Below are 144,179 nucleotides of genomic sequence, written 5' to 3'. Positions count from 1 at the left end.
AAATACTACAACATCAGACTTTACTTTCTCCTTATCAAATTTCAAGTTGAGCTCAGTCATGTTGTGAGCACTGTCTCCTAAGGGTTATTTTACCTAATCACCTCTGGTTCAGTACATAACAGCAGCAGGAGACAGGTTGGAGACAGGTGTAGCACTTGTCCCGCTTGCAGGTGTCAGTGCCAGGAGGGAGAGGAGCGAGTGGATAAAGGAGTGACGTAGACAGTGATTCTGAGTGGGCTGGGTGTAGGGAGAGATGTGTTTGGTGGTAGAATCCGGCTGGAGATGGTGAAAGATGTCAGGATAAGTTGGATATAGAGGCTCGTGTTGCGGTAGGTCGGACTTTGGAGATTCACTTGACGATGGGGTCAGTATTGAATTCAGGTTGATTTTACCTTGTAGATTTTAACAGCTTCTTTAATCGTCATGAAGCGGTGCTCTCTGTGTTCCTGCACATCTCTACAGATCACACAGACCAGTTTCTTGTCCGTTTCACAAAACAGCTTCAGTTCTTCCTCATGTTCCTCGCAGTGACGTTTACTTTCCTTCCCTTTCAGATTCAGGTTTAGATTTTGAGCTTTTTCAGCCAGATTTGCTAAGGTCCGATTCACCCTGAGGGTGCGGTCAGCAAACTCCTCTCTACATTCCGGGCAGGAGTTTCTCTCCTCCCTTTCCCAACACCGTGTGATACAAGAGCGACAGAAGTTGTGTCCACACTCCAGTGACACCGGATCGGTGAAGAAATCTAGACAGACGATTCAAATTACCTCCTCGGTCCAACTCTCGACCTGTCCTTTCGAAGCCATGTTAACTCCAGCACTTCCTGATTCAGAATGCTTTCACTTTCGGGGAGCTGCTGATCCCCTGCACGCTGCAGTGTCGGGCACTGACAGTGGTTTTGCTGGATGTGTTCATTCAGGAAAAATGTGGCTATTTCCATATCAGGGTGGGAACAGAAAAATGTTAAACAGGTGGGAACAGTGAATAAAACGTAGCCCTGGACTGCCTAAGCCCAGCTGTGAAAGGAGGAGGGTTGGGCTTGTGACAAAAAAACAGTGCGACAGAAACGTCAACTGAATCTCCAAAGGCCTCATCCCCGGGATCAGAAGGACCATCCCCGGGATCAGAAGGACCATCCCCGGGACCAGAAGGACCATCCCCGGGATCAGAAGGACCATCCCCGGGACCAGAAGGACCATCCCCGGGACCAGAAGGACCATCCCCGGGATCAGAAGGACCACCCCTGGGATCAGAAGGACCATCCCCGGGATCAGAAGGACCATCCCCGGGATCAGAAGGACCATCCCTGGGATCAGAAGGACGATCCCCGGAATGACGATTGAAGTCGTGTGGTGAAAAAAGAAGCCACAGGGCCCATCAGCCCAGGCCCTGGATTGGGGTCTCTGGTGAGCTGCTGTTGGTGACCCGTAGGCGTGATGGGCTAAAGAAGAAGCTGAACAGAAATGAAGCCGGAGAGAAGAGTCTGGTTCAGTCTGAGGCCGGACTGAAAGGGACAAGTTCTGAACAGAGAGGCCCAAGAGACTGCACATGCTGGAACCTGCAGTAAGAAACATGATCCTGGAAGAATTGTGGTGAGAAATGTACAGTCGCCTTTCCTGGTCGAGATCCTTCATCTGGAATGTCTCAACCCAAAATGTCGATTGTCCACTTCCCTCCACAGATCGCTGCAGTTGCTGCCTGACCCGCTGAGTTCCTCTAGCGTTTTGTTTGTTTTTATTTTTCTCGGGAAATAAATAACGAGAACATGAAATAACTGCAGCGGCTGCTGATGGATCTGAGGTGCTCTCACCGCAAAGGCAAACATGTGCTTTAGAAAATAAGAAACAGGAGGATGTATCGCCATTCGGAACATGCCTGACCTTTCACCTCAGCGCCACTTTCATGCAAAGTTCCCAACATCGCTGAGACACCAAATTTGCCTTTTCAATTCAGAATCCTTGTGGAGAAATTTCAAAATATTTACTGCACTCTGGGTGAGAAACTTTCCCCTCATCTCTGTCTTGCTGAGCTGACCTCTGATTTTGAGTCTGGATCCCTGGTTCCAAACCACAGCCGAGAAACATCATACCTACCGCTACCCTGTCCGTATAATCTCTCTAAGGACACCTCCTCATCCTTCCCTCCACCCAAAACAATCTGGGAAACCTTCTCTTCATTCCCTTCATTCCACAGACTGACTCTCTGGGAGAGAGACCAGACCTGTACACAGTGTTCCATGTACGCTCTCACCAGGACCCCATATACCTTCAGAGGAGATCTTTATTCGTGTATTCAACCCTTTCTTCCCATTCAATGCTCTTCATTTAATATCAAACTCAAACAGCGAACAGACAGAACACAGCCTCAGCCATGAATTTAAAGGGCAGGTGTTGCAACAGTTTGAGCTTCATACCGGGGGCCACGGAGCAAGCAGGGTGTCACAAAGGGAGGAATGTGGGAGTGTTGTATGTCTGAGCCCAGCTGTGTGTGTTTGTGTATCAGAATCAGGTTTAATATCACTGGCATATGTGTGAAATTTGTTGTTTTGTGACAGCAGTACATTGCAATACATAGTAATAAAAAGTATAAATCACAAGAAGTATATACAACATTATATTTAAAAAGTAGTGCAAAAGAGAGGGAAAATACTGAGCAAGTGTTCATGGGCTCATTGTCCATTCAGAAATCTTATAGCAGAGGGGAAAAGAGCTGTACCTGAAACAGTGAGTGGCTCTTTAGGACCCTGTACGTCCTCCTTGATGGTAGCAATTAGAGGAAGACGTCCTGTGTGATGGGGGTCCTTAATGATAGATGTCACCTTTTTGTGGCATCATCTTTTGAATGTGTCCTGGATGCTGTGGAGTCCAGTGCCCATGAAGAAGCTGGCTGAGTTCACAACTTTCTGCAGCATTTTCCGATCCTGTGCAGTGGCCTCTCCATACCGATATATCACCTTTCTCACTTTTCATTGTTTAAGGATGAGCACATTACACATGTGCTGCATTTACTGAAATTATGCAGCGTGTTAATTTAAAATAAAGGACCCAGTGCTTTCCCGGCGTAGATGACGTTTAAACTCTTCTCAGGCTTCCAACCGGGTACAGGTGTCTATTTCAATCAACATGTCAATACCAAACTCTGCATCTTCGTCAGGGATGACACCTGGGCATGTCTAATCGGGGCGGCTGACGGAAATATATATACCACTGGAATAGACATGCCCAGGCATCATCACCGATGAAGATGGCAGAGTTTGTAATGGAAACATCGGTTAAAGTTGACACCTGTACCCGGCTGGAAGCAGGAGAAGAATTTATTATCCTGTTAATTATTTCATCATCATCGAAGTGAGTTCCTTTATCTTATTATAGAAGTGATAGATTTTTCAGAAGCGCTGACGTTTTTGCCTTACACTTCTTGCCATCGTTCTCAGCTCTTTGTTTAGTTTGCTGAGGATTTGTATGTTTGTTTGTACTCTAAGATAAACCAAAATTTTGAAATTAAGGTCACTTGTTATTTTTAACTCCTGGGAGAACTCCAAGCATCAGAAATTAAACAGTTTCCACAGGAGAAGAAATCAGTCAAGATGGGATGGCAGGCAGACTGGAAGGGCCGAATGTTCTAATTTTGCTCCTTTATCTCATCGCCCTTCAGTCTCTGAACTTGTGCAGCCGCATTTGAGGCTCCACGACGATGGGAGACCATAAGATACAGGAGCAGGATTCAGCCATTCGGCTTGTGACGGGCAGCGCTCGATAAACACACTCCTTACACACGCAAATATTGTCTTGTCGTTCTGTTGTCATTCAGCTGTCTGTACGCACTTCAATGTCTTCCCCGTTATATTTAATAAAGTGTTTTAAACCGGTTTGATATGCCCGGGTTGGCTTTGTGGTGCTTTTCCGAACATACACGGTGGAATATTCAATGTCTCTCGTGATGGGGATGTGTAAATGTGTATATGTTGTTTGTATACAGATAGATAATTATGTTTATTTTGTAACATGATTGTAACTACATTGTGATGTTTGGGTGCAGTCTTCAATAAACTTTGTGGGTAATTAAAGATGGTGTGTCCTGGTGCCCAATAGATGGGGCTGGTCACACTTGCAAAAATGTGAGAAGCTATTTCAGACGTTTTCTCATTGAAGTGCCGAAGGGGAAGGTGAGGTGGGAACATTCACTCAGGGGGTGAGAGTGTGGAACGGGCTGCCAGCGCAAGTGGTGGATGCGGCTTCGGTTTCCATATTTAAGAGTGATCTGCACAGGTAATGAGGGCTGGGATTTGGGGAGCGACGCATCCGGTCGATGGGTCGAGGCTGCATGGTAGTTTGGCGTCTGATAGGTGGGATGAGTGGCCTGTTTTTGGTTCTATAATTCTATGTTCACGGTCAGAAGCGACTCTTTAATGGTGTGTCTCGCATTTCTCTCCCTCACGCTGCTTTGGCCAGGGTAAAGTGGGTAGGAATCAGTGACCACCGATTCGGTCTGATTCGGCTATTTTTATTTGTTTAAAATTTGTGTTTCTGTCATTTAAATATGACTTGTGGTTCCTACATCACGATGGGAGTATGTCTGCTGATGATCAGTCCTCCCCACTGAGTGTGGCCTGTCTCACAGGTAACAACAATCGAGCTCATCATTCCAGAAGCTTCTGCCCACTGCGTCACTATACGGACACGGCCCCGGAAGAACCCTGAGGATCAGAAATCAAACAGAATGTGCACAGAAGGAGAAATCAGTCATGGTGGGACGGCAGACTCGATGGGCCTAATGTTCCCATTGTGATCCTTTCTATCATGGCCTTTCGGTCTATCAACTTGTGCAGCTGCTTTGAGGGAATCCTCCAACGTCCTCACATTCAGAAGTGTTGGAATCTGCCGAGGGAGATGGAAGGTTAATGTAGAACTGGCTCCTCTACGGTGAGGGATATTTACAGCCTTTCCCCAACCGTTTCAAGTTCAAGTTCCAGTTTGCCGTGATTCAGCCGTACACCCACATACTGGCTGAAACAAAACAATGCCCTGGGTAAATTTCCTACTCTCCCTCTCTAAAACCTCCACGACTTTCCTATCAGGAGGAGACCAGAACTGACACAAAACTCTCAGTGTCGTCTAACTAGACTTTTCGAGAGCTCAACATGGCCCTTGAGATTAATGTTTCGACTAATGAAGTCCAACACTCCATACGCATTCTTAAACACCCGACCGGCTTCATTGTAAGGATGTGATGATGTGGGCAGCAGGGAGAATATCCCTCTAGGTTTGTCAGCCTCCTCGTGGATACACCGTATCCCTTCACTATCCCAACTTTGAGATGGCCCACGTCTTCATTATCCAGGTCCCCCAAGTGTCTTTATTGGGATCTTTCTCCTCATTAACCCCATTTTAATGTTTGAAGTTACCTGTACGTTCAGCTGGTGGGGTTATTACTGATGGACTGGGAGAGACAACATAGTGTGGCCCTGTCCTGAGGCTTTCTCAGCGGAATCTGCTGTCCGCCCTCAGATGGGCTCCGTTTAAAGTTAGGATTCTGTGCCTCACCCTCCCGGAGTGTTCTGCCCAACCCCCAACAGTGCTCGGCATTGTTTTACCAAACCTGTTTGTCTGCTTCGGCTGCGAGTCCTGACTGTTGCTAGGATACCGGCCTGTGTGTTTGCATAGTCTGCTCGAGGTATGTAACATAGAAACACAGAAACCCTACAGCTCCATGCAAGCGCTTCGGCCCACAAAGCTGTTCCGAACATGTCCCTACCTTAGAACAACCTAGGCTTACCCATAGCCCTCTATTTTTCTAAGCTACATATACCCATCCAGGAGTCTCTTAAAATACTCTATTGTTTCCGCCTCCACCACTGTCGCCGGCAGCCCATTCCAAGCACTCACCACAATCTGCGTAAACAAATTTACACCTGACATCTCCTCTGTACCTACTTCCAAGCAGCTTAAACCTATGCCCTCTCGTGCTAGCCATTACAGCCCTGGGGAAAAAGCCTCTGACTAACCCCACAATCAATGACTCTCATTATCTTGTTACCTACCCCGTAACTGGGTGTCTAACCAGCAGAGAAAGAAGAATTCGTTGGTGTCTGGTGGTAACAAACTAAAGGTGTTTATTAATAAAAATAAGCAAAGACCATATCAATAATGCAAATATACATATAAAACAAGTTAGCAGTAACAAACCTAAAAGTGTAGGAATAATAATAATCAATAATAAACAAGCTCTATCGATGTCTAGGGATAAATAAATTGTCATTGAAAAGTATAAAGTTCAGTTCAGTTCACGAGTGCTGATGTAATTATGGTTGTTGTATTGTCATCGGAGAGAGAGAGAGAGAGAGAGCGAGCGAGATGTAACAGCTACAGTCAGGCAAACCTTCCTTTGCTTTCTTAAACCATCGTATCGATGTGGTCATTCAGTTATGACCTCTCCGTCCTTCTGCTAGACCGTTCTTCTGTGGTGGACTCGTCACTCTGGCATGAGTGGACACACACACACACACACAAGTCCCCACCGGCCCTGTTTTAACACTGTGAGCTTTACTGACCGACCTCCGAAGCCCCCACCTTTCTTGTGGGTTACAACACTCAATCAGTGTCCACTGGCGTGTCTGGAGGGTGTCTCTCCAGACCTGTCTTTTATCCCTACTCACGGGGACTCAGCTATCCATCACTCCTGAATGACTGTGTCCATCAAATAAGGCCACTCCTTCAGTCCGCTGAGGAATGTTTATGAGCAAACTATTGTCCTTGCAGCGAAACAGTAAATAATTCAAAAAGGAGTCACAATACGGTTAATCAGCAATTTCCCCGTCTCTCTTACCTGTCGCCGATGTTCTTGCTTGTTTTTCCATCTCTCTTTCTCATGGTCAGCATAGCAACAGTAATAGTTCGTGTTTCTCGGGGGGGGGGGGGGAATGGTTAACTCTTCACCCAATTGTCCATCAGGTCTGTTCATCACCCATAACAATCTTGTACACCTCCATCAGGTCACCTCTCATCCTCTGTCGCTCCAAGGAGGAAAGGCCGTGTTCACTCAACCCTATTCTCATATGCAAAGCTCCCTTTTCATAAGGCATGCTCCCTTTTTAAAGGAGAACGAGAGAATCTGCAGATGCTGGAAGTCCAAGCGACATACACAAAATGCTGGGGGAACTCATCAGTCCAAGCAGCATCTATGGAAAAGAGTGCAGTCGATGTTTTGGGACTTCATTGGTGGATCAACTCCAGTAATATATTCAGTAACAGAAAGAGAAACAAGGAATGACCCAACATTGTGGGAAGTCTATGAAATCACCATGCGAGAATGGCCAGCTCACAGGCAGCCCTATGTTTCCAGCGCTCTCAGTGAGATGAGACCAACTGTTGGTAAGTCAAAGAACGCTGATGTGCCTCGTGCCGTGTTTCCCTCTAAACTGTGCACCAGGGCGTTAGAAACTCTGCACGAAAGACAGCTGGATACAGTGAAGATGAAGAGTCTCGTCTGGAGTTACGTGTGTTGGCCAGGAATAGGAGATAGATTGCAGACTTGGACAAAAGCTGTTTGGGATGCCACGAAGTTCAAAATGCACCCCTACAGGCACCGTTACACCCGTGGGAATGGCCGTCTTCATTGTGGATAGATGTGCATATTGACTTTGCTGGGCTTTTCATGGATTCTGTGTTTCTGGCTGCTGTGGATGCTCATTCGAAGTAGCAGAAGGTCATACCAGTGAACTCAATCACTCTGCTCTTCCTCCACTCTGACAACTGACTTCTCCACAAGTTGCTGATGGTGAACAAATTATGTGTGACAATGGACCAGAATAGACATCAGAAGAGTTTAGACTATTCATGCAGGAAAATGGCATCAGATATTTCAAATCAGCTCACCACCACACAGAAACGAATGGGTCAGTTGAAAGTTTTATCCAAACCTTCAAGCATTCGAACAAAACTATGGACAAGGAGGACATTTCTCTGAAACAGAAGGTGAACAGCTTTTTTCTTTTTAGTGCATTGGAACTCAGTCCATGCGATGACAAATCAAACACCTGCAATGATGTTCATGAACAGGGGTCTGAGATCTTGCCGAGATATCCTGAAACCAGATCTATGGAGGAAGAGCAGTTGAGCCGGTTTCCAGCAGATCGGCACGGAACTTCGAGATTGGAGAAAAGGTCCTAGCAGGTGATTACCGAGAGGACAAGTGGATGCTGGAGACTCTGTATGGAGACGGCACGTGGACCAGATATTGGATGCTCAGCTGAAGAACAAATCTGGGTCAATTGCATCCAACAAGATGGACACATTACAGCCACTAGACTTACCTCACAATGACGATCATGTCACTAACAGCAATTTGACACCGGCAACTGAGAATGTCGGTGGTTACAGAAAGACTTAACGAAGTAACAGACTAGGTCCTGTTGGCTGAATAAAATGCTGATGCACAGGTCTAATAGCAAAGCCAGTTCTCTATGACAACAAGTGATACACAGTATAATATCATCAGTGAAATTCCTGAAACTTGGGTGTTGTCACTGCTCCAATCCATGTCTCTACTTCTAGACCTTGCCAGCAGTTTCCCTTCATATTAGCATTTTTTATTTAAACACTGCAGCACAGACCAGGGCATTTAGCCCATCTAGACCTTGCCGAGCTATTACTCTGCCTGCTCCCACCGATCTGTACTGAACTCTTCCACACATGTAGTCATCCAAAACTCTCATCAATGTTGAAATTCTGCTGACAGCTCGTTTCACACACCCACCATACTCTCAGTGAGGATGTTCCCTTAAAATTTTCACCTTTCACCCTTAACCGATCATCTCCGCATGTAGTTCGCCCAAGCGAACTGGAAAATTTTAGCCACGCTATCTGTACCCTTGTAAACTATACACACCTATCAAATCACCTCTCCTTCGAACTGAAATTTACCCATTCAAATTTTCCCTATAACCAAGGTCTTCTGGTATCAGTAACATCTTTGTAAACATCATATTGAATTCCTTGAGGGTGTGACAAAGTGTACTGATGAAATTAGAGCAGTGGATGTGGTGTATATGGATATTGGTAAGGCATCGGTTCCTCATGGTAAGCTCAGTCAGAGAGTCAGGAGGCACGGGATGTGCGGATACAGAATTGTCTTCTCCATAGAAGGTAGAGGGTGGTTCAGATAGAGGGGATTCTGCCTGGAGGTCAGTGACATGTGGTGTTCTGCAGGGATCCGCTCTGGGCACATTGATCTTTGCGATTTTTATAACAGCATAATAAAAACAAAATCCTGGAGGAACTCAGCAGATCAGGCAGCATCTATGGAGATGAATAATGAGTTGACGGATCAGGCTGAGACCCTTCGTGCGCAATGGAAAGGAAGGGAGCAGAAGGGAGAATAATAATGGCGTTAGAGGGGAAGGAGAACAAGCGGGCAGGTGATAGGTGAGGGGAAAGGTGAGTAGGTGGGGGAAGGGACATGAAGTATGAAGCTGGGAGTGACGGGGAGAAAAGATAAACGGCTGAAGAAGGAATCTGATAGGACAGTAGTGTGGACCATGGGGGAACGGTATTGGGGAGGGGTACCCGAGGAAGGGATGTGAGGAGAAAAGGGGATGTGAGAGTGGAGCCAGAATGGAGAATGGGAGAAAGGGGAGGGGGGATAAATATCGGAACGTGGGGCAATCAGTGTTCACGCCATCAGGTTAGAGGCTCGGCAGCCGGACGACCACTTAGAGCAGAGTTAAGGAGGAATACTTTAGCTGGAGAGTAGGGACTCTGTGGAATGCGGTGGAGGCCGAGTACGTGGTGTTACTCCTCCAACCGGGGAGTTGTGTCGCAGAGGCAGTGGGGAGGGCATGGACAGGCATGTTGGAATGAGAAAGGGAAGGGGAATTACAATCGGTGGCCAGCAGGAGATTCTGTCCATAAGACATAGGAGCAGGATTAGGCCATTCGGCCCATCCTGTCTGCTCCACCATGTCAGCTTGGCCGACCCGGATTCCACTCGACCCCATGTTCCTGCTTTCTCGACATATCCTTTGATGTCTTAACCATTCATGAACCTATCAATTTCTACTTCAAAAATACCATTGTACTTGGCCTCGGACACATTCCACAGATTCACTACTCTCTGGCTAAAATATTCCTCTTGAACTCTGCTCTAGGTGGCCATGCCTTAGTTTTGCCCTCCAGTTCTGGATACCCCCTTCAGAGGAAACATTATTTTCACATACAAATTATCTAGTCCTTTCAACATGCTGGAGGTTACAATCAGATCTCCCCCGCATTCTTCTAAATTCCAGTAAGCTCAGGCCAAACGCTGCCAAACTCTCCTCATATATAAACCCCATCATCCCTGAAATTATACTTGTAAAACCAGAATCATCCATTGTTTTCGATAGAGCAAACGTACTGAACAACACAGGTCTCCAACAGGTGTCAGGTTTCGCGACTGAAGAGCAGACTGGAAGCCATCGGTGACCCTGACAAACTCACAGGCGAAGTGTCACTTCATCAGGTGGGGTCTGTTAGGATTCTTCAATGTTGGTGATTGAGGAGATGAACGGGAAAGTGTAGCAATTGCTGAGACACAACGGAGGTTAGAAGCAGAGATTGGAAAAACCTGTGTCCAACCTGAAGGGGCAATTAACAATTAGTGTCCAGGCTGAAGGGAGATTTAACAAGTGTTTGTAAGAATTACAGAGTCACAGATAGAATAGACAATGGGTTTTGTTGTTCAATGATTGAAATATCACTGACTAGGTGGCATGTATTTATGCTGAGAGGGGCTATGTTGAAACGAGATTTGCGGGGCAAGATTTATTGACGTATTGTGATGGGTGAATGAAATTCCCTTCCAGAGGTGCCCAAAATGGAAGGAGTCTAACCCTCCTACACATTTTCAATGGCTTCGTGATATTATGTCTTATTTAAATTTAGAAAAAGTTCCGCTGCTCAGTCTTAAATTCGAAACAATCTTTTTATGATATCTGGGGACCTTTCCTAAATTACTTTTCCAATTTATAAAGTATAACATTTTTTTTCTTTGGTATTTGGTAGGGGTTTGACTTTTTTTATATAAAAAAATTATTTTATGATGTATGAACTATCTTTAAATTTTTGATTACAGAGTGGTATAATATTTTGATCAATTTTATTACAATATATGAATGTACACAAGTTATTTTGAGATGTATTATTGTGTTGCACTCTGTAAATCTTGTTTTTTTCTCTTCTGAATAAAAAATATTGTAAAAAGAAAGGAATGTTGTTCCACCCTTGGACTGGATAGAGCAAATCCAGCTGATTATATCAGTTATTGTGAAATCTTCATCACCATCCACACCCTTATAGCAATAAATCAAACCTACATTCCTTTCGTGACAATTCCGGGTAAATTTATTATCAAAATACATATACGTTATCACATACTTTGCGGAGAATCAGAACCTTTCAGCCGTTCAGAAGAAAAAAAACTGAAAAAAAAAGACGGAGAAATAACCAATGGTCTGGGAAAATAAATAGCAAGCAAGAGCACATGTCAAAAGCTGCCAAATGTTTATCATATGTTAACCCTTTCATATCCGCAATCATCCTTGTGAACCTGGAATCAACCAGAAAGGACAAAAGTACCCAACAAAGCAGTGCCCCAATAGCTGTCAGGTCTGGTCACTGCGGAAGAGACCGGATACAGTTGGTGACCTCGACAAACTCACAGGCGAATTGTCATCTCCCCTGGGGGACCCTTTGGGACCTTGAATAGTGGTAGGTAAGGAGGTGAATTGTCATCTCCCCTGGGGGGACTCTTTGGGACCTTGAATATTGGTAGGTAAGGAGGTGAATTGGCAGATGTAACACTTGTTGAGACACGAGGTAGATAACAAGCAGAGATTGGACAAACGTGTTGTTTTCTCTGGAGCTGTGGAGGCTGAAGGATAACTTAATGAACTTTTGTAAGATTACAGAGTCACAGATAGAATAAGCAATTGGTTTTATTGTCCCAAGAGTGCAATATCATAGACTAGGTGGTATGCATGTATGCCAAGAGTGGTTAAGTTGAAAGGAGGTGTGCGGGGCAATTTTTGTTGACACATTGTGTTGCCCTTCCAGGGCTGATACTCGAAACAAATACAACGAAGAATACTCGAGAACAAATAGAAAGAGAATGTGAAGAAAATTGACAAGTGGGGGCTTTGAGCTCACCAACTAAGTTTTCCTGACCTATGAAGGGTCAAAGAACAGGAAATACAAGACCAGTGAAAAAGGATTTTCTTCTGCAGGCCGCATATTCCTCGTAGTCCCGTTTCCAACCTCACATCTGTGATAGTTGGTCTCCTACAGAGTTACACCCGCCTGCACGCTTGTAGCGTCTGCTTTTATGCTCCTTTCTTACAATTCAATTCTTGTATTCCAGTGTTATTGGCTGTAGGTCATGTAGGCCACTCCCACACGGCACGTGGTTTTTCAGGATCCATAAGAAGATTTCTTTGGGAGATGACAAATCCCAACTGGGGATGTGGAACCCACTCTTCTCTATTTTCACAGACAGGCGATTCCTGAACAGGGACTGAAGAACCGGACTTACATCTGTTACCTGCTCCCCAGAAGAGTTTCAAAAGATCAGAATGTCATCGAGGTGCACGAACACGAACTTGTCAAGCATTCCCCTCAGAATGTCATTAATAAATGTCTGAAAGACAACTGGATATTATCAATCAGCATTCATAATGATCTCTCGGGGCATTAAAAGCTGTCTTCCACTCGCCCCCTTAATGAATACGAATTAAGTTAGAGGCATTCCTCAGGTTCAGTTTTACGAGAATAGTTGCCCCTTGCAGTGATTCAAACACTGTGTTAGTTATTGACAAGTGGGAGTGATTCACACTGTTATTTTATTAAAGCCACTATATCGATGCAAGGTGTCAGACGCCCATCTTTCTGATCACACAAAGAAACCTGCTCCCGCTAGGGAAGTGCAGGATCTGAAAAACCTGCGGAAAGAGCCTCTTGAATATACTTGTCCTTGACCAGCATTTCGGGTCCTGAGGGAGAGAAGGAGTCTTCCATGCGCTGGGAAAATCCCTAAATCGGACAGTGGGGTATTTCCACGTTGTCTCTTTCTGCACCTGAATCATTCCGTCTACTCACACTCACGTCCCAGTGGGATTTTGTACCGCTCGGTAAAATCGGAAGACATTCTTCCAAACGACAGAAAGAATCTGGAGCTAATTGTTTTAGTTGTTTTTGTTTGTGAAGAATGGATCTCTGTTGCACCTTATTCAATGTTAATGTACTGTTCACTTTCTCACACAGGGGGTCCTGAACAATATTCAATATTAAAATTCCGGCTCAACAACACCCTGTCCAATTGTATTTCTAAACCAGAACCCCTTACACACTAAACCAACACACAGGCCGGTATCCTAGCAACAGTAAGGACTTGCAGCCGAGGCAGACAAACAGGTTTGGTAAAACAATGCCGAGAACTGTTGGGAGTTGGGCAGAGCACTCCGGGGTGGGGTGGGTGGGGGGAGGCACAGAATCCCAACTTTAAACGGAGCCCGTCGGAGCAACAGCAGATTCTCTTGAGAAAGCGGCAGGACAGGGCGACACTGTGTTGTCTCTCCCAGTCCATAAGAAATAACCCCACCACTGATAATTTTAAACTTTAAAATGGATTTAACGAGGAGGAAGAATCGAATAAAGACAAGTGACGGATCTGGACAATAAAGTGGTGTCGAAATCAAAGTGGCAGGGTCAAGGAAGGCGGTATCGGTAAACATAGAGTGTATTTTCCCCCTACACACATCATAACATTCTTATAACGAAGCTGGTAGGGGGTTGAAGAAAGCGGATGGTATTCTGGCCTTCATTAGTCGGGGCATTTATCTCAGAACTATGTCGTGGGTCTCGAAAAGTCCACACTTCTTCAAGAGCCTGATGGCTGTAGATAACGACTGGTCGTGGAGACCAAGAAGTCTCCAGATGTAGTGGTGAGAAGAGGGCATATCCTGAATGCTGGGCGTCCTCGATGATGGATGCTGCTTTCTTGAGGCAGTGGTCCATCTGAATGTGTTCAATGGTCTGGAGAGGTTTGCCTGTGATGGACTAGACTCTGTCCTGAAGGAAATGGGGAGGAATTTCTTTATGAAGAGTGTGGTGAATCTGTGAAATTTCTCTTCACAGACGGCGGCGGAGGCCTTATCACTCGGTGTATTAAGGCAAAGGTTGATCGTTTCTGGATTGGTCAATGGGTGAAAATTATGGGAGAAGGCAGAAGGATGTGGTTGAGAGGGCTAATAAATTTGCCATGATGGAACGGCTGAGCAGAAGTAATGGAACAAATGACCTAATTCTGCTCCTGTGTCTTATGGTTTAGTGCTCTCATTGATTTTGGAAAACAATTATCTAACCCACTTTACTTGAGACACAGGTGTGGGGAAATGGAATTGTAGACACTGTAAGGAATGGTGTTGGTAGTAAACAGGAGGTTTGTGAAGTACTGTGGAAATGGGAAAGGTCCCTCATGCAGACCATAGCACACCAGGAGAACAGTGAAAGCTGATCTACCCGAGCATGAAGTTAGTACAGCTTTTACATTCCCATTTAACAAAATTACCAGTAAAGCTCAATTTTGATAGCAGAAAGAATTCATGAAGTAACAGTCTAGGTCCTGAAGATTGAATAAAATGTTTATGCACAGGTCTAACAGTACAACAAATTCTCCATGACAACCAACTGGTGTGACTATAATGTCATTAATGCAGTTCCTGAAACTTGGGGGTCGTCACTGTTCCAACATAATGTTACCTGCACTTTGACATCACTCTAGTATCATTTATTTGAGCACGACAGCACAAAAGGCCATTCAGCCCGTCTAGTCCTTACTGAACTATTATTCCGCCTGGTCCCACCGACCTGTACTGGCCCATACCCCTGCTACACATGTAGTCATCCAAACCTCTCATCAATGTTCAAATTGATCTTCCGCTGGCAGCACATTCCACACACACCACACTCTCAGTGACGGAGTGCCTTTAAATTGTTCACATTCCACACACACCACACTCTCGGTGAAGGAGTGCCTTTAAATTGTTCACATTTCGACCTTAAACTACCATCTATAATATTGAATTTTTTGAGGATGTGACAAAGTGTATTGAAGTTAGAGCAGTGGATGGGTGTATTCAGAGAGTCAGGAGGCATGGGATGCAGGGAGACAAGGCTGTGTGGATGCAGAATTGGCTTGTCTCCCAGAATTGGAGGTTGGATGTAGATAGAGGGTATTCTGCATAGAGGTCAGTGACATGTGGTGTTCTGCAGGGATCTGCACTGGACCATTGTTCTTTGCGATTTTTATAACAGTCAAATGCACACAAAATGCTGAAGGAACTCATCAGATCAGGCACCATCTATGGAGATGAATAATTAGTTAATGGCTCAAGGTCGAGACCCTTCTTGCAGACTGAAAAGGAAGGGGTCAGATGTGAAAATAAGAATGGCGTGGGTATGGAAGGTGCACAAGTGGGCAGGGATTAGGTGAGTTGAAATGTGAGTGGTTGGGTGAAGGGAAATGAAGTAAGAAGTTGGGAGGTGATAGGGAGAAGAGATAAACAGATGAAGAAGGAATCTGTTCGGGAGAGAGGCGTGGAAAAGATGAATGAGAAGGTGGGGGGGGGGGGGGTGTACCAGAGGAAGGTGATGGAGATGTGAGGAGAAGACAGGAAGAGACAGGGGAGCTGCAATGGAGAATAGGAGAAGGCGGAGACGGAGAAAATTTCTCAGAAGTTGGGGAAGACAATGTTCATGCTGGAAGGTTGGAGTTTTGGCAGCCGGAGTGTGATGTTACTCTTCCAACTGGGGAGACCATGAACAGGCATGTTTTAATGACAATGGGGAATTACAGCAGATCAGGCAGCATCTATGGAGATGAATGATAAGTCTACGGTTCAGGTCGAGACCCTTCTTGCGGACTGGAAAGGAAGGAGGCAGAAGGGAGAATGAGAATGGTTTGGGAGGGGAGGGAATACAAGCAGACAGGTAATAGATAAGTGGGTGAAGGAAGAGAAATGAAGTAAGAAGATGGGAGGTGATAGGGAGAAGAGATAAACATCTGAAGAAGGAATCTGAGGGGAGAGGAGTGCGGACAATTGTAGAAACGTAAGGAGGAGAGGTATCTGAGGAAGGTGCTGGAGATGTGAGGAGAAGACAGGAGGCGAAAGGAAAGCCAAACTGGAGGAGGGGAGAATTTTCTGTAAGTTGGGGAAATCAATATTCATGCTGTAATGTAGGCAGCCGGAGTATGATGTTGCTCCTCCAACCGGGGAGTAGGGTCATTGTGGCAGAAGGGTAGTCCATGGACAGGCATGTTGGAATGGGAATGGGATGTGGAATTACAATGGGTAGCCAACAGGAGATGCTGTCCATCAGACCGCATGACATAGGAGCAGCGTTAGGCCATTCAGTCCATCGAGGCTGCTCCGCCAGTCCTTCATGGCTGATCCCAAATCCCAATCAACTAAAATACGCCTGCTTGCTTGTCATATCCTTCGAGGTCCTGACTAGTCTGGAAATATCAATTTCCGCTTGAAATGTACCCATGGACTTGATCTCCACCACATTCCACAGATTCGTTACTTTGACTAAAAAGAAACAAATCTTCCTTCCCTCTGTTCTAAACGGTCTCCCCTCAATTTTGAAGCTCAGCTCTTTAGTTCGGGATACCCCCACCACAGGAAACATCTCTCTGCATCCACCACGTTTTAACATTCGGTACGTTTCAGTGAGATACCCTGAATTATTCTAAATTCCAGTGGGCACAAGCCCAAAGCTGCCAAACGCTCCTCATATGTATATCCCTTAATCATCACTGTGAACCCGGAATCATTTGCCATGGTGAATGTAGCAAAGTTACTGAACAAAATTTTCCCCAGTAGGTATCAGGTCTGGTCACTGCAAAGGAGACTGGAAAGAGTCCCTGTCCCCAACAATCTCACAGGTGAAGGGTCACCTCTCCTGGGGGGTACTGTTTCTGACCTTGAATATTGGTGTGTGAGTAGGTGAATAGGCATTTGTAGCACTTGCTGAGATCTGACGTTGATTATAAGCAGAGTTTGGCCAAACATGTTGTTTTCTCTGGAGTTGTGGAGGCTGAAGGGAGATTTAACAAATCTTTGTACGGTCACAGAGTTATAGAATAGACAACTGGTGTAGTTGTCCCAGGACTGAAATATCACAGACTAGCAGGCATGCATTTACACTGAGGGGAGTTAATCTGAATGGAAATATGCCGGGCAAGTTTTTGTTCACATATTTTGGTGGGTGCATGAAATGCCCTTCCAGGGCTGATACTCGAGGCAAGTATGACAGAGGGGATAAAGTCCCTTTTAAATAGGTGTTTGAATGAGCAGGGAATGGACAAGTGAGGGTATTATATCAGCCGATGGCATTAGTTTAGTGGGGCAATAAATGATACTTTAATGATATGTTTCTGGACTGCACTGCTCAGTGTTCAATGTTGATCAGAATGTTGTTCCACCCGGGGACTGGATACAGCAAATCCGGCTGATTATATCAGTTCTTGTGAAATCTTCATCACCATCCACACCCTCATAGCAATAAATCAAACCTACATACTTTCTTGACAGTTCCACGCAAATTTATTATCAAAACCCGCATACATTACCACACACTTCATGGGGAGATTCCATTTCTTGTAGCTGCTTAGAAGAAAAATAAACACAACAGGATTTAATAAACACAACGCAGGGAGAGTCAAAGATGGAGAAACATCCAACGTACAGGGATAATAAATTTGCAAATTAAAAAATATGACGATGAAATTGAGTTGTAAACTCCTTGAATGTGAGTCTGTAGGTTGTGGAACGAGTTGAGATTTGTTGGTGATTTAAGTTAGCCACAGTGGTTCAGGAGCCTGATGGTTGTAGGGGAACAACTGGTCCTGAACCTGGTGGCGTCGGACCATAAGGGTCCAGTATCCCTCTCCCAGATGTAGTGAGGAGAAGAGGACATGTCCTGAATAGTGGGCTTTTGTCAGTGTTCTGTGGGAATGTATACAATGGTGTGAACGGGTTTGTCTGTGATGGACGGGGTTGTATCCACCCCTTTCTCTACACTTTCTCTTCAGTAGATTGCTTTAGTAAACATGACAGGAGGTCGTCCAGGAATACAATACCTCCCATCTGCGATAGTTAGTCATAAATATTCATTCTGACCTGTCGGGGTATTAAAAGCTGTCTTCCACTCATCCCCTTTATGAATGCGAATTCAGTCAGAAGAGTTCCTCAGGTTCAGTTTTGTGACAATAGTTGGAATAGTCCTGGGAAATTTCCCGGGATCATCATAGGTCAAAAACCTGGGAATGTCAGAGGCAGACTCGGAAACAGGGATTACAGTCTCGGGAACTTGGTGAGTTTCTGGGAGTCAGCCCAGGATGCTGCCATTGGACCATAACAGGACCATGCTATGAAAACCATGGATACCGTCAGGTATGATTGTCCTCAGGGGAAGAAATGAGGAGAGGTCTATCGGTAACCTCAGGGTCCATCAAACATGACACATGCTTCCTGGTTCAAGATGTTGCTTGTCAGGAGCAGAGGCTCTCAAAGGGTAACCGAACTTAAAGGTTGGTACTCCTACTGGTCGGGTCACCCGCAGATCTAAAAAAATACCTGTGGAAACAAAGTCTATAAACGACTGGAAGGGCCAGTTCCTTGGTTTCCAAGGCCAGGTTCACCAAAGACTGAGGGATGAAGAGGTATCTTCGAAACTGTCTCTATACTCCCTTTACCAACCAGTACACCTTTGGACTGTGGGAGGAGATCGGAGCAACAGGAGGAACCCACAGGGACACAGGGAGATTGTACAAACTCATTAAAGGCAGCGTCCTATCTGAAACCCTGTACTGTAAAGCATTGTCACCACTACGCTACCGTGCTGTCTCGTAAACCGGAGTACGGTCGAATGACAATTATACTTCAAAATGAACTTGAGGATTATCGACTGCAGCACTATCACTTGGAAGGGGGTGTGCTTCCACTGTGTGATGCACCATCAATAACTCTCCGAGACGTGAGGCGAGATATTGGCTTTTATTGACTGGAAGAAAGAATAAGCAGCAATTAACCACCATACTACATCCAGGCCTCAATCGCCTTTATACCGGGGTCTGTGGGAGGAGCCACGGCCAGTGGGAGGAGCCACAGGAGCAGTCAGCAGGGGGGCGTGTCCAGACACGTATATGTAGTTCACCACACTGTGTCTATTCTGCCCCTGAATCTCTCCGTCTACTCACACTCACGTCCCAGTGGGATTTTGTACCGCTCGGTAAAATCAGAAAACATTCTTCTAAACGACGCAAGGAATCTGGAGCAGATTGTTTTACTTTTTTTGTTTGTAAAGAATGAATCTCTGTTGGAGCGTGTTTAATGTTAATGTACTGTTCACTTTCTGACACAGGGGGTCCTGAAACAAAATCAATATTAAGATTCCGCCTCACCAACACCCGATCCAATTGTATTTCTAAACCCGAACCCCTTGCATACCTCGAGCGGAATAAACAAACACACAGGCCGGTATCCCAGCAACAGTAAGGACTTGCAGCCGAAGCAGACAAACAGGTTTGGTAAAACAATGCCGAGACCTGTTGGGGGTTGGGCAGAACACTCCGGGAGGTGGGGGGAGACACAGAAGCTCATGTTTACACAGAGCCCACCTGAGGGGGGTTGGGCAGAACACTCCGGGGGGGGGGGGAGGGGACGGGGGAGGCACAGAAGCTCATGTTTACACGGAGCCCGTCTGAGGGGCGAAAAACAGATTTCCTTGACAGTGTGTAACTGTGGGGGCTCTCCCAGTCCCCCCCATACTGAGCATACACGTAACTTTAAACATTAAAATGGGTTTAACGAGGTGGAAGATCCCAATAAAAACACGTGGGATGCCTGGATAATGAAGACGTGAGCCAATTCAAAGTGGCAGGGTGAAGGGATACGGTTTATCCACTAGCAGGTCACAAACAAGGGGGATATTTCCCCGCTGCCGCATCGTCACATCCTTACCATGAAGCTGGTGGTGTGTTTCAGAATGCGTATGGTGTGTTGGCCATCAGTCGTGGCATTTTTCTCAAGAACCACGTTCCAGCTCTCCAAAATTCTAGTTAGACATCACTGAGAATTTTGTGTCGGGTCTCGTCTCCTCCTGATAGGAAAGACGTGGATGTCTTTCGAGAGGCATAGGAAATTTACCAGGGCATGTTTCGTTTTCTCTGTGTGCTGGTGTCCCACTGAATCACGACAAGCTGGAACTTGAACCTGAAGCGGTCGGGGAAAGGCTGCTGGAATGTAAACATCCCTTACTGCAGACCAGCCAGCTCTACATTAACCCTCCTCTTCCCGCGGCAGATTCCTACACTTCTGAATGTGAAGACATTTGAGGATTCTGTACAAAACCGGGCCCCAATGGTGACGCTGTGGATAAAATCTTCCGGAATGATGAGCTGGATTGTTGTTACCTGTGAGACTGGCCACACTCAGGGTGGAAGGCTGATCATCAGCAGACATCCTACCTTCGTGATGTAGGAGCCACTCAACATGTTTAAAAGATAAAAACACAAAGTAAAAAACAAATAAAAAAAATCTGAATCGCTGCTGCATGTCGGTTACTGGTTCATATCCGCTTTACCTGGGGAAAATCACTGTGAGAGGGCAGAAATGCGGGATCCACTGTCAGAGAGCCGCTGCTGACCGTGGTGAACATAGAATCATAGAACTGAAACAGACCATTCGGCCCATCTAATTGGTGCCGAACTACCATGCTGCCTAGACCCATCGACCCGGTACCCCTCTTATACATGTACCTATCCAGATTAATCTTAAACGTTGAAATCAAATCCGTTTCCACCACTTGCGCTGGTCACAAACCGAGTGGCCAAGTCCTGCTCCTATATATTATGGTCTATGGTCAGAGATCCCTCAAAGTAGCTGGTGAAGTTGTTAGACAAAAGACCATGTTACAAAGCATTAGGCCGTTTGGCCCATCGAATCTGTCATTCCGTCATGATTGATTTCTTCTCCTGTTGGATCTCTCTTCAATTTCTCATCCCACTGTTCTATAGGGAGTCAGACATAATGTGTGACCTTAATTCAAAGCTCAGAAATACTAAGGAAACCATATACAGAGCTGAGAAACAATGCTATTTCTAAGACCTGTAAGGCAAAGACATAAAAGATATTTTGATAATAAGATAAAAAGACTATTTAAAATATACTAATGAATTAATTAATAAATAGGCTAATGAACTCTTCCCGGGCTGCCACCCAAGTACAGATATCGATTTTAACCGGTATTCGATGAGAACTCTGCCGGCTTCATCGGGGATGATGCAGGGGCAAATCTGGTCCAATGGACATGCCCAGGCATCATCATCTGGAGTCATTTCAGCTCGCTTGCAGTGGCTGGTGTCTATCCACATACTTTTAACTTCTACCTGAACTGCTGAATGGCTAATCAACCGTACTTGGTAAGGACCTTCCCACCGAGCTTCCAGGGATTCCTTATGCGGTTTCCTGACCAGGACCCAGTCGCCATGAATCAAGGTATGTCCTCCCGCTAATAGACCACTTCAAGCAGCAGAAACCGGCTGAGAATCAGACTGAACAGATCTGTCAGTTTTGCAAAATTGTCTACTAAACTATCTGACATAACATGTCTGTCAGCCTCTCTGAGATCGAGAGCTTCCTGTAGTGACAGAGGTCGTCCCGTCACCACTTCTAATTGCCTACATTTCGTTCTCATTGTTGGGGCTGCACTGATGCTCCACTTCCTCAAACGGGGGCCATGGTACGTCTTCCTTGTGAGAGTTGGTCAGCCGTTGTTTGATGATGCCCATTTATTCCATCAACTTGTCTTGATCACTCTGGTGGATGTGGACAGTGAAAAGCCATTCAATATTCATCATTCAACATGATTATTGACAAATATTTCCAGTGAGATGTGTCTTTGGTTTAAAGTCAATGGACCACGGCCATCCCATCGAGGAATATATTCCTGAATGGGGGTTCTGACTGTGTGTGTGACAGTAGGTTTTCTTGCTGGGATGGCTTCTACCCATCCTGTAAATGTGTCCACTGCTAATAGATATGAATATCCTTGGCTCGTTGGTGAAGTGACGTCATCCACTCGCAGATGTAAAAATGCATCAGGTGGGCAGCAGAGCTTGGTTGAGGTAGCTTCCCCGGTGATCCAGGCCTGTTTTCTGTTTCATACATCTCTCAACTGTCAGTCGGGCTTGCATCATGAACTATGGATTTCACCTCCACTGGAAAAATCCGTCAATTACCTTTTGCACTCGAGTGTGTCCTCGGGAGTGGATTAGCCGAGCGAGATAAGGAAGCAGTTCAGCTGGCGCTACCAGACTATGAGTATTACCCCAGTCAGCGTCAGAAAAGTTTCTGTTATTCCCACCCTCTGTCTGCTGCCAATCAGCCAATGCTTTATCCATCTAGTATCATTCCTGAAATACGCTTCACTCTTATTTTCTTTAGCAGCCTCACCTTGTCAAAGGTTCTGAGAATCCAAGTGCACAATACCGACCACTTTTCCTGTCATGCTTTTTAAAGTCCTCAACGAAGTCAAACTGATTCGTCAGGCTAGGGTTTCTCTTCAGGGAACTCTGCAGTCTCTGGCCTATTTTCTTATTTGGCTCCAAGTACCCCGAACCCTCATCCTTACTAATCGACTCCGACATTTTCCCAACCTCTGAGCTCAGCTACTCACTCCTTCCCTTCTTGAAGCATGTAGTGACATTTGCAATTTTAGACTTTCAGACATTTAATCCTAACTCCCTTTGCACATCACCATCAAATCTCAACTGATTCCTCAAATGACAGCCTCTACAACTCAATGTTATCGTCAATTTTGTTTTATTTGCACCCTTTATTTTCACTGCACATCAGTTGTTTCTCTATCTTTGTCTTTTCTTGTGTAGTTTTAATAAAATTGGTTGTGTTTTTTTCATACAGTATAAGCAGTAACAAGAAATTGATTCTCGATGAAGTATGTGATTTGATAATAAATTTACCTAGAACTGCTAAGAAAGGATTGTTGACTTGATTTATTGCTAAAAGCGTTTGAATGATGATCACGGTTTCAAAAGAACAGATGCAATCAGCCAAATTTGCTATCTGCCAATATAATGTCCCTAATTGTCCATTCCCTGCACATTCATCTACCTATTTAAGAGCCTCTTGATCCCGCCTGCCATATTTGCCTCCAGTATCACTCCTGGAAGGACATTTCGTGCACCCACCACAGTGTGTCAACAAAAAATTGCCCCGCACACCTCCTTTCAACTTAAACCATCTCAGCTAAATGCTTGCCGCCCAGTCTGTGATATTTCAATCTTGGGACAACAAAACCAATTGTCTATTCTGTCTGTGACCCTGTAATCTTACAAACATTTGTTAAATCTTCCTTCAACCTCCACAGCTCCAGAGAATACAAGTTTGTCCAGTGTCTGCTTATAATCTACGTTGCGTCTCAACAATTGCTACACGTGCCCATTCACCTCCTCACATACCAATATTCTAGGTCCTAAACAGCCCCCCAGATGAGGTAACACTTCGCTTGTGAGTTTGACCAACTGTTCCCCGTCCCCTCTGCAGTGACCAGATCTGACCACTAGAGGGAACTACTTTTCTTCTTTCCGGGTGATTCCGTGTTCACGAGGATAATTCCGGGAACGAAGAAGTTAACGTATGAGGAGCGTTTGGCATTTGGGCCTGTACTCCCTGGAATTTAGGTGAATGCGGGGGGGGGGGGGGGGGGGGCGGTCATTGAAAACTACCGAGTGTTTGAAAAACTAAATAAGGTCGATGTTGAAAGAATTTTTCCTGTGTTGGGGTAACTACATGACAGAGCCTCAAAACTGAGGGTATTTTTTAGCCAGAGAATAATGGATCTGTGGAATGTGCTGGAGGTCAAGTCCGTGGGTAGATTTAAAGTGGAAGTTGACAGTTTCCTGTCTGCTCTGGACGTCAAAGCATATGGCGAAAAGATATGGAGTTGTTTGGGATCCGGAGTCAGCCATGCAGTGATAGTGGAACAGACTCGATGGGTTGAATGTCCTAGTTCTTCTCCTACGTCATGTGAAGTCTTATGAAAAGCACCTCCTGTTGGCTGCTCATTGTAATTCCTCTTCCATTCCCATTCCAACATGCCTGTCCATAGCCTTTCCTACCGCCACAATGAGATTACTCTCAGGTTGGAGGAGTAACATCATACCCTGGCTGCCTACCGACCTTACAGCATGGACACAGATTTCCCAACTTCCAAGAATTTCTCACCCCCCCCCCCCATTCTCCATGTTGGCTCCCCTCTCATCTCACCACATCTCCGGCAACTTTATCTGGTACCTCTCCTCTTTATCATTTTCCCATGGTCCACACTCCTCTTCCATCAGGTTCCTTCTTCAGCTGTTTATCTCTTCTCCCTATCACCTCCCAGTTTCCAACTTCACATCCTTTCCCCCAACCACTCACCTTTCCCCTCATCTATCACCTGCCCCCTTGAACTCCTTCCACTCCCACACCGCCCTTATTCTCCCTTCTGCCCCTTTCCTTTCTACTCTGCAAGAAGGGTCCCGACCTGAACCAGTAACTCATTATTCATCTCCAGACATGCTGCCTGATCTGATGAGTTCCTCTAGCATTTTTTGTGTATTACACTGTTATATAAATAGGAAAGAGAAAATCCCTGCAGAGCACCACCTCCAGGCAGAATACTCTCTATCTGCAACCACACTCTACCTTCAATGGAGAAGACAATTCTGTATCTGCACAGTCCAGCGCAGATCCCTGCAGAACACCACATGTCACTGACCTCCAGGCAGAATCCCCTCTATCTGAACCACCCTCTACCTTCTATGGAGAAGACAATTCCGTATCCACACATCCCATGCCTCCTGACTCTGAATGAGCTTACCATGAGGAACTGATGCCTTGTTAATATCCATATACACCACATCCACTGCTCTAACTTCATCAGTACACTTTGTCACACCCTCAAGGAATTCAATACGATGTTTACGAAGATGTTACTGACACCAGAAGCTCTTGGTTATAGGGAAAAATTGAATGGGTTAATTTCAGTTCGAAGAAGGAGAGGTGATTTGATAGGTGTGTATAGTTTACGAGGGTATAGATAGGGTGGATAAAATTTTCCAGTTAGCTTGGGCGAACTACATGCGGAGATGATCGGTTAAGGGCGAAAGGTGAAAATTTTAAGGGAACATCCTCACTGAGAGTGTGGTGGGTGTGTGGAATGAGCTGCCAGCAGAAGTTCAACATTGACGAGAGTTTTGGATGACTACATCCAATATCTGGTCCTCGTGCCGTCTCCATACAGGACTACATGTGTGGGAGAGTTCAGTACAGATCGGTGGGAGCAGGCAGAGTAATAGCTCGGCAAAGTCTAGACCGGCTAAATGCCCTGGTCTGTGCTGGAGTGTTTAAAGAAAAAATGCTAACGTGAAGGGAAACTGCTGGCAAGTTCTAGAAGTAGAGACATGGATTGGAGCAGTGACGACACCCATGTTTCAGGAACTTCACTGATGATATTATAGTGTGTATCACTTGTTGTCATAGAGAACTGGCTTTGCTGTTAGACCTGGGCATCAGTATTTTATTCAGCCAACAGGACCTAGTCTGTTTCTTCGTTAAGTCTTTCTGTAATCACCGACACTCTCGGTTGCCGGTGTCAAATTACTGTTAGTGACAGGATCGTCATTGTGAGGTAAGTCTAGTGTCTGTAGTGTGTCCGTCTTGTTGGATGCAATTGACCCAGATTTGTTCTTCAGCTGAGCATCCAATATCTGGTCCTCGTGCCGTCTCCATACAGGGTCTCCAGCATCCACTGGTCCTCTCGGTGATCAACTGCCAGGACTTTTTCTCCAATCTCGAAGTTCCGTGCCGATCTGCTGGAAACCGGCTCAACTGCTCTTCTTCCATAGATCCGGTTTCAGGGTGTCTCGGCAAGATCTCAAACTCCTGTTCATGAACATCATTGCAGGTGTTTGATTTGTCGTCGCATGGACTGAGTTCCAATGCACCAAAAAGAAAAAAGCTGTTCACCTTGTGTTTCAGAGAAATGTCCTCCTTGTCCATAGTTTTGTTCGAATGCTTGAAGGTTTGGATAAAACTTTCAACTAACCCATTCGTTTCTGTGTGGTGGAGAGCTGATTTGAAATATCTGATGCCATTTTCCTGCATGAATAGTCTAAACTCCCCTGACGTCTATTCTGGTCCATTGTCACACATAATTTGTTCACCATCAGCAACTTGTGGAGAAGGAAGTTGTCAGAGTGGAGAAAGAGCAGAGTGATCGAGTTCACTGGTATGACCTTCTGCCACTTCGAATGAGCATCCATAGCAGCCAGAAACACGGAATCCATGAAAAGCCCAGCAAAGTCAATATGCACATCTATCCACAATGAAGACGGCCATTCCCACAGGCGTAACGGTGCCTGTAGGGGTGCATTTTGAACTTCGTGGCATCCCAAACAGCTTTTGCCCAAGTCTGCAATCTATCTCCTACTCCTGGCCAACACACGTAACTCCGGACGAGACTCTTCATCTTCACTGTATCCAGCTGTCTTTCGTGCAGAGTTTCTAACACCCTGGTGCACAGTTTAGAGGGAAACACGGCACGAGGCACATCAGCGTTCTTTGACTTACCAACAGTTGGTCTCATCTCACTGAGAGCGCTGGAAACATAGGGCTGCCTATGAGCTGGCCATCCTTGCATGGTGATTTCATAGACTTCCGACAATGTTGGGTCAATCCTTGTTTCTCTTTCTGTTACTGAATGTGTTACTGGAGTTGATACACCAATGAAGTCCCAAAACGTCGACTGCACTCTTTTCCATAGATGCTGCCTGGCCTGATGAGTTCCTCCAGCATTTTGTGTGTGTCGCTTGGACTTCCAGCATCTGCAGATTCTCTCGTTTTCCTTTAAAAAGGGAGCATGCCTTATGAAAAGGGAGCTTTACATATGAGAATAGGGTTGAGTGAACACGGCCTTTCCTCCTTGGAGCGACGGAGGATGAGAGGTGACCTGATGGAGGTGTACAAGATTGTTATGGGTGATGAACAATGGGGTGAAGTGTTAACCATCCCCCCCCCCCGAGAAACACGAACTATTACTGTTGCTATGCTGACCATGATAAAGAGAGACGGAAAAACAAGCAAGAACATCGGCAACAGGTAAGAGAGAGGGGGAAATTGCTGATTAACCGTATTGTGACTCCTTTTTGAATTATTTACTGTTTCGCTGCAAGGACAATAATTTGCTCATAAACATTCCTCAGTGGACTGAAGGAGTGGCCTTATTTGATAGACACAGTCATTCAGGAGTGATGGATAGCTGAGTCCCCGTGAGTAGGGATAAAAGACAGACCTGGAGAGACACCCTCCAGACACGCCAGTGGACACTGATTGAGTGTTGGAATCCACCAGAAAGGTGGGGGCTTCGGAGACCGACCCAGGAGGTCGGTCAGTAAAGCTCACAGTGTTACAGCAGGGCCGGTGAGGACTTGTGTGAGTGTGTCCACTCATGCCAGAGTGACGAGTCCACCCCAGAAGAACGGTCTAGCAGAAAGACGGAGAGGTCATAGCTGAATGACCACACCAATACGACGGATTAAGAAAACAAAGGAAGGTTTGCCTGACTGTAGCTGTTACATCTCGCTCGCTCGCTCTCTCTCTCCAACGATGACAATACAACAACCATAATACATCAGCACTCATGAACTGAACTGAACTTTATACTTTTCTATGACAATTTATTTACCCCTAGACATCGATAGAGCTTGTTTATTATTGATTATTATTATTCCTACACTTTTAGGTTTGTTACTGCTAACTTGTTTTATATGTATATTTGCATTATTGATATGGTCTTTGCTTATTTTTATTAATAAATACCTTTAGTTTGTTACCACCAGACTCCAACGAATTCTTCTTTCTCTGCTGGTTAGACACCCAGTTACGGGGTAGGTAACAAGATAATGAGAGTCATTTATCGTGTGGATAGTCAGAGGCTTTTTCCCCAGGGCTGAAATGGCTAGCACGAGAGGGCATAGTTTTAAGCTGCTTGGAAGTAGGTACAGAGGAGATGTCAGGGGTAAATTTGTTTACGCAGATTGTGGTGAGTGCTTGGAATGGGCTGCCGGCGGCAGTGGTGGAGGCGGAAACAATAGGGTATTTTAAGAGACTCCTGGATGGGTATATGTAGCTTAGAAAAATAGAGGGCTATGGGTAAGCCTAGGTTGTTCTAAGGTAGGGACATGTTCGGAACAGCTTTGTGGGCCGAAGCGCTTGCATGGAGCTGTAGGGTTTTCTGTGTTTCTATGTTACATACCTCGAGCAGACTAAGCAAACACACAGGCCGGTATCCTAGCAACAGTCAGGACTTGCAGCCGAAGCAGACAAACAGGTTTGGTAAAACAATGCCGAGGACTGTTGGGGGTTGGGCAGAACACTCCGGGAGGGGGAGGCACAGAATCCTAACTTTAAACGGAGCCCGTCTGAGGATCAAACAGCAGATTCCCTTAAGAAAGCCTCAGGACAGGGCCACACTGTGTTGTCTCTCCCAGTCCATCAGTAATAACCCCACCAGCTGAATGTACAGGTAACTTCAAACATTAAAATGAGGTTAATGAGGAGAAAGATCCCAATAAAGACACTTGGGGGACCTGGATAATGAAGACATGGGCCATCTCAAAGTTGGGATAGATAGATAGATAGATAGATAGATAGATAGATAGATAGATAGATAGATAGATAGATAGATAGATAGATAGATAGATAGATAGATAGATAGATAGATACTTTATTCATCCCCATGGGGAAATTCAACTTTTTTTCCAATGTCCCATACACTTGTTGTAGCAAAACTAATTACATACAATACTTAACTCAGTAAAAAATATGATATGCATCTAAATCACCATCTCAAAAAGCATTAATAATAGCTTTTAAAAAGTTCTTAAGTCCTGGCGGTAGAATTGTAAAGCCTAATGGCATTGGGGAGTATTGACCTCTTCATCCTGTCTGAGCAGCATTGCATCGATAGTAACCTGTCGCTGAAACTGCTTCTCTGTCTCTGGATGGTGCTATGTAGAGGATGTTCAGAGTTATCCATAATTGACCGTAGCCTACTCAGCGCCCTTCGCTCAGCTACCGATGTTAAACTCTCCAGTACTTTGCCCACGACAGAGCCCGCCTTCCTTACCAGCTTATTAAGACGTGAGGCGTCCCTCTTCTTAATGCTTCCTCCCCAACACGCCACCACAAAGAAGAGGGCGCTCTCCACAACTGACCTATAGAACATCTTCAGTGAAGGGATTCGGTGTATCTACGAGGTGGTTGACAAACCTAGAGGGATATTCTCCCTGCTGCCCACATCATCACATCCTTACAATGAAGCCGGTCGGGTGTTTAAGAATGCGTATGGAGTGCTGGACTTCATTAGTCGAAACATTAATCTCAAGGGCCATGTTGAGCTCTCGAAAAGTCTAGTTAGACGACACTGAGAGTTTTGTGTCATTTCTGGTCTCCTCCTGATAGGAAAGTCGTGGAGGTTTTAGAGAGGGAGAGTAGGAAATTTGCCCAGGGCATTGTTTTGTTTCAGCCAGTATGTGGGTGTACGGCTGAATCACGGCAAACTGGAACTTGAACTTGAAACGGTTGGGGAAAGGCTGTAAACATCCCTCACCGTAGAGGAGCCAGTTCTACATTAACCCTCCATCTCCCTCGGCAGATTCCAACACTTCTGAATGTGAAGACGTTGGAGGATTCCCTCAAAGCAGCTGCACAAGTTGATAGACTGAAAGGCCATGATAGAAAGGATCACAATGGGAACATTAGGCCCATCAAGTCTGCCTGCCATCCCACCATGACTGATTTCTCCTTCTGTGCACATTCTGTTTGATTTCTGATCCTCAGGGTTCTTCCGGGGCCGTGTCCGTATAGTGATGCAGTGGGCAGAAGCTTCTGGAATGATGAGCTCGATTGTTGTTACCTGTGAGAAAGGCCACACTCAGTGGGGAGGACTGATCATCAGAAGACACACTCCCATCGTGATGTAGGAACCACGAGTCATATTTAAATGACAGAAACACAAATTTTAAACAAATAAAAATAGCCGAATCACACCGAATCGTTGGTCACTGATTCCTACCCGCTTTACCCTGGCCAAAGCAGCGTGAGGGAGAGAAATGCCGGACACACCGTTAAAGAGTAGCTTCTGACCGTGAACATAGAATTATAGAACCAAAAACAGGCCATTCATCCCACCTATCAGACGCCAAACTACCGTGCTGCCTCGAGGCATCGACCGGATGCGTCGCTCCCCAAATCCCAGCCCTCATTACCTGTGCAGATCACTCTTAAATGTGGAAACCGAAGCCGCATCCACCACTTGCGCTGGCAGCCCGTTCCACACTCTCACCCCCTGAGTGAATGTCCCCACCTCACCTTCCCCTTCGGCACTTCAATGGAAAAACGTCTGAAATAGCTTCTCACATTTTTGCAAAAGCGACCAGCCCCATTTATTGGGCACCAGGACACACCATCTTTAATTACCCACAAAGTTTATTGAAGACTGCACCCAAACTAGACCATCACAATGTAGTTACAATCATGTTACAAAATAAACATAATTATCTATCTGTATACAAACAACATATACACATTTACACATCCCCATCACGAGAGACGTTGAATATTCCACCGTGTTTGTTCGGAAAAGCACCACAAAGCCAACCCGGGCATATCAAACCGGTTTAAAACACTTTATTAAATATAACGGGGAAGACATTGAAGTGTGTACAGACAGCTGAATGACAACAGAACGACAAGACAATATTTGCGTGTGTAAGGAGTGTGTTTATCGAGCGCTGCCCGTCACAAGCCGAATGGCTGAATCCTGCTCCTGTATCTTATGGTCTCCCCTCGTCGTGGAGCCTCAAATGCGGCTGCACAAGTTCAGAGACTGAAGGGCGATGAGATAAAGGAGCAAAATTAGAACATTCGGCCCTTCCAGTCTGCCTGCCATCCCATCATGACTGATTTCTTCTCCTGTGGAAACTGTTTAATTTCTGATGCTTGGAGTTCTCCCGGGAGTTAAAAATAACAAGTGACCTTAATTTCAAAATTTCGGTTTATCTTAGAGTACAAACAAACATACAAATCCTCAGCAAACTAAACAAAGAGCTGAGAACGATGGCAAGAAGTGTAAGGCAAAAACGTCAGCGCTTCTGAAAAATCTATCACTTCTATAATAAGATAAAGGAACTCACTTCGATGATGATGAAATAATTAACAGGATAATAAATTCTTCTCCTGCTTCCAGCCGGGTACAGGTGTCAACTTTAACCGATGTTTCCATAACAACCTCTGCCATCTTCATATGGGATGATGCCTGGGCATGTCTATTCCAGTGGTATATATATTTCCGTCAGCCGCCCCGATTAGACATGCCCAGGTGTCGTCCCTGACGAAGATGCAGAGTTTGGTATTGGCATGTTGATTGAAATAGACACCTGTACCCGGTTGGAAGCCTGAGAAGAGTTTAAACGTCATCTACGCCAGGAAAGCACTGGGTCCTTTATTTTAAATTAATACGCTGCATAATTTCAGTAAATGCAGCACATGTGTAATGTGCTCATCCTTAAACAATGAAAAGTGAGAAAGGTGATAAATCGGTATGGAGAGGCCACTGCACAGGATTGGAAACTGCTGCAGAAAGTTGTAAACTCAGCCAGCTCCTTCATGGGCACTGGACTCCACAGCATCCAGGACACATTCAAAAGATGATGCCACAAAAAGATGGCATCCATCATTAAGGACCCCCATCACCCAGGACATGCCTTCCTCTAATTGCTACCATCAAGGAGGGTGTACAGGGTCCTAAAGAGCCACTCACTGTTTCAGGTACAGCTCTTTTCCCCTCTGCTATAAGATTTCTGAATGGACAATGAGCCCATGAACACTTGCTCTGTATTTTCCCTCTCTTTTGCACTACTTTTTAAATATAATGTTGTATATACTTCTTGTAATTTATACTTTTTATTACTATGTATTGCAATGTACTGCTGTCACAAAACAACAAATTTCACCACATATGCTGGTGATATTAAACCTGATTCTGATTCACAAACACACACAGCTGGGCTCAGACATACAACACTCCCACATTCCGCCCTTTGTGACACCCTGCTTGCTTCGTGGCCCCCGGTATGTTGCAACACCTGCCCTTTAAATTCATGGCTGAGGCTGTGTTGTGTCTGTTCACGGTTTGAGTTCGATATTAAATGAAGAGCATTGAATGGGAAGGAAGGTTTGAATACATGAATAAAGATCTCCTCTGAAGGTATATAGGGTCCTGGTGAGAGCGTACAATGGAACACTGTGTACAGGTCTGGTCTCTCTCCCAGAGAGTCAGTCTGTGGAATGAAGGGAATGAAAAGAAGGTTTCCCAGATCGATTTGGGAGGAGGGAAGGATGAGGAGGTGTCGTTAGAGAGATTATACGGACAGGGTAGCGGTAGGTATGATGTTTCCTGGCTGTGGTTTGGAACCAGGGATCCAGACTCAAAATCAGAGGTCAGCTCAGCAGGACAGATGTTGAGGAGAAAGTTTCTCACCCAGAGTGCGGCAAATATTCTTGAATGTTCCCCACAAGGTTTCTGAATTGAAAAGGCAAATTTGGTGTCTCAGTGATGTTGGGAACTTTGCATGAAAGTGGCGCTGAGGTGAAAGGTCAGGCATGTTCCGAATGGCGATGCATCCTCCTGTTTCTTATTTTCTAAAGCACAAGTTTGCCTTTGCGGTGAGAGCAGCTGAGATCCATCAGCAGCCGCTGCAGTTATTTCATGTTCTCATTATTTATTTCCCAAGAAAAATAAAAACAAACCGCTGGAGGAACTCAACGGGTCAGGCAGCAACTGCAGCAATCTGTGGGGGGAAGTGGACAATCGACATTCCAGATGAAGGATCTCGACCAGGAAGGGCGACTGTACATTTCTCACCACAATTCTTCCAGGATCATGTTTCTTACTGCAGGTTCCAGCATGTGCAGTCTCTTGGGCCTCTCTTTTCAGAACTTGTCCCTTTCAGTCCTGCCTCAGACTGAACCAGGCTCTTCTCTCCGGCTTCATTTCTGTTCTGCTTCTTCTTCAGCCCATCACGCCTACTGGTCGCCAACAGCAGCTCGCCAGAGACCCCAATCCAGGGCCTGGGTTGATCGGCCCTGTGGCTTCTTTTTTCACCACACGACTTCAATCGTCTTCCAGGGGATGGTTCTTCCGATCCCAGGGATAGTTCTTCCGATCCCAGGGATGGTCCTTCTGATCCCAGGGATGGTCCTTCTGATCCCAGGGTGGTCCTTCTGATCCCGGGGATGGTCCGTCTGATCCCGGGGATGGTCCTTCTGATCCCGGGGATGGTCCGTCTGATCTCGGGGATGGTCCTTCTGATCCCAGGGGTGAGGCCTTTGGAGATTCAGTTGATGCTTCTGTCGCACTGTTTTTTTGTCACAAGCCCAACCCTCCTCCTTTCACAGCCGGGCTTAGGCAGTCCAGGGCCACGTTTTCTTTACTGTTCCCACCTGTTTAACATTTTTCTGATCCCACCCTGATATGGAAATAGCCACATTTTTCCCCAATGAACACATCCAGCAAAACCACTGTCAGTGCCCGACACTGCAGCGTGCAGGGGATCAGCAGCTCCCCGAAAGTGAAAGCATTCTGAATCAGGAAAGTGCTGGAGTTAACATGGCTTCGAAAGGACAGGCCGAGAGTTTGAGCGAGGAGGTAATTTGTCCCATCTGCCTGGATTTCTTCAACGATCCGGTTATACTGGAGTGTGGACACAACTTCTGTCGCTCTTGTATCACACGGTGTTGGAAAAGGGAGGAGAGAAACTCCTGCCCGGAATGTAGAGAGGTGTTTGCTGACTGTACCCTCAGGGTGAATCGGGCCTTAGCAAATCTGACACAAAAAGCTCGAAATCTAAACCTGAATCCGAAAGGGAAGAAAAGTAAACTTCACTGCGAGGAATATGAGGAAGAATTGAAGCTGTTCTGTAAAACGGACAAGATCTTTGTGATCTGTAGAGATGCGCAGGAACACAGAGAGCACCGCTTCATGCCGATTAAAGAAGCTGTTAAAATGTACAAGGTAAAATCAACCTGAATTCGATACTGACCCCATTGTCAAGTGTATCTCCAAAGTCCGACCTACCGCAACACGAGCCTCTATATCCAACTTATCCTGACATCTTTCACCATCTCCAGCCAGATTCTACCACCAAATACATCTCTCCCTACACCCAACCCACTCAGAATCGCTGTCTACGTAACTCCTTTATCCACTCGCTCCTCTCCCTCCTGGCACTGACACCTGCAAGCGGGACAAGTGCTACACCTGTCTCCTACCTGTCTCCTGCTGCTGTTATGTATTGAACCAGAGGTGATTAGGTAAAATAACCCTTAGGAGACAGTGCTCACAACAAGACTGAGCTCAACTTGAAATTTGATAAGGAGAAAGTAAAGTCTGATGTTGTAGTATTTCACTGGAGTAAAGGAAATTACAGTGGTCTGAAAGAAGAGTTGGCCAAAGCAAACTGGAAGAAGATGCTGGCAATGATGACAACAGAGCAGAAATGGTGTCAGCTTCTGGGAAAATGAGGAAGGTGCAGGATCGATGTATTCCAAAAATAAATAAATACTCAAATGGCAAAATAGTATAACTGTGGCAGACAAGGGAAGACAAGCTATTGTAAAGGCAAACGAGAGGGTCTACAACAAGTCAAACATTAGTAGGAAGACAGAGGATTCAGAAGCTTTAAATACCTACAGAGAGGAACTAAAATAATCATTGGGAGGAGAAGAATGAAATTTGAAACCAAGCTAGCAAACAATATCAAAGTGGATAGTAGAAGTTTTCTTTCCCCAAGTAGGTAAATAAAATAAAAGAGATGAGAGTGGTAATAGGATCGCTAGAAAATGAGGCTGGATATACATTAACGGGGGACAAAGAGATGGCAGATGAGCTAAATGAGTACTTTGCACCAGTCTTCACCGTGCAAAACACTAGCACTGTGCCCGGTGTTGAAGGGTTCGAGGGAAGAGAAGTGAGTGCAGTTGCTGTTACAAGGGAGAAGGTGCTCAAAAAGCTGAAAGACCTAAAGGTACATAAGTCACCCGGACCAGATGAACTGCACCCTAGTGTTCTGAAAGAGGTAGCAATAGGCATTCTGGAGGCATTTGAAATGATCTTTCAAATATCATTTGTCTCTGGCATCGTGTCAGAGGACCTGAAAATTTCAACTGTCGCTGCTCTCTTTTAGTAAGGAGGAAAGCAGCAGAAAGGAAATTATAGACCACTTAGCTTCACCTCTGTGGTTTCGAAGATGTTGGAGACAATTGTTAAGTACGCCCATATGGAATACTTCGTGACACAAGACAAAATAGGACAAAGTCAGTATGGTTTCCTCAAGGGAAAATCTTGCCTGACAAACCTGTTGGAATTCCTTGAGGAGTTACAAGTAGTATAAAGGGGATGTAGTAGATCAGGGGTGTCATTTTAGGTCACGGGCCGGATTGGGCAAAATGCAGCTTCATGTGGGCCGGATCAGTTGGACGCGTGCGAACGCAGCTTTCGTTGCCTCCGTTTTTTCAGCCTGCTCTCATGTCTCAGTCTCTGCTATAACTACAAAGTGTTTCACTTCACAAATTCTGTTTCTCATGAAGAAGACTGCTGAGCAAGCATTATTTTTATGATTGGTATTAACTTACAGTCATAGGCTTCAAGGAAGTTGTGCTGAGGGAGAGAGGAAACGATGCTACGTTGGCTGAGATTGTTTTGGGAGCCACACCCTTTACGTTAATAAACTATTTGAAATTGAGCATTAGCAGACACAAATGTAGACCTAACGAAACAAATTGTAAATGTAGGCTGCACAACTGCACCTAATTTTTATTAGCCTGCTTCCAGCAATCAAACCCAGAAAATGAACACAGTCAGCCTCTATTTTTTTATTGAAGTGATCACACTTACAATAATAGTAAGAAAATAAATGAATCACAATATTATGACACTCAATATTCCATAATGCATTTTGCTTACATGTCGCAGAGCATCAAACAGTGTCACTCATTTTTCACTTGCTGCTTCCAGACACCTGACATCTGTTGGTCTTAACCAGCCTGTCAACATCAGGGACCAGTTTCTGGGCAGTTTGGATTTTCATAATGTCATTTAGATGTTTGTGTGTCAGCTGCGAGCACAGTTTGGATTTGTTAATGTTCATTATGGGGAACGCCTGCTCACAGAGATACCTTGTCCCAACCATGCAAAGGATCTAGAGGCAAAGTCTGTCATCTTGCAGTACATCGGTCCGAGGTATTGATAGAATGAGTCCAGACTCACAGTCTCAAATTTATATTTCAAAGCCGAGTTACACTGAATTTCAATTAGTTCCATTTGGAGTTCCTCCGGCACATCTGATGCTGCGGTGACGGCAAACGCCGAGCAAAATAGTGAGAATTCCTTCTCGAGCTGACTGAAGACTTGAAAATGATTCTGAAACTTACTTTCCAGCCGTGATATTTTGTCCTTATAGCTGTCCGTGTTGTCATTATTACCATGAGCGACACACACAGACTGCAAAGAGGGGAAATGAGCTGGGTTGCTCCGGGATAGTTGCATCTCCCACAGGCCTAATTCAATTTGAAAGGCACAAATGCTGTCGTAATATTCCGTAACAAGTTTGTTTGGGCCTTGCATGTTAACATTAAGCACATTTAAGTGCTCTGTTATATCCACCAAGAATGCAAGATCGTGAAGCCAGTCTGGGTCATCGAACTCTGCCACTGGCTTCCCTTTCTCATTGATGAATAGTCAAATTTCCGCACGTAATTGAAAGAAAATGTTTGAGCACAACACCTCTGCTCAACCAGTAGACTTCAGTGCGGTAGGGTAGGCAGTGTCCAATATTACTCTTCGTGCCAAGAGCTGCGAAGGTCGTGTTTACACCCCCCACCCCCGTCGGCCAGTCCTCAAGAATATTCTCAATATTAAACCGGTCCACGGTACAAAACAGTGGGTACCCCTGGTGCTTATGCATTATTTCTACTTCCGGGTTGCGGGATTTTACTTCCGGTCTTTTCTGCCCCGGTGCGCATACGTGTGACTAATCAATTTGGAGTCGATCTCACCTTTTACTGAGGCCGAGGTAGTAGATCTGGGCTTATAAAGGTTGGTGACCACTACCCTAGAAAATGACACTGGAGAGGAGAGATGTGACAAAGGACATGGCAGAGGTACTTATTCAATATTGTGTGTCAATCCTCACTGTGAATGATAACAGCTGTACGTCAGAAATGTGAGAGTGTCAGGGGAGAGAAATGAGTGCTGTTGCTAATACTAAGGAGAGAGTGCGTGGGACGATCGAAGGTCTGAAGGTACCTGGACCAGGTGGACCACACCCCAGTGTTCGGAAAGAGTTAGCTGAAGAGAATATGGGGGCATTAGTGATGATCTTTCAAGAATCACTAGATCATTCAAGATGACTGGAAATTGCAAAGGTCACTTCACTCTTTAAGAAGGCAGAGCAGCTGGGGAAAGAAAATTATAGGTGAGTTAGTCTGGATGTGGTGTGCTTGGGAAGATGTTGGAGTCCAGTGTTAAGGACGAGCTTTCGGGTACATGGAGACACATGATAAAATAGAGCAAAGACAGCATGCCTTCCCTTAAGGGGAAATCTTGCCTGACAAATCTGTTGGAATTCTTTGAGGAACACAAAGCCAAGATAGACAAAGAATGATTTGGATGACAGAATTGTTGCCTCTGTGGCCGAGCTTGCAGATGATATGAAGATAGGTGAAGTGGCAAGTAGTGCTGCAGAAGCTCGGAATCTGGGGAAGGACAGAGACAGATCAGGAAATGGGCAAATAAGTGACAGATGGATTATCGGGTGGGGAAGTCGTGCATGCACTTTGGTAGAAGGAATAAAGGCATAGACAATTTTGTAAACAGGGAGAAAATTCAAAAATCAGAAGTGCAAAGGGACTTGGGTGTCCTTGTGCGGGATTCCCTAAAGGTTAACTTGCAGTTTGTGTCAGTTGTAAGATCGGCAAACTCAATGTTTGCTTTCATTTCGAGAGGATTAGAATACACGAGCAAGGATGTAATGCTGAGGTTTTATAAGGCATTGTTCAGACCACACCTAGAGTATTGTCAGCAGTTTTGGGTCCCTTATATCGGAAAAAATGCGCTGGCATTGGAAAGGGTCCAGAAGGTTCACAAGAATGATTCTGGGAATGAAAGAGTTAACATATGAGACATATTTGTTGGTTCTGGGCCTGTACTCACTGGAGTTTAGAAGAATGGCTGATTTATTATCCCCCTTAACCCCATTCTCCCGCCTCCTCCCCATAATCTTTGAGACTCTGACTAGTCAAGAAGTTTACCTATCAACTTGTGCTTTAAAGATCACACTTGAGAAAATCTGCGGATGCTGGTAATCCAAGCTACACAGGTCCTGATGAAGGTCTTGCCTGGTCTCCTGTCTGGAGAGAGTTGATGTCTGGAGGATGTGGGTGGGTCGAGGAGCTGATGGCACAGCCTCCGACTGGAGGATGCTCATTTAGAACAGAGACGAGGAGGAATTCCTTTCGCCAGAGAATAGTGAATCTGCAGCAGGCAGCTGCGGAGGACAAATAATTGTGTATACTTAAACTAGATTAACACACCCAAAATGCTGGAGGAACTCAGCAGGCCAGGAAACATCTATGGAAAAGAGCAGACAGTCGACGGCTTGGGCTGAAACCCTTCATCAGGACCTGTATTGCTTAAGGATCTGTGCATTTTCATACCGTGTCCTAATGAGGGGTTGTGGGTGATTGGGTTGTGGGAAAGGGGCCAAAGGAATACTCATCACCCATCTTTGTTCCCCTCCAACTTCTTGTTATGTCCACACACACAGTTCACCCACAGGCTTTCCACCCCTGCCCCACCTGGTTCTGGTACAATCGCCCGTTCATCTCTCCCATACTGGTTCCCATTATCACCTCCTTTACTGTGTCGAACCTTCAACTTCCCACTTCACACTCAATGAATGTGAACATTGAATGAAGGGCCTGTTCCTGTGCTGTACTGTTCTATGTTCTCTGTTCCCTCTTTAGAAGAATGGGAGCAGATCTCAGGGAAACACAAAATTATTTCAGGGATCAACAGGCAGGATACAGGGAGGATGTTTCCCCTGTCTGAGGAGTCAAAGGTCAGGGGTCACTGTCCGTTTGGAATTATCAGCACGGGGGTGCGTACAGCACAGAAATGTTCCCTTTGACCATGGCCGGCATTAGGTCAGTCTCCCTCTGTGCCTAGCCTGTTGAAGTGTCTGTCCAAGTGTCTCTCAAACACAGAGGACTGGAGGCCTGTGATCTGCAGAGGTCGGTACTGGGGACACGGTTGTTTGTCATTCATATTAATGATTTGTATGAGAATATAGATGACACAGTTAGTAGGTTTGTGGGTGACACTAAAATTCATGGTATAGTACACCGGGCTCTTGATCAACTGTAGAGTTGGGTACAGTGACAATGTTTTAAAATACATCTTGCCAGGGACGTGGATAACAAAAGGGGAAAGGAATAGTGGGCAAATGGGTCCAGCTCATTAAAGCAAGTTGGTCGGCACGAACAAGTTGGGCCAAAGAGCCTCTGTGACCTCCTGTTTAAATCCATTCACTCAACCCCTTCCTATGTTAATCCACCCCTTTCCTGCACTTGTTTCTGCTGTCTCTCTCCCGTATTCATTTTTGTTCTTGAGGGAAGATATCGACCTGAAACATAGACTGTCCATCTCTCTCAACACATGATTGCCTGACCCGCTCGGTTCCCTTCAAGTTGGAGATTTAGTCCTGCTCAGGGTCAGGCAAATCGCCCGCAACTGCTGGCCAATGGCCAGAATCACTGCCACATTCCCTAGTAGGGATGGACATGTCAGGAAAGTCGAGTTGAAAACTACCGACCAAGGCGATGTGAAAATTTACCAAAGGCCAGTTACAAAAGTCATTATACTTCTACCTAATGACTGATTTAGAGACTGAAGTTTGTATTATGTTCATTGTGACCTTACGAAGGTCAAGCGGGGAGTGTGCTGCCTTTATGGCAGTTATTTAGTTTATAATATTTTCGCTTAGTAATTCGTTTGTTAGCATTTTTAGTTAAAGTTAGGATTGTTTAAGTAAATTCATTTGTCTGTAATATATCGCGGCTGCGATGACGTCACACCCGTGTTCGCCGCGTCTTGTGGGAAAATACCGGTTTGGGATAAACGCAAGGGTGGGGGGCGCTCACATGTGGCGCCACAGCGCGAGCAGTTTGTTCTCTCTACGCACCAAAGACACAGTGAAAGCAACGCTGTAAGTCATTAGATAATCGATATGTTGAGTTAAAATGTTAACACTGATTCTGTTAAAAGTAACGACGGTCGATAAGGAGTCGGGAAGGTTTGTGTTGAAGTGTATTTAAAGCAGTCAATGGAACAGGTAGATTCTGACTGTATGCTGCACTTTAATGTAATGTAGTTATTGTAGTTTTACCTTTGCAAGTATTCACGATGTAAATGTGATATTTTGAAGGAAACAAACACTGTACCAATCTTGTATTGATTTATCAACAGTTTTCACCATACGTTAATGTGAAGAGTGAACAGTAAATGGTTAATCTTACTGCGACCTTGTTTTCATTGACTACGGTTTACCTCGACGTTTAACTCGGCGTTACGTTACACCCGAGCGAGAACGTTACAATCATTGTCTTTTCTAATTGTTTATTTTTCCAACAGCAGCTATGCAGAGAAAAGATACAAAATTACACTAAATTACAAAATACTTCAATAGTGCAAAAAGGACCAATGTGGATGTGTTCCCCCTTTCTCCTGAAGTGCATGCCCTCTGGCATTGGACGTTTCCACCTTAGAGAAAAAATCCCGGCTGTCCACTCTGTCTGTGCCTCTCACATTCCTGTAAACGTCTGTCAGACCTCCCTCAGCCTCTGCCACTCCGGAGAAAATTCCCCGAGATTGTCCGGTCTCACTTTATCCAGGCAGCATCCTGTTAAGCCTCTTCCACTCACCATCCAAAACCTCCGTATTATTCCTGTATTCGAATGAAATTCTCCAGATGTGGTTAAACTAGAGATTTATACAACTGCAACTTAACTGTCCGACAATGGAACCACTATCTGGGAGTTATGAACTCGGATTCCAAGATCCCCCTGTAGATCAACACAGTCCAATCTCGCCCCATGAATACAACTGCAAAGAGATAATGCTGAGGCTTTATAAGACACGAGTCAGGCCACACTTGGAGTATTGTCAACAGTGTTGTGCCCCACATCTCAGACAGGATGTGTTGTCATTGGAGAGAGTCTAGAGGAGGTTCACTAGATGATTTTGGGAATGAAGGGGTTAAAATATGAGAAGCACTTGGCAGCTTTGACCTTGTGTTCACTGGAACTCAGAAAAATGCGGGGGCATCTCATTGAAAACTACCGAATGTCGAAAGGACTGGATAAGGTGGATGTGGAGAAAGTATTTCCTGTTGTGGGGCACAGCCAGAAAGTTGAGGGGCCACCTTTTCAAACAGAGGTAAGCCGCTTATTTTTTTTATTAACCAAAGTGTACTGGATCTGTGGAATGCTCTGTCACAGACTGTGGTGGAGACCGAGTGTGTGGGTATATTCTAGGCGGAAGTTGATCGTTTCCTGATCGGTCAGGGTATCAAAGGATACAGCGGGAGGTCAGATATCTGGAAGTGAGTGCGATCTGGGATCAGCCATGATGGAAAAGTGGCTGACTCAATGGGCTGAATGGCCTAATTCTGTTCCTATGCCTTATGGACTTATGAACAGAAGCCCCCTCAATCATGATGAATCTCCTCTGCACTCTTCCAGCACAAAACATCCTTTGTACAGAATGCTAAGCGGAACTGAATGCAACTTTTCAAGAACGTTGTCAAGTCAGGCAGCATCTGTTCAGGGGCATATAGAACCCCTCCATTACGGCACTAACACAGGCCCTTCGGCCCAACCATTCCACGCTGTCCTCCTGTCCGTTTAAACTAATCCCTCTGCCTGTTTTTGAGACAGAACACAGAAATCTACAGCACATTACAGGCTCTTCAGCCCACAATGTTGTACCGACCATGTAACCTACTCTAGAGACTGCCGAGGATTTCCTGATCATATATTCCTCTATGTTTCTCAGCTCCATGTACCTATCTAAGAGTCTCTTAAAATATCCTATTGTATCCACCTCCACCATCGCTGCAGGCAGTACATTCCATGCACCCACCACTCTCTGTGTAAGAAACTTACCCCTGACATTCCCTCAGTACCGACTTCCAAGCAGCTTAAAACTACGTCCCCTCGTGTTAGTCACTTCAAGCCTGGGAAAATGCCTCTGGCTATCCACATGGTCAAGCCTCTCATCATCTTATACACCTCTGTCAGGTCACCTCTCATCCTCGGTCACTCCAAGAAGGAAAGGCCAAGTTTACTCAATCTATTCTCATAAGGCATGCTCTCCAATCCAAGAGCAACATCCTTGTAAATCTACTCTCCACTCTCCACATCCTTCCTGCAGTGAGGTCACCAGAACTGAACACAGGACTCCCAAGTGGCGTCCAACTAAGTCCACAGCCCTGCCGTGTTGGGGTACAATTACTTATGTACAGGTTAGGAGAAATATAGCTTCAACATCACCTCACAGCTCTTGAACTCAATCCCACGGTTGATGAAGGCCACCACACCAGACGCCTTCCTAACAACACTGCCAACTTCCACAGTAGCTTTGAGTGTCGTATGGACATGGACCCCAAGATCTCTCTGACCCTCCACACTGCCAAGAGTCTTATCATTAATATTATATTCTGTGTTCAAATTTGACCTGCAGAAAAGATCCTCTTCATCTGTGTTGAACTCCATCTGCCACTTCCCAGTTCTGCATCCGAGGTGAGGAAATAGATTGCTGAGCCTCTGACTAGGATCATTATGTCCTCATTGTCCACGGGAATGGTACAGGAGGATTGGAGGGTGGTGAATGTTGTCCCCTTGTTCAAAAACGGTAGTAGGGATAGTCCGGATATAGACCGTTGAGCCTTACATCTGTGGTGGGAAAGCTGTTGGAAAAGATTCACAAAGATAGGATCTATTGGCATTTAGAGAATCATGGTCTGATCAGTGACAGTCAGCATGGCTTTCTGAAGGGCAGATCGTGTCTAACAAGCCTGATGGAGTTCTTTTAGGAGGTGACCAGGCATATAGATGAGGGTAGTGCAGTGGATGTGATCTACATGGATTTTAGTAATGCATTTCATAAGGTTCCAAACGGTAAGCTTATTCAGAAAGTCAGAAGGCATGGGATCCGGGGATGTTTGACCAGGTGGATTCAGTATTGGCTTGCCTGCAGAAAGCAGAGAGTTGTGGTGGATGGAGTACATTCGGATTGGAGGGTTGTGACTAGTGGTGTCCCACAAGGATCAGTTCTGGGACCCCTACTTTTCGTGATTTTTATTGACGACCTGGATGTGGGGGTAGAAGGATGGGTTGGCAAGTTTGCAGAAGACACAAATGTTGGTGGTGTTGTGGATAGTGCAGAGGATTGTCAAAGATTGCAGAGAGACATTGATAGGATGCAGGAGTGGGCTGAGAAGTGGCAGATAGAGTTCAACCTGCAGAAGTGTGAGGTGGTACACTTTGGAAGGACAAATTCCAAAGTAGAGTACAAAGTAAATGGCAGGATACTTGGAAGTGTGGAGGAGCAGAGGGATCTGGGGCTACATGTCCACAGATCCCTGAAAGTTGCTTCACAGGTAGACAGAGTAGTTAAGAAAGCTTCTGGGGTGTTAGCTTTCATAAGTCGAGGGATAGAGTTTAAGAGTCGCGATGTAATGATGCAGCTCTATAAAACTCTGGTTGGGCCACACTTGGAGTACTGTGTCCAGTTCTAGTCACCTCACTATAAGAAGGATGTGGAAGCATTGGAAAGGGTACAGAGGAGATTTACCAGAATGCTGCCTGGTTTAGAGAGTATGGATTATGATCAGAGATTAAGGGAGCTTGGGCTTTACTCTCTGGAGAGAAGGAGGATGAAAGGAGAAATGATGGAGGTATAGTTGATATTAAGTTGAATAGATAGAGTAGATAGCCAGCGCCTCTTCCCCAGGGCACCGTTACTCAATACAAGAGGACATGGCTTTAAGGTAAGGGGAGGGAAGTTCAAGGGGGATATTAGAGGAAGATTTTATACCTGGAGAGAGGTTGGTGCGTGGAATGCACTGCCCGAGTCAGTGGTGGAGGCAGATACACCAGTGAAGTTTACGAGACTACTAGACAGGTATATGGAGGAATTTAAGCTTAGGGAGGCAGAGTTTAAGGGTCGGCACAACATTGTGGGCCGAAGGGCCTGTACTGTGCTGTATTGTTCTATCTGTTTCTCGCTGGAATCTCTCTTTTAATTTAATTTTTTATTGAAAGCTGAACACAGTACAGAAAATGTAATGCATTACATTTTCCTCCATTTTGCTTTTATACCTTACCCCGAAACAACACCTCAATGTCATCAGTGGTGCCTTCTGGGAGTTGTAGTCCTCGTTCGCTCCCTGTCAAAGCATGCTTCGTCAGCCACCACAGACGTCACCGAAACAGACCCACCGAGGCGCGAAGGGGTATCACACCCGTCCTTGTGGGCGCCGAGGCCGGCGACACCGATAGAAGCGACTCGCTGATCTCCGCCATGGCGATGAGGTGGAAGAGGAGGGGCCGACTTCCTTCAGCCTATCGTAGCTCAGACTTAACACTGACCCCTGCTGTCATTGGCTGTACTGCCTGTCGCTCAAATGCGAACTCAGAGGGTGATTAGTTTATGTGAACGTCAGTCAGCCTTCCTGTCTTTATGAGTTTGGATTTGGATTTATAACGGGACAGGAAGCAAATTGGGAGAAATGTGAGTTTTTATGTGATGGTGCATCAGTCTCCGAGTGACATTATTAACAATAAAAGGGCAAAGGCCGTGGTGAGGAATTAGGTGATTTACTGGAGGTTATATGGAGATAATATTGGAAGGGATATCAAACTTGGAATTGTTTGGGATGTGATTTAGAAAATGGGGGGATTTGTGGGGATCATAATATTCCAGTGTTGATTAATGAGGGTAAAATGATTGTTACTGAAACAGGGAAGGTTGTGTTACTGGTTGGGTCATTTGCTGAGATTCATAATCAGGATAAGAATAATCAGGATAATCAGAAGAAGTTAATCAATGCAGGGATATGTTTTTCAGTGAATACCCTGATGTGATGGAAGTCAGCTGTAGCAATGATAGTATCACTGATGAAGAGATTTCTTTCTATGAATTTAAGAAGCCTATTAATAATGCAGGTCAGGTGTCCCCAGGAAAGAGTAATATTTGAAATTGTAATTGTATATAATTCTCTTCTGTGAAAATATCAAATGTTTGAATTGTGCATTTACTTTCCTCATGGAAAATGGAAATAGTAATGCCTATTCTGAAATCTGGCAGATCCCCATTTTATCCTTCTAAATGTCTCATTTATGTAAACTTATGGAACGTATGGTAATCAAGTGCTTGAGTTGTATTTTGGAAAGAGTGGTGTTGAAGTGTTTTATTGGAGTGGATTTTGGAAGAGTGAAATGACATTAGATTCAGTTTTAGGTTTGGAAGTTGATATTCGGAAAGCACAATTAAATAAAGATGTTGTAATAGCAGTATTTCTTGATACTGAAAAGGGAAATGATATGGAAAGAATGACTTTTGATTAAATTATGGAAATTAGGAGTGAGGGGAGATTGTATAATTTTTCTGAGTTTTTTAAAATCTGGACAGACTGTGCAAGTACGGGTCGGCATGTTATGTTTGTGTTTCTATGAGATAGATAATGGGATCCCACAAGCCAGTATTTTTAGCCCTTCATTATTTAATATTATGATTAATGATATTTTCTCTGAGATGGGAAAATGGGATACCCTGGGTAAATCACAATATACCGATGACGTAGATTTATAGATTAGAGGTATTAATTGCAATTTACAATGAATAGGTCAAACAGTGGGCAGATTGATGAGGATTTTAAGTTTTCAGTCGTTAAAACACATTACGTGGTTTACAAACAGGATTAATAGACTTGCACTTGATTTTAAATTATATGATTAATATCTTGAGGAAGTATCAGTGGTAAGATTTCTCAGTATGTGGAGGGATAATAAGCTGACATGGAAGCACCTATCAGTAAAATAATTGATAAATGGAAAGGAGCTTTAAATCTCCTCAGACATCTATGTGGGTATTCTTGGGTGCAACATGAAAATCTTTGTTGACCAATTATATTTGTTTAATTTGATCTGTTCTTGATTATGTCTGTGTGGCTTATTGATCAGCTTCATCTTCAAATTAAAAATGTTTGTATGTGATACAATTGCAGACTTTAAGATTGTGTTCTGGTGCAGTAATGTTGTATCCTGTTTTCGCTTTACTGATTGCAATGGGACAATTGCCCTCAAAGTAACTGAGGTTCAAGTTGATGTCAACATACTGGATTAATTTGCGGGGGCAAGGAAATGATCATCCTGTTAAAGGTGTGCTGGAGGATGGTTGGGGACATCACAAGAAGAGTGTTTTTTGTTTTGGGTGGCTGGGTTACCACGCTGGGAATATGGGTGTATTTGATGATCCAATATGCCCCACTGTAGCTTTCTTTTCTGTAACCCCACCTTGTTTTCTCCAATGACTTCAGTTGATTTTAGGTTACACGATCGGATTCGGTTCTGCCTGAGAGTCTGTTGGTTCATTAGTATATTAATGAAAGTTATTATCATACGGTAACCATTTTTACAGATGAATCAAAAGATAAGTTAACTGGGGATGTTGATGTGGCTGTTTTTGTGTGCCTGAATTGCAGGTAATGATAAAGAAATGACTTATAGTCATTTATCAGCATAGGAAGCAGAATTCTTTGGCAACAGTTTAGGCTTACAGTGGGTGGAGGAAATTGGTCCTTATAATTTGCTCAGAATACATTTCGGTTTTGATTAGTCTTAAACAGATCATTCTGGCAGTAGGTCAGATTGACTGTTGGAAACTAGTCAAACGGTATTTCATATATAAAGTTTGATTTATATGTCTGCATATTATGGGCCCTGCACATTACACTGTTGAGGGAAATGATGGGGTTGACTGTTTAGCACCAAAAGCTCTTAAATGTTAAGAAGTCGATTTTGACCTTCCACTTAGCAAATTAGAAGCTAAAGGGTTGGTAGTGTTAAGAATTAGGGGCTTATGGCAAGACGTAGTATAATGGAAATAAGGACAGACACCTTTACAGAATACATGAACCTGTTGGGTTTATAGAAGAAGGACTTAAAACAAGGGAAGGAATGATATTGACATGACATAGAAATGTCCGCACTATGCTTAATTATGCCCTGTAACTAATTGGAAAACTTCATTCTGTGTCGTGTACATTTTGTCATTATGAAACTGTCGAAACACATACCATTTCAATGTGAAGCGTACAAGGCTGAAGAAAAATCAAATGCAGTCTTCAGTACAATCTTTGCGAGGGTAGATAGTTTTCAGATAAAAGCTATTAAATTATGGGACTGACTTTAAATCAATTCACAGTTTGAGCTGGAAAAGGCATGTAATAATTGTGTTAAACCTAAGGAAATGGCATATCGGGTAGCAAAGGTGAGTGGGATGTTGGATTATTGGAATGCTCTTAAAATCCAACAAAAGGCAACGAAAAAAGCCATAAGAATGGTCAAGACAAAATATGAGGGCAAACTGGCCAATAATATAAATCAGGATACTAAAAGTTTAGTTTTCAGTTACACGAAGAGTGAAAGGGAGATGAGAGTTGATACTGAACCACTGGAAAATGATGCTGGTGAAGTAGTAATGGGGGACAAAGAAATGGCAGATGAACTTAATGAACAATCTTCACTGTCTTTTCCGGTCAGCACCGCCCCCACTTGTCCCATTTAACCTGTCTCATTACGGGTGGACTTTAGGACCCAGGGTAGCTCAGGACCCGCCGCCCACGGCTGCTGCTGAATCCCCGGTGTTTCTGTTCGGTTGACGGATGCGGCGAACGAGTTAAAATTAATCGATCGACAATTCTCATGTCGTGTTTATTTCACTGCATAGAACCATAGAACACTACAGCACAGAAAACAGGCAATTTGGCGCTTCTAGTCTGTGCAGAAACTTTATTCCGCTCGTCCCATTGACCTGCACCCAGTCCGTAACCCTCCAGACCTCTCCCATCCATGTATCTATCCAATTTATTCTTAAAACAAGAGTGAGCCCGCATTCACCACGTCAGATGCCAGCTCGTTCCACACTCCCACCACTCTCTGAGTGAAGAAGTTCCTCCTAATGTTCCCCCTAAAGCTTTCCCGTTTCACCCTAAAACCATGTCCTCTCGTATTTATCGTTCCTAATCTAAATGGAAAGAACCTACTCGCATTTGCTGTCTATATCCCCCATGATTTTGTAAACCTCTATCAAATCTCCCCTCATTCTTCTACGCTTCAAGGAATAAAGTCCTAACCTGTTCAATCTTTCCCTGTAGCTCAACTCCTGAAGACCTGGCAAGATCCTAGTAAATCTCTGCACTCTTTCAATCTCTCCAGCCTCTCCATGGATACCTCATGTCTGAACTAACCTCCCATGTGGGACCTTGTCAAAGACCTTACTAAATTTCATGTAGACAACATCCACAGCCTTTCCTTCATCTACTTTCTTGGTCACCTCCTCGAAAAACTCTACAACATTCATTAAACACGATCTACCACGCACAAAGCCATAGTGACTATCCTTAATCAGCCCTTGGCTGTTCAAATACTTGTAAATCCGATCTCTCTGAACATCTTCCAATAATTTGCATACTACTGATGTCAGGCCCACTGGCCTGTAATTACCTGGTTTACTATTGGAGCCTTTTTTAACAATGGAATAACAAGAGCTACCCTCCAATCCTCCGGCACTGCACCCGTGGCTGAGGACATTTTAAATATTTCTGTCAGGGCCCCTGCAATTTCTACTCTAGTCTCTCTCAAGGTCCGAGAAAATATCAAGTCAGGCCCGGGGGATTTATCTACCTTTATTCGCTGTAAGGCAGCAAGCACCTCCTCCTCTTTAATCTACAAATGTTCCATGACACTACTGCTTGTTTCCCTTCCTTCCATATACACTGTGCTAGTTTCCTGAGTAAATACCGATGCACAAAAAAACTGTTTAAGATCTCCGCCATCTCGTGAGGCTCCACACATAGACGACCACTCTGATCTTCTGGGGGACCAATTTTGTCCCTTACTATCCTTTTACTCTTAATATACTTGTAGAAACCCTTCAGGTTTTCCTTCACATTATCTGCCAAAGCCACCTCATGTCTTTTTTTTTTCTTCCTGATTTCCTTCTTTAGTATTTTCTTACGTTTTCTATACTCTTTAAGTAACTCATTTGCTCTTTGTTGCCTCTACCTGCTATACACTTTTCTTTTTCTTAACCAGATTGCCAATATCCGTTGAAAACCAAGTTTCCCTATGCCTGTTAACTTTGCCTTTAATCCTGGCAGGAAAATGCAAACTCTGCACCCTCAAAATTTCACATTTGGAGGCCTTCCACTTAATTGTCAGGGAAAAAAAAACTTACCCCAATTCACTCACCCTATATCTTTTTTCATTTCCACAAAATTAGCCCTTCTGCTATTTAAAACCTCAACTCGAGGACCAGGCCTATCCTTATCCATAATTAACTTGAAACTGATGACATTATGGTCACTGGACCCAAAATGTTCGCCTACACATACTTCTGTCACCTGACTGCCTGGTTTCCTAATAGGAGATCAAGTATTGCATCCTCTCTCGTAGGTACCTCTATATATTGATTTAGAAAACTTTCCTGAAAACATTTCACAAACTCCAAGCCATCTCGCCCTATTACAGTTTGGGAATCCCAGTCAATATGTGGAAAGTTAAAATCCCCTACTATTACAACTTCCTGTTTCTTACATCGGTCTACTATCTTTCTACAGATTTGCTCCTCCAATTTCTCTGACTATTGGGCGGACTATAATACACCCTTATTAGTGTGGTCACACCTTTCCCGTTCCTCAGCTCCACCCATATGACCTCTGTAGACAAACCCTCCGGTCTGTCCTGTCTACGCACAGCTGTGATATTTTCCCTGACTAGTAATGCCATTCCACCCCCTTTCATCCCTCCCCCTATATCACATCTGAAACAACAAATATTTCTATCATGTATAAACCTTAGGTGGGAGGTTATCTTTTTGTATTAATGTATAAAAAATAAATTATAAATTCTACCAATGAGAATTACAAATTCTCTTACTAAAGGATTCATATTCAAAATAGTATCCAACAAATCAGATTCTTGCATATATGGAAACTTAGATAATTGTTTTTGTAAAAAATGTCTAACCTGAAGATATTGCAGTAAGAGAGAGAATATTTGCTAATTAACTCTTCAAAAGTCATCAATCGAGCATCACAAAATAAATGATAATAAAAATAAATAAATCTGCAAAAAAAAACAGATCCCCTTAATCACTAAAGATTAAACAAGTTTGGGAGAGAGAACTTAATATGACCTTTGTAAATGAAGATGGTCAATTCTTCGATATGTGCCAATCAGTGTTTAATTCAATTTGAAATTGTTCACTGTTACTATTTAACAAAGGAGAGACTATCCAAAATATTTCCTAACATAGACAATTATTGCGATAGGTATAAAACTGAAGTAGCCACTTTTTCACATATGTTCTGGTAATGTTCTTCATCAAAATCTTTTTGGAAATCTTTATTTTCTACAATTTCTAAAGCTCTGAAAATTAATTTACAACCAAATGTACAAACCTTTGATTTCTGTCTATACATGCAGTCCTCGCATGACCTTTATCCTCCTCCACCTCACTCTCTGCTCTAACACTCTGGTTCCCCTCCCTCTGCAAATCTTTCACCCCCACGCCCCCCGAGCAGCACTGGCAAATCTACCCGCAAGGATGTTAGTCCCCCTCCAGTTCAGGGGCAAACCATCCCGTCGGAACAGGTCCCACCTTCCCGAGAACAAAGACCAATTGTCCAGAAACATGAAGCCCTCCCTCCTGCACCATCTCCTTAGCCACGTATTTAGCTGCACTCTCCGCATATTTATATTTACAGGGACTTTACTCCTGACGCCTGTCCCGGGACCCGACCCGTTTACAGACCCGGAGCGGAACCGGAGCAGATTCTCAGCCACTGGTTCACAACCCAAGTCCGGAAGAAAGGATAAAGTTTCCCCGTGAATTTATTCCCAGTGAAGGTGTGGAGGTGGGACTTGGTCTCGACGTTGTAAAATGAAACTGTCCCGGACTCGTAACTGAGATAAACTCCTACCCTCCCGGGGATGGGACCGGCAGCGAGACCGGACTCGGGGGAGGGGGGGACATAGAACACGTCACAATCCCGATGTAACACGTCACCATCCCGCCCGATGACCCAGAATCCGGTCTCCGGACTCAGATTGAACCCTCCCTTCCTCTCCATAGATTCTGCGGCGACTCCCAGACACCAGATCCGATTCCCCGTCACCTCCACCTCCCAGTAATGTCTCCCCGATGTGAATCCCTCCGATCCCAGCACACAAGGCCAGTGTGTGAATCTCTTCCCGGTGTCAGGGAGATCCATCCAGATCCCGGTATATCTCACACTCTTCCGATCCTCAGACACCGCGAGATCCGGACTCGCCGTTTGCACATCCAGGGTAACAGAGACTGGGGGGAGGAGCAGAGAATTAGAGAGTCCCCGGGGATCGGGCAGCGCGGCCCCGGGAATCGGGGGAGACTCGGGCAGCGCGGCCCTGGGGATCGGGGGGAGACTCGGACAGCGCGGCCCGGGGATCGGGGGGAGACTCGGGCAGCGCGGCCCCGGGAATCGGGGGGAGACTCGGGCAGCGCGGCCCCGGGGATAGGGGGGGAGACTCGGGCAGCGCGGCCCCGTGGATCGGGGGGGGGGGGAGACTCGGGCAGCGCGGCCCCGGGGATCGGGGGAGACTCGGGCAGCGCGGCCCCTGGGATCGGGGGGAGACTCGGACAGCGCGGCCCCGGGGATCGGGGGGGGGGGGGGAGAGACTCGGGCAGCGCGGCCCCGGGGATCGAGGGGTTTTCCGCTGGACGGAGAGCAGAGAGACCCCTGGCCCTTGTCTCCCCAGATAGGGGAAACATCCTCCCTCACTCCTGCCTGTTGACCCCTGAAAGAATTTTGTGTTTCCATGAGATCTCCTCTCATTCTTCGCAACTGGGAACAGAGAACATAGAACAGTACAGCACAGGAACAGGCCTGTCATACAATGTTCACTTTCATTTGTGAGTGTGAAGTGGGGCAGTGTGATGGTTTGAGACAGTAAAGGAGGTGATAATGGGAACCAGTAGGGGACAGATGAATGGCAGATTGGACCAGGAGGGGGAGGGGTGGAAAGCCCGTGGGTGAACTGTGTGTGTAGACGTAATGAGAAGCTGGAGGGGGCAAAGATGGCAGATGAGAAATACTTTGTCCCCTTTCCCACAACCCCGTCCCCCGCAGCCCCTCATTAGGACAGGGGATGAATTTGCAGGGACCTTGAAGCAACACAGGTCCTGATGAAGTGTTTCAGTCTGAACCGTGGACTGTTTACTCTTTTCCATTGAAACTTCCCGGCCTGCTGTTCCCCCAACAATTTGTGTGTGTTACTTTAATTTTCAAATAGTTTACAGAAAGAAAAAAAACCCTTCCCCCTCCCCCCAACATCCTGATAGAAAAAAAGAAGAAGAAAGAAAGAAAGAAAGAAAGAAAGAAAGAATGACTGGATATCGGAGGATCCCCACATGCTCCATGGAGTTCATAATAGCTTTAATATGTATATATATTTCTTTCCCCAGATAACCAATAATTTTATCTTCTGAGCACCTATATATTTGATCCTATTTTTTGTATATAAGGGCGCCAAATTTTCAGAAATATTTCATATTTATCTCTTAAATTATAAGTAGTTTTTTCAAGTGGAATGCAGCTAAAAATTTCATTCTTCCGACGATCTATACTTAAGTATGAATCCGATTTCCAAGTAACTGCAATAGCCTTTTTGGCTACTGCCAATGCAATTTTTATGAATTCTTTCTGATGTTTATTCAATTTGGATTTTGATTTTATCCCTTCAATATCGCCTAGTTAAAAAAAATGGATTGTGTGGAAGTTGTATTGCAATAATTTGTTCCAGTAAAAGTCTTAAATTTGTCCAAAAAGCTTGAATTTTAGAACAAGACAAAGTAGAGTGTAAAAAATTACCAATTTCTTGATTACATCGAAAACATTGATCAGATAAATTTGAGTTTAATCTATTTATTTTTTGTGGTGTAATATATATTTGATGTAAAAAGTTATATTGTACTAATCTTAGTCGAACAGTATTTGTCATACTGTCAAGACATAATCTTGACCAACTTGTTTCATCAATTATAATATTCAAATCAGTTTCCCATTTTTGTCTTGACTTATGAATTCCTTGTTTAATTGCCTGTTTTTGAATCAAATTATACATACCAGAAATATTTTTTAAAATTTTTCATTTATGAAATAAAGTTACTATTTCATTAGGTTTCAGCAATAACATTGTTTGACCCAGTTTACCTCTTAAATAAGTCCTTAATTGGAAATAACAGAAAAGAATGTTATATTTATTCTTTAATTGGTCAAATGACATTAATATACCTCCTTCAAAACAGTCTCCTATATATCTAATCCCTTTGTGAAACCAGTTATATAAAAGTTGATTATCCATTGTAAAAGGGATAAGTTTATTTTGAATTAAAGGTCTCTTTGCTAATAAAGATTTCTTTATCTCATCATCAACATTTATCTTATTCCATAAATCAATCAAATGTTTTAGTATAGGAGATACTTTCTTTTCCCGTAACCATTTAGATTCCCATTTATATATAAAATCTTCTGGTATATTTTCTCCTATTTTGTCTTATTCTATTCTAATCCATGCTGGTTTATCTTCATCAAGAAAAGATGCAATAAATCTAAGTTGATTTGCTTTGTAATAATTTTTAAAATTTGGTAATTGTAACCCTCCTAGGTCAAATTTCCATGTCAATTTTTCCAACAATATTCTTGACATCTTACCTTTCCAAAGGAATTTCCTCACACATTTATTTAACTCTTGAAAAAATTTCTGTGATAATTGTATTGGTAATGTTTGGAATAAATATTGTCATCTGGGGAATATATTCATTTTTACAGCATTGACTCTACCTACTAATGTTATTGGTAACATTATCCATTTATCAAGATCCTCTTGAATTTTTTTCAATAATGGCAAATAATTTAATTTATATAAATTCTTTATATCATTATCAACTCTTATACCTAAATGCTTTATACCATTTATTGGCCATCTAAATAGAGATATTAATCGACATTGACTATAATCTCCTTTCGTAAGTGGTAGAATTTCACTTTTATCCCAATTTATTTTGTACCCTGATATTTTCCCATATTCTTCCAATCTAGAAGATAATTTACACAACAAATGTAATGGGTTAGTTAGATAAATCAGAACATCATCAGCAAATAAGCGAATCTTATATTCCTCCGGATTAACTCTGAAACCCATAATATCTGAGTCAGTTCTAATTAATTCAGCTAATGGTTCTATCGCCAACACAAGTAAAGCAGGTGATAATGGACAACCTTGTCTAGTTGACCTTGTTAACCATATAACCATATAACCATATAACAATCACAGCACGGAAACAGGCCATTCCGGCCCTCCTAGTCCGTGCCGAACTCTTAATCTCACCTAGTCCCACCTACCCGCACTCAGCCCATAACCCTCCACTCCTTTCCTATCCATATACCTATCCAATTTTACCTTAAATGACACAACTGATCTGGCCTCTACTACTTCTACAGGAAGCTCATTCCACACAGCTATCACTCTCTGAGTAAAGAAATACCCCCTCGTGTTTCCCTTAAACTTTTGCCCCCTAACTCTCAAATCATGTCCTCTCGTTTGAATCTCCCCTACTCTCAATGGAAACAGCCTATTCACGTCAACTCTATCTATCCCTCTCAACATTTTAAATACCTCGATCAAATCCCCCCTCAACCTTCTACGCTCCAATGAATAGAGACCTAACTTGTTCAACCTTTCTCTGTAACTTAAGTGCTGAAACCCTGGTAACATCCTAGTAAATCGTCTCTGCACTCTCTCTAATTTATTGATATCTTTCCTATAATTCGGTGACCAGAACTGTACACAATATTCCAAATTTGGCCTTACCAATGCCTTGTACAATTTTAACATTACATCCCAACTTCTGTACTCAATGCTCTGATTTATAAAGGCCAGCGTTCCAAAAGCCTTCTTCACCACCCTATCTACATGAGACTCCACCTTCAGGGAACTATGCACTGTTATTCCTAGATCTCTCTGTTCCACTGCATTCCTCAATGCCCTACCATTTACCCTGTATGTTCTATTTGGATTATTCCTGCCAAAATGTAGAACCTCACACTTCTCAGCATTAAACTCCATCTGCCAACGTTCAGCCCATTCTTCTAACCGGCATAAATCTCCCTGCAAGCTTTGAAAACCCACCTCATTATCCACAACACCTCCTACCTTAGTATCATCAGCATACTTACTAATCCAATTTACCACCCCATCATCCAGATCATTTATGTATATTACAAACAACATTGGGCCCAAAACAGATCCCTGAGGCACCCCGCTAGTCACCGGCCTCCATCCCGATAAACAATTATCCACCACTACTCTCTGGCATCTCCCATCTAGCCACTGTTGAATCCATTTTATTACTCCAGCACTAATACCTAACGACTGAACCTTCTTAACTAACCTTCCATGTGGAACTTTGTCAAAGGCCTTGCTGAAGTCCATATAGACTACATCCACTGCCTTACCCTCGTCAACATTCCTCGTAACTACTTCAAAAAATTCAATAAGGTTTGTCAAACATGACCTTCCACGCACAAATCCATGCTGGCTACTCCTAATCAGATCCTGTCTATCCAGATAATTATAAATACTATCTCTAAGAATACTTTCCATTAATTTACCCACCACTGATGTCAAACTGACAGGTCTATAATTGCCAGGCTTACTTCTAGAACCCTTTTTAAACAATGGAACCACATGAGCAATACGCCAATCCTCCGGCACAATCCCTGTTTCTAATGACATCTGAAAGATCTCCGTCAGAGCTCCTGCTATCTCTACACAAACTTCCCTCAAGGTCCTGGGGAATATCCGGTCAGGACCCGGAGATTTATCCACTTTTAAATTTCTTAAAAGCGCCAGTACTTCCACCTCTTTAATTGTCATAGGTTCCATAACTTCCTTACTTGTTTCCCACACCTTACACCATTCGATATCCTTCTCCTTAGTGAATACCGAAGAGAAGAAATCGTTCAAAATCTCTCCCATCTCCCTCGGCTCCACACATAGCTGACCACCCTGATTCTCTAAGGGACCAATTTTATCCCTCACTATCCTCTTGCTTTTAATATAACTGTAGAAGCCTTTCGGATTTACTTCCACCTTATTTGCCAAACCAAACTCGTAACTTCTTTTAGCTTTTCTAATCTCTTTCTTAAGTTTCCTTTTACATTCTTTATATTCCTCGAGCAATTCCTTTACTCCATGCTGCCTATATCTATTGTAGACATCCCTCTTTTTTCGAACCAAGTTTCTAATATCCCTTGAAAACCATGGCGCTTTCAAACCTTTAATCTTTCCTTTCAACCGAACAGGAACATAAAGATTCTGTACCCTCATAATTTCACCCTTAAATGACCTCCATTTCTCTATTACATCCTTCCCATAAAACAACTTGACCCATTCCACTCTCTCTAAATCCCTGCGCATCTCCTCAAAGTTAGCCTTTCTCCAATCAAAAATCTCAACTCTAGGTCCAGTCCTGTCCTTCTCCATAATTATATTGAAGGTAATGCTATTGTGATCACTGGACCCGAAGTGCTCCCCAACACATACATCTGTCAGCTGACCTATCGCATTCCCTAACAGGAGATCCAACACTGCCCCATCTCTAGTCGGTACTTCTATGTATTGTTGCAAAAAGCTATCCTGCACACATTTCACAAACTCTAAACCATCCAGCCCTTTTACAGAATGAGCTTCCCAATCTATGTGTGGAAAATTAAAATCTCCCACAATCACCACCTTGTGTTTACTACAAATATCTGCTATCTCCTTACACATTTGCTCTTCCAACTCACGCTCCCCATTAGGTGGCCTATAATACACTCCTATCAGTGTTACTACACCTTTCCCATTCCTCAATTCCACCCAAATAGCCTCCCTAGAGGAGCTCTGTAATCTATCCTTCCAAAGCACCGCCATAAGATTTTCTCGGACAAGCAATGCAACACCTCCTCCTCTGGCCCCTCCTACTCTATCACACCTACTCTATCACACCTGAAGCAATTGTTAACTGAAATTATGTTGAAATTTGGCCATTTGTCACCACTTTAGCTTTGGGGTTAGTATTTAAGGTTTTAATCCATTTTATAAAAGATACTCCTAATCCATATTTTTCCAATACCTTAGATAAAAAATCCCATGTGTATTAATTTTGGTAAGTATTTAGATAATCTGTTAGATAAAATCTTTGCTATTATTTTATAATCCGTGTTCAACAAAGAAATAGGTTTATATGATATTGGTTTTAAAAGATCTCTGTCGGTTTTTGTCAATACTATTAAAATAGCTGTCGAAAAAGATTCTGGAAGTTTATGCGTTCTTTCCGCTTGGTGTATTAGCTCCATAAAAGGAGGAATTAATGAATCTTTAAACGTTTTGTAAAATTCAGGCGGAAAACCATCTTCTCCTGGAGATTTATTACTCTGACGTGATCCTAGAGTTTCTTCGACCTCTTTTAATGTAAAAGGCATATCTAATCTCTTCTGTTCTTCCAAATTCAATTTCGGGAGAGTTATTTGTGATAAAAACCTTTCTATCTCAACAATATTATTTTGTGATTCTGATTGATACAATTCAGAATAAAAAAAATTTAAAAGTTTATAAAGGTTTATAAATAATTTTATTTACACTTGTTCTAATTGCATTTATCATTTTGGAAGCCTGGTCTGTTTTTAACTGCCAAGCAAGAATCTTGTGTGATCTTTCACCAAGTTCATAATATCTCTGTTTAGTTCTCATAATTGCTTTTTTCTGTTCGGAATGTCAGAAGTGTATTATATTGTAGTTCTTATTAACAAGTTGTCTTTGTTTTTCTTCTGTCATATATCTTTGAGATTCTTTTTCTAATTTTGTAATCTCTTTTTCCAATTGATCTATTTCTACCATATATTCCTTCTTAATTTTAGAAGTATAACTTATTATCTGGCCTCTCAAATATGCCTTCATCGCTTCCCATAATATAAATTTATCATCAACTGAATGTAAGTTTGCATCTAAAAAAACTTGAATCTGCTTTTTCATAAAATCACAAAAATCTTGACGTTTTAATAATATTGAATTAAATCTCCATCTGTAAATCGATTCCTCCTTATCCATCATTATCATTGTCATTATCAAGAGGGAATGATCTGACAATATTCTTGCTTTATATTCCATATTTGTCACTCGGTCTTGAATATTCGCTGATAGTAAGAAAAAATCTATCCTTGAATAAGTTTTATGTCTATTTGAATAAAATGAATAATCTCTTTCTCTTGGGTGAATTCTTCTCCATTTATCAATCAAATTTAAATCTTTCATCAATGATAACGATAATTTTGCTACTTTCGGTTTTGTAACAACCTTTGTTGACCTATCTAAAACTGGGTCTAGACAAAAGTTAAATTCTCCACCTATTAATATTTTATCCTGTGCAGCCAAATTCAAAAAAGCCTCCTGTATAAATTTTACATCGTTTTCATTTGGTGCATGAATAGTCATAAGAGTCCATAGTTCTGAAAAGATTTGACAATGTATAATTACATATCTTCCCGCAGAATCAATTAATACATTTTGTATTTTAATTGGTAAACTTTGGTTGACCAAAATTGCAACTCCCCTCGCTTTTGAATTAAATGAAGATGCTATAACATTTCCGACCCAATCTCTCTTTAATTTCTGATGTTCTATCTCTGTTAAATGTGTTTCTTGTATCTATTTTCACTTTCTTAATGTATGTTAAAATTATTTTTCTTTTCACCGGTCCATTAAGCCCATTAACATTAATACTTAAAAAAATCAGTTAATTAGTCATTATTTTTAACGTGGTTACTCCAGTCTATAATAATACATAATATTTCAACTCTCATAGTACCTTGGGGAATTATTTTAAAATTCTCCATGTTGCTATGTGTCTCCCCTCCGATCATCCAGGCAAAGAAAGAAAGATAAAAGAAAAATAAAACCCCTGGTAATTTTGTGAATAAAAAAAACACAACATTACCCCCCTCCGTTGTGCGGGTCATGGCAAACGCCATGATTACACACGTGAATCCTGTAGCGATCGATCCGAAGTTCCCCCCAGCTCCCCCGTAACATGAAAAAGTATATATAAGAAAAAATAATATCACTGCTCTCGATTAATATTTCTCAAATTTTTACCTGTATCTTATAATTAAAAGTATATTTAAATATTCTTCTGTCCTTAATGTCCATCAGCTCACTTCAGTGTCCCTGTCTTCATCTTTAATCTGTTTCACTTTTAAATCTTTACTGTGACTAGTGAATATTTGGGAGTTCTTGTGCAAACTCCTCTGCATCCCGATGATCAATAAAAAATCTTCTTTTTCCGTCATCCAAAAAAAAAATATCAGTGTTGCTGGGTGGCGCAATATAAATTTATAACCCTTTTCCCATAAAACATGTTTCGCTGGCTTAAATTTCTTCTTTCTCTTCAAAAGGTCATAACTTATATCAGGATAGAAAAGAACTGCTTTCCCTTCTATCATCAATGGCTCATTTTTCTTTCTGGCATATTGGGCAGCCGCCTTCAGGATCTTTTCTTTATCTTGATATCTTAAGCATTTTATCAAGATTGGTTGTGGGTTTTGATCTGAAAGCTCTGTGGACCCTTTCAATTTCAATCAACTGGGTTCCCTCTTCCATTTCAAAATTTTCCGGGATCGATTTTTCAAAATTTTTTATTGGATCCCCTTCCTCTATCCCTTCTTTTAAGACCAACAATTTTAATATTATTTTGTCTACTAAAATTTTCAAGCACGTCCATTTTTTCCAACAGTCGTTTTCTTTCTGATATCCAGGCAAGAGTATTATCTTCCATTTTCTTCACTCTCTCAATAGTGTTTCCCGTTATTTCTTCCAGATTTTTAACTTTCTTGTCCATTTTCTCCTGTTTTTTCACCATTTTATCAAACATAGCCTTTGTATTTTTAATATCTTCTTGTATTATTTTTAATTTTTTAAATTCTTTAATTCATGCATTATTTGCACCAAAGAAGGAACTCTTATGTGTCCAGAATATCTTCCACCTCCAATCTCTTCCTGTTGTTCTTCTTTTACCTCCTCATCTTCATCTGTATGTTCCACAGATTTCGAATCCAGCGCGGGTTCATGGTCACTTCCGCTTCCAATGGTAGCTGGGATTTGTAGTTCAATGTGCTCATGTTTGCGCTAGCCCTTTTCTCTGCGCACGCGCAGTTCCTGTTGTTCCTTCTTGGAGACTATTGATGCTGCGGGCGATTTCTGTTCTGTATCGCCGGATTGAGATGCACTTGAGTCCGAGGCTTCTTCAAGGTGGCCGGCTCAACTTGAACTATCTTCAAAGTAATAGTTTTCTTCTTTGTCTGTTTAGGAGGCATCTCTAAGGAAAATCCTGAGTAGTTCAGACGCAGTTTTTAGGAAACATTTACTAACTTTTCTTCACTTAAACATTAACTTATTAGTTTTTTTTTTAATGGGAGAGCTGGATATCCGCGTCTCGATCCCACCTCATCACGTGACGAACCCACCCCCCCCCCCAAACAATTTGTGTGTGTTACTCCGCTTTAAATATACTCAATTATTTGGCCTCCACAGCTGCCTGTGGCAGATTCACTATCCTGCGGATAAAGGAATTCCTCCTCATCTCTGTCCTAAATGGACATCCCTATAGTCGGAGGCTGTGCTTAACGTTCTCGACCCACCCACATCCTCCCAACATCAACTCTCTCCAGACAGGTGTCAGAGAGATCTGGAGAGACCCTTCATCAGGACCTGTGTAGCTTGGATTACCAGCATCTGCAGATTTTCTCCTGTTTGATTTTTAAAGCAGAAGTTAATAAGTAAACATCTTGATTAGTCAGATTCTCAAAAGTTATGGGGAGGAGGCGGGAGAATAGGGTTGAGAGTGATAATAAATCAGCCATTCTTCTAAACTCCATTGAGTACAGGCCCAGAACCATCAAACACTCCTCGTATGTTAACTCTTTCATTCCCGGAATTATGTTTGTGAATCTTCTGGACCCCCTCCAATGCCAGTACATGTTTTCCGATAGCAGGGACCAAAAACTGCTCACAATACTCCAAGTGTGGTCTGACCAATACCTTATTAAAACCTCAGAATTACATCCTTGCTCTTGTACTCTAATCCTCTCGAAATGAAAGCAAACATTGAGTTTGCCAATCTTACCACTGACACAAACTGCAAGTTAACCTTCAGGGAATCCTGCACAAGGACACCCATGTAGCTTTGCACCTCTGATTTTTGAATTTCGACCTGTTTACAGAAATGTCGACCAAAGTCGTACCTGCCTAAGTTTCTACCTGTTAAACTCTACCTGTGCTACAAGAACCTTATTACGTATACTGGTGCATTCAAATAAGACAAAGCAGCAGAAGCCGGCCATTCAGCCCTTCGAATCTGCTCCGCCATTTTATCATGAGCTGATCCATTCTCCCATTTAGTGCCACTCTCTCACCTTCTCACCATAACCTTTGATGCCCTGGCTACTCACATACCTATCAATCTCTGTCTTAAATACACCCAATGACTTGGCTTCCACTGCCGCAAGAAATTCACCACCCTCTGGCTAAAAAAAGTTTCTTCGCATCTCCCTTCTGAATGGGCGGCCTTCAATCATTAAGTCATGCTCTCTCGTACTAGACTCCCCCACCATGGGAAAAAACTTTGCCACATCCACTCTGTCCATGCCTTTTAACATTCGAAATGTTTCTGTGAGGTTCCCCCTCATTCTTCTAAACTCCAAGGAGTACAGTCCAAGAGCGGTTAAATGTTCCACATATCTTTTCCCTCTCATTCCAGGAATCATTCTAGTGAATCTTCTCTGAACCCTCTCCAATGTCAGAACATCCTTTCTTAAATAAGGAGCCCAAAACTGCACACAGTATTCCAAGTGAGGTCTTACCAGTGCCTTATAGAGCCTCAACATCACATCCCTGCTCCTATACTCTATTCCTCTAGAAATGAATGCCAACATTGCATTCGCCTTCTTCACCACCGGCTCAACCTGGAGGTTAACCTTAAGGGTATCCTGCACGAGAACTCCCAAGTCCCATTGCATCACAGAACTTTGAATTCTCTCTCCATTTAAATAATAGTCTGCCCATTTATTTCTTCTACCAACGTGCATGACCATACACTTTTCAACATTGTATTTCATTTGCCACTTCTTTGACCAGTCTCCTAATCTATCCAAGTCTCTCTGCGGACTCTGTTTCCTCATCACTACCGTCCCCTCCACTTATCTTTGTATCATCAGCAAACTTAGCCACAAAGCCATCTATTCCATAATCCAAATCGTTGATATACAACGTAAAAAGAAGCGGCCCCAACACGGACCCCTGTGGAACACCACTGGTAACTGGCAGACAACCAGAATGGGATCCTTTATTCCCACTCTCTGTTTCCTGCCAATCAGCCAACGCTCTATCGACGTACGTAACTTTACCGTAATTCCATGGGTTCTTATCTTGTTTAGCGGCCTCATGTGCGGCACCTTGTCAAAGGCCTTCTGAAAATCCAAATACACAACATCCACTGCATCTCCCTTGTCTAGCCTACTTGTAATCTCCTCAAGAAATTTCAATGGGTTTGTCAGGCAGGATTTTCCTTTAAGGAAACCATGCTGAGTTTGGCCTATCTTGTCATATGCCTCCAGATACTCAGTAACCTCATCCTTGACAATTGACTCCAGCAACTTCCCAAACACCGATGTCAAGCTAACAGGTCTATAATTTACTTTTTGCTTCCTTGCCCCTTTCTTAAATACCAGAGTGGCATTTGCAATCATGGTTCCCCTCCGGAGCCATGCCAGAATCTATTGACTTTTGAAAGATCATTGCTAATGCCTCCGCGATCTCCACAGCTACTTCCTTCAAAAATCAAGGGTGCATTCCATCTGGTCCTGGAGATTTATCTACCCTTAGACTATTCAGCTTCCCGAGTACTTTCTCTGTCGTAATTGTGACCGCGCACACTTCTCTTCCCTGACACCCTTGAGTGTCCGGTATACTGCTGATATCTTCCTCAGTGAGGACAGATGCAAATACTCGTTCAGTTCCTCAGCCATCTCCTTATCTCCCATTACAATTTCTCCAGCTTCATTTTCTATCGATCCTATATCCACTCTCACCTGTTTTATTACTCTTTATATACTTGAAAAAGCTTTTAGTTTCTTCTTTGATATTATTTGCTAGCTTCCTTTCATAGTTCATCTTTTCCCTCTTAATGGCCTTCTTAGTTTCCTTTTGTAAGCTTTTAAAAACTTCCCAATCCTCTGTCTTCCCAATAATTTTTGCTTCCTTGAATGCCCTCTGCTTTGCTTTTACTTTGGCTTTGACTTCTCTTGTCAGCCACGGTCACAACCTTTTTCCATTCGAAAATTTCATCTTTTTTGGAATATATCTGTCTTGCATATTCCTCACATCACGCATAAATTCCAGCCACTGCTGCTCTGCCGTCCACCCGCTAGAGTCCCTTTCCAGTCAAATTTGGCCAGTTCCTCTCTCGTGCCACTGAAATTTCCTTTACTCCACTGAAATACCAGCACATCGGATTTTGGCTTCTCTTTCTCAAATTTCGCTATCTTAGATTTATTTCTGTTCTCTCCCTCCTCCACTCTATCATTCTGATTTCCCATCCCCCTGCCAAAATTAGTTTAAACCCTCCCTAACAACTCTATTAAACATTCCCGCTATGGTTCAGGTGTAACCCGTCCTTTTGGAACAGGTAATACTTCCCCCTGAAGAGATCCCAATGATCCAAGAATCTGAAGCCCTGCCCCCTGCACCAATCTCTCAGCCACGCATTCATCTGCCTGATCCTACTATTCTTGCCCTCGCTAGCACGTGGCACAGGTAGCAATCCTGAGATTACTATCCTGGAGGTCCTGCTTCTCAGCTTCATTCCTAACTCCCGGAAATCTCGCTTCAGGACCTCCTCCCTTTTCCTCTCTATGTCATTGGTACCAACATGTACCAAGACAGCTGGCTGCTCGCCCTCTCCCTTCAGAATATTCTGGACCCGATTCGAGACATCCTGTACCTGGGAGGCAGCACACCATGCGGGTATCTCTACCAGGCTCACAGAATCTCCTGTCTGTTCCCCTGACTATGGAATCCCCTATGACTACCGCATTCCTCTTCTCCCTCCATCCCTCCTGCACAACAGCGCCAGGCTCAGTGCCAGAGACGCGGTCACCGTGGCCGTCCCCTGTCAGGTCATCCCCCTCAACAACATCCAAAACGATATACTTGTTGCTGAGGGGGGCAGCCACAGGGGTGCTCTCCACTATCCGGGCATTTCCCTTCCCTCTCCTGACAGTCACCCAGTTTTCTGACCCCTGTAGCCTAGGGATGACTACCTCCCTGTAGCTCCTGTCTATCACCTCTTCATTTTCTCTAATAAGCAGTAGGTCATCAAGCTGCAGCTCCAGATCCCTAACACGGTCTCCGAGGAGCTGCATCTCGGTTCACCTGGTACAGATGTGGCTATCAGGGAGGCTGGAAGTCTCCCAGGATTCCCACATCTGACACCCTGAACAAAGCACTAACCCTGAAGACATGCTACCTAATGCTACAGGAATGAAACAAAGAAAGGTAGGTCAACTCACCCACTTACTTCACCAAACACACAAACTTTTTAAACCGTTAGCTAATGTACCCTGCTGCTCCCCCGTCCGTCGGGCCGATTTGCCAAGGGGAAAAAAAGAGTCGGTGCCTTGCTCTCGCCTCTTCCCGTTACCACCTAAGCCCGTTGAGCCAAAGCCCTACACTCTGCTGCCACCCACTCCGCTGCCCGCTGTATAGGGTGGTCATCTTTTTAAACTCTCCGCGCTGTCCTGCGCAGTCTCGCCGTTCTTGTACGCAAAGTTTTTTACAGAACTGCCTTCCTTCAGAATTTAGCTCCCACACCGCCCTTCTTGTCCCAATCTAAAAAAACACCTTCAGTCCTGTATTCATCAGCCTATTCCACACTGTCCACATGAAATTCAACAAGGCCTTTGATGTCGATGATAGACCACACTTGGAGCATTGTCTGCATTTCCGGTTCCCGAATATGGGGAGGATGTCATTACACTGGACAGGAGGCTTCAGAAGTATGTTACCAGGACTGGGGGCTTGGGTTAAAAGCAGAGAGTGGGTAAGCTTGGGCTATTCAGCTGTAGTGTCGGATGTTCAGGTATGACCCCTTATCGAGGTAAATAATTCAGAAGGAGATTAAATAATGTTTCTTTTTCCAAGAAATGGGAGTACAGAACCAGAGGCCTCAGATTGAAAGTGAGACGGGAAATTTTTATGAGTGGTCTATCGGGTAACATTCTCATAGAGAGGGAGGTTGGTAAATGGTATATGCCCTCAGACGCTGTAGAAACAGGTAAAAATAAAATATTTTAAAATAAATTTGGGCAGGTACACAGATGGGAAATGGTTAGAGGGATGGGGGGGGGCAAACACACACAAATGGGACATGCTCAAGAAGACATCTTAGTCTTGCAGATTGATGAAGTGGGTCGTGAGTTCAACATCCGTCAAACCCTCCCAGATCATCCTCCTGAGGAATCTCACCCCGGAGTCTGTCTGTGAAGTGTTGATGTGACATCACGTCAGAGGGCAGCTCAGTGCCACAGAACAGACAGACTGGGTAAGGACGGCAGATTTCAATCCTAAATGGGAATTTGTGCCTTTTTCTGTCGCCGTGTGTCACACTCTGATAGTATATCTGTGTGTGTGTGTGTGTGTGTGTGTGTGTGTGTGTGTGTGTGTGTGTGTGTGTGTGTGTGTGTGTGTGTGTGTGTGTGTGTGTGTGTGTGTTGATTGTGGTAAATATCCGTGTGGTGTGTATACACATTGAAGGAGAGTGTGCACATTGAAGAATTTGTATGTTACAGTGTGTCACCACATGTCTGGTGTATGTTGACAATGTATCACACGTGATTGAGTTGTTTAAATGAATAAATGACTGTCTCTGAAGGGATTGGTTTCCAGGTTACTGAGGGAAATAACAATGTACATTGCTGAGGCTCTGACTACAATCTGCCAGTCCTTCCTGTGTGTGTGTGTGAGGGTGCTTTGCCAGGCCGGTTATGCTGTGTTTGCTTCTCCCGAGATGAAATCTTGACCCATGTCAATGCTTGTTGGTGTGTCCGAGCTCATTCTCACAATGCTTCAATGTAGTGGTCTGATCACCATAAGACATAGGAGCAGAATTAGGCCATTTGCACATCGATTCTGCTCTGCCATTCAATCATGGCTGATCCTTTTTTCCCTCCTCAGCCCCACTATATGGTCTTTTCCTCATAACCTTTGATGCTGTCCAATCTAGAACCTATCAAGCTCTGCCTTAAATACACACAAGTTCCACAAATTCACCAGCTGCTGGCTCAAATTTCTCCGCATGTTTTAAATAAAACCCCCTCGATCTTGAGGCTGTGCCCTCTTGTCCTAAACTCCACCACCATGGGAAACATCCTTTCCACATCTACTCTGCCTAGGACTTTCAACATTCGAAAGGTTTCAATGAGATCGCCCCTCATCTTTCTAAATTCCAGCGAGTACAGACACAGAGCTATCAAACGTTCCTCGTATGATAACCCTTTCATTCCTGGAATCATCCTTATGAAATGAACCTTCTGCAATGCCAGCACATCTTTTCTTAGATGAGGAGCCCAAAACTGTTCCCAATACTCAAGGTGAGGCTTCACCACTGCCTTATAAAGCCTCAGCATCACATCCCTGCTCTTGGATTGAATGCTATCAAAACCCCTTGAATTCAATGCTAACATTGGAATTGCCTTCCTCACCACTGACTCTACTTGCAAGTTAACCTTTAGGGAGTTCTGCAGAATGACTGCTAAGTCCAATTTCGTCTCAGATGTTTTGATTTTCTCCCCATTTGAAAAAAACAATCTGCACATTATTTCTACGACCAAAGTGCAGGACCATGTATTTTCCAACATTGTATATCATTTGCCACTTTCTTTCCCATTCTCCTCATTCAAGTCCTTGTCCAGCCTAACTGTTTCCTCAACACTACCGGCCCCTCCACCAATCTTTGTATCATCTGCAAAACCTGGAAACAAAGCCATCTACTCTAGGACAAGAGGGTATGACTTCATGATTGAAGGACGTCCTTCCAGAACGGAGATGCGGTGAAATTACTTTAGTCAGTGGGTGGAAAATCTGTGGAATTTGTTGCGACATGTGGATGTGGAGGCCAAGGCATATTTAAGACAGAGATATATAGGTTCTAATTTAGCCAGGGCATCAAATGGTATGGGGTGAAAGCAGGGGAGTGGGGATGTCTGGAAGAATTGGGTCTTCCCATGACTGAATGTAGGAGCAGACTCAATGGGCCGAATGGCCTATTTCTGCTCCTATATCTTATTGTCTATTCCATCAGCTAAATCTTGATATACAGCATAAAATGAAGGTGTCCTAACACTGACCCCTGTGGAACAAGAGTCACTGGCAGCCAACCAGAAAAGGATCCCTTTACTCTCATTCGCTGTTTCCTACCAATCAGCCAATGTTCTAACCATGCCTGTAACTTTTCTGTAATACCATGGCCTCTTAACCTGGTTACCACCTTCATGTGTGGCACCTTGTCAAAGGCCTTCTGAGATTCCAAATATACAACATCCATTACATCCCCTTTATCGATCCTGCTTGTAATCTCCTCAAAGAATCCAAACAGGTTTGTCAGGCAGGATATTCCCTTAATGAAGCCATGCTGACTTGTCCTATCTTGTCCAGTGTCACCAAGTATTCCATAACCTTATACTTAACAATTGACTCCAATTTCTTCCCAACCACAGAGGTGAGGCTAATTGGTCAATAATTTCCTTTCTGCTGTCTTCCTCCTTACTTAAATAGTAGAGTGACATTTGCAATTTTCCAGTCCTCTCGCACCATGCCAGGGTCCAGTGATTTTTGAAAGATCATTTAAAATGCCTCCACAATGTCTACCACAACCTCTTTCAGAACACTAGGGTGCAGTTCATCTGGTCCGGGTGACTTATGTGCCTTTAGGTCTTTCAGCTTTTTGAGCACCTTCTCCCTTGTACAGTAACTGCACTCACTTCTCTTCCCTCGCACTCTTTAACACCGGGCACAGTGCTAGTGTCTTCCACGGTGAAGACTGGTGCAAAATATTTGGTTCATCTGCCATCTCTTTATCCCGCGTTATTTAATATCCGGCCTCATTTTCTAGCGGTCCTATATCCACTCTCATCTCTGTTTTATTTTTTTACAATACTTGAAAAACAATTTGATATTGTTTGCTAACTTGTTTTACAAAGACAAGTGTGTAAAAAGGGCCTGAAGGATCATTGGAGACCATTGCACATTTAGATGGAAACATAACGTAAAGATTTTTACTCCTTATGTATATGAAGGATGTAAGTAATAAAGTCAATTCAATTCAAATCAATTTCTTGTTTATTTTTTCCCACCCAACCATCCTTTTAGTTCCTCTCTGTAGATATTTAAAAGCTTCCCAATCCTCTCTCTTCCTACTAATTTTTGTTTAGTTGTATGCCCTCTCCTTTGCCTTTACATTAACTTGTCTTCCCTTGTCAGCCACGGTTGTACTATTTCGCCATTTAAGTATTTATTTATTTTTGGAGTACATCTATCCTCATTTTCCCAGAAACTGATACCATTTCTGCTCTGCTCTCATCCCTGCCAGCACCTTCTTCAATTTGCTTTGGCCAACTCCTCTCCCACCACTGTAATTTCTTTCACTCCTCTGAAATACTAAAATCTCAGGCTTTACTGTCTCCTTATCAGATTTCAAGTTGGACTCAGTCATGTTGTGAGCACTGCCTCCTAAGGGTTCTTTTAACTACTCACCTCTGGTTCAATACATAACACCCAATCCAGTACAGCTGTTCCCCGAGTAGGCTCAACAACAAACTGCTCAAGAAAGCCATCACATTGCATTCAACAAACTCACTCTCTTGAGATCCTTTACCAACCTGATTTTCCCAATTGCCCTGCATGTTGAAATCTCCCAAGATGATCATAACATTGTCCTTTTCATCAGTCCTTTTCTATGTCCAGTTGTAATCTGTGGGCCACAACCCACTGACTGTTGGGAGGCCTGTGTATGACTGGTGTCAGTGTCATTTTTACTTTTGCAGTTCCTTACCTCAACCCACAAGATTCAACATCTTCCAATCCTATGTCACATCTTGCTATTGATTTACCAACAGAGCCACACCGCCCCATCGGCTTTCCTTCCTTCCTATACCACCGATACATTGTGTAACCTTGGACATTCAGCTCCCAACTACAACCGTCCTTCAGCCACGATTCCATGATACCTGACAATCGGTAATATTGCAACAAGATCATCCACCTTATTTCTCATACTCCATGCATTGAGATATAACACTTTGTGTACTGTATCTGCTACCCTTTTTAATTCTGAATCCCTAACGCTCTGATACTCACCCTGCTGGCTGCAATTTCCTCCTCTCATCTGTCCGCCATATCTGACAGTCTGACTGCACGCTATCTTTGCATTTTTTACTTTCAGTCCTATCCCTTCACTCCACTTCCAACTCCCCACCCCACCAAATTAGTTTAAACCCTCCCCTACAGCTCTATTAAATCTCTCTGTGAGAATATTGTTCTCCCTTGGGTCCAGGTGCAACCCATCCCTTTTGAGCAGGTCATTCCTCCACCAGAACAGATCCCAATGATCCAAGAACCTGAATCCCTGTTCCCAGCACCATCTTCTCAGCCATGTTTATCTGTCAAATTATCCTGTCTCTACCCTCACCAGCACGTGGCACAGGCAGCAATCCAGAAATCACAACCCTGGGGATGCTGCTTCTGAGCTTTCTACCAAGCTCTCCAAATTCAATTTTCAGGACCTCTTTGCTTTTACTTCCAATGTCATTGGTCACAAAATTTACCAAGATATCCGGCTCTTTTCCCTCCCTCTCTAAAATGCTGCAGACACGATTCGAGGTATCCCTGACCCTGGCACCCAGGAGGTAACATACCATTCGGTTGTCCCGTTCACATCAATAGAGTCTCCTGTCTGTTCCCCTGAAGATTCAGTCCCCGACCACAACCACTCCCCTCTTCTGCCTCTAACAACAGTGAGAGATGCTGATCCGGATGGTGGAAGACCTGTGTCAGTCAGAGTCTGCACTCACAAGGCACATGAAGGACTTGTGTATTTTCCTGACAATCCCGGTCACCACACTGATACCTGCTTTTATTCCCTACAATATTATCATCAGTATTAAATTCCCAGCTCCTCTGGTATATCCAAACTCATGTCCTGGTGTGGTAGTGCATTTGCCTGGGATCAGGACACAGTGGTTCATCTGCCAGTCCCGTGTATTGGTTGTATTGTGACCCTGTGCTGGTGTGTCCAGAGGTCTGACATCTCCAGCTGACCATGTGACAGTGATGCCTCCCAGTTGGAAGGGTTGATGTGGAATAAACTTCAGTTCCCCTTCAGCCCAGTATTACAGACAATCTTTGCCTCAAATTGGAACTAAATTGAGCTTCATAAGCAAGGAGAAATGAAACTTTATGTTTTACCTCGATTAGTAGCATCAAGCGTTTCTCTCAGCACTGTTTTCAACAAATAGGGGTGAACAAAGTTTTCAACCGGTAGGGTCTCATCTGTCACTGCCAATTCCTGGACATTAATCCTGTAAATATTAAACTGCTGGTTATAAATTGCTATTCTGAACTATTTTACAAATCCATTAAGGGTTTCAGTAAAGAGCCTGTCCTACCTTCTGTACCGACGAGCTTCCTCCTGAAATAAATCAAACACAAATCTGATTAGACTTGGACTTACTGTCCACATCCTGAATTTCATCCAAGTCATTACAAGGTGTTGAAAATTCCCACTCCCACAGTCACTCACACACACGGACAATACAGAACCACGGGGTAAATGACAGGGAAATTCTCTGAATGTCAGACCATTACTGAGAGGATGAAACTTACAGGGAAGACAGGACAGGCTGTGCATTTTCATCTGGATATGACGTCAGTGTGATATGATGGAGGAATTTAAGATCAGTGATGTATGTGATTGTGTGCGGGTGGAGGAAGTACCTCTATTTATGAGGAGACTTGTGGGGAGATGTAATTCCAGATGGATTTTAATAAATTCCACAAGAAATTTAGTGAGGAGGATGTGGAACTCAGTGCCACAGGAGTGGGTGAAATGGAACAGCAGAGACTGAGTTTAATGGGGAGGCTGGATAAACACGTGAGGGACCAGGGAGTTGATGGGTGCGGTGAGTAGGTGGCAGGAGGATTGTGAAGCAGGGAAACTGATAGAAGATGGATCTAATGGCCTGTTTATGATAGAGAATGGGATATAATCTCATGTGAAATGTATCCAAAAAATAAAGAGACAGTGAAAATTTCCGTAATCTGATGGAAACCGGATATGGAGGATAAGTCTGATGTGTGGGTCACATTCTTTGTTCTCACTGATTGACAGAGAGACCCTCACACCCACTGCACCAGACACACTCACAGCCAGTGACTGGAACTGGGTATTAATCGGAGTTTTAGAGGATATTTAATGCGGTAATTAAGGAAACAGTAAGCAGCTCTGTGTTATGATCGGAGTAAATAATTTCAGAGAGATTTGCATTCTGTCCTGGGATGTACAGAAGTTGTGGAAGCCCAGTTTTGGGACAATAGGCAATAGGTGCAGGGGTAGGCCATTCGGCCCTTCTAGACAGCACCGTCATTCACTGTGATCATGGCTGATCATACACAATCAGTACCTGGTTCCTGCCCTCTCCCCATATCCCTTGACCGCACTATCTATAAGAGCTCTATCTAACTCTCTCTTGAAAGCATCCAAAGACTTGGCCTCCACTGCCTTCTGTGTGAGGTCGCCAGAGCGACAATTGATTTGTTAGAATTGGCCTCGGTGCTGTGTTTATTTCAAATATACCACTGTTCATGTAGTGCCCTTTGACAGAAACAAATTGAAATATAATCCCTCACCTTGAGAAACATCACACTGTCTTTTTGATCCATCTGTTCCTTTAACTTAGTGATTTCCTCCTGAATAAACCGTATAATCTCTTGAATCTCTCGAAGATTTTTCTCCATTGGATTTAGAATCCTCGACTCTTCCTTCCTGAGATCCCTGAGTAAGCTCTGCTCTTTCTCAGTGATAATCTGGCGCAGTTCAGCAAACTGGGATGTGATGTGGGTCTGAACGCTGTGTGACTGTTCCTGTCGAATGAAAAGTGAAGATTAATTTACTGTATTGCTGTGTGTATTTCCTTATGACATTAAGGAGACCATTTGGTCCATTAATATCCATGCTAGCTCTGAAACATTCCCATCAACCCCATTCCCTCACGTTTTCCTGAAACCTATTCTCCCCATTGACCCATTAACTCCCACCTGATTCACATACACGCTCCCCACCTTCACAGGGTTAATTGTAATTAAGCATTCATACAGCATGTCCCTGGAATGTGTCTGAAAATGTCATGGCCACAGGGAGAGCATGCAAACTCCACACAGACAGCAGCAGAAGTCAGGATCGAACCCAGGTAGCTGCGATACTCGGCTATTCTGCATGAAATGGAGGAAAACTCGACAGTAATATCAGAAATTCCGCTCAGGAAGCCTCACCCGAACTCCGGAAATCTTCTCTTTCTGTTGCTGCTCCTTTTCCTGGAAGTCTGATTTCTTTTTTGTGAGAGAGTCTAAGGAAGATTTTAGCTGATCCTGGAAGTCAGAGATTGAAGGAAATAGAAATAGAAACAAAGATGCATCAGAAGAAACAGGTGATCAAACCCGATTATCACACAAAATGCCGGAGGAACTCAGTGAGTCAGGCAGCATCTATTCAGGGGAAATAAACAGTCGGTGTTTCGGGATGAGACCCTTCATTAGGACTGGGAAGGAATGGGACAGAAGCCAGAATGAAAAGGTTGGGGATGAGAACCAGCTGACAGGTGACGGGTGAGACAATGTGAGGGGGAGCGTGGGGGAGGGTGTTGAAGTGAGAAGCTGAGAGGGGACAGGTGGAAGAGGTAAAGGGCTGGAGAAAAAGGAATCTAATACGAGAGGACAATCCACCATGGAAGAAACGGGAGGAAATGGGCTGTTTGCGGCCCTGAATGGTGACGAGAAAGGAGGTTAGGAGTCAGGTGTAGCACTTGTCCCGTTTGCAGGTGTCGGTGTCAGGAGGGAGATCAGTGGGGAGGAGCGAGTGGATTAGGGCGATACAGTACGTAGAGCGCGATCCGTATAGAGAGCGGAGAGTTGCGGGGTGCGGAGGTGGGCTGTGGGACGGAGAGATGCTAGAATCCCGTTGGAGAAGGCGCAAGTTGCAAAGAATGATGTGTTGGTTCTGGAGGCTCTTGTAATGGTATGCAGGACAAAGGAAATGTGTTAAGTATTAAGTTAACGTTAGTTTTACCTGGTAGTTTTTAACAGCTTCTTTAATCGGCCTGAGGCGGTGCGCTCTGTGTTCCTCCGCCACTGCACAGACCAGACAGATCAGTGTCTTGTCCGTTTCACAAAACAGCTTCAGTTCTTCCTCATGTTCCTCGCAGTGACGTTTACTTTCCTTCCCTTTCGGATTCAGGTTTAGATTTCGAGCTTTTTCAGCCAGATTTGCTAAGGCCCGACTGGCCCTGAGGGTGCGGTCAGCAAACACCTCTCTACATTCCGGGCAGGAGTTTCTCTCCTCCCTTTCCCAACACCGTGTGATACAAGAGCGACAGAAGTTGTGTCCGCACTCCAGTGACACCGGATCGGTGAAGAAATCCAGGCAGATGGGACAAATTGTCTCCTCGGTCCAACTCTCGGCCGGTCCTTTCGAAGCCATGTTAACTCGCGGCACTTCCTGATTCAGAATGCTTTCACTTTCGGGGGAGTTGCTGATCCCCTGCAGTACCGCGATTGTCCACTACGCGCGCTGCAGTCTCAGGGAATGAACATGGTTTTGCTGGATGTGTTCAGTGGAAATTCTGGCCATTTCTATGTTTAGTGTGGGATCAAAAACACATTAAACAGGCAACAGATAAGAAAACGCGGCCATGGTCTGTCTAAGCCCGGCTACGAGCGGAGGACGGTTGGCCGTATGGCTACTAAGCAATCTCTTAAAAACCCAGAGCGACAAATTGTGGCAATCGGCAAATTGCAGTGGTCCAGTTTCAGGTCAACAGGAGTTGATTCTAGTCATGACCAACCCCTCCAAGCACTTCATCACAGTAGATGTGAACAGCACTGGGGGATATTCATGGAGGCAGTCATGTGTGCGTCCGTCCAAATGTTTCGAACAGTGAAACAGAGAATCAGAGGCTTCCCAGTTCAATTCAAGAATGTTTCCAGTAACTGGGGTCACAGTGATGGGTCGACCATTCAGATCAGAACAAAACAATTCACCCAGCAGGTGGTGAACATTTAGATGCAGCTACCCTCCACGCACATCTGTAGATGTTTGTCAAAGTTTTCGATGTCATGCTGAAGCTTTGCAAACTTCAAAGGAAGGAGAGGCACTGCCGTGCTTTCTTCGTGATTGCACTTGCAGTGCTTATAAAAAGTATGCGGCCACCTTGGAAGTTTTCATCTTTTATTGTTTTACAACATTGAGACAGAGTGGATTTTGGTTTGTTTTATTCACACTGATCAGCAGAAATAAAAACTCTCTTGTGTCAATGTGAAAATAGATCACCAAAAGGTGAAAAAAAATAATTACAAATAGAAAATAATTGAGTGCATCAGTATTCACCCCTACATGTCTGTATTCTAAACCTTGCAATCCCATTTCACCAGTTTGAAGATTTGATTTCATTTTTACATACAGAACCTCCCCACCCCTCTGCCTACCTGCCGATCCATTCAGTACAATCTGTATCCTTGGACATGAAGCTCCCAGATATAATCAGCCACCATTCAGTGAAGCCCACAATCCCTTTGGTCCCGGATAGGGCAGGCCAGATGGGCCGGATCACAGTGATACTCGACAGAGTACCACATTTACTCTCCACAATCCCTTTGGTCCCGGATAGGGCAGGCCAGAGGGGACAGATCACCGTGATACTCGACAGAGTACCTAATTGACTCTCCACAATCCCTTTGGTCCCGGATAGGGCAGGCCAGAGGGGACGGATCACCGTGATACTCGACAGAGTACCACATTGACTCTCCACAATCCCTTTGGTCCCGGATAGGGCAGGCCAGAGGGGACGGATCACCGTGATACTCGACAGAGTACCACATTGACTCTCCACAATCCCTTTGGTCCCGGGTAGGGCAGTCCAGAGGGGACGGATCACAGTGATACTCGACAGAGTACCACATTTACTCTCCACAATCCCTTTGGTCCCGGACAGGGCAGGCCAGAGGGGACGGTGATTCAGGCGGCTGTGATCAGGCTCACCACACAGGCAGGCTCTTTTCTCTCTGCTGTAATCAGGTAGAAGGTATAAGAGCCTCAGGACTCGCCCCACAAGGGTCAGGAACAGTTAATACCCCTCAACTATAAGGTTGTGCAACCGTAAGGGATAAATGCACTCACTTGCTGTCCATAGAGATGCTCCCACAACAAATCATCTTACTGGGACTGTCTCAAAATGAGTGAAATAAGAGGTGGTTTGTCTGAGACAGATCGCATTCCTGTCTCAGAATTAGAGAAATACTATCTCACAGGATACTTACAGCGGAAGGGCTGGAATGATGTTTCCCATAAGGTGTGGAACCAGCGGTCACAGTCTCAAAATCCGAGGACAACTCAGCAGGACTGAGATGAGGAGAAATTTCCTCACCCAGAGTGCAGTGAATCATTGCAATTATCTCCACAAGGTTTCTAAATTTAATAGACATATCCTGAGGCTCAGCGGTGATGGAAAGTTGCAGGAAGGTGGTGCTGAGGTCAAAAGTCAAGCATGTTCTGAGTGAAGGGCAGAAGAGGCGCAAGGGACCGAATGGCCACGGCTGCTATATATCTTATCTTCTGAAACACGAGTTTACCTTTGCGTCTCACTGTTTCTTGTCCTGTCAGATTGAACAGGGAGCGCTGAGTGCACCGGACATCTATCGGCAGCCGCTGCGGTTATTTCATGTTCTTGTTATTTATTTGCATTGGCGAAGTTTGTTGTGTTCTGCACTCTGGTTGATCTTTCAGTGATCCAGATATAGTTACCGTTCTGTAGCTTTGCTCTGTATGTTTGTAGGAGTTGTGTGTGGCGACTTATCTGTACTCTGATAATAAAATTTACTTTGAACTTTGAGCCTCGGGGAATTTGCTTTGATTCTGAGAACACTGACTGACATCGCCAGCTCCCGGCAGCAGCCCGCCCTCGGACACACTCACAGCCAATCAGCGACCACCGCTGGGAGTATCTTGCCTCCATTGGCTGAGGGGTGTCAGTGGGCGGGACGCTGGGCGGACCGAAGTTTGGAATCGGGAACGAGTGGACCCGGTGAGAGACCCGAGATTGGGAGCAACTACCCGGGTAAAGGCTGCAACAGCGGCCGGAGTTTTGAACCCTTCCGATGGCGGAGATGAAGACTCGGGCGGAGATTCTGTGAGATATTTCAGCCTCACAGAGAGTGCCCGGTCTTTCCCCGCCGTGGATCGGGGCCTATTGTCCGGAGTTTCCTCCCAGTCCTGTCTCCTGCTGCTGGGATACGGGAGCTGGCCCGCAGCGGCTGCCGATGGAACTCCGGTGTTGTGAGCGCTCCCCTGTGCAAAAGAACAGGCTGAAGGTCAAGAGAGAACCAGGCGCAAAGGTAAACTCGGACTTTAGAAAATAAGAAACTGGAGCAATCCATTCGGCCTCTTGCGCCTGTTCTGCCTTTCTCTCAGAACATGCCTAATCTTTGACATCAGCGCCACATTCCGGCAACGTTCCCAGCATCGCAGAGCCTCAAAATTCGTTTCGAATTTCGAAACCTTGTGGAGAAAATTCCAAAGATTTGCTGCCCTCTGGGTGAGGAAATTTCTCCTCATCTCAGTCCTGCTGAGGTAAAATCGGATTCTGTGACACCCATTCCTCACCACAGCCAAAGGAAACATAATTCCTGCCTCTACCCTGTCAATACCCTGTGAGACTGTGTCTGTCTCAGTCAGACGGCCTTTTATTTCTCTTATTTTGAGACAGGCCCGGTCAGTATAATCTCTCCGAGGACACTACCTCACCTCCTAAATCAATCTGGGAAATCTCTTCATTCCCTTCATCCCACAGGCAGACTCCGGGAGGGAGACCAGACCTGTGCACAGTGTTCCATGTACGCTCTCAACAGGAACCCATATACCTTCAGAGGAAATCTTTATTCTTCTATTCAAACCTTCCTTCCCATTCAAAGCTCTTCATTTAATAGCGAACTCAAACATTGAACAGACACAACACAGCCTCAGCCATGAATTTAAAGGCCAGGTGTTGCAACAGTTTGAGCTTCATACCGGGGGCCACGGAGCAGGCAGGGTGTCACAAAGGGGGAAATGTGGGAGTGTTGTATGTCTGAGCCCAGCTGTGTGTGTTTGTGTATCAGAATCAGGTTTAATATCACTGGCGTATGTGGTGAAATTTGTCAGCAATATCTAGAAATAAAAACTACAAATTACAGTAAGTATGTATAAAATTATATTTTAAATGTAGTGCAAAAAGAGAAGGAAAATACCGAGGAAGTGTTTATCGGCACATTGTCCATTCAGAAATCTGATGGAGGGGAAGAAGCTGTTCCTGAACCGGTGAGAGTGTCTCCAGGGTCCTGTACATCCTTCTTGATGGTAGCAATGAGAAGAAGGCATGTCCAGGGTGATGGGGGTCCTTAATGATGGATGCCACCTTTTTGTGGCATCATCTTTTGAATGTGTCCTGGATGCTGTGGAGTCCAGTGCCCATGAAGGAGCTGGCTGAGTTTACAACTTTCTGCAGCATTGTCCGATCCTGTGCAGTGGCCTCTCCACACCAGGCAGTGATGCAGCCAGTTAGAATGCTCTCAAAAGTACATCTGTAGAAATTTGCAAGTGTCTTTAGTGACAGACCGATTCCCCTCAATCTCTGAATGAAATATGATGTTGTGCCTTCATTGTAACTGCATCAATATGTTGGGCCCAGGATAGTTCCTCAGAGATGTTGACAGGCAGGAAATGGAAACTGCTCACCCTTTTCACTTCTGATCCCACGATGAGGACTGGTGTGTGTTCCCTCGACTTCCCCTTCCTGAATCCACAATCAATTCCTTTGTCTTCATGACACCACTCAACTTGCTGATCTATCTCACTCCTGTACTCCTCCTCGTCACCATCTGAAATTCCACCAACAATAGTTGTGTCATCGGCAAGTTTATAGATGAGCCTAGACACACAGACGTGGGTGTAGAGAGAGCAGAGCAGTGGGCTGAGCACGCATCGTTGAGGTGTGCCAGTGTTGATTGTCAGCAAGGAGGAGATGTTATTTCTGATCCACACAGACTGTGGTCTCCTGGTGAGGATCCAGTTGCAGAAGGAGGTACAGAGGCCCAGGTTTTGGAGCTTGTTGATTACAATTGAGGGTCTGATTGTGTTGAACGCTGAGCTGTAATCAGCAGCCTGACTTGTGTATTGCTATTGTCCAGGTGATCTAAGTCTGAGTGGAGAGCCAATGAGATTGCATCTGCTGTAGACATATTGTGGCGATCGGCAAATTGCAGTGGGTCCAGGTTCATGCACAGACAGGAGTTGATTCTAGTCGTGACCAACCCCTCAAAGCACTTCATCACAGTAGATGTGAGCGCCGCTGGGTGATAGTCAGTGAGGCAGTTCACCGTGTTAATGTTGGGCACTGGTATGATAGTCGCCCTTTTGATAGTAGTGTGTGTGTGTGTGTGTGTGTGTGTGTGTGTGTGTGTGTGTGTGTGTGTGTGTGTGTGTGTGTGTGTGTGTGTGTGTGTGTGTGTGTGTGTGTGTGTGTGTGTGTGTGTGTTTGTGTGTGTGTGTTGTGTGTTTTTCCTTGAACCAGAGAGCCAGAGAATCCGAGGCTCAGTTCGATTCAGGAATATTTCGTTTAACTGGGCTGCTTCGAAAGAGGGGTCACAGTGATGGATGACCATTCAGGTCAGAACAAACTCATTTACTCAGCTGATGGCGAACCTTTGGAGCTCGCAACCCGCTCTTGTGTTTGAGAGAGACATTTACAAATTTGAATGTACAATTTAAAATGAACAGAGTAAATTTATTATTTTTTTAGTTTTAGTTTTTTGTGAGCATGCTCAGTAAATGCAAGAATCATAATGGAAACAATGAAAGACCACACCCAACAGGACGGACCAAAAAAAAACACAACAATGTGCAAAGGACAACAAACTGTGCGAATTGAAATGAGAAAAAAAATAAATAAACAAGATATAAATATCAACAACGTGAGTTGGAGTCCTTGAATGTGTCCATTGGTTGTCGGGAATTGTTCAGTCTTGGCGTGAGAGAATTTCTGTAAATTTATCCCCTTTGGTTCAGGATCATGAATCACTCCAATAAAACGCTCTATCATTTCTCTAATATATAATATAATGCCATTAGTCTTTACAATTCAACCGCCAGGAGTAAGATATGTTAAAGTGCCGGGGTTGATTGTATTTAATGTATTTAAGTAAACTACTTAAGAACTTTTTAAAAGCTATTATTAATGCTTTTGGAGAGAGTGATTTAGATGCATATCATATTTTTACTGAGTTAAGTTTTGTATGTAATTAGTTTTGCTACAACAAGTGTATGGGACATTGGAAAAAATGTTGAATTTCCCCATGGGGATGAATAAAGTATCTATCTATCTATCCATCTATCTATCTATCTATCTATCTATCTATCTATCTATCTATCTATCTATCTATCTATCTATCTTCTCTTTTCCAAAATATATCTCAAGCGCTCGATTACCAGACATTCCATCAGTTTACATAAACGAGGCATTAACGATATAACACGAGGAAATCTGAAGATGCTGGAAATTCAAACAACACACAAAAAATGCTGGTGGAGCACATCAGGCCAGGCAGCATCTATAAGGAGAAGCACTGTCGAGGTTTCGGGCCGAGACACTCCGTCAGCACTAACTGAAGGGAAAGATACTAAGAGATTTGAAAGTAGTCGGGGGGGGGGGGGGAGTGGGAAATGCGAAATGATCGGAGAAGACCGGAGGGGATGGGATGAAGCTAAGAGCTGATAAGGTGATTGGCGAAAGTGATACAGAGCTGGAGAAGGGAAAGGATCATGGGACGGGAGGCCTCGGGAGAAAGAAGGGGGGAGGGGGGAGCACAGAGGGAGATGGAGGACAGGCAGAGAGATGGGCAGAGAGAGAGAAAAAAACAATAACTAAATATGTCATGGATGGGGTAAGAAGGGAAGGAGGGGCATTAACGGAAGTTAGAGAAGTCAATGTTCATGCCAATATTCAACGATATAAACCCACAACTGGAAGGATCAGATAGGGATCTCACAGATTTTATAATAGGCAGTACTGCTGCCAGTTCCATGGGGCCGGAAGATAAACTAACTTCCAAATACGATTCAAAACTGTGAATATTTTCTCAAGAGAGCTGTCAGTCATATGTCTGGTCATACGATCATCCTTTCATGGGGATGCCTAACCTGCATTAATAATATTCTTAAATTCACACAAAAAATACTCGACATCTGTGATACTATCATTGTTACAGCTGACTTCCAACACATCAGGGTATTCACTTAGAAACATATTCCGACATTGTTTAACTTCTTCACTTAAATGATCGTGATTACGAATCGCAGCAAATGACCCAGTCAGTAACACAACCGTCCCCGTTTCTGTAACGATTATTTTAACCACATTAATCAGTACTGGAATATTATGATCCCTTCAAATTCCCCAATTTTCTCAATCATTTTCAAACATTTCCAAGTTTAATGTCCATTCCAGAATTATCTCAATAGGATTCTAGTAAATCACCGCCGTCCCCACCATGGCCTGTGCCGTTCTTTTCTAAATAATATCACTCGGAGACTGAGACACCATCACAGAAAACCTTTCATTTCTCTCAATTTGTTTTACCAAAAATTCCACCTCCTACAAGTAGCTTCCTGTCCCCGATATAAATCCAAACTCAGGCTTATAAAGTCAGGAAAATGATCACTCCCCAATGTTTCATAACCCATAACATCCCACATACAGACTCCAGCAAGTATGTTCGAAACGAATGTTAAATCTTCTGCCGTTTCAGAATTATTATGGACACTAAATCTGGTGGTAGCAACCGGGATACCTGCATCCATATAACATCCGGAGGTTTGACAAATCAGAAATTTGTTCTTCATTTCAACTCCCTTGTATCTGCACTCAGGATCTGTGAGAGGGAGGTGAGTCAGCTGTTCCGGAGGCAGAAGACCAGGAAAGCGCCAGGCCCTGACGGTGCGTCGCCCTCCTGCCTGAAGACCTGCGCTGATCAGCTGGCCCCCATCTACACACGGATCTTCAATAGATCACTGGAGCTGTGTGAAGTCCCTCATTGTTTCAAGCGCTCCATTACCATTCCAGTCCCTAAGAAACCCACTATCCAGGGATTAAATGATTACAGGCCTGTTGCTTTGACATCTGTGGTCATGAAGTCCTTTGAGAGACTAGTGTCGGCTCACTTGAAGGACATCATAGGCCCCCCGCTGGACCCCCTGCAGTTTGCTTATCGGGTAAACAGGTCAGTGGATGATGCGGTCAACATGGGACTGCATTACATTCTACAACACCTCGACAACCCAGGAACTTCTGTGAGGGTCCTGTTTGTTGACTTCAGCTCGGCGTTTAACACCATTGTCCCAGAAATCCTCCACTCCAAACTCACCCAGCTTACTGTCTCCCCCGCCATCTGTCAGTGGATCACAAGCTTCCTGACTGACAGGGTGTAGCAGTGAGGCTGGGGAGCATCATCTCTAGCACCCGGACAATCAGTACCGGATCCCCCCAGGGATGTGTGCTCTCCCCACTGCTCTTCTCCCTTTACACTAATGACTGCCCCTCACAGTATCCATCTGTTAAACTCCTGAAGTCTGCAGACGACACAACTGTCATTGGCCTTATCCGAGACGGTGATGAGTCTGCATACAGACGGGAGGTGGAACGGCTGGTCCTCTGGAGTGGTCAGAACAATCTGGAGCTAAGTACGCTCAAGACTGTGGAGATGACAGTGGCCTTCTGGAGGAGCCCCCCAGTAACTCCCCCCCCACCCACGCTCTATACTCAACAGTGTTGTGTCTGTCGTGGAGACCTTCAGATTTCTGGGTGTCACAATCTCCCAGGACCTGAAGTGGACACTGTGGTAAGCTACATATACCTGTCTGGACACGCCCCTCTTCTGATTACTCCTGTGGCTCCTCCCACAGACCCCTGTATAAAGGCGGTTGGAGGCACTGCTCCTCCGTCAGTCTCCAGGATGTTGTGTCTCTTGTTACTAATCGTGGTCTCTTGCAGCTAATAAAAGCCTATCGTTCGCCTCCCATCTCCGAGATTTATTGATGGTGCATCAGACACCCAACGCGGACACTCTTATCAAAAAGACTCAGCACAGGTTGTATTTCCTCCGTCAACTCAGGAAGTACAACCTCCCTCATGAGCTGCTGATTCAATTCTATTCACGAATAATCCAGTCTGATCTCTGTTCGTCCATCACTGTCTGGTTTCGATCAGCCACCAAACAAGACAAGAATAGACTCCAAAGAACCGTCAGGGCTGCGGAAAGGATTATTGGTCTGAAGCTGCCCTCGACCCAGGACTTATATGCATCTAGAGTCAGGAAGCGAGCAAGCAGCATTATTGTAGACCCATCACACGCTGGACATCACCTGTTCCAACTCTTTCCTTCTGGTAGGCGCTTTAGATCACTGTATGCCAGGACAAATAGGTACAAGAACAGTTTTTTTTCCCGTATGCCATCAGTCTTATGAACACTTGAATTTTAGTCTATTATAAATCAAGTCCACCTGTACATTCAATGAGGTGGACCTCATTGTATATAGTTTATGATTATTTGCACTGTTGCTTTGTTTGTTTTTAATTCTGTACAGTGAGAGCTCAGGGAAACCGGCATCAAATTCCCTGTATGTATCCTCATACTCGGCGATAATAAAGGATTCTGATTCGGAAATAAACTTCTTAAAGTATTAACCTTTAGAAATTAGGGTTCTCACACTCCACTGCAATATTTGTAATCCCATTATGTTCCTTCACAAGCAGACTGGGATACAGATACCCCGCCCATCAGATCTTCATTTACAGCTTCCCGTGTAACACTAATGACTTCGCAATAATTTTAATTTCCTCAGCATGACGAGATATCTGATCAGTACAATTCACCACATCCGTTATAAACATCACAAACTTAATTTTATCCACAAGTGAAGTATCTTTATTGAGAGAATTGTGATGACGACATATATCCACTGACGTCAGTCTGTTCTCCGGTTCTCTGGAACACCGAATCGACATTCCCTTTAACTGTTTGCAAGGCTGACTGACGTTCATCTTAATAAATCATCGTGTGAGCTCTCATTTGACCGACAGGCATCTCAACCACTAACAGCAGGGAACACAGGTAAGTCTGAGCTACGATAGGCCGGGTTGAAATCTGCACCATACACTACCCTTCCTCTTCCGCTCCGTGCCCATGGCAGAGTTCACCGATGGTCACCGACGTTGTTGTCCTTCGACACCTCAGTGAGTCCATCCGGCGTTGTTTGTGGTGGCTGAGGAGGAGTGTTTCTGAAGGAAAAGTCCCGGCGAGCGAGGAGGCGACATATTGAACTATAGCAGATGGCTTCGCGGACCCTCCAGATCGGCAGCGTCCGCCGACTGAGCGTGAGGCCCTACGGGAGTTGTAGTTCATATCCAAGCGCGTTTTTATGCATTACGTACACCAGATTTTGTCACCCTTTGCATTACCCGACAATTGCACCGTGACAGTGGTGGCGGAGAGGAGAATCAGTGTTGCATCACTCAGATTTGGGATCAGTGCACAATCACTATCCAATCAACACACACGAAATGTTGGAGGAACTCAGCAGGCCAGGCAGCATCTATGGAAAATGCACAGTCGACGTTTGGGGCCGAAACCCTTCGGCAGGACTGGAGAAAAAAAAACTGAGGAGTAGATTTAAAAAGTGAGGGGAGGGGAGAGCCTACACCAGACGATAGGTAAAACTGGGAGGGGGAAGTTCATTGGAAAGTTGATTAGTGAAAGGGACAGAAGGCCATGAAAGAAAGAAAAAGAGGAAGGAGGAGCCGAGAGAGGCGATGGAGACGTGCGTGAAATGGAAGAGATGCGGTAGAGGGCAGCGTTGATGGTAGAAAGGTAGCCTCTTTCTTTGAAAAAGGAGGATAGCTCCTTGATTACTGCAGATTTTCTCTTGTCTGCGACAGTCACTGTCCAGTCTCCTTCTGACTCGAGTCCTGCAGTCCCGGCGGCAAAAGCCGTGAATCCCTACTCCGCCGTTCCGGGTTAATCACGTCCTTCCAGAGGTGACCACCCAGAGGTGCGCACGGTCCTCCAGCTGTGACCTCACCAACATGGAGCAGTACGGGCCCTTCTGCTCACTGTGTTGTTCTGAACCAATTGAACTGGTCATTCAATGCCTTACTAAACCAAACCCTCCTGCCTGCACAAGGTCCACATCCCTCCATTCGCCTCACACTCACGTGGTATCTAATAGCCTCTATAGCGTCTGCTCCTCCATCACCTCCCCAGGCATTCATTCCAGGCACCCACCACTATGAGTGTGAAAAATAACTTGTACACACATCTCCTTTAAACATTCTGAGTCAGGTTAAATGTTATCGTATTACTCGGTGGTTTGCAATCGATTATTTAGTAGGTGGTTTCGTGGTTCCTGGAGGCACATGATAGAATAGCCCGTAGTCAGCATGGTTTTGTCAGTGGAAAATCTTGCCTGAAATTTTGCTGGAATTCTTTGAAGAAATAACAATCAGTGTAGACGAAAGAGAAACAGAGGATGTTGTCTGTTTGGATTTTCAAAAAGCCTTTGACAAGGTGCCACACATGAGGCTGCATAACAAATTAAGAGCACATGGTATTACACAAAAGCTGCTGGTATGTGGGAAGCATTGGCTGTTTGGCAGGTTACGAAGCGTGTGAATAAAGGGAACCTTTTCTGGTTGGCTGCCGGTAACTAGTGGTGTTCCACAGCGGGCTGTGTTGGGACCGCTTCTTTTCACATTATATGTCAATGGCTTGGATGGCGGAATTGAGCGATTTGTGGCCAAGTTTGCGGATGATACAAAGATAAGTAAAGGCGCAGATAGATTTGAGGAAGTAGAGAGGCTACAGAAGGTGTTAGGCAGATTAGAAGAAAGGGCAGAATGTAACAGATGGAATATATTGTCAAGCAGTTTATGATAATGTACTTTGGTAGAATAAATAAAAGGGTAGACTATTTATTAGGTGATAGATATTTTTTTTAAATAAGGCGCAAGGGGTCTTGGGAGTCTTTCTTCAGGATGACATGAAGGCTAATTTGCAGGTTGAGTCGGTGGTGAGGAAGGCAAGTGCGGTGTTGGCATTCACCTCGAGAAGACTAGAATATAAACGCGAGGAGGGAATGTTGAGAGTTTATAAACAACTGGCGAGGCCTCACTTGGAGTATTGTGAGCAGTTTTGTGCCCCTTATCTTAGGAAGGATGGGCTGACGTTGGAGAGGGCTCACAGGATGTTCACATAAATGGTTCCTGGATCGATCCCCTTGTCGTATTAAGAGCCAATGTGGATCTTCATTTGGTTTTATCACGTGTAGAATCATCAGCTGTTATGTTGGTCAATGTGAAAAAAGCTCAATTTATGACACAATCTACGACCTGCCTAGGAATTATGGACCTGTATTCCCAGATTCCTCCATTCTCCCGTACTCCTCAATTGCCTACCATTCACTGTGCATGTCCTTCTCTGCTTGGTCTTCCCAAAGTGCAACACCTCACACTGATCTGCATTAAATTCCATCTGTCATTTTTAGAAAATCTTTCCAGCTGCTTAATTCATGCTGAACGTTTTTATCACCTACTTCGCTGCCCACTCACGCTCTGAATTTAGGTGTCATCTGCAAAATTAGTTTACCAGAATACTATTGATATTGAGAAGTTTCTATATCCTGTCCCTTAAAACGTCTTCCAATAAGTTACCCACGACTGATGTCAGACGCACCTGTCTCTCATTTCCAGGCATATTCTTCGAACTTTCCTTGATCAACGGAAGCTAATCTCCAGCACCTCACCCGTGACTGAGGACATTTTAAATCCCTCTGCCAAGGTCCCAGCAATTTCCGCATCAGCCACCGACATGAACCGTGGAGGACACCCTATCTGGACCTGGGCATTCATCCACCATAATTTGTCGCAAGTCGGCAAACACCCCTTTCCCCATAATCTGTATATGGTCCATGACCTCAGTGCTGTTCTGCCCATTTCCTTTGTCCATGTGCCTGTCTCTGAAGCACATACAGACACAAAACATTTAAAATATCTTCCCCGTCTCTCTTGGAAGACTATTTGTCCCTGGCATATCTCCAGAGACCCTTGGGATTCTCCTTCAGCTTGTCTGCTCGAGCAAACCTTCTTTGATTCCTGCTGATTCCTTCTTGATTCTCTGTGATTTCATGTTTTCTTATACTTCCCGAGTGACTCATTTCATCCGAGCTGTCTATGCCTCTTTCGTCGTCTTAATCAGACTCTCAGTATGTCTCTAAAATCAAGATCCCTGAAGCCTTGGCCTTTATTCCAACAGGAACATATAAACTCTGCACTGCTGAATGTTTTCAACTTAGAAAGCATTGTAACCCAATCTACACCGGCCTGAACTCTGCTGATGACATCGAAATTGTAGTGTTTCCAAACTACAGTCAGATTCCGAGGACCAGTTATATCAATCTTCACAATTATCTTGAAACTGATAGAATTATGGTCACTAGGTACAGAGTTTTCCCGGGCACACATTTCTGTCACTTGTAAACTACGACCTCCAGCATCTCATCCACTCACTGAGGAACACTACTTCCTCGATCCGAGGTGTTTCTCACCCTGGGATGTGAGATTCAACATACCTTTCCGTAGTCTCATTCTCGTCAACAGAACCCACAGACTGTCCCCTTAACTGGTGAATCCCCGCTTAGTACTGCTGAAAGGATGTGTAACCATTTGTAATGATTTGGAAACGTATGGCCTAATTAGGGACAAAAAGTAGAATTAGAATCATAGAAAAGTACAGCAAAGAATCAGGCCATTTGCAACGCGCAGGCCACGCTAAACCATTAAATAGTCTTCTATACCCCTACCATTTTTGTACCTATCCACACTTCGCTTAAACCTTGTAATCGAGCTCACAATGACCCGCTGCTGACAACTATTTCAACTATTGAGCGAAGCGGGTACCTGCCATGTTCCGCTTAGGCTTTTCACTTTTCACCATTAGCCCATGGCTTTTGGTTGTAGTCCCACACAACATCAGCAGAAAAATCTTGCCGATCTATACCCCCATAATTCTGTACACCTCTATCAAATTTACTATCAATCTTGCACTTTGCAAGGATAAAGTTTTAAGCTATTCAGTCTTTAACTCAGATAATCCAGACGTGGCAGCATCCTTGTAAATTTCCTCTGTACCACGTCAACCTTAGTTACAGCTTTCCTGTAGCTCGGTGACGATAACTGAACACAGATCTCGTAGCAAGGCCTCATCAGTATCTCACACGTTACATCCCATCTCCTATAATCGATACATTGATTTATGAAGGCCAAAGTTCCAAACAATCTGTATCCTTCTGAAGCCACTTTGAATGAATTATAGACCTGCATTGCCAGATCCGTTTGATCTTCTACACTCCTCAGTGCCCTTCCGTTCACTTGGTAAGACCGACCCTGTTTGGTTCTATGGAAGAGCAACACCTCTCTCTTGTCTGCACTGAATTCGATCTGCTATTTTCAGCCCATTTTTCCAGCTGGATCAGATCATGCTGAAACAAACATGAATGCCTTCTTCACTGTCCACTACACCCCCAATCCTGGTGGCATTCAGAAATTTGCTGATGTACTGTATCATATTATCATCCAGATCGTTGATATCGATGGTAAACAACAACGGACCCAGCACCGATCGCTGCGGCACTCCACTGGTCACAGGCCTTTATTCAGAGAGGAGACCATCTAATACCACACTCTGGCTTCTCACACAAAGCAGATGTGGCAGCGTCGGCGCATCTGAGGGTGTGACGAATCTCAGGTTGTTTCATTTATAGATACCTTAATAATGAATACATTTCGAAGTTTGAACTTTGTTCTTGCTATCTTTTAGGGTAGGGCAGCTATTTGTGAAGTGTTTGAAATCATTCTTGCTCTGGGATAATCTAATGTGCATGTGGCGAGTGTCAGCGGGTTTGGGGTGCACACGGATTCGGCAGTGCACATAGATTTGGAGGTGCACACTGATATGTGGGTGCACACGGATTCGGCAGTGCACATAGGTTTGGAGGTGCTCACTGATATGTGGGTGCACACGGATTCGGCAGTGCACATAGATTTGGAGGTGCTCACTAATATGTGGGTGCACACGGATTTGGCGTGTCTGCGGAATTGGTACTTTGGCAAAACACAAGATTGTTCCATTTTTGAATAATTTAATGATAAATGCACCTTGAACTTTGTTCTTGCTGTTAGTTTAAGATGGAGGCCGCTATTTACTGAACAGTTTGGCATGATTATTGCTCTGAGATAATATTCCATGTATGGGGGGTGTTACTGGGCTGAGGAGTGCGCTCAGATTTGGGGATCAGCGCAGATTCAGGGGTGTGTCAGCAAATATGGGGAAGTAGGGGGCGTAGGTCGGTTCGGGGTGTGACGAATCTCAAGGTTGGTTCATTCAAAGATACTTTACTGATAAATACAGTTTGAATTCTGAACTTTGTTCTTGCTGTGTTTGTCAGGTGGAGGCAGGTATTTTGTAAACGGTTTGAAATTGTTCTTGCTGGGGGGGTGTAATCTAATGTGCAGGTGGGGTGTCAGCGTGTTGGGGCTGCACACTGATTTAGGGGTGCAGATCGATTTTGTGCACACAGGTTTAGAGGTGCCCCTAAACACACTGTTTTGGGGGTGTCGGTGGATTTCACTCTGCACAGTGACGTGTGGGGTGCATTGGGATTTAGGGGTGCATGTGGATTTTGGGATGCACACAGATCTAGGAATGTGCTGGCCAGTTTGTGGGCACACACTGATATGGGGTGTGTTCTCAAATGTGAGGGTGCACACGAATTTGGGAGTGCACACAGATTTGGGTGCCTCCTTATATTTGGAGCGTACACACGGATTTGAGGGTGTAGGTCGCATTAGCGATGTTATGAATCTCAAGGTACTTTATGAATAAATACAGTTTGAACTTGAACTTTGTTTTTTGCTATTTTTGTAAGGCGGAGGCAGCTATTTGGTGAACTGTGTGAAATGATACCTGCTCTGGGATAACCTGATGTGCATTCGGGGCGTCACACTTCGCTATCAGGTGTGTGGAGAGAACCCGACGAGGTCACCTGTTGAAAGACAAACCGACGGACGACAAGCCGCAACAGCAAGGAGTTTGATTTAGTGCCAGAGGGCAAAGTACAAAAGTTGCCGAAAAAGTTGTGTAGAGAAAAAAGAATTTATATAGAAACAAATGAAAACAAACGCCCATGCACAAAAAGTACAAATATACAGACGCTTTCTCAACGACAAACTTTGTCTTTTAACTTTCACCAACCGTCAAATCCAACCTCGCAACGAAAGACTGGGGGTTTAAATCTGCCTCCGCCCGGCTGAGATTCTAACATGCTAGCGTTTTATTTCACAACATATGCCACAGGTAAACCCATAGATCAGTGTACACATGCTCAGATGAATATAAAGTAATAATGCCCTCCCCACCAGTGGTGTTACCTGTTCAGGGTGTGGGGCACCTGACCCCACTAACCCGGGTATTATTTCAGGACCCCTCAAACAGTCTTTTGGGGTCGTTCTGCTGTCAACAAACCCCTATAACGGTGTGAGTGAAAACAAATGAAAGTGTTTGGAATGACTGTGTCTAGAATCCTTATTTTTATGAGTTATAGACCAGCAGTGCAAGTTAAATGAAAGGATCGTTTTGATTACCCAAGCCAGCCATTGTTTCACTGCGGGGTGTTTAAACGGTGAACTCCCAAGAGCTGCGGACCGGGAGGGAAAAGGGCGTGAAACACTGGGGAAACTAGACCATGGACAGAACGAGGAGGAGTGACTAACCGGGCAAAGGGTCAAGGTTAGCGGAGAATTAGCATTAATAACCTGTTCAGTCACAGTCCGTTTCGTTGCTGTACTGTGTCTGTGACTGACTCTAACGTGAAAGGAACAACAAGAAGATGGGCCGGAGAGTTTGTTGCCATGCCATAGTGTCGGTGACTGACTCGAATGGGGGAGATGCGGCAGGAGGATGGGCCGAAATGCCTCTCCCAGTGCTATAGTTTCTACTGATAATGGGATAGAATTAGAATGGGTACCTTGATGGGCTGAAGCGTCTCCCAGTGCTACAGTGTCTGTGGACAATGGGATAGAACGAGCAGGAAGATGGGCTGAAAGAGTGTTTCTGTGCTGTCGTGTCTGTGTTTCAATGTAATGGGAAATAATCTGCATGATGATGGGCCGAATGCCCCCCCCCATCTCTCTCTCTCTCTCTCTCTCTCTCTCTCTCTCTCTCTCTCTCTCTCTCTCTCTCTCTCTCTCTCTCTCTCTCTCTCTCTCTCTCTCTCTCCCTCTGTCACGTTAGTGCCTGACTCTACTGTGACAGGCACAGCAGGATAATGGGCCTAACGGTCTATGTGGTGTTGTGTCTGTAATTGACTCTCACAGGCAGGATGATGTACGAAGAGTCTGTTTCTGAGTTCAGAGTGCGCAGCTGTTAAAAATATTCCTTATCACGCACACACTCTGATCAGGGACACTATGCAGCTTTTCATGGAACAAACAATTCTTTGTTCATACTTTATTCTCACAGCACGACTTGTCAGGCTGCCAATAACTCAGTTAGGTTTTAACTCTTTTAATTGTGCATATAATTCCCCAACGTTAGAGTCAGTCACAAACACCACAGCACATAGACTACCCTTCGGCCCGTCACCCTGTTGTTCCTCTCACGCGAGAGACAGTCAAAGAAACAGCAGTGCAGAAACAAACGCTTTGACCCATCAGCGTGTCGTTCCTGTCCCGTGAGAATGAGCAAGATTGTTACATTTATAGATACTTTTATAATAAATACACATCGAAGTTTGAACTTTGTTCTTGATTTTTTTTAAGGTGGGGTAGGTATTTGGAAAATGTTTGAAATGATTCTTGCTCTGGTATGATCTAACGTGCATTTGGAAGGTGTCGGTGGGTTTGGGGTGCGCACGGATTTGGGAATGTACACCGATTTGAGGGATGCGCATAGTTAAGTGGGTGCACACCGATTTGGGAATGTACACAGATTTAGGGGATGCGCATAGTTAAGTGGGTGCACACCGATTTGGGAGAGCTCACAGATTTGGGGTGCTCACAGATTTGGGGTAGTGAGGAAAAAGAACGCTTTTCATTTTTCATACCTTAATAACAGATGCACTTTGAACTTTGTTCTTGATGTTAGTTTAAGGCGGAGGCAGCTACTTACTGAGCAGTTTGGAATGATTCTTGCTGTGGGATACTCTAATGTGTATGTGGGGTGTCAGTGGGTTTAGGAGTGCGCACAGGTTTGGGGAAGTCTACAGACTTAGGGGTGTGGCAGCGAATGTGTGGGATTGGGGGGTACAGGTCGATTTGAGGTGTGATGAATCTCAACGTTGTTTCATTCACAGATTACTGATAAATACATTTTGAACTTCGAACTTTTTTCTTGCTACTTTTGTAAGGCTATTTTGTGAACTGTTTGATACTGTTCTTGCTCTGGGATAATCTAATTTTCACGTGGGGGTGTCAGCGGGGTTGGGCTGCACACGGATCTGAGGGTGCAGATAGATTTGTGTTTGCACACAGATTTAGGGATGTCGGTGGATTTGACGGTGCACACTCATTTGTGGGATGCATTGGGATTTGGGGCTGCACATGGATTTTGGGATGGGCACAGATCTCGGGCTGTGTCGGCTAATATGGGAATATACACTGATGGGGATGTGTGTAAATTTATGGGTGTATTGTCGAATAAGCGCGTGCACTCGAATTTGATTGTGTGGATAGATTTGGGTGTGTGGGTAGATTTGGGGGTCTGTCTGTAGATTTGGGGTACACACGGATTGGGGTGTGATGAATCTCAGGGTACTTTAATAAATACGGTTTGAACTTTGAACTTCGGTTTCGCTATTCTGTAAGGTGGAGGCAGCTAATTTGTGAACTGTTTGAAATGATTTTTGCTCTGGGAAAATCTCATGTGTATTTGGGGCTGTCACACCTTGCTATCAGGTGTGGGGAAGTGTACACGACGAGGGTCACCAGTTGAAAATCAAACCGATATCAGTCCGCACCAGCACGTTAGTGCAAGGGGTTTTATTTAATGCAGGATGGAAAAAGTACAAAAGCTGCCAAAAGGTTGTACTGAAGAAAAATATTTACAAAGTAACAAATGAAAACATTCTTATGTAGAAAAAAATATAAATATACAGTGGCTTGCACCACAATAACAACTTTGTTTTATTTTTAACGTTCCCATATAACTATTCTCTAGACTCCATAGGTGGTCACAGCCGAAGGGTGGTAGTGGGGACGAGTTCCCTCTGCTAAACAAATGCTCTTCATGGCGCGCGTTTCAAACAGCTTCTGACAACCAAATCCGACTCCTGGCCTTCACGTGGCGGAGCTGTTCTCACTGACAGGAGAAGAGTCAAAGGAGGGCCACTGGCGCCTTGAAACCAGTTGCCCCGGGCAGATGGGGCTCGTTAACCACTGATGGTTGCTCATCTGGGAGAGGGAAAACTCCGATTTCAAACCTCCGCTGCCTTGCGGCTGTACCCGCTCACGGGAAAGGCTTTGGGATCAAACTCCGAGGAAAAATCCCGGGTCGGAGTCCCGAAGGCGGCTGACTGCTGTACCCAGCACCGGCACGGCAGCTCCTGCGATGCGGCTGGCACCAAACTGTATCGACTTTCGTCGTTCCTTTGGACCTGCCATCAGTGTGGAGAGGGGGACCCATTGCATGAGCAACAGACGGATCTCCATATCAGCTCTGCCCTAGCTTGCGCCCTATAGAAGCCACACCCGGTGACTACCGGAGGCGCAGTACCCATGGTGGACCACGCCCTGGAGAGGCCACTCCCGGTGACTACCAGAGGCGCAGTACCCATGGTGGACCCCGCCCTGGAGAGGCCACTCCCGGTGACTACCGGAGGCGCAGTACCCATGGTGGACCACGCCCTGGAGAGGCCACTCCCGGTGACTACCGGAGGCGCAGTACCCATGGTGGACCACGCCCTGGAGAGGCCACTCCCGGTGACTACCGGAGGCGCAGTACCCATGGTGGACCACGCCCTGGAGAGGCCACTCCCGGTGACTACCGGAGGCGCAGTACCCATGGTGGACCAACCGTCACATCCAACTTCTAAACCTCTCCAACAAAGGCAGACTGAGGGTTTAACTCTGCCTCCGCCTGGCCGAGAAGGACGAGGAAATTCTGCTGTTGGTCTGCGGGTCACGTGACCGGACAGTAATAACTTTTTTCCCGATGCAGAAATGGAAAAATTTAAACTGGGATTCTAACATGCTCCAGTTTTATTCCACAACAAATGCCTCAGCTAAGCTCACAGATCAGTGTCCACATGCTCAGTTGAATATAGAGTAATAATGCCCTCCCCACCAGCGGTGTCACCTGTGCAAGGTGTGGGTCACCTGAACCCACTAACTCAGGTATTATTTCAGGACACCCCAGACGGTCCCTCGGATCTTTGCGGGCCATTCTACTGTCTACAAACTGCGGTAACCGTGTGAGTGAAAATAAATGAAATCATTTGAAATGACTGTGTCTGTAAATCATATTTTTATCATTTATAGACCAGCAGAGCAGATTAACTGAAGGCCTGTGTCTCTTGTGTCTCTGCTGCGGTGTTCATACCGGGTCATGTCGCCTTCGGACCAGCCTCGGCCTTCTCAGCCGATTCAGCCTGAGAAGTGTCGGAGGACAGTGTTGAAGTCACTTCCTGATGATTCTGGCCATTTGGGGTTTGAAAAGACCAATCGATTGCTCAGAGATTGGTTCTACCGGCCGCTAATGAAGCTGGAGGGCGAAGAATACAGCAAGTCGTGCATTCGATCCATAAGACGGAAGAGACTGTCTACGCGGGCAGCTCCCTTGTCACATTTGCAGAGTGCAGGGCCTCTGGACCTGGTGTGTATGGATTTCCTGTTGATAGACCCCGATGCAGCAACGCGGCCAATGTATTAGTCATCACGGACCACTACACCAGATATGCGCAGGCTTTCCCTACCAAGGATCAGAGGGCGTCCACGGTGGACAAATTTTCATGGGAGCGCTATTCATTTATTATGGCCTCCCCAGGCTGATTCATGGTAATCAGGTTGGAACTTACAGAGTAGGCTTATGAGCATACACTGCTACAACTGTACAAGTAAAGAAGCTACCGGGACTCGCCATGTTATCTGATGTCGGGCATGATCAGGAACAGTCAACATGGATTTGTGCGTGGAAGGTCATGCTTGACAAACCTTATTGAACTTTTTGAAGAGGTTACTAGGAAACTTGACGATGGTAAAGCAGCGGACGTTGGCTATATGGACTTCAGTAAGGCCTTTGACAAAGTTCCGCACGGAAGGTTAGTTAGGAAGGTTCAATCTTTAGGTGTTAATATTGAAGTAGTAAAATGGATTCGACAGTGTCTGGGTGGGAGATGCCAGAGAGTAGTGGTGGATAACTGTTTGTCAGGTTGGAAGCCGGTGACTAGTGGTGTGCCTCAGGGATCTGTACTGGTTCCAATGTTGCTTGACATATACATTAATGATCTGGATGATGGGGTGGTAAATTGGATTAGTAAGTATGCAGATGATACTAAGATAGGCGGCGTTGTGGATAATGAATTAGGTTTTCAAAGATTGTAGAGAGATCTAGGGCAGTTAGCAGATTGATCTGAAAAATGGCAGGTCATCTTTCTGAAATCTGAAATGTCATCTGAAAGATGTCATTGGAGAGAGTCCAGAGGAGATGCACAAGGATGATATCGGGAACGAAGGGGTTAAATATGAGGAGCACTTGGCAGCTTTGACCCTGTGCTCAGTGGAACTCAGAAAAATGAGGGGGCATCTCATTGAAACCTACCGAATGTTGAAAGGACTAGATAAGGTGGATGTGGAGAAGGTATTTCCTGTGGTGGGGCACAGCCACAAAGCTGAGGGGCCACCTTTTCAAACAGATGTAAGCAGGATTGTTTTTTTATTATTAGCCAGGGAGTAATGGCCTGTGGAATGCTCTGCCACAGACTGCGGCAGAGGCCAAGCGTGTGGGTATATTCAAGGTGGAATGTGATCGTTTCCTAATCAGTCAAGTCATCAAAGGATATGGCGATAAAACAGGTGTATGGGTTTTAGTGCGATCGAGAATCAGCCATGACGGAAATGCGGCAGACTCGATGGGCTGAATGGCCTGCGTCTGTTCCTATCACTGAAGGTCTCTGGACACAAGCCCCCTCAGTCATGATGAATCTCCTCTGCTGTCTTCCAGTACAAAACATCCTTCGTACAGAATGCTTAGCAGAACTGAATGCAACTTTTCAAGAATGTTGGCAAGTCAGGCAACATCTATTGAGGGAATAGAGTCGATGTTTGGGACAGAACCCCTCCCTTACGGCTCTGACACAGGCCCTTCGGCCCAACCTTTCCAACCTGTCCCGGTGTCTATTTAAACTAATCCCTTTGCCTGCCCTTGAAAAAGAACATAGAAATCCAGAGCACATTACAGGCTTTTCAGCCCACAGTGTTGTACCGACCATGTAACCTACTCCAGAAACTGCATAAGATTTTTCTAGAAAGTATAACCCTCTATGTTTCTAAGCTCCATGCACCTATCTAAGAATCTCTTAAAATATCCTATTGTATCCACCTCCACCACCATTGCCGGCAGCCCATTCCACCGCCCAACACTCTCTGTGTAAGAAACTTACCCTGACATTCCCTCGGTACCGATCCGAGCAGCTTAAAACTACGTCCTCTCGTGTTAGTCACTTCAAGCCTGGGAAAATGCCTCTGGCTATCCACATGGTCAAAGCCTCTCATCATCTTATACACCTCTATCAGGTCACCTCTCATCCTCCGTCGCTCCAAGAAGGAAAGGTCAAGTTCACTCAATCTATTCTCATAAGGCATGCTCTCCAATCCAAGAGCAACATCCTTGTAAATCTACTCTACACTCTCTATAGTATCCACATCCTTCCTGTAGTGAGGCCACCAGAACTGAACACAGGACTCCCAAGTGGGGTCCAACTAAGCCCAAAGCCCTGCCGTGTTGGGGTACAATTACTTATGTATAGGTTAGGAGAAATATAGCTTCAACATCACCTCACAGCTCTTGAACTCAATCCTACGGTTGATGAAGGCCATCACACCAGACGTCTTCCTAACAACACTGCCAACCTCCACAGCAGCTTTGAATGTCGGCTGGACATGGACCCCAAGATCTCTCTGACCCTCCACACTGCCAAGAGTCTTACCATTAATATTATATTCTGTGTTCAAATTTGACCTGCAGAAATGAATCTCTTCATCTGTGTTGAACTCCATCTGCCACTTCCCAGTTCTGCATCCGAGGCGAGGAAATAGATTGCTGAGCCTCTGGCTAGGATCATTATGTCCTCATTGTCCACGGGAATGGTACCGGAGGATTGGAGGGAGGCGAATGTTGTTCCCTTGTTCAAAAAGGGTAGTAGGGATAGTCCGGATAATTATAGACCATTGAGCCTTACATCCGTGGTGGGAAAGCTGTCGAAAAAGAATCACAAAGATAGGATTTATTGGCATTTAGAGAATCATGGTCTGATCAGTGATAGTCAGCATGGCTTTCTGAAGGGCAGATGGTGTCTAGCAAGCCTGATGGAGTTATTTTAGGAGATGACCAGGCATATAGATGAGGGTCGCACAGTGGATGTGATCTACATGGATTTTAGTAATGCATTCGATAAGGTTCCACACGGTAGGCTTATTCAGAAAGTCAGAAGGCATGGGATTCAGGGATGTTTGACCAGGTGGATTCAGAATTGGCTTGCCTGCAGAAAGCAGAGAGTTGTGCTGGAGGGAGTACATTCGGATTGGAGGGTTGTGACTAGTGGTGTCCCACAAGGATCAATTCTGGGATCCCTACTTTTCGTGATTTTTATTAAAGACCTGGATGTGGGGGTAGAAGGATGGGTTGGCAAGTTTGCAGAAGACACAAAGGTTGATGGTGTTGTGGATAGTGCAGCGGATTGTCAAAGATTGCAGAGAGACATTGATAGGATGCAGGAGTGGGCTGAGAAGTGGCAGATAGAGTTCAACCTGCACAAGTGTGAGGTGGTACACTTTGGAAGGACAAACTGCAAGGCAGAGTACAAAGTAAATGGCAGGATACTTGGAAGTGTGGAGGAGCAGAGGGATCTGGGGCTAATGTCCACAGATCCCTGAAAGTTGCCTCACAGATAGACAGAGTAGTTAAGAAAGCTTATGGGGAGTTAGTTTTCATAAGTCGAGGGATAAAGTTTAAGAGTCGCGATGTAATGATGCAGCTCTATAAAACTCTGGTTGGGCCACACTTGGAGTACTCTGTCCAGTTCTAGTCACCTCACTATAAGAAGGATGTGGAAGCATTGGAAAGGGTACAGAGGAGATTTACCAGAATTCTGCCTGGTTTAGAGAGTATGGATTATGATCAGAGATTAAGGGAGCTCGGGCTTTACTGTCTGGAGAGAAGGAGGATGAGAGGAGAAATGATAGAGGTATAGTTGATTTTAAGGGGAATAGATAGAGTGGACAGCCAGCGCCTCTTCCCCAGGGCACCACTGCTCAATACAAGAGGACATGGCTTTAAGGTAAGGGGAGGGAAGTTCAAGGGGGATATTAGAGGAAGGTTTTATACTTAGAGAGTGGTTGGTGCGTGGAATGCACTGCCCGAGTCAGTGGTGGAGACAGATACACTAGTGAAGTTTAAGAGACTCCTACACAGGTATATGGAGGAATTTAAGCTTAGGGAGGCAGAGTTTAAGGGTCGGCACAACATTGTGGGCCGAAGGGCCTGTACTGCGCTGTATTGTTCTGTGTTCTATCTATTTCTCGCCGGAATTTATCTTTTAATTTAATTTTTTATTGAAGGCACGACACAGTACAGAAAACGTAATGTATTACATTTTCCTCGATTTTGCTTTTATATCTTACCCCTAAACAACACCACAATGTCATCAGTGGGGCCTTCTGGGAGTTGTAGTCATTAGTCCTCGCTTAATCCCTGTCAAATCATATTTCGTCAGCCACCACAGACGTCACCGAAACAGACCCACCGAGGCGCGAAGGGGAATCACACCCGTTCTTGTGGGCGCCGAGGCCGGCTACACCGACAGAAGCGATGCGCTGATCTCCGCCATGGCGATGGAGCGGAAGAGGGGGGGCTGATCATGGGCCGATTTCCTCCAGCCTATCGTAGCTCTGACGTAACACTGACCCCTGCTGTCATTGGCTCTGGTGAACGTCGCACAAATGGGAACTCAGAGAGTCATTAGTTTATGTGAACGTCAGTCAGCCTTCCTGTCTTAATTAGTTTGGATTTGGATTTATAACGGGACAGGAAGCAAATTGGGAGAAATGTGAGTTTTTATGTGATGGTGCATCAATCTCCGAGTTACATTGTTAACAATAAAAGGGCAAAGGCCGTGGTGAGGAAGGAGGTGATTTACTGGAGCTTATATGGAGATAATATTGGAAGGGATATCAAACTTGGAATTGTTTGGGATATGATTTAGAAAATAGGGGGATTTGTGGGGATCATAATATTCCATTGTTGATTAATGAGGTCAAAATGATTGTTACTGAAACAGGGAAGGTTGTGTTACTGGCTGGATTATTTGTTGAGATTCATAATCAGGATAATTTAAGTGAAGAAGTTAAACAATGTAGGGATATGTTTTTCACTGAAAACCTTGACGATCTGGAAGTCAGATATAGCAATGATAGTGTCACTGATGGTGAGATTTATTTGTATGAATTTAAGAAATCTATTAATAATGCAGGTCAGGTGTCCCCAGGAAAGAGTGATATTTGAAATTGTAATTGTATATAATTCTGTTTTGTGAAAATATTAAATGTCTGAATTGTGCATCTACTTTCCTCATGGAAAATGGAAATAGTAGGGCCTATTCTAAAACCTGGCAGATCCCCATTTGATCCTTCTTGTTAAGGGCCTATATCGTGAATGTCTCATTTATGTAAACTTATGGAATGTATGGTAATCAAGTGCTTGAGTTATATTTTGGAAAGGGTGGTGATAAAGTGTTTTATTAGAGTGGATTTTGGAAGCGTGAAATGACATTAGATTCAGTTTTAGGTTTGGAAGCTGATATTCGGAAAGCACAATTAAATAAATATGTTGTAATAGCAGTATTTCTTGATACTGAAAAGGTAAATGATACGGAAAAAAGGACTTTTGATTAAATTAGGAGTGATGGGACATTGTATAATTTTTCTTAGTTTCTTTTGGATGGACTGTCCAAGTACCGGTCAGCATGTTATGTTTGTGTTTCTATGAGATAGAGAATGGGATCCCACAAGGCAGTATTTGTAGTCCTTCATTATTTAATATTATGATCAATGATATTTTCTCTGAGATGGGAAAATGGGGTACCCTGGGTAAATCACAATATACAGATGACGTAGCTTTATAGATTAGAGGTATTAATTGCAATTTACAATTAATAGGTCAAACAGTCGGCAGATTGATGAGAATTTTAAGCTTTCAGTCGTTAAAACACATTATGTGGTTTACAAACAGCATTAATATATTTGCACTTGATGTTAAATTATATGATTAATGTCTTGAGGAAGCGTCAGTGGTAAGATTTCTCAGTATGTGGATGGATAATAAGCTGACATGGAAGCACCTATCAGTAAAATAATTGATAAATGTAAAGGAGCTTTAAATCTCCTCAGACATCTATGTGGGTATTCCTGGGTGCAACATGAAAATCTTTGTTGACCAATTATATTTGTTTAATTTGATCTGTTCTTGATTATGTCTGTGTGACTTATGGATCAGCTTCATCTTCAAATTAAAAATGTTTGTATGTGTTACAATTACAGAATTTAAGATTGTGTTCTGGTACGGTAATGTTGTCTCCTGTTTTGGCTTTACTGATTGCAATGGGACAATTGCCCTCAAAGTAACAGAGGTTCAAGTTGATGTCAACATATTGGATTAATTTGCGGGGGCAAGGAAATGATCATCCTGTTAAAGGTGTGCTGGAGGATGGTTGGGGACATCACAAGAAGAGTGTTTTTTGTTTTGGGTGGCTGGGTTCTTACCACGCTGGGAATATGGGTGTGTTTTATGATACAATATGTCCCACTGTAGCTTTCTCTGTAACCGCACCTTGTTTTTTCCAGTGACTTCAGTTGATTTTAGGTTACACGATCGGATTCGGTTCTGCATGAGAGTCTGTTGGTTCATCAGTATATTAATGAAAGTTATTATCATACAGTAACCATTTTTACAGATGAATCAAAAGATAAGTTAACTGTGGATGTTAGTGTGGCTGTTTTTGTGTGCCTGAATTGCAGGTAATGATAAAGAAATGACTTATAGTCCTTTATCAGCATAGAAAGAAGAATTCTTTGCCAACAGTTTAGGCTTACAGAGGGTGAAGGAAATTGGTCCTTATAATTTGTTCAGAATACATTTCAGTTTTGATGAGTCTTAAACAGGTCATTCTGGCAGTAGGTCAGATTGACTGTTGGAAACTTGTCAAACGGTATTTCATATATAAAGTTTGATTTATATGTCTGCACATTATGGGCCCTGCACATCACACTATTGAGGGAAATCTTTCAATCTTACTGATATCCTTCCTATAGTTAGGTGACCAGAACTGCAAATAATACTCCAAATATTTCCTCACCAATGGCTTATACAACCTCACAATAACATCCCAACTCCTGTACTCAGTACCTTGATTTATGAATGCCAGGATGCCAAACGACTTCTTTACAACCCTGTCTACCACTTTCAGGGAATTATGTACCGGATCTCCCAGATCCCTTTGTTTCTCCGCACTCCTCAGTGCCCTACCATTTACTGTGTATGTCCTACCTTGGTTTGTCCTTCCAAAATGCAACACCTCACGCTTGTCTGCATTAAATTCCATCTCTCATTTTCTGGACCATTTTTCCAGTTGATCCAGATCCCTCGGCAAGCTTTGAAAGCCTTCCTCGCTGTCCACAACGCCTCCAATCTTGGTGTCATCAGCAAAATTGCTGATCCAATTGACCACATGTATATCATTGATATAGACAACAAACAACAATAGTCCCAGCACAGATCCCGGAGGCACACCACTAGTCACAGGCCTCCAGTCTGAGAAGCAATCATCCACTACTACTCTCTGTCTTCCCCCACACAGCCAATTTCGAATCCAGTTTCCAACCTCTCCATGGATACATAGTGTCTGAACCTTCTGAACCAACCTCCCATGTCGGACCTTGTCAAAGGCCTTACTAAAGTTCATGCAGACAACATTCTCCTCGAGAAACTCTACAACATTCATTAAACACAATCTACCATGCACAAAGCCATACTGACTATCCTTAATCAGCCATTGGCTGTCCAAATTCCTGTATATCCGATATCTCAGAACATCTTCCAATAAATTACTTACTACTGATGTCTGGCTCAGTGGCTTGTTTACTATTGGTTTACTATTGGAGCCTTTTTTAAACAACGGAATAACATGAGCTACCCTCCAATCTTCCGTCACTGCACACGTGGCTGAGGACATGTTAAATATTTTTGTCAGGGCCCCTGCAATTTCTACACTAGTCTCTCTCAAGGTCCGAGAAAATATCAAGTCAGGCCCGGGGGATTTATCTACCTTTATGCGCTGTAAGGCAGCAAGCACCTCCTCCACTTTAATCTACAAATGTTCCATGACACTACTGCTTGTTTCCCTTCCTTCCATATACACTATGCCAGTTTCCTGAGTAAATACTGATGCAAAAAAACTGTTTAAGATCTCCGCCATCTCGTAAGGCTCCACACTCTGATCTCCTAGGGAACAATTCTGTCCCTTACTATCCATTTACTCTCAATATAATTGTAGAAATCCTTTGGGTTTACCTTCACATTATCTGCCAAAGCCACCTCATGTCTTTTTTCCTTCCTGATTTCCTTCTTTAGTATTTTCTTACATTTTTGATACTCTTTAAGTAACTCATTTGCTCTTTGTTGCCTCTACCTGCTATACACTTCTCTCTTTTTCTTAACCAGATCGCCAATATCCCTTGAAAACCAAGGTTCCCTATGCCTGTTAACTTTGTCTTTAATCCTGGCAGGAACATGCAAACTCTGCACTCTCAAAATTTCACATTTGGAGGCCTTCCACTTACTGAACACATCCTTGTCAGGAAAAAAAAAACTTATCCCAATCCACACTTCCTAGATCCTTTTTCATTTCCACAAAATTGGCCCTTCTCCAATTTCAGGGGAACATTAAGCTGCCAGTTCTGCCCCTCCTGCCACCAAGTCTCACTGATAGCAGTAATGTCATAATCCCACGTGTCAACCCACGCCCTAAACTCATCTGTTTTACTTACAATAGTCCGTTAATTGAAATAGATGTACCTGAGAATATTTATATCATGCATAAAGCTTTTTTTTAAATTTCTGTCTATACATACAGTCCTCTCATGTTCCTTATCCTCCTCCACCTCACTATCTGCTCTAACACGCTGGTTCCCCTCCCTCTACAAATCTGGATTAAATCCCCCGGAGCAGCACTGGCAAATCTACCCTCAAGGAAGTTAGTCCCCCTCCAGTTCAGGGACAAACCGTCCCGTGGGAACAGGCCCCACCTTCCCGGGAACAAAGCCCAATTGTCCAGAAACATGAAGCCCTCCCTCCTGCACCATCTCCTTGGCCACGTATTTAGCTGCACTCTCCGCGCATTTATATTTACAGGGACTTTTCTCCTGACGCCGGTCCCGGGTCCCGACCTGTTTACGGACCCGGAGTGGAACCGGAGCAGATTCTCAGCCACTGGTTTCCATCCACAGTCCGGAAGAAAGGATAAAGTTTCCCCGTGAATTTATTCCCAGTGAAGGTGTGGAGATGGGACTTGGTCTCGACGTTGTAAAATGAAACTGTCCCGTACTCGTAACTGAGATAAACTCCTACCCTCCCGGGGATGGGACCGGCAGCGAGACGGGACTCGGGGGAGGGGAGAACACGGGACACGTCATAATCCATATATAACACGTCACCAACCCGCCCGATGACCCAGAATCCGGTCTCCGGACACAGACTGAACCATCCCTTCCTCTCCACAGACTCTGCGGCGACTCCCATACACCAGACCCGATTCCCCGTCACCTCCACCTCCCAGTAATGTCTCCCCGATGTGAATCCCTCCGATCCCAGCACACAAGCCCAGTATGTGAATCTCTTCCCGGTGTCAGGGAGATTCCTCCGGGTCCCGGTACATCTCACACTCTTCCGATCCTCAGACACCTCGAGACACGGACCCGCCGTTTCCACATCCAGGGTGACAGAGACTGGGGGGAGAAGCAGAGAATTAGAGAGTCCCCGGGGATCGGGGGGAGACTGGGGCAGCGCGGCCCTGGGACTGGTGGAAAGTCCGCTGGGCCTCAGGCGCAGTCGGGTGGCCGACACGAATCTTCACCGTGGTTTGAGCCGACGAAAGCGGATGGACAACTAACGTCTCCCAAGGGTTTTACTCTCGACAGGGGAAACATCCTCCCTCACTCCTGCCTGTTGACCCCTGAGATCTCCTCTCATTCTTCGAAACAGGGAACAGAGAACATAGAGCAGTACAGCACAGGAACAGGCCCGTCATTCAATGTTCACATTCATTTGTGAGTGTGAAGGGGGGGAGTGTGATGATTTGAGACAGTAAAGGAGGTGATAATGGGAACCAGTAGGGGAGAGATGAAAATCAGATTGGACCAGGAGCGGGAGGGGTGGAAAGCCCGTGGGTGAACTGTGTGTGTAGACGTAATGAGAAGCTGGAAGGGGCAAAGATGGCAGATGAGGATGACTTTGTCCCCTTTCCCACAACCCCATCACCCGCAGCCCCTCATTAGGACAGGGGATGAATTTGCAGGAACCCTTAAGCAACACAGGTCCTGATGAAGTGTTCCATTCTGAACCGTCGACCGTTTACTCTTTTCCATAGAAACTTCCCGGCCTGCTGTTCCCCCAACAATTTGTGTGTGTTACTCCGCATTAAATATATTCAATTATTTGGCCTCCACAGCTGCCTGTGGCAGATTCACTATCCTGTGGATAAAGGAATTCCTCCTCATCTCTGTCCTAAATGGACATCCCTATAGTCGGAGGCTGTGCTTACCGTTCTCGACCCACCCACATCCTCCCAACATCAACTCTCTCCAGACAGGTGTCAGAGAGATCTGGCGAGACCCTTTATCAGGATCTGTGTAGCTTGGATTACCAGCATCTGCAGATTTTCTCCTGTTTGATTTTTAAAGCAGAAGTTAATAAGTAAACTTCTTGATTAGTCAGAGTCTCAAAAGTTATGGGGAGGAGGCGGGAGAATAGGGTTGATGGGGATAATAAATCAGTTATTCTTCTAAACTCCAGTGAGTACAGTCCCAGAACCGACAAACACTCCTCATATGTTAACTCTTTCATTCCCGGAATCATTCTTGTGAATCTTCTGGACCCCCTCCAATGCCGGTATGTTTTCCAATAGAAGGGACCCAAAACTGCTCACAATACTCCAAGTGTGGTCTGACCAATGCCTTATAAAACATCAGCATTACATCCTTGCTCTTGTACTCTAATCCTCTCGAAATGAAAGCAAACATTGAGTTTGCCAATCTTATCACTGACACAAACTGCAAGTTAACCTTCAGGGAATCCTGTACAAGGACACCCATGTCCCTTTGCACCTCTGATTTTTGAATTTCGACCTGTTTACAGAATTGTCTCTGCCTTTATTCCTTCGACCAAAGTCATACCTGCCTAAGTTTGTACCTGTCAAACTCTACCTGTGCTACAAGATCCTTATTCCGTATACTGGTGCATTCAAATAAGACCACAAGACAAAACAGCAGAAGCCGGCCATTCGGCCCTTTGAATCTGCTCCGCCATTTAATCATGAGCTGATCCATTCTCCCATTTATTCCCACTCCCCCACCTTCTCACCATGACCTTTGATGCCCTGGCTACTCACATGCCTATCAATCTCTGTCTTAAATACACCCAATGACCTGGCCTCCACTGCCGCAAGAAATTCACAGATTCACCACCCTTTGGCTAAAAAAATTTCTTTGCATCTCCGTTCTGAATGGTCGCTCTTCAATCCTTAAGTCATGCTCTCTCGTACTAGACTCCCCCATCATGGGAAACAACTTTGCCACATCCACTCTGTCCATGCCTTTTAACATTCGAAATGTTTCTGTGAGGTTCCCTCTCATTCTTCTAAACTCCACGGAGTACAGTCCAAGAGCGGTCAAATGTTCCTCACATGTTAACCCTCTCATTCCCGGAATCATTCTAGTGAATCTTCTCTGAACCCTCTCCAATGTCAGATCATCCTTTTTAAAATAAGGAGCCCAAAACTACACACAGTATTCCAAGTGAGGTCTTACTAGTTCCTTATAGAGCCTCAACATCACATCCCTGCTCCTATACTCTATTCCTCTAGAAATGAATGCCAACATTGCATTTGCCTTCTTCACCACCGACTCAACCTGGAGGTTAACCTTAAGGGTATCCTGCACGAGGACTCCCAAGTTCCATTGCATCTCAGAACTTTAATTTCTCTCTTCATTTAAATAATAGTCTGCCCGTTTATTTCTTCTACCAAAGTGCATGACCATACACTTTTCAACATTGTATTTCATTTGCCACTTCTTTGACCATTCTCCCAATCTATCCAAGTCTCTCTGTAGACTCGCTGTTTCCTCAGCACTACCATCCCCTCCACCTATCTTTGTATCATCAGCATACTTAGCCACAAAGCCATCTATTCCATAATCCAAATCGTTGATATACAACGTAAAATGAAATGGCCCCAACACAGACCCCTGTGGAACACCACTGGTAACTGGCAGACAACCAGAATGGGATCCTTTATTCCCACTCTCTGTTTCCTGCCAATCAGCCAAAGCTCTATCGAAGTATGAAACTTTCCCGTAATTCCATGGGCTCTTGTCTTGTTTAGCAGCCTCATGTGTGGCACCTTGTCAAAGGCCTTTCGAAAATCCAAATACACAACATCCACTGCATCTCCCTTGTCTAGCCTACTTGTAATTTCCTCAAAAAATTGCACTAGGTTTGTCAGGCGGGATTTTCCTTTAAGGAAACCATGCTGAGATTGGCCTATCTTGTCATATGCCTCCAGGTACTCCGTAACCTCATCCTTGACAATTGATTCCAGAAACTTCCCAACCATTTCTCAAGCTAACAGGTCTATAAATCACTTTTTGCTTCCTTGCCCCCTTCTTAAATACCAGAGTGGCATTTGAAATCTTCCACTCCTCCGGAACCATGCCAGAGTCTATTGACTCTTGAAAGATCATTGCTAATGCCTCCGCGATCTCCAGAGCTACTTCCTTCAAAACACAAGGGTGGATTCCATCTGGTCCTGGAGATTTATCTACCCTTAGACTATTCAGCTTCCTGAGTACTTTCTCTGTCGTAATTGTAACTGCGCACACTTCTCTTCCCTGACACCCTTGAGTGTCCGGTATACTGCTGATATCTTCCTCAGTGAGGACTGATGCAAATACTCGTTCAGTTCCTCATCCATCTCCTTATCTCTCATTACAATTTCTCCAGCATCATTTTCTATCAGTCCTATATCCACTCTCACCCGTGTTTTACTCTTTATATATTTGAAAAAGCTTTTAGTATCTTCTTTGATATTATTTGCTAGCTTCCTTTCATAGTTCATCTTTTCCCTCTTAATGGCCTTTTTAGCATCCTTTTGTAAGCTTTTAAAAACTTCCCAATCCTCTGTCTTCCCACTAATTTTTGTTTCCTTGAATGCCCTCTCCTTTGCTTTTACTTTGGCTTTCACTTCTCTTGTCAGCCACGGTCGCATCCTTTTTCCATTCGAAAATTTCTTCTTTTTTGGAATATATCTGTGTTGCACATTCCTCACTTCTCGCATAAACTCCAGCCACTGCTGCTCTGCCGTCCTCCCGCTAGTGTCCCTTTCCAGTCAAATTTGGCCAGTTCCTCTCTCGTGCCACTGTAATTTCCTTTACTCCACTGCAATACCGACACATCGGATTTCGGCTTCTCTTTCTCAAATTTCACAGTTAACTCAATCATTTAACGATCACTGCCTCCTAACGGTTCCTTCACCTCAATCTCTCTAATCACCTCTGGGTCATTACACAATATCCAATCCAGTAGCTCTGATCCCCTAGTGGGCTCAACAACAAGCTGTTCTGAAAAGCCATCTCGGAGACATTCTACAAATTCTCTCTCTTGAGATCCAGTGTCGACCTGATTTTCCCAATCCACTCGCATGTTAAAATCCCCCACAATTATCATAACACTGCCCTTCTGGCAAACCTTTTCTATTTCCTGTTGTAATTTGTAGTCCACCTCACTGCAGCAGTTAGGAGGCATGTATATAATTGCCATCAGGGTCCTTTTACCCCTGCGATTTCTTAGCTCAACCCATAAAGATTCTGCACCTTCCGATCCTATGTCACCTCTTTCTAACGATTTAATATCATTTCTTACCAATAACGCCACGCCACCCCCTCTGCCTACCTGCCTATCCTTCCGATACACCGTGTATCCTTGGACGTTCCACTCTCAGAGACATGGATCCTTTAGCCACGTCTCAGTGATGGCCACAAAATTATACCTGCCAATCTGTAGCTGTACGACAAGATCATCCACTTTATTCCTTATGCTGTGTGTATTTAAGTATAACACCTTAAGTCCAGTATTTGGTACTTTTTGTTTTGATTGCCCTGCAACTCATCCCAGTGGCTGCAAATTTGCCCCATCACCTGCCTGTCCTTCCTGACATCTTTACTATACTCTATCTTAGAATTATTTCTGTTTTCCCCCTCCTCCACTCTATCATTCCGGTTTACCATCCCCCTGCCAAATTAGTTTAAAACCCCCCTAACAGCTCTATTAAACATTCCCGCTATGGTTCAGGTGCAACCTGTCCTTTTTGAACAGGTAATAACTGCCCCTGCAGAGATCCCAATGATCCAAGAATCTGAAGCCCTGCCCCCTGCACCAGGCTCTCAGCCACGCATTCATCTGCCTGATCCTACTATTCTTGCCCTCGCTAGCATGTGGCACAGGTAGCAATCCTGAGATTACTACCCTGGAGATCCTGCTTCTCAGCTTCATTCCTAACTGCCGGAAATCTCTCTTCAGGACCTCCTCCCTTTTCCTCTCTATGTCATTGGTACCAACATGTACCAAGACAGCTGGCTACTCGCCCTCTTCCTACAGAATATTCTGAACCCGATCTGAGACATCCCGTACCCTGGCACCTGGGAGGCAGCACACCATGCGGGTATCTCTACCAGGCTCACAGAATCTCCTGTCTGTTCCCCTGACTATGGAATCCCCTATGACTACCGCATTCCTCTTCTCCCTCCTTCCCTCCTGCACAACAGCGCCAGGCTCAGTGTCAGAGACCCGGTCATCTTGGCCGTCCCCTGTCAGGTCATCCCCCTCAACAGCATCCGAAACGATATACTTGTTGCTTAGGAGGGCAGCCACAGGGGTGCTCTCCACTATCCGGGCATTTCCCTTCCCACTCCTGACAGTCACCCAGTTTTCTGACCCCTGTAGCCTAGGGATGACTACCTCCCTGTAGCTCCTGTCTATCACCTCTTCATTTTCTCTAATAAGCTGTAGGTCATCAAGCTGCAGCTCCAGATCCCTAACACGGTCTCCGAGGAGCTGAATCTCGGTTCACCTGGTGCAGATGTGGCTATCAGGGAGGCTGGAAGTCTCCCAGGATTCCCACATCTGACACCCTGAACAAAGCACTAACCCTGCAGACATGCTACCTAATTCTACAGGAATGAAACAAAGAAACATAGGTCTACTCACCCACTTACTTCTCCAAACACACGAACTTTTTAAACCATTAGCTTATGTGCCCTGCTGTTCCCCCGTCCGACGGGCCGAGTTGCCAAGGGGAGAAAAAGAGTCGGTGCTTCGCTCTCGACTCTTCCCGTTACCGCCTAAGCCCGTTGAGCCAAAGCCCTACACTCTGCTGCCACCCACTCCGCTGCCCGCTGTATAGGGTGGTCATCTTTTTAAACTCTCCACGCTGTCCTGCGCAGTCTCGCCGTTCTTGTACGCAAAGTTTTTTTAAAAAAACTGCCTTCCTTCAGAATTTAGCTCCCACGCCACCCTTCTTGTCCCAATCTAAAAAAACACTTTCAGTCCTGTATTCATCAGCCTATTCCACACTGTCCACATGAAATTCAGCAAGGCCTTTGATGTCGATGATAGACCACACTTGGAGCATTATCTGCATTTCCGGTTCCCGAATATGGGGAGGATGTCATTACACTGGACAGGAGGCTTCAGAAGGATGTTACCAGGACTGGGGGCTTGGGTTAAAAGGAGAGAGTGGGTAAGCTTGGGCTATTCAGCTGTAGTGTAGGATGTTCAGGTATGACCCTTTATCGAGGTAAATAATTGATAAGGAGCTTAAATAAGGTTTCTTTTTCCAAGAAATGGGAGTACAGAACCAAAGGCCTCAGATTGAAAGTGAGACGGGAAATTTTTCTGAGTGGTCTATCGGGTAACATTCTCACAGAGAGGGAGGTTGGTAAATGGAATTTGCCCTCAGACGCTGTAGAAACAGGTAAAAATAAAAGATTTTAAAATAAATTTGGGCAGGTGCACCGATGGGAAATGGTTAGAGGGATGTGGGGGGGGGGGCAAACACACACAAATGGGCCATGCTCAAGAAGACATCTTAGTCTTGCAGATTGATGAAGTGGGCCGTGAGTTCAACATCCGTCAAACCCTCCCAGATCACCCTCCTGAGGAATCTCACCCCGGAGTCTGTCTGTGAAGTGTTGATGTGACGTCACGTCAGAGGGCAGCTCAGTGCCACAGAACAGACAGACTGGGTAAGGCCGGCAGATTTCAATCCTAAATGGGAATTCGTGCCTATTTCTGTGGACGTGTGTCACACTCTGATAGTATATCCGTGTATGTGTGTGTGTGTGTGTGTGTGTGTGTGTGTGTGTGTATGTGTGTGTGTGTGTGTGTGTGTGTGTGTGTGTGTGTGTGTGTGTGTGTTGATTGTGCTAAATATCCTTGTGGTGTGTCTACACATTGAAGGAGAGTGTGCACATTGAAGAATTTGTATGTTACAGTGTGTCATCACATGTCAGGTGTGTGTTGACAATGTCTCACACGTGATTGAGTTGTTTAAATGAATAAATGACTGCCTCTGAAGAGACTGGTTTCCAGGTTACTGAGGGAAATAACAACGTACATTGCTGAGGCTCTGACTACAATCTGCCAGTCCTTCCTGTGTATGTGTGTGAGGGAGCTTTGCCAGGCCGGTTATGATGTGTGTGCTTCTCCCGAGATGAAATCTTGACCCATGTCAATGCTTGTTGGTGTGTCCGAGCTCATTCTCACAATGCTTCAATGTCGTGGTCTGATCACCATAAGACATACGAGCAGAATTAGGCCATTTGCCTATTGAGTCTGCTCCGCCATTCAATCATGGCTGATCCTTTGCTTCCCTCCTCAGCCGCACTCCCTGGCCTTCTCCCCGTAACCTTTGATGCTGTGTCCAATCTAGAACCTATCAAGCTCTGCCTTAAATACACCCAACAAGTTCCACAAATTCACCAGCTGCTGGCACAAATTTATCCGCATCTGTTTTAAATAGACCCCCCTCTATCGTGAGGCTGTGCCCTCTTGTCCTAAACTCCACCACCATGGGAAACATCCTTTCCACATCTACTCTGTCTAGGACTTTCAACATTCGAAAGGTTTCAATGAGATCCCCTCTCATCTTTCTAAATTCCAGCGAGTACAGACACAGAGGTATCAAACGTTCCTCGTATGATACCCCTTTAATTCCTGGAATAATCCTCATGAAATGAACCTTCTGCAATGCCAGCACATCTTTTCTTAGATGAGGAGCCCTAGTTCACAATACTCAAGGTGAGGCTTCACCAGTGCCTTATAAAGCTTCAGCATCACATCCCTGCTCTTGAATTGAATGTTATTCTAAACCACAGATTAACAGCCAGGAGCAACAGGCTCCGGGACAGCTTCTTCAACCAGGCCATCAGACTGATTAACTCGTGTGGACACAACTGTATTTCTATGTTATATTAACCAGCCTGTTGTACATATTATTCATCATAAATTACTGTAAATTGCACATTGCAATTTAGATGGAGATGTAACGTAAAATTTTTTAATCCTCATGTATATGAAGGATGTAAGTAATAAAGTCAATTCAATTCAAATTAATTTCATGTTTATTTTTTTCATCCCAATCATTCTTTCAGTTCCTCTCTGTAGATATTTAAAAGCTTCCCAATCCTCTCTCTTCCTACTATTTTTTTGTTTTGTTGTATGCCCTCTTTTTTGCCTTGACATTAACTTGTCTTCCATTGTCAGCCACGGTTTTACTATTTTGCCATTTAAGTATTTATTTATTTTTGGAGTACACCTATCCTTCACCTTCCTCATTTTCCAAGAAACTGACACCATTTCTGCTCTGCTCTCATCCCTGCCAGCATCTCCTTCCAATTTACTTTGGCCAACTCCTCTCTCAGACCACTGTAATTTATTTCACTCCTCTGAAATACTACAATGTCAGACTTTACTTTCTCCTTCTCAGATTTCAAGTTGGACTCAGTCATGTTGTAAGCACTGCCTCCTAAGGTTTCTTTTAACTACTCACCTCTGGTTCAATACAGAACACCCAATCCAGTACAGCTGTTCCCCGAGTAGGCTCAACGACAAACTGCTCTAGAAAGCCATCACATTGCATTCAACAAACTCACTCTCTTGAGATCCTTTACCAACCTGATTTTCCCAATTGACCTGTATGTTGAAATCTCCCATGATTATCATAACATTGTCCTTTTCAACAGCCTTTTCTATTTCCAGCTGTAATCTGTGGGCCTCAACCCACTGACTGTTGGGAGGCCTGGATATGACTGGTGTCAGTGGCATTTTTACTTTTGCAGTTCCTTACCTCAACCCAGATGATTCAACATCTTCCAATCCTATGTCACATCTTGCTACAGATTTACCAGCTGAGCCACACCACCCCCTCACCCGACCTCCCTATACCACCGATACATTGTGTAACCTTGGACATTCAGCTCCCAACTACAACCATCCTTCAGCCACGATTCCGTGATGGCCACAACATCATACCTGACAATCTGTAATCGAGCAAGAAGATCATCCACCTTATTTCTCATACTCCCTGCATTGAGATATAACACTTTGTGTACTGTATCTGCTACCCTTTTTAATTCTGCATCCCTAATGCACTGATACTCACCTTGCTGGCTGCAACTTTCTCTACTCATCTGTCCGCCCTATCTGACAGTCTGACTGCACGCTATATTTTGATTTTTACAATCAGTCCTATCCCTTCACTCCAGTTCCCGAGCACACCCCCCCCCCACCAAATTAGTTGAGACCCTCCCCAATAGCTCTATCAAACCTCTCTGTGAGAATATTGTTCTCCCTCGGGTCGAGGTGCGACCCATCCCTTTTGAGCAGGTCATTCCTCCACCAGAACAGATCCCGATGATCCAAGAACCTGAATCCCTGTCCCCAGCACCATCTTCTCAGCCATGTTTATCTGTCAAATTATCCTGTTTCTGCCCTCACCAGCACGTGGCACAGGCAGCAATCCAGAAATTACAACCCTGGGGGTGCTGCTTCTGAGCTTTCTACCAAGCTCTCCAAATTCTATTTTCAGGACCTCTTTGCTTTTACTTCCAATGTCATTGTCACAAATTTACCAAGATATCCGGCTCTTTTCCCTCCCTCTCTAAAATGCTGCGGACACGATTCGAGGCATCCCTGACCCTGGCACCTAAGAGGCAACATACCATTCGGGTGTCCCGTTCACATCAAGAGATTCTCCCATCTGTTCCCCTGACGATTCAGTCTCCGACCACGACCACTCCCCTCTTCTGCCTCTAACAACAGTGAGAGATGCTGATCCGGAAGGGGGAAGACCTGTGTCAGTCAGAGTCTGCACTCACAGGGCACATGAAGGACTTGTGTATTTTCCTGACAATCCCTGTCACCACACTGATACCCGCTTTTATTCCCTACAATATTATCATCAGTATTAAATTCCCAGCTCCTCTGGTAGATCCAAACTCATGTCCTGGTGTGTCAGTGCAGTGTGTCTGGGATTGGAACACAGTGGTTCATCTGCCAGTCTGTGTATTGGTTGTATTGTGACCCTGTGCTGGTGTGTCCAGTGGTCTGACATCTCCAGCTGCCCATGTGACAGTGATGCCTCCCAGTCGGTGGGGTTGATGTGGAATAAACTTCAGTTCCCCTTCAGCCCAGTATTACAGACAATCTTTGCCTCAAATTGGAACTAAATTGAGCTTTATAAACAAGGGGAAATGAATCTTTGTAAGTTTTACCTCGATTAATAGCATCAAGCGTTTCTCTCAGCACTGTGTTCACCAAATAGAGGTGATCGAATTTTTCAACCGGTAGGGTCTCATCTGTCACTGACAATTCCTGGACATCGTCATTAATCCTGTAAATATTAAACTGCTGGTTATAAATTGCTATTCTGAACTATTTTACAAATCCATTCAGGGTTTCAGTAAAGAGGCTGTCCTACCTCCTGTTCCGACGAGCTTCCTCCTGAAATAAATAAAACACAAATCGGATTAGACTTGGACTTACTGTCCACATCCTGAATTTCCTCCAAATCATTACACGGTGTTGAAAATTCCCACTCCCGCAATCACTCACACACACGGACAATACAGAACCACGGGGTATATTACAGGGAAAGTTTCTGAATGTCAGACCATTACTGAGAGGATGAAACTTACAGGGAAGACAGGACAGGCAGTGCATTTTCATCTGGATATGACGTCAGTGTGGTAAGATGGGGGAATTTAAGATCAGTGATGTATGTGATTGTGTGCGGGTGGAGGAAGTACCTCTATTTATGGGAAGACTTCTGGGGAGATGTAATTCCAGATGGATTTTAACAAATTCCACAAGAAATTTAGTGAAGAGGATGTGGAACTCGCTGCCACAGGAGTGGTTGAAATGGAACGGCAGAGATTGAATGTAATGGGGAGCCTGGATAAACACGTGAGGGACCAGAGATTTCGGGGCACTGTTGCTGGTTGTGGTGAGTAGGTGGGTGGAGGATTGTGAAGCAGGGAAATTGAGAGGAGAAAATGGGCCGAATGGCCTGGTTATGTTTTGAACGATTGAACGTTCATTTGAATGTTATCTGTAAAAGTAAAGAGACAGTAATAGTTTCCCTAATCTGATGGAAACCAGATACAGAAGATAAGTCTGATGTGTGGGTCAAATTCTTTGTTCTCACTGATTGACAAAGAGACCCTCACACCAACCGCACCAGACACACTCACAGCCTGTGACTGGAAATGGGAGTTAATGAGAGTTTTAGAGGATATTTAATGTAGAATTAAGGACACAGTCAGCAGCTCTGTGTTATGATCAGAGTAAATAATTTCAGAGAGATTTTCATTCTGTCCTGGGATGTACAGAAGTTGTGGAAGTCCAGTTTTGGGACAATAGACAATAGGTGCAGGAGAAGGCCATTCGGCCCTTCTAGCCTGCACCGCCATTCACTGTGATCAAGGCTGATCGTACACAGTCAGTACCCGGTTCCTGCTCTCTCCCCATATCCCTTGACCGCACTATCTATAAGAGCTCTATCTAACTCTCTCTTGAAAGCATCCAAAGACTTGGCCTCCACTGCCTTCTGTGTGAGGTCGCCAGAGCGACAATTGATTTGTTAGAATTGGCCTCTGTGCTGTGTTTATTTCAAATATACCACTGTTCATGTAGTGCCCTTTGACAGAAACAAATTGAAATATAATCCCTCACCTTGAGAAACATCACACTGTCTTTTTGATCCATCTGTTCCTTTAACTTAGTGAGTTCCTCCTGAATAATCCTTATATTCTCTTGAATCTCCCGAAGATTTTTCTCCATTGAATTGAGAATCCTCTTTTCTTCTTCCCTGAGATCCCTGAGTAAGCTCTGCTCTTTCTCAGTGATAATCTGGCGCAGTTCAGCAAACTGGGATGTGATGTTGGACTGAACACTGTGTGACTGTTCCTGTTGAATGAAAGGTGAAGATTAATATACTGCATTGCTGAATTCTGTTTCCTTTTGTCGTTAAGTTCGGTCTATTGGAGTCCAATCTACTTCTGAGAGCATTTCCATCAACACCATTCCCTCACGTTTTCCTGAAACCTATTCTCACTTATTGACCCATAAACTCCCATCTGATTCACACACACCCTCCCCACCTTTACAGGGTTAATGGTAATTAGTCATTCATCCGTTATGTCCTTGGGATGTGTCGGAGTCTCTCGTGGTCACAGGGAGAGCATGCAAACTCCACACAGACAGCAGCAGAGGTCAGAATCGAACCCAGGTCACTGGAGCTGCGATACTTAGCTATTCCGCATTAAATGGAGCAAAACTCGAAAGTAATATCAGAAATTCCCGTCAGGAAGCCTCACCCGAACTCCGGAAATCTTCTCTTTCTGTTGCTGCTCCTTTTCCTGGAAGTCTGATTTCTTTTTTGTGAGAGAGTCTAAGGAAGATTGTAGCTGATCCTGGAAGTCAGAGATTGAAGGAAATAGAAACAAAGATGCATCAAAAGAAACCGGTGATCAAACCCGATTATCACACAAAATGCCGGAGGAACTCAGTGAGTCAGGCAGCATCTATTCGGGGGAAATAAACAGTCGGTGTTCCGGGATGAGACCCTTCATCAGGACTGGGAAGGAATGGGACAGGAGCCAGAATAAAAAGGTTGGGGACGAGAACTAGCTGACAGGTGACGGGTGAGGCAACGTGAGGGGGAACGTGGGGGAGGGTGATGAAGTGAGAAGCTGGGAGGGGACAGGTGGAAGAGGTAAAGGGCTGGAGAAGAAGGAATCTAATTCGAGAGGACAATCGACCATGGAAGAAACGGGAGGAACTGGGCTGTTTGCGGCCCTGAATGGTGACGAGGGAGGAGGTTAGGAGTCAGGTGTAGCACTTGTCCCGCTTGCAGGTGTCAGTGCGAGGGAGATCAGTGGGGAGGAGCGAGTTGATCAGGGCGATACAGGACGTAGAGCGCGATCCGTATAGAGAGCGGAGAGTTGCGGGGTGAGGAGGTGGGCTGTGGGACGGAGAGATGCTAGAATTCTGTTGGAGATGGCGGAAGTTGCAGAGAATGATGGGTTGGTTCTGGAGACTCGTGTGATGGTACGTAGGAGAAAGGAAATGTGTTAAGTATTAAATTAATGTTAGTTTTACCGTGTAGATTTTAACAGCTTCTTTAATCGGCATGAAGCGGTGCTCTCGGTGTTCCTCCGCAACTGCACAGATCACACAGATCAGTGTCTTGTCCGTTTCACAAAACAGCTTCAGTTCTTCCTCATGTTCCTCGCAGTGACGTTTACTTTCCTTCCCTTTCGGATTCAGGTTTAGATTTCGAGCTTTTTCAGCCAGATTTGCTAAGGCCCGACTGGCCCTGAGGGTGCGGTCAGCAAACACCGCTCTACATTCCGGGCAGGAGTTTCTCTCCTCCCTTTCCCAATACCCTGTGATACAAGAGCGACAGAAGTTGTGTCCGCACTCCAGTGACACCGGATCGGTGAAGAAATCCAGGCAGATGGGACAAATTGTCTCCTCGGTCCAACTCTCGGCCGGTCCTTTCGAAGCCATGTTAACTCCCAGCACTTCCTGATTCAGAATGCTTTCACTTTCGGGGAGCTGCTGATACCCTGCAGTACCGCGATTGTCCACTACGCGCGCTGCAATCTCAGGGAATGAACATTCTGCTGCTGGATGTGTTCAGTGGAAATTCTGGCTATTTCCATGTTAGTGTGGGATCAAAAACAAATTAAACAGGGAAAAGATAAGAAAACGCCCAATGGACTGTCTAAGCCCGGCGACGAGCGTAGGTGAGTTTGCCATATGCCAAGCAACCCCATCTCGTAAACACCTAGAGAGACAAAAAACGTTAGCTGCATGTCCAAAGGCCCCATCGCTCCGATCGGAAGGACCTTTCCGGATCGAGATCCTTCATCTGAACTGTCTCAACCCGAAATGTCGATTGTCCATTTCCCTCCACAGATGCTGCCCGACCCGCTGAGTTCCTCCAGCAGCTCGTTTTTTTTAAATCTTTCTGCAGGTCTAAGAGAGTCAGAGTGGAGTGTAAAACGGTGGATAAGTAAACAGTGAAAACATGCCATTAAACTGGGGATGCGGAGAGAATATTGTGCTGTGAGGAGAGAGATGCAGTGGTGATGACCGACCTGTGGTTGCAGGAAAAAGCACAGGACTGGAGATTCTACGTCACAGGGTGGAAAATGTTATTTTTTCGGTAAGGTCCTGATTTCAACAGCCCTTCGTGAGAAAAACTTCGTGACTTGACCCATGTCTGTCCTGTCTCCAATAGAAGGCCTGGTCTCCTTCACTCTGGACACAGATCAGATGTTGATACTTTTTTTTGTATCAAAATAAGCTTTATAAGCTTTATTCAGAATGATAAAACGTGCCAATACCTTTACCCAATGAATTTACATTCGTTCTGTATGGGGTATTCTGTTGTCTGTTGTCGCTCATGTGCCCCCTGGGGTGGTGAACAATAATTGAGAGGCTTCCTCAGCCAGCACGGCCTCTCCCAGTCGAGCAGTAGAGGGACCCGATAGTTCCAATGGTGTCCCTGTAGTCTGGAATGTGCCAGTCGGCAGCATTCCTGCACGACAGGGGTTCCCAAACATTTTTCTGCCAAAGACCAATACCAGTAACCGTGGACCCCAGGTTGGGAATCGCTGCTCTCCGGACATCTCGGTGTGATGGCAGGCCAACCAGTTTCTAGCGTCTTTCCCCGAGCTGATGATCTTCCAGCAGCACTCGCTGTCCGTTTCCCTGCGCGTCCTGGGAACAGCCCGAGGATCAGTGAGCCTTCTGTCACGCAGCTGCTGTGGCACAGGCCCTTGAATGTTCCTCCTCAGATCTTCGCCAGCCCACAGTCCGCAAAGAGGCGAGTGACCGTCTCATCTCCACTGCAGTAATCTCGGGGCAGCGCGCTGTGGGAGTGATCTCCGGGCATGCAGCAAGGATCAGACTGGGAGGGCCCCTCTCGTCTCCACTGCAGTAATCTCGGGGCAGCGCGCTGTGGGAGTGATCTCCGGGCATGCAGCAAGGATCAGACTGGGAGGGCCCCTCTCGTCTCCACTGCAGTAATCTCGGGGCAGCGCGCTGTGGGAGTGATCTCCGGGCATGCAGCAAGGATCAGACTGGGAGGGGCACTCTCGTCTCCACGGCAGTAATCTCGGGGCAGCGCGCTGTGGGAGTGATCTGCGGGCATGCAGCAAGGATCAGACTGGGAGCGGCCCTCTCGCCGCCGGACAGGTGAGGTCTCGCTGCCTGTTGGTGAGATCTGGTGATGAGGCATTCTGCCAGATGGTCTGGACTGTCTGCTCAGGGAACCACTCCACTGTGTCCATCCAGTCCTTCTCCTGCAGTAACTGCAGGACATTCCGTGCTGACCACTGCCTGGTGTTCTTGTGGTCAAAGCTGCTGGTCTGAAAGAACTGTCACCAATTTCATTAACACAAGGTTCACATGGAGAAGCTTCCTGATTGAGACAGACACAGTCTCACAGGGTATTTACAGGGTAGGGGCAGGAATGATGTTTCTCCTGGCTGGGCAGTCGATCCCGGGATCACATATTCAAAATCCGAGATCACCTCAGCAGGACTGAGATGAGGAGAAATTTCCCCAACACAGTGCGGTGAATATTTGGAGTTTTCTCCACACGTTTCCTAAATTAAACGGACATATTGGGAACGATGCAGGGAGGTGGCGCTGGGGTCAAAGATCAGCCACGTTCTGAGTGAGGGGCAGAACAGCGCAAAGGGCCGAATGGCAACGCCAGCTCCGGTTTCTTATTTTCTAAATCACGAGTTGACCTTTGTGCCTTGTTCTCCCTTGGCCTTCAGCCTGTCGGATTGTACAGGGGAGCGGTGAGAGCTCCGGAGATCCATCGGCAGCAGCTGCGGTTGTTTCATGTCTCGTTATTTATCCCGTTTCTCCATATTTGCAATTGCACAGCACTCTGGCTGATCTTTCACTGCCTGCTTCTGTTATGGTTACTATTCTATACTTTTTCTAAGTATGTCCACAGGAAAATGCTTCTCGGGGTTGTATGTGCTGACATCTGTACTCTGATAATAAAATTCTACTTTGAAATTTGAGTTTCGGGGAACTTCCTTTGATCCGGAGAACAAACTGTGATTGACATCTCCAGCTCCCAGCAGCAGCCCGTCCTCAGACACACTCACAGCCAATCAGCGATCAGCGCTGGGAGAAGGATTCTCTCATTGGCTGAGGGATGTCAGTGGGCGGGACGCTGACCGCCCGGCCGGGCCGGGGTTTGGAACCGGGACCGAGTGAGGCCGGAGACCGGGAGCTGCGCCTCCGGTTTCGGCTGCACCACCGGCGGGTCGTGACTCCTTTCGAAGGCAGAGCTGAAGTGACCGGCGGAGATTCCGTGAGATGTTTCAGCTACACGGAGGGCGCCGGCCTTTCCCCGCCGGGGTTCGGGGCCTGTTGTCTGGAGTTGTCTCCCAGACCCGTCCCTTCCTGCTGGGATACGGAGCTGCCCCGCAGCGGCTGCCGATGGATCTCCGGAGCTCTCACCGCTCCCCTGTGCAATCCGAACGGCTGAAAACCAAGGGAGAACAAGGCGCAAAGGTAAACTCGGACTTTAGAAAATAAGAATCAGGAGCAGGCGTAGCCAGTCGGCCCTTTGCGCCTGTTCTACCCTTTCCTCAGAAGACCCGATCTTTACACTTTATACTTTTCTTTATAGTCACCAAACAATTGATACTAGAGTGTACAATCATCACAGTGATATATGATTCTGCGCTTCGCGCTCCCTGAAGTTCAAATCGAAGTAAATACAATTGCTACAAACCCCGTAACTGGGTCACTTACCAGCAAAGATAGAGAGGTCCGTTGGAGTCTGATGGTACTATTTTTAACAGTATTTATTGGTAAAAATACACAAAAATAATATCAATGCAAACATACAGATACTACACGTCGTCAATACTAAATCTAAAAGTGCGGGTATAATAATAATAATCAATAAGAAATAACTATCGTTGTCTAGGGGATAATGTATTGTCCGCTGGAAATACAAAAGGCACTCAGTTCATTCAGTCTGCAGCCTGTGGTTGGAGAGAGACAGATTTTAGAAACTTGCCGGCTTTCCTTTTTCCGATCTTGATCCGTATTCGTCCTTTAGCGAGGCCGTTCCGTGGAAGACTCGTCATCCGCGCAAGGATGGACACACACACGAGTCCCCACCGGTCTCATACGTTTCTCCTGGTGCGTCTGAAGGGGTTGTTCCGCAGACCCTCTTTTATCCTTACTCACGGGGTCTCAGATCTCAATCAGGTTGGGATGATGCAATCCCTCAACCAGCCCACTCTGGTCAGTCCCTGAGGGCTTCAATGAATAGTACAGTACTCAATACACAATTCCGTCTCCAAGAGACAATAGCCGTTATCAATGGTTCCGCCTTGCTGAGGCCAGGACACATTCCAAGCCTGTGTATTTTGGACGTCTCTCTCTCATTTCCTGGGTCCCAGGCCCGAATTAATAGCGATCTTGCGATTCTCGAAAAGGAGGGGGCTACTTTGTATCCTTCGGCCCCTCAGAGTTGTGGCACATTCGTAACACCCCCTTCCTTCAAAGCGTTTTTACCATCGGTGAAAACAAAGTAATACAGAGTCTTACAGGATTTTAGAATCTAACACAATACAAAAGCTTATTTGTCACTACAGAGTAATAGTTATACATTCAGTTCAGCATCTAAACAGTTAACGATTACATTGTCACTTCCTTGAACATCTCAACATCTTCCACCTTAATAACTTCCTGCAGCATCAGACTTCAATTTGCTAACCACCTATTTTTATTCCTTTTCTTATGCAAACAAGAGCTAAAGAGTTGTGATCTTAGCTTACGTGTATACTACAAAAGTTCATGCAAATACTAATTATTGTTACTTTCAAACTTAACAGTCAATCTTCCATGGGGGTTGTCTTTATCATTCACATGCTTTGTCGAAATCCCTTAAAATCGGATCCTGCTATTTAAAATGGCAGCCCGTCAACCCTCGCCCCGTTTCCAGTTAACTCCCACGTGGTGAGCTTGTGCACAATGGCGAAATAGGCTTTTGCCCGCTCCTTTCATAGGAGTTATTTTATCAACAATGTGTTCCAAACTTAGACCATTTTCCGAATTTCCACACAATTCTTTAAGTTTAAGCAAGTTGCTAGTTTTCTCTTCAGGACCCTTCATGCTATTAGTTCTCAATTTAAGATCTGAAAGCGATCCCTCTTTGTTCAAACAGCATTTCGAATTCTGCTTTTTCACACCACACTCTTGAATAACAATGGCGTGTGGAGCACCTTTACATTCCAACTCAACCTGTAATTGATTCGCAGGTAACGTGTTACCAAGCCATTGTCTCTGCAGCCTGGTTGCTGATTCTGACATCAATCCAGACTTTAAAATTTCTTCATTCAATTTAGGAACTACACTTTTCCCTTTTCCTTCAATAATAATATTCACCTCACCACCTTTTATCTCCTCACTAACTTTTAACACACCTTCGAGCACAAACAACTGGGAATTCTCACTTCCCACTATTACCAAGGTTAACCCTTTCTTCACTGAACCAAGTCCATCTGACCCACAAGGACTGTATTCCTTTTCAACTCAATCAAATACCTCAGACTTTTTCTGAGCTCCATTACTAGGTTCAGTACCACGTGCATCCATATCTTGAACACACTCAAACGGGACATTTGCCTCTTCCAGGCTTTCAATACCCGTACCCTTTTCAAATTCGAAATTCCCCTGATCCTCCCAACTACTCTCTGGGCAACTCCCTTCCGGAGTAAACTCAACCCCGCGGGCTGAAACAACCTCATATGCCAACCCAGCAGACTTCTTCAAGATAATGGCATCCTTTTCATCTAGGACTGCCCTCATTTCATTATCGGGAACACCTTTAGAATTTTCAACTTCTTCAAACAGTTCTGCCAAACCAGACAGATCATCCATGTCCAACTCTGGACATTTTAACAGCCTTATCTGTTTTTCATCTTTACTTCGTGCCTCTATAAATTTTCTCCTGGCTAAGGGCAGGTCTACCTCCTCTCCCTTACTCTTTTTCACTTTCCTATTCTCCGTTTTACCACCCTCTTGGTACAGGGTCGGTTAAAACGTCTCGGCCAAATCGATACTAGCCTGATTTAAACTGGTCTCGTTCTCAGCTGCCTTTCTCGACATGCTGCGAGTGATTGCGCATGCGGGATAGATCTTGGAATCTAGGGGCGGGACCTCAACACTCACAGGCTGGATCGTCAGCTTCATTGCTGACCAAACCTTACCACCGGCTAAATCGTTACCAAGAAGGACGTCCACGTCAGTTCTCGGAAATTCTGAGAGCACCCCTATTTCAACTGGTCCAGATACCAGATCACAATTCAGAATGATCCTATGCAAGGGCACCGCTTCTGTCCTTTTTCCTATTCCTCTCAAAGCTACCATTCCCGTCTTGCGACCAAAATCCAGTACCTTACTGCTAACCAATGACAGTTCAGCTCCCGTGTCTCTCCAGATCCGCACTGGAACTGGTGTGTCTCCCTTTCTCACAGACACGGTTCCGTTTGAAATACATTTCTCAGACCCTTCTCGGACTCTATCTACCTGGGGCTCTCTCGTCGATTTACTGATTACCACAGCACATCCTATAGGGACTGCTGCTTTCCATTTTCCTGTCTCCTTTTTCGGAGCAAGGCACCTAGATGTAATATGTCCCCCCTTCCACAATTAAAACAGGTCAAGCCAGGAACTCTCCTGCCGTCTTGCCTCTCCTCCTCAATCTTACCACTGGCTCCCGGTGGGACCTCTGACTCAGCCGGCGGCTTTCTCTACCGTTCCCACGGTCTCTCTGGTAACTTTTATTCGAGGAAAACTTTGTCTTGTGGGTTAGGGCATATTCATCTGCGAACCTAGCAAATTCGGAGATGGACTTATTCGGCTTCTCATTCAAATGCATCCGGATATCATCCGAAACACAACCTTTAAATTCCTCAATCAGAATTAACTCCCTGAGACGCCAAAAATCTTCGTCCACTATTTCAGCTGCACACCAGCCATCCAAGAGCACACCCTGCTCATAGGCAAACTCGGTATACGTCTGATTCCACCCTTTCTTTAAATTTCTGAACTTTTGACTATAGGCTTCAGATACCAATTCATAGGTCCGAAGAATGGCCTCCTTTACTTTCTCATAATTCTCCGACTCTTCCTCCTCCATGGACAACGCAGCATATGCCCGTTGTGCCTTCCCTTTTAACACACTTTGTAACAACGCCACCCACTGCGCTTTGGGCCACTTCTGATTCACTGCCACCTTTTCAAAATGCAAGAAATAACTATCAACATCCGTTTCCTCGAACGGAGGTACTAACCTCAACTCCCGACTAACATTTAAACGCTCCTCTCTGTCTGACCCTTGAACTCTTCGGTCTTGCCTTAACTGCTCCATATCCAAGTCATGTTGCCTCTGTTTCTCCGCCTCCCTCTCCTTCTCGGCCCTCTCCTTCTCTTTCTCGGCTGCTTCCAGCTGTTTTGACTGAATTTCATGCTCTCTTTGATTCTCAGCTCTTTCCTGCTCCCTCTTCACCTCTAACTCCTTTAGCTGGAGCGCATGCTCCCGTTGCTTTTTGGCTCTTTGTTGCTCTTTTTCCTTTTCGGCTCTTTCCTTTTCTCTCTCGGCCCTTTCTTTCTCATTCTCGGCTCTCTCCCTCTCTTTTTCAGCTGCTTCCAGCTGTTTTAACTTAATTTCATGTTCCAACCTTAATTTCTCCAACTCTAACTGAGCCACTAGCTGGTACCTTTTCAGGGATATTTTCCAATACCTCAGCTGAAAACACATTCTTCACAATATAATACTGAGTTATGGCCCTCCGCACCTCCCGCTTTTTCATTGACAACCTCACCTCTCCGAGGTTTAGTCCTTTCGCAATATTTATCAAGTCCGACTTTGTGGCCGCCTCTAGCGCCTCCAGAGTCGGGTTTTCTATAAATTCCCCCATGTCCATCTTTGCTGGTTTCCCGTCTGGCTACCCGCGCAACCAGATCCAAGTTTGGACTTAGAAGCCCGATTCACTGACCCCCCGATTTGGTATCAAATCCCGAGACGAATTCCCACTTTGTTACGAACCCCGTAACTGGGTCACTTACCAGCAAAGATTGAGAGGTCCGTTGAAGTCTGATGGTACTATTTTTAACAGTATTTATTGGTAAAAATACACAAAAATAATATCAATGCAAACATACAGATACTACACGTCGTCAATACTAAATCTAAAAGTGCGGGTATAATAATAATCAATAAGAAATAAGCTCTATCGTTGTCTAGGGGATAATGTATTGTCCGATGGAAATATAAAAGTCACTCAGTTCATTCAGGCTGCAGCCTGTGGTTGGAGAGAGACAGATTTTAGAAACTTGCCGGCTTTCCTTTATCCGATCTAGATCCGTATTAGTCCTTTAGCGAGGCCGTTCCGTGGAAGACTCGTCATCCGGGCAAGGATGGACACACACACGAGTCCCCACCGGTCTCATACGTTTCTCCTAGTGCGTCTGAAGGGGTTGTTCACCAGACCCTCTTTTATCCTTACTCACGGGGTCTCAGATGTCAATCAGGTTGGGATGATACAATCCCTCAACCAGCCCACTCTGGTCATTCCCTGAGGGCTTCAATGAATAGTACAGTATTCAATACACAATTCCGTCTCCAAGAGACAATAACCGTTATCAATGGTTCCGCCTTGCTGAGGCCAGGACACATTCCAAGCCTGTGTATTCTGGACGTCTCTCTCTCATTTCCTGGGTCTCAGACCCGAATTAATAGCGAACTTGCGATTCTCGAAAAGGAGGGGGCTACTTTGTACCCTTCGGCCCCTCAGATTTGTGGCACATTCGTAACTCAATAAAAATTTAAATAATAAATCATAATTAGAAATTAGAAAAGTGAAAGTAAAGTAGTGCAAGTCAGGTCCAGATATTTGCAAGGTACGGCCCAGATCCGGGTCAGGATCCGTTCAGCAGTCTTATCACGGTTGGAAAGAAGCTGTTCCCAAATCTGGCCGTACGAATCTTCAAGCTCCTGAACCTTCTCCCAGAGGGAAGAGGGACAAAAAGTGTGTTGGCTGGGTGGGTCGGGTCCTTAATATCAGTGCCACTTTCCTGCAACAACAACGCTAAGTCCCTAAATTTGACTTTTGAATTTAGAAAACTTGCGGAGAAAATTCCAAATATTCAGCATAATCTGGGTGAGGAAATTTCTCCGCATCTCAGCCCTGCTGAGGTGACCTCGGATGTCGAGTCTGTAAACCCTTGTTCAACTCCCTCCCCCCACCCTCCGGACAGAAAAAATATAATTCCTGCCCCTACCCTATCAGTACCCTGTGAGTCTGTGTCTGTCTCAGTCAGACTACCTCTTATTTCTCTAGTTTTGAGACAGGCCCAATCATTGTAATCTTTCTGAGGACACTACCACAACCCCAAAATCAATCTGGGAAACTTCTCCATTCCCTTTATCCGATAGACTGCCTCTGGGACGGGGACCAGACCTGTGCACAGTGTCCCATGCAGGCTCTCCACAGGACCCCATATACCTTCAGAGGAGCTTTTTATTCTTGTATTAGACCATAAGACCAGTTTCCCTATCACTTCTGCTCAGCCATTTCATCACGGCCGATCCATTTTTCCTCTCTGCAGCAATCGCCTGTCTCCCCCCCCCCCCCCACCCCGTCCCCGTCATGCCCTGACCAATCAAGAATCAATCAACCTCCGTCTAAAAATACATAATGAATTGGCCTCGCAAGCTGCCTGAGGCAAAGATTTCCACAGATTCAGTTCTCCCTGCTACAGAAATTCTCCTCACCTCCGTTCCAAAAGGACACCCTTCTATTTTGAGGCTGTGTCCTTAGACATGCCCACCAGAGGAAACACCTTCTCCACATTCACTCCATCAAGCTCTCTCAGGATTCAATAGGTTTCAATTAGGTCACCCCTCATTCTTCTGAATTCCAGTGAATTCAGACCCAGAGCCATTGAACGATTTTCATATAACCAGCCACTTAATCCTGGAATCATTTTCATGAACCACATTTGAAATTTTTCCAGTTTCAGCACACCCTCTGCAAGATAAGGGACACAAAACTGCTCTCAATACTCCAAGTGAGGCCTCACCAGTGCTTTATAAAGACTCAACATTACATCTTTGCATTTATAGTATTGTCCTTTTCAAATGAATGGTGACATCGCATATGCCTTCCTCACCACAGACTCCTGCAAATTAACCTTTAGGGAATCCTGCACAAGGACTCCCAAATCCCTCTGCATCTCAATTTTTAAAATTTCTCCCCATTTAGAAAATAGTCCATAAGACCATAAGAACCGTAGGACATAAGAGCAGAATGAGGCCATTTGTCCCATCGAGTCTACTCCACCATCAATCATGGCTGATCCTTTGTTTAAAATCTCCTCCTCAACCCCAGATCCCGGCCTCCTCCCCGTAACCTTTGATGTCATGTCCAAACAAGAAGCTGTCAATGTCTGCATTAAATACACCCAACGACCTGGCCTCCAAAGCTTCATGTGGCAACAAATTCCACAAATTCACCACCCTTTAGCTAAAGAAATTTCTTTGCATCTCTCTTTTGAAAGGAAGCCTCTCTATCCTGAGGCTGTGTTCTCCTGTCCTAGACTCTCCCACCATGGGAAACATCCTTTCTATATCTACACTGTCTGGGCCTCTCACCAGGACCCCATATACCTTCAGAGGAGATCTTTATTCTTCTATTCAAACCTTCTTTCCCGTTCAATGCTCTTCATTTAATATCGTACTCAAACAGTGAACAGACACAACACAGCCTCAGCCATGAATTTAAAGGGCAGGTGTTGCAACAGTTTGAGCTTCATGCTGTTTGAGCCACGGAGCAAGCAGGGTATCACAAAGGGAGGAATGTGGGAGTGTTGTATGTCTGAGCCCAGCTGTGTGTGTTTGTGTATCAGAATCGGGTATAATATCACCGGCAAATGTGGTGAAATTTGTTCCTTTGTGTCTGCAGTACATTGCAATATTTAGTAATAAAAACTGCAGATTACAATTAGAATGTGTAAAATTATATTTAATATAGATAGATAGATAGATAGATAGATAGATAGATAGATAGATAGATAGATAGATAGATAGATAGATAGATAGTTTATTCATCCCCATGGGGAAATTCAACTTTTTTTCCAATGTCCCATACACTTGTTGTAGCAAAACTAATTACATACAATACTTAACTCAGTAAAAAATATGATATGCATCTAAATCACTATCTCAAAAAGCATTAATAGTAGCTTTTAAAAAGTTCTTAAGTCCTGGCGGTTGAATTGTAAAGCCTAATGGCATTGGGGAGTATTGACCTCTTCATCCTGTCTGAGGAGCATTGCATCGATAGTAACCTGTGCGATAGTGCAAAACGAGAGGGAAAATACATAGGGGGTGTTCATGGGTTCTTTGTCCATTCAGAAATCTGACAGTGGGGAAGAAGCTGTTCCTGAACCGGTGAGTGTGTCTCCAGGGTCCTGTACATCCTCCTTGATGTTAGCAATGAGATGAGGTCATGTCCTGGATGCTGTGGTGTCCAGTGCCCATGAAGGAGCTGGCTGAGTTTACAATTTTCTGCAGCATTTTCCGATCATATACAGTGGCCTCTCTAAACCAGGCAGTAATGCAACCAGTTAGAATGCTCTCCACAGTACATCTGTAGAAATTTGCAAGTCTCTTTAGTAACAGACCCATTCCCCTCAATCTGCGAATGAAATATAGCCGATGTTCTGCCTTCATTGTAACTGCATCAATATGTTGGGCCCAGGATAGTTCCTCAGAGATGTTGACAGGCAGGAAATGGAAACTGCTCACCCTTTTAACTTCTGATCCCACGATGAGGACTGGTGTGTGTTCCCTCAAATTTTCTTTGCTAAATCCACAATCAATTCCTTTGTCTTCATGATGCTGAGTGCAAAGTTGTTGCTGTGACACTATTCAACTAGCTGATCTATCTCACTCCTGTACTCCTCCTCGTCACCATCTGAAATTCCACCAACAATAGTTGTGTCGTCGTCAAGTTTATAGATGAGCCTAGACACACAGACGTGGGTGTAGAGAGAGTAGAGCAGTGGGCTGAGCACGCATCGTTGAGGTGTGCCGGTGTTGATTGTCAGCAAGGACGAGATATTATTTCTGATCCACACAGACTGTGGTCTCCTGGTGAGGATCCAGTTGCAGAAGGAGGTACAGAAGGCCAGGATTTGGAGCTTGTTGATTACAATTGAGGCTCTGATTGTGTTGAACGCTGAGCTGTAATCAGCAGCCTGACTTGTGTATTGCTATTGACCTGGTGATCTAAGGCCGAGTGTGAGATAGTGAGAATTGTTGACAAATTGTGGCGATGGGCAAATTGCAGTGGGTCCCTGCACACAGACAGGAGTTGATTGACCATGACCAACACCTCAAAGCACTTCATCACAGTAGTGAGCGACACTGGGCAATAGTCGTTGAGGCAGGTCACCCTGGTATTTTTGGGCACTGGTATGATTGTCGACGTTTTTATATATGTGTGTGTGTGTGTGTGTGTGTGTGTGTGTGTGTGTGTGTGTGTGTGTGTGTGTGTGTGTGTGTGTGTGTGTGTGTGTGTGTACGTGTGTTCGCACGCTTGAGCAGAGAGACAGAGCATTTGAGGCTTTCCAGTTCAATTCAGGAATATTTCCAGTAATTGGTGTGCCTCGAAAGATGTGTCACAGTGTTGGGCCGACCATTCGGTCAGAACAAAATAATTTACCCAGCAGACTGAGCTCACAATCCCGCTCTTGTGTTTCAGAGTTATTTACAAATTGAAATGTACAATTTAAAATGTGCAAAGTAAATTTATTATCAAAGTATAGACATGTCACCATGTACAATCCTGGGATTTGATTATATTGTAAATTCAGTAAACTCAAGAACCATTGTAAGATGAATGAAAGATCGCCCCCAACAGGACAAACAAAACAACCATGTGCAAAAGACAACAAAATTCAAATACAAAAGAAATAAAACTACGGTAATAAATAATCCAGAAATAAACATCAAGAACATGAGATGAAGAGCTGTTGATTGTGTCCATTGGTTGTGGGAATAGCAAAGTTTAAGGATCTGAACTCAATTTCGAAATTTTTTTGGTTTAGCGAATTTTTCATTATCATCTCCCATTCTCCTTAATTATTTTTTTATCCCTTCCATGACTGACAAAGTCTTTAAGGAGTGGGATGAACTAGGTATTAAGTCTTTTGGGGACTTGTTTATCTCAGGATCTTTTGCATCATTTGACCAATTGTCAAATAAATTTGCACTCCCAAAATCTCATTTTTACAGATACCTTCAAATTAGAGATTTTCTACGTTTCCAATTAGCTCTTTTTCCTATAGGTCCTGATAAAAATTTACTGGACGATCTGTTAAATTTAAAACCTTTTGTTAATGGTTCTATTACCGGTATCTATAACTTGTGGATTGGTTCTAGACAAGACGTTTTAGATAAAATAAAAAAAGCTTGGGAGGATTACCTAAATTGTCAGATTTCTGATGATAGATGGAATAAAATTCTTAAGCGGGTTAATAAATCATCTTTCTGTGCTCGTCATTCTCTTCTACAATTTAAAGTGGTTCATAGAGCTTACATTTCTAAACAGAAACTCTCCAGTTTTTACCCGAATGTTTCTCCACTTTGTAATAAATGCAACTCTGATGATGCCTCTTTAATTCATATGTTTTGGTTTTGCCCTACAATTGAAAAGTTTTGGCGGGAAGTATTTCATACCTTCTCTCAACTTTTTAGGGTCCAATTTGACCCAAATCCCCTTACTGCCTTGTTTGGTATTATTGCAAATGAAGATATAACTTTAAATACTCCTAACCTACAGGTTTTAGTTTTTACCTCTCTTTTAGCAAGAAGAGCAATCCTGCTTAAATGGAAGGAGTCTACCCCTCTTACACATCTTCAATGGCTACGTGAAATTATGTCGTATTTAAATTTGGAAAAGATCCGCTGCTCAGTCTTAAATTCGAAACAATCTTTTTTCAATATTTGGGGACCGTTCCTAAATTACTTTTCCAATTTATAAAGTTTAACAGTGCACAGACCTTTATGTATATTTTTATCTTCTCTTCTTAAGTGAATATGTTTTTTTTTTCTAATTATCCATTGTCATCCATCAGCTTTTTTTTTGGTAGTTGGTAGGTGTTTGACTTTTTTTATATATATAAAAAATTCTTTTATGATGTATGACCTGTCTTTAAATTTTTGATTACAGAGTGGTATACCTTTATGTGTTATGCTATAACATTTTGATCAATTTTATTACAATATATGAATGTACACAAGTTATGTTGAGATGTATCTGTGTTTTGCACTCTAAATCTTTTTTTTCTTCTGAATAAAAATATTGTAAAAGAAAGCAGGACCTGTTGGATGAGTGTAATAACTGTTCCTGAACCTGAGGTTGAGGCTCCTGAGGCTCATGCACCTTCTTCCTGATAGCAGCATTGAGAAGACAGCATGGCCTGGGTGGTGGGGGTCCTTGATGGTGGATGCTGATTTCCTGTGACAGCTCTCCGCAGATATGTGCTCAGTCGTGAGGAGAGTTTTACCCGTGATGTGCTGGGCCATATCTACTATGATGTGCTGGGCCATACTACTGAGGACAGACAGTTCCTGCTTTCTTGTAATTGCACTTGTGTCCCGTGCTCAGGACAGATCCTCTGAAATGTTAACACTGTGGAATTTAAAGTTGCTGAACGTCTCCACCTTTGAGCCCCGATGAGGATTGCCTCATGGGTTCCTGTTTCCTCCTCCAAAGTCCAGAACCAGTTCATTGCTCTTGCTCTCATTGAATGAGAGGCTGCTCTTGGACCATAAGACCATGAGAGACAGAAGCAGAATTAGGCCATTTGGCCCATCAAAACTGCTCTGCATCATGGTAAATCCATTTTTCCTCCCAGCCCCATTTTCCTGCCTTCGCCGCGTATCCTTTCATGCCCTGACCGATCGAAAGTCCATCAACCTCTGCCTTAGCAAAAGGAAAAGCAGCATCCGTCATCAGGGCAAGATGAGGTGAGGCATCTCCCACTCCATACCCACCCATTTCTGTCCCTCCCCCGTCCCCACTCTCTTGCCTACAAAGCTCACTTTCACTCCTTACCGTTACCTACCCAGGACTGTAGAAAGTGCACAAAACAGTGCAGGCATTACAATAAATAATAAGCAGGACAGTAGGGCAAGTTGTCAGTCCAGGCTCTGGCTATTGAGGAGTCTGATAGCTTGAGGGAAGAAACTATAACATAGTCTGGTTGTGAGGGCCCGAATGTTTCGGAGCCTTTTCCCAGACGGCAGGAGGGAGAAGAGTTTGTATGAGGGGTGCGTGGGGTCCTTCATAATGCTATTTGCTTTGCGGATGCAGCGTGCCGTATAAATGTCCGTAATGGCAGGAAGAGAGACCCCGATGATCTTCTCAGCTGACCTCACTATCCACTGCAGGGTCTTGCGATCCGAGATGGTGCAATTTCCGAACCAGGTCGTGATACAGCTGCTCAGGATGCTCTCAATACAACCCCTGTAGAATGTGATGAGATGGCCTTTCCTCAGCATCCGCAGAAAGTAGAGACGCTGCTGGGCTTTCTTTGCTATGGAGCTGGTGTTGAGGGACCAGGTGAGATTCTCCGCCAGGTGAAGAAATTTGGTGCTCTTAACGATCTCTACCGAGGAGCCGTCGATGTTCACTGGGGAGTGGTCGCTCCGTGCCCTCCTGAAGTCAACAACCATCTCTTTCGTTTTGCCCACATTCAGAGACAGGTTGTTGGCTCTGCACCAGTCCGTTAGCTGCTGCACCTCCTCTCTGTAAGCTGACTCGTCGTTCTTGCTGATGAGACCCACCACGGTCGTGTCATCGGCGAACTTGATGATATGGTTCGAGCTGTGTGTTGCAGCACGGTCGTGGGTCAGCATAGTGAACAGCAGTGGACTGAGCACGCAGCCCTGGGGGACCCCCGTGCTCAGTGTGCTAGTGTTGGAGATGCTGCCTCCCGATTCGGACTGACTGAGGTCTCCCAGTCAGGAAGTCTAGGATCCAGTTGCAGAGGGAGGTGTTCAGGCCCAGCAGGCTCAGCTACTGTATGAGGTTGGTGGTGGTGCTGGGAGATCCCCAGAGTCAAAATGGTTGGTGATGGTGTGGGAGACGATATCCTGGTGTTCCTTACTGGGGTCCTGTTCGAGGGGTAAGTAAAAGGAGGTGTCCGAGAGTTGGCGATAGGCCTCAGCAAGGTAGGGGTCAGTCCGACAGACTACTACAGCACCTCCCCTATCTGCGGGTTTGATGGTGAGGTTAGGATTAGAGCAGTGTGAGTGGAGAGTCCAACGTTCAGAAAGAGTGAGGCTGGAATTGGAGAGAGGACTGTTGAAGACGGTTGATGTCCCATAAACAGACTTTGTTGGATCCTGTTCAAATTCCTGTGGCTCCTTTGTGCCCCTTCCGAGGTCAGCACATGTTTTCTTGGATATGGGGCCGGAAACTGCTCACAATGCTCCAAGTGAGGCCTCTTTGTAAAGCCTCACCAATGCATCCTTGCTTTTCCTCTTGAAGTGAATGTCAACATCACAGAGAACCTCCTCAACATCGACTCAACCTGCAAATTATCCTTCAGGGAATCCTACACGAGGATTCAGAAGGCCCTTTAATTTTGAATGTTTTTAAATATTTTTTCCAGTTACAAAACAGTCTGCCCTTTTATTTCTTCTACCAAAGTACACGACCATGCCGTCCCCGAAATTCAGTCCTTCATCCATTGATGTCTTCTGTAAATCTTTCTACAGGAAAGAAACAGCAATTTGTATCCGGGAATTCTCAAACACAACACATCTCTGTCCGGATATTTAAGGGGAGACCAGATATTTCCATTGAAACACCGATATATCAGTTGTTGATCCTTCGGGATGAAGTAGTGTCTCATCTCAGCCGGAAACGTGACTGAAATATTTTCGATGTCACTCAGTGAAATCCACTGGAACCGGGCGCTGAGAACACAAGTAACAGAAGTAAAGCTGTTGGAACCGTCCTTGGCCACAACCGGGGCTCTTTGGAGTGAGTGGTGGAGAGGAGTGGTGTCACTAAACAAATGGACACCCATTACGGGCAATCGGGCACATCCTCTCCATGAGCGACTGCACAGGCAGCGGAGCACCCTTTCAAACAGACTCACTCAGCACCGCTGTCACAAGGACTGTTACAGAAGCTCTTTCCTATCAGATGTAATAACCACATACAACAGTCCATCTGCTAACCGGCCACCCACAGCTCCAATCTCTTCATTAAATTTGCCGACAGCACCACATTGATTGGCCCAATCTCAAACAATAATGAGGTGGCCTGCAAGGAAGAAGTCATCTCTCTGACACAATGGTGTCGAGAAAACAACCTCTCCTTCAATGTCGGAAAATCAAGGGAGCTGGTTGTGGATTACAGGAGGAATGGAGACGGACTAACCCCTATTGACAACAATGGATCTGGGTTTGAGAGGGTAAACAGCTTGATGTTCCTCAGGATCCTCATCACTGAGGACCTCACGTGGTCTGTACACACAAGCTGTGCGGTGAAAAAGGCACAACAGCACCTCTTCCACCTCAGACCGTTGAGGAAGTTTGGTATGGACCCCCAAATCCAAATATCTTTCTTCAGGAGCATAATTGAGAGCATCCTGACTGGCTGCATCACTGCCTGGTATGGGAACTTTACCTCCCTTAATCGAAGGATTCTGCAGAGAGTGGTGCAGACAGCCCAGCGCAGTTGTGAACTTCCCATGATTCAGGAAATTTTCAGAGACAGGTGTGCAAAAAGGGTCCGCAGGATCATGGGGCACCGGAGTCACTGTAATCATGATCTATTCCAGCTGCTACCATCGGGGCAACGCTACGGCAACAGAAAAGCCAGGACCAACAGGCTCCGGGACAGCTTCTTCCACCAGGAATCAGACTGCTTAACTCACGCTGATTTGAGTGCATTTCTATGTTACCTTGACTGTTCTGTTTATTATAAATTACTATGAAATACTACGATTGCACATTGCACATTTAGACGGAGGCATAACGTAAACAGTTTTACTCCACATGTATGTGAAGGATGTAAAAAATAAAGTCAATTCAATACATCTTTCTGCGACAGATCATAGTTCAATAGTCTCTGCAATATTGTTTCATACATTATTATTGCACATTGGTACAGTAATACTGTGTATGTTATTATTCTCTATTTTTAGTAAAGTCTTCACACTGCTAAGTGCGATTTTAAATATTGCTGCTGTAACGAAAGAATTTCCCACTCGGGATCAATAAAGTATTTATTATTATTATTATTATTATTATTATTATTATTATTATTATTATTATTATTATTATTCTCCAGCCCTATATCTCTTTCAGCGACTTCACCGCTCTTGACTTTACGCATCCCCCTTTCCCGTTTTCACCTATCACCTCATGTTGCCCCACAATCTGACTCCCTCCCTTCCTTTCCAGTCCTGAAGAAGGGTGTCGGTCTGAAACGCCGACTGTTCACTCCTCTCCATAGTCACCGCCGGCTCCCCTGAGTTCCTCCAGCATTTTGTCTGTGTTGCTCTGGGTTTCCGTATCTGCAGATTCTCGCCTGATAAATCATTGCGCATGCGTGGTCGGCGCCACCAATCCCGAATATCGCGCATGCGCTGAGTAGCCCAGAGGCCGAAAACGACTGGACAGAGGTAAGAGCGGGTTCCGGGCGGGTTCTAATTCACCGGCGTCTGAAACGCGACCGAAGGACAATTACTGTGATTTCCAGCAACACTGGTGCTGCACCCCACGGCGGTCCTGGTCCTCCCCCTCTCTCTCAGCCCCATGATCCGTACCCGGCCCCAGAGCATGCGCATTCTCGGGCCTTTCGATGCGGCCAGGGAGGTCTCCCTCTCCCTCTCCCTCTCCCTCTCCCCTCCCCCTCTCCCTCCCCCTCTCCCTCCCCCTCTCCCTCCCCCTCTCCCTCCCCCTCTCCCTCCCCCTCTCCCTCCCCCTCTCCCTCCCCCTCTTCCTCTCCCTCTCCCTCCCTCCCTCTCTCTCTTCTCCTCCCCCTCCCTCTCCTGTTGGCACCCAGCCTAAAGGGGCATTACCGCCACCTTCTGCTCCGGAGTATGCGATGGACTCACATTCTAAATCCCTTCACCCAATCGCACACAGACACATTCCCTAACCTACACTTTATCCTCCCCATCCTAGTACCCTATTTCTGTGTATCCATCATATCCTATAAAAAACCCCTGTACCCCTTAAGAAAGCTAAAAATACCCTGACCTGTGTTCTCTCACCCATGCCCAGCAACCCTTTTAATGTGAATTCCTGCACCCTCAGCTGACTCCTCTTCCTGACATTCCTCACACAGTCCTGTCTGGTGTTTCCCTATCAATTTCAGTGTTTGGTTTAGTGCACAGTGCCCCAGCCTTAACCTAGTCCACACAATTTCCTCTCTTCTGTATCTACTTCCTACCCTAGTACCTGCAACATTTTTTTGTATTTGATATAAATGCCTCCCTTTCCCCTCCCTGTCCCATCTTTCTTGCCACATTTGGTTAATTTTTTCCCAGATTACACACTTTACCTCTGCTTTACTAATACTACTGTGCATTTCTATATTGTCTTTCTTTATTGCCCTCTTTGCCAACTCATGCACCCTTTCATTGCCCTTCACCCCTACATGAGCTGGAACCCATAGAAATTTAACCTGACCTCCCTGATTTGCAACTCTTGTGACTGACTGAAGGACTTCATGAAGTACATCTTGCCAGCTGTTTGAGTGAGAAGACCTTAAACTTGCTAGTACTGAAGATGAATCTGAGCATATCAACGCTTTGACTAGTTTAGTTTTCTCCATCCAACGCAACACAACCAACACTGCCATCATCTCCACTGTACACACCGCTAACTTATCAGATGCTCTTCTGCTGATTGCAATTGCTTTTGCTGGTATAGCCACCCCAAACCCTGTCACTCCTGTCTCAGGTTCCTTAGCACCATCTGTATAGACCTGAGTATAATCACTATACTTTTCCATCACATAACAGTTAAATGCACTTACCAAATCAGTTTTATACTTTCCTTTTTACCTCTAACAAATGCCAGTCTACATCAGGCCATACCAGCATCCATGGAGCTACAATCGGATAAACTACTGAAGGACTTATCCTTAGATCAAACACTCCACATGATCTAGCAATATCATTCCCTACCCGACTAAAGTTTTCCCTCTGAAACCTCCCATTTTCCCAGGACTCCTGCAACACTCCTTTAGCAGGGTGAGAATCATCGTGTCCCTGCAAATTAACCCAGTAGTTTGCCATCAATTGCATCCTTCTTAATTCCAAAGGCATTGTTCCCATTTCTACCTGCAAGGCTGATACTGGTGATGTTTTAAAAGCCCCACTGCACACTCTCAGCCTGAATCACATCCAGTTTCCTTATAAGAGACCTAGCTGCTGATCCATATGCTACACTTCCATAATCCAACACAGATCTTACTAAAGCCACATACATTCTCTTTAATGCTGAACAACTTGCTCCCATTCCCTACCAGTCAAACATCTCATCACATTTATTACCTTTTTACATTTCTCCGCAACTTTCCTGATATGGTCTGCCCATGTTAATCGTGAATCAAATATAACTCCCAGAAATTTAAATGATCCAACCCTTTCTAATTCAATCCCACACAACCTTAACTTCTTCCCTACTTCAATTCTTTTCCTAGTGAAAAATACAGTTTGAGTTTTTTCCACTGAAAATCTACATCCCCAATCATAACCCCACTCTACCACCTGATCAATTGCTCCTTGTTGTTTCCTGATTATATGCTCCGTGTTCCTGCCTCTTTTCCACAAGGCCCCATCATCCGCAAGCAGTGACCTACCTATATCCACTGGTACCTTTGTGAAGACATCATTGATCATAATGATGAAAAGTAACGGGCTAATTACACTACCCTGAGGTGTGCCATTTCCCACTATGTACTGTTTTGATAATTCTGATCCAATCCGAACTTGAATTTTTCTACCAAACAAAAAATCTTTAATCCAATTAAAAACTCTCCCCCCAACCCCCATCTTGTGCAGTTTAATTAATAATCCTTCCTTCCACATCATATCATAGTCTTTTTCAATGTCAAAAAACACTGCAGCTACTGATTCTTTATTTGCCTGGGCCTTTCATATTTCAGTCTCTAACCTTATCACTGAGTCCATGGAATTCCTTCCCTTCCTAAAACCACTCTGATAACTTGCCAGCATTCCTCTCTTCTCAAGATCATATGATAACCTTTCAGTTATCATCCTTTCCATTACCTTACATATATTTGATGTTAATGCTATTGGCCTGTAGCTAGTGGGTTTTGACGGATCCTTGCCAGGTTTCCTTATTGGAATTACTACTGCTTCTTTCCATGCACTTGGTAATCTTCCCTCCTCCCACACTCTGTTATAAAAATGCAGTAACTTCAAGAACGCTCCTTCTCCTAGATTTTTTAGCATAACGTAGCATATTAGATCTTTCCCTGGGGAGGTTGGTCTCGATCTCTTTATTGCTCTCACCATTTCTGCCAAAGTAAGTGGATCATCAATTATATCATCTGTTTCTTCCCTCCAGTTTAACACACCTGGGTATTGACTCATTGTTCTTTCCCTTCTCCTTCTCCCTTCTTCAGACAAATTTTCTGAACTATGTATCTTTACAAGTGACTTGGCCATGATCTCAGCCTTATCCCTGCTGGAGACTGCTGTTTCCTCCTCAGATGTCATTACTGGATACTCCCAATCCCTTCTATCTCCCCCCATCCTCTTAATCATTCCCCATACCTCTCCCACAGGGGTTGTTCTTCTTATTTTGTTGCAAAAACTCCTCCAACTTGCCCTTTTAGCTTGACGTATAGTTCTTCTCACCACTGCCCGTGCCTTCTTATATTGAATCAAATGCTGCATATTATGGGTTCTTGTAACTAGCCTGAATGCTCTATTTCTGTTTTTTACAGCCTGACAACATTCCTCTGTCCACCATGGCACTATTTTTCTATTCATCCTATTTTTACTCCTGAGTATAGATCCTTCTGCTGCCATAATAATTGCTGAAGTCACCTGACTGTTGAATTCATCTATATCTCCAGAAACGTCAATCTTTGTCAATGCTTCTTCACTTAACTTCTGGAACTTACCCCAATCTGCTTTTCCAAGCACCCACTTTGGGACTCCCCCACCTGGTCTTATTTCAACTCTTTCACCCACTGAACATAAAACTGGGTAGTGATCACTGCCTACTGTTGAAGCAGTCCAAACTCCCCAGTTACTGATGCCAGCCAAGACATGAGACACTAACGTAATATCTAATACCGACTCAGTTCCTGTTGTTATGTATATCTTTGTTACTCTACCATCATTCATACATACCAAATCCCTTTCTTCCATCAAATCTTCAATTACCGTTCCATTTGAATCTGTAATCGGATCCCCCCATATTGTGCTGTGAGCATTGAAATCTGAACACCACACTACTTTATGTCTATTTTGTCCTTGTATCCTTAGTAGGCTGTCCAAATCCAACCTTTTACATGGATTGTAGTAGCTAATTATAACCACTCCCTCCCCTCTCTCCCATATTTCCACCACTATGTATTTCTGTTCATCTCCTTTTTCCAGTACTCTGTACGGTATACCTTGCTTGATTAACATAGCACAACCTCCTCCTCCCCCTAGATTTCTATCTTTCCTTATCATTGTATACCCATGTACCACAAAGTCTAAAGCTGGTTTCAACCAAGTTTCCTGAATACACGCTACATCTGGTTTTACAACCATTTCCTTAATAAATTCCTTAAATTCCTGGCCATTGGCCAGTAAACTCCATGCATTCCATTGCAAAAGAATCACCATAATGAGTACTAACCAACCTATGACACTTCCTGGCTTGACTGATTAGTGAGGTTCTCCCTCACTTCTTCCCATGTCAGTCCTGCTAACCCTAAATGGTTTACTGCTGCTTTGACCACCAGCTGAATTTTGTCACTTTTTGACTTTACCTCTGCCGTACTAATAATGACTCCTGCAATAAATGTTACTAGAGCTTTTTTTTCCACATAAATCCTGTCATTTACTCTTCGCTGCATCTCTTGCATCCCTATTGCTCTCTGGTCATTAGGAGCATTATTCTGTGCTCTTGACATTCTTACAGCTTCTGCATAAGTGATCTTTCTTTTCACTCTTATTTCTTGAATTTTATTCTCCCGTCTCATAACCTCACACCCACTATACACCACATTATGTGCTCCTCCACAATTACAGCATTTTGGTTGCACTCCTGTTCCGCACTTTCCATATTCATGATCATCCCCACATCTGGCACATCTCCTCTGCCTTTTACAGTTTTTAGCTATGTGTCCAAACCTTTGACAATTATAGCACCTAAATGGCTTTGGCACATATACCCTTACTGGGTAACTCATGAAACCCAGGAACACTTTCCTTGGCACTCTTTCTTCTTCAAATTCAATCAATACTGTTTTACTTTCCTTTTTCATTCCCTCCTTTGTTGTTTTCAGTCTTAGAACATTAATTACTTTCCCCCCTTTGATATTCCTCTTCAACTCCTCCATGTTTAGACTCATTGGTACCCCGTGATCACTCTTTTACAACCACCATTTCGTGCTCCCACCCTCCCAGTATATTCCACCTTGCATTTTCCTATCTCTTTTAGCTTGAGTGCTTTCTCAAGTTGTTCCTCATTCGCACATCTTACCAATAGATTGCCATCATTAAGGACTTTTGCAAATACTATTTCCCCTATCTTATTTGCCAGAGTTGTTGTTAGTACAAACGGGTTAATTTTCTTCATGTGTCCTTGTGCCTTCTCATTAAACCTAATTATGACAACACCTCCTCTCTGAACTTGTTCATCTTCCTCACTTTCAGAACTCTCTCCACTGTCATTTCTTATTCTTTTATTCCCTTTCTCTCGGTTTTCATTCATCCATCCCCTCACTATCTCCTTATTCCCTTTATTTCTCCCTTCACAATAATCCATTTCTCCCCAGCTGCCTACCTCTGATCCCAAATCCCTATCCCGCTCCTTCTCCACTCTCTTTCCCTCAACCCCTCTCTCACCTTGTCTGCCATTACCAGACCCAGGCAACTCCCTCCCAGCAATTCCCACTCCTTCCCCACTCTCTTTCCCTCAGCCCCTCCTCTCACCTTGTCTGCCATTACCAGACCCAGACAACCCCCTCCCAGCAATTCCCGCTCCTTCCCCACTCTCTTTCCCTCAACAAGTTCCAAACCACATTCACACATGCACCACCACCTTCCAAACTCTCAGCCCAGCCCACGACCAGCCCAACAACACCGGGAGGTTTCTCTTCGTGAGGGTTTCTGGGTAAGGAGGCAGCCATTGGTGGTAGTACCGGTGTTGTTCCGTGCAGTCAAAGGAAGTGCGAGCGGATGTATCTCCCAAACATTGCCGAGCTCCACTATGTAAATCCGAGGATTATGAATCCGAACGAAAATATAGTTCCCAGTTAAGCTCGGTTGAAGAGTTTACCTTCCAGTCAGTGAAAATGTCAATTAGTGCTGTATGGAAATAAAACCTTCCATCAGATTTAGTTCTCTCTGGGTTAATAACGATATGAAACACCTTTACCTCGATGACGTGACTTCTGGCTTTCAGATCACAAAGGTGCCGCACTCCAATGAGAATAACCACTGCCCTCCACTATATATTCATTGGCATTGCCATCGATGGGTTCATCACTGTCAATCAGCAGGTGGGGGGGGGGGGGGCGATCCAAGTAATTAGTAAATCTCCAGGATCGTACATGCAGTAACCAGTGATCTTTGTAGTATTGTGGAACATGCCCAGAACTTGAAATAATCCCAAAGGAGAGAAACAAATTGAGCCAAGTCACAGGCTGATTGAAGTCAGAAACAGCCCATTCTCATAAAGACAGGGATATAGTCAGATAATTTGATGGTCAGTCAGAATGTCTGATCCGTGCCTTGTTAGAAGATGAGTGCATATGGAAACATAGAAATCTGCAATATAATACAGGCCCTTCAGCCCACAGTGTTGTGCCGTCCATGTAACCTATTCTAGAAACTGTCTCATATTTCCCAACTGCATTGCACTCTGTGTATTCTAAGCTCCATGAAATTATCTGAGTCTCTCAAAAGACTGTATGGTATCTGCCTGTACTGTCATTGCTGGCTGTGTATTCCATACACCTGCTACTCTCTGTGTGGGAAACCTACCTCTGACATCCCCATCGACCCTACTTCCAGGCACCTTAAAACAATGCCCCTTGTGTTTCCCAATTAGATAGATAGATAGATAGATAGATAGATACTTTATTCATTCCCATGGGGAAATTCAACATTTTTTCCAATGTCCCATACACTTGTTGTAGCAAAACTAATTACATACAATACTTAACTCAGTAAAAATATGATATGCATCTAAATCACTCTCTCCAAAAGCATTAATAATAGCTTTTAAAAAGTTCTTAAGTAGTTTACTTAAATACATTAAATACAATCAATCCCGGCACTTTAACATATCTTACTCCTGGCGGTTGAATTGTAAAGCCTAATGGCATTGGGGAGTATTGACCTCTTCATCCTGTCTGAGGAGCATTGCATCGATAGCAACCTGTCGCTGAAACTGCTTCTCTGTCTCTGGATGGTGCTATGTAGAGGATGTTCAGGGTTTTCCATAATTGACCTACTCAGCGCCCTTCGCTCAGCTACCGATGTTATACTCTCCAGTACTTTGCCCACGACATAGCCCGCCTTCCTTACCAGCTTATTAAGACGTGAGGCGTCCCTCTTCTTAATGCTGCCTTCCCAACACGCCACCACAAAGAAGAGGGCACTCTCCACAACTGACCTATAGAACATCTTCAGCATCTCACTGCAGACATTGAATGACGCCAACCTTCTAAGGAAGTACAGTCGACTCTGTGCCTTCCTGCACAAGGCACAATTCAGCCCCAGGAAAAAGCCTCTGACTGTCCACATGATCAATGCCTCTCATCATCTTATACACATCTATCAGGTCACCTCTCATCCTCCGTCACTCTAAAGTTCACTCAACCTATTCTCTTTCTTTCTTTTTAAATCTTCTTATTAATTTAAAGAAAACCATAAGTGAAATATGAATACAAAACGTTTGAGAGTACATAATTAATAGTTTAAATAGACAATCAGATATGTAATAATCAATATATAAGGCCTCCCAAACTCATAGTATTAATGTAAAAGAATCGAAAAAGAGAAAAAAAAAACCCCAAAAAACTAAAAGAAAACTTAAAAAAAAACTAACCAACATGGGCAATTGCATAATGTTAAGTACATACAGTACTGCCGATAACTCCGAACCTCCATCCAAATAATTAAGGATAATAACAGTAAGGTTTAGGATCAGACCATTTAACTCATATGAAAATGTTGAATAAATGGTCTCCAAGTTTCCTCAAATTTAACTTAAGAATCAAAAACCACGCTTCTAATTTTTTCTAAACTCAAACAAGAAGTAGTTTGAGAAAACCACTGAAATACAGTTGGAGGGTTAATTTCTTTCCAATTCAGTAAAATAGATCTTCTAGCCATTAATGTAACAAATGCAATCATTCGTTGAGATGAAGCGGATAGACAATTATTATCTATCATTGGTAAACCAAAAATTGCAGTAAAAGGATGCGGTTGGAAATTGATATCTAAAACTCTTGAAATAATATTAAAAATATCTTTCCAATAATTATGTAAACAAGGACAAGACCAAAATATATGAGTCAAT

General features: G+C 44.5%; 2 protein-coding genes across 2 annotated transcripts; both read right to left on the bottom strand.

Annotated features, from left to right (window-relative positions):
* Nucleotides 1–36,213: 36,213 nt before the first annotated feature.
* Nucleotides 36,214–72,772, bottom strand: LOC140720260 (zinc-binding protein A33-like). The gene is made up of 6 exons (XM_073035131.1): nucleotides 72,650–72,772; nucleotides 71,410–71,432; nucleotides 71,210–71,322; nucleotides 51,736–51,917; nucleotides 36,483–36,716; nucleotides 36,214–36,330 (listed from the first exon to the last, which is right to left on the bottom strand). Exons 1-6 carry the CDS (start codon nucleotides 72,755–72,757, stop codon nucleotides 36,214–36,216), a joined length of 777 nt encoding a protein of 258 aa, XP_072891232.1. The 5' UTR covers nucleotides 72,758–72,772.
* Nucleotides 72,773–94,748: 21,976 nt separating this feature from the next.
* Nucleotides 94,749–117,558, bottom strand: LOC140720259 (zinc-binding protein A33-like; the record flags this gene model as incomplete). The annotated part of the gene is made up of 4 exons (XM_073035130.1): nucleotides 94,749–94,793; nucleotides 115,976–116,209; nucleotides 116,620–116,715; nucleotides 117,404–117,558. Coding segments are annotated over 4 exons (530 nt in total), but the record flags the coding sequence as incomplete, so codon positions are not given.
* Nucleotides 117,559–144,179: the final 26,621 nt, after the last annotated feature.

Source organism: Hemitrygon akajei, unplaced genomic scaffold, assembly GCF_048418815.1.
Source record: "Hemitrygon akajei unplaced genomic scaffold, sHemAka1.3 Scf000039, whole genome shotgun sequence".
In the NCBI taxonomy this organism is placed as follows: Eukaryota; Metazoa; Chordata; class Chondrichthyes; order Myliobatiformes; family Dasyatidae; genus Hemitrygon; species Hemitrygon akajei.
The sequence above is the reverse complement of the archived record's forward strand: the minus strand, read 5'-3'. Positions and strand labels throughout refer to the sequence as shown.

Coding starts and splice junctions, on each gene's coding strand:
- LOC140720260 (XM_073035131.1), bottom strand. CDS start 72,757: ATGGAGAAAAATCTTCGAGAGATTCAAGAGATTATACGGTTTATTCAG. Junction 71,433..72,649: donor ACAGTGTGATGTTTCTCAAG/GTGAGGGATTAT, acceptor GATTTATTTCAG/GAGGAAGCTCGTCGGTACAG. Junction 36,717..51,735: donor GACATTACTGGGAGGTGGAG/GTGACGGGGAAT, acceptor CCCTCTTTGCAG/TCTGTGTGTGTCGCTCATGG.